This window comes from Phalacrocorax carbo, chromosome 12, assembly GCF_963921805.1.
Source record: "Phalacrocorax carbo chromosome 12, bPhaCar2.1, whole genome shotgun sequence".
NCBI lineage: Eukaryota > Metazoa > Chordata > Aves > Suliformes > Phalacrocoracidae > Phalacrocorax > Phalacrocorax carbo.
This window is the reverse complement of record NC_087524.1, coordinates 18366540-18488127: the sequence shown is the minus strand read 5'-3', so window position 1 is coordinate 18488127 and position 121588 is coordinate 18366540. Positions and strand designations below refer to the sequence as shown.

The window sequence follows — 121588 nt, the reverse complement described above, 5'->3', positions numbered from 1 at the left end:
TGGCTTAAGGATCTTTTGCAGCCTAAATGATCCTATGACTCACGTGAAAAATGCTAAGCTAGTAAACTGCTCACCAAGGTTCAGGAAATAACCAGAAATAAATACCTGGCTTTTCAGCCATCGTGGACTCAGTTGGGACTGTCAAAGAGAAAGTAAAAGCCATGCTTCAGTAACTGTTCCGTTACTTTGTGAGCAAAGCAAGGACTGTTAATGGGGAGGGAATCAGTAGTTTACTCCCAGGATTGAGCATTAAACCAATTCTACTAAAGCTAAAATCATGCATACCTGTGGCTTCAGGTGTTGTGCTTTCTGCAGGGGCTGATCCGAGGCAGGAGAGAAAACAAAACTGCAGGTTAGCCGCTGTCGCAGCACTGTCTAGGCGTGAGGTACCCGAACCGCAGGAGACCTGCAGGTCTCATTCAAGTGGTGATCAGCCACAGCACCTGGAAGATGCTGCTGCTGCTGCCCAGGGCGGGTGTCAGCGAAGTCTGCTTGGAGCTTGAGCGGCATCAATGGGAGGAAAATGCATGCAGGCTGCCTCTGCCATGGCTTCCGACAGGCTTCTGACCCTCAGCGTGAGGGGCCCTGGAAACCTGGGGAATAGTTACTAAAGAACAGTTTGGATGCCAGGAGATAATGAGGTAAAGTTTTGGTTTATAATGTGCAGTTCCCACAGCAGCGCTGTGCCCTGCACCATTGGTGGCGAGCTCTGTGCTGCTGCGTCGGCGGGCGCTGAACCTGGCCGTTCCCGGGGCAAGCACAGCCCGGTTTGTGCAGCAATGAGGATGCAGCTTTGGGACATTCAGGAAGGCTGGCTTTCTTGGAATGGGGCGATCAAGTGCAGATCTGAATGTATATAGGTGTAGTGTGTCTGCCGGAGGGGCTGCCCTTTCCCTAGTGCTTTCACCAGTCAGGTGTTTTTCCTGTACCAATACCAAACCCCTTTCCCTCCTTTGTGGTGTATGGAAGCTAAGGAAGAGGTGACTGGGATTATCTGGGAAGCTAATGGTTAAATCCATGAGATGATACACAGAGTGTTGACAGGGAGCCAGTCAATACATGGTCACAACTTGGGCAGACAACTAAGTGTGTAAGTCAGAGTAACACTGTATTACTTATAGGTGGTCATGTCTGCTGGTTCAGGAGTAGGACAGGCTGTTACTATGAGAAAGAAAACATGAATTTAAATAATCTGCACTTTAAATATATATTTTTGCCCTGAGACCCATAGCAGCAGCCTTGGCTGCTTGCAATATCACACAAAGCCATGTGAGTAACCGGGAAGCACTTGGCTGCTCAGCTGAACATAGGCAGCGTATCACTGCATTTGGGTATGAACATACACCCTGTGGTGACGCAGCTGGCACGATGATGTGTGTTGCCTCCAGAAAATGCTACAGCCAGACCCTGAGTTTGGGCAGGGAAACAAATAATGCAGCTGGACAGGGCATGTCTCTGGCAGCCAGCCTTGCCTTGCCAGGAAGGCAGGTAGCCTGCTAAATCCCGAAAAGAGACTGAAAACATGAGTGCCTGACAGTTAATTCCTCAACTCCGTCTGGGAGCGCTAAGTGAGACGGGGATCCTGCTGTCCTTCATGGTCTGGCAGTACCTCTCTTCACCATGGTTCAATATGTGACCAGGAATAAAGACCTGGTGTTTCAGCTGTTGTGGATTCTGTTGGGACTGTCAAAGAGAAAATAAAACCACGCTTTAGTAATTTTTGCAGTACTGAACGAGCAAAGCACAGATTGACAAAGCAAAGCAATGTTATCATTTAAGCGTGATTAGGCTGGGTATAACGAGATCTCCAATCCAACTACATTACAGCAGTTTGCCCCATAATTTGACACTTGTGTAAACCATCTTGAGGTATTTCCACCGCCCTTGAGGGTGGATGGAAACCATGCATATGGTTGTGTGTGCCTCCACAGAGGCAGACGAGCTCAGTGCAGCAGGACATGTCTGTCCACAGATCCCACCGGGAGGTTGTGTTCACCTCAGCACCTTGAATTCTTTGGGGCTAACGATGAGGTAAGGGCTCTCGCACCTCCGAGAGAGCATGAATTTCAGGTCAGTGCTGCTAAAGCCCAGGGTAATTGCCACTCTGCTGCAGGATAAGTCATATTTGACTAAACCTAAGATAAATAAATGAACACTGAAGTACTCCATAAGTGTTGCTTCAGGTGTGGTGAGCTCCAGGGGGACTTTCAGGACAGAAAATAAAAACCATCAAAAGAAGGAAAGCCAGATCAATGCTTTCAGTTATAAGGTGAGAGAAGCAGCAACACAGTCAGGATCTCCCCAAAGCTGTGACTGAGGTGATGGTGTCTGTAGCCTTGGAGAAGGCTGCAGGTGTTTCTGCCATGCCATTTTCACTGCCACCCCGTGCAATGAGTACATCGTTGACAGTGGGGCAGAGAAGGAAACCTCATGGGGACAGGCATAATTTTGTCCTGCCTTCTCACCCAGGCTGAAATCCAGTACAAATTGTAGTTTGCCGTGAAGTAGCTCCACCATTGCAAGGTGTTCCAGAGCCTGGAAGATGAGCTGTCCAGAACTCCTTTTTGAAATAAAATGAATTACACGCAGCTTGGGAAGGTTAGTTGAGAAGCATTTTGTTCTGTAGATCACTAAAATGTTTAAGCGAGTATGGCTCATGATGCAATCCAGCCTCTTGATACATCAGAGGAGAAATGGTTTACAGTGTGTGGACTACAGTGGATTGAGCAGGACTGAGTGAATTAGGATAGTCTGATATTCTGAACATGGTTTCTACTTAAATGCTTCTCCTGGGGCTTGCATCTTACGTACAGCACCTCAAAGATTCATTGCAATTGTTTCTCAAATATTCATTGTAATTATTTGTCAGTAGCCATCAGCTAAGAACAGTGCATGGTACCAGAAAAAGGGGAGAGGAGAAGCAATAACAAAAATAAAATCAAAGTGAAAATATGGGCCTCTTCAGAGGAGTAGTACAAGCCTTATTCACTTCTTCAGGAATACTTAAGTCTCATGGCTATTGTTATTTATTATATCACTATAATACAATATGACGGCACAGCATGAGTATTACTTCCCTCCCTATAGGATCTTACTTTCTTTTGGACAGAAACAGCCAAGACCACAAAGACACAGTGGCCTGGCAGCCTGCACTGATGTCTAGGATCACACACACCACATTCATCTAGTGCCAGAACCTCCATCAAAACATTTTATGTCTGCTTCCTCAGCTGGCAGGAACTGTCTTCATTTTCCTCAATAAACTTCACATAAATGTGATGCAGATCTTTGAAAATGAGTACAAATTCATAAAGAGAAGAAAATATGTTTATAAAACTCCAAGTCTAACACAAGTACCTTGAGGCTTTTAGGCAAATAGTCTTCGTCCCAAAAACAGATTCCAGGTTGGTCTGCCAAAACCTACTGGTGGTCTTCTCTGGAAGAAAATGCCTACAGCCCTACCTTTCCCCTCTGCTTCCCCCTGACCCAGGTAGAGGAATCCCTTGTTGGAAGGATGAGATGACCCCAGGATGTATGGAGCCCATGGGGGTTGGTTCCACCTGTGAGCATCATGCCCCTGGCCATCCTTCTTGGCTCTCCTCAGCCTCCCCTCTCCCTGCATGGCCACTGCCAAGGGTCCCTGTCCCTGTGGCTCCAGCCTTGCGCCAAGCTCCTCCTTTCACCCATACCAGCTTGCATGCATGGCTTTGGCTTAGGAAACTTAATTCACATTAAATAAAATGCAAAAGGTGAGTACCTTCACAGATTACACCAGCATCTTCCTTGTGGTAGCAGTCACGCACGCCCAGCCCCCTGTGAGAGCACTGCTCCAGGGAGAACTTGTTCCCTCTGTGTGCCATGTTGTCCAGGAGAATATCTTCTGCGCCTTCCCCAAAAAAGGCATCGATTTTGGCTGAGACAGCAGCTCTGCAGCCCAGCTGCCTGCACACAACTGTGGCATCCTTCGTGTCCCAGCTATCATTGCAGACAGTTGCCCAGCTCCGGCTGTGAAAGACTTCAAGGCGTCCCAAGCACGTGTCCCCTCTGTTCACCAGTGTCAGGGACATGTCTTGGAAAAGCAGAGGGAAATGCATGGGCGCTCAGCAGCGTCAGAAATGGGCTTTCCAGGTGCATTTATCCAATAACAGAAGCTAACTTTGTTGTGTTGCACAAAAAGTGTCAAAAAAAATTAATCTTATTGTAATAAGCCACATTGTATCAGTTCATCAGCTACCACAAATCCTTGCTCTCATAGTGTGCCATATACACCTGTGAGTAAATATAAAGGCTTTTTTTCTCTTTCAGGCGCTGACATATGTCTGTAGCTAACATAACCATTCCTAGTGATACCAGTATTATTTAACAGCAAAACTCTTAGATTAGCCTCAAGCATCTCAGAAACTCATCTTACATGCATTTACTTGCTTTGAAAATTTTACCTATATATTTTTGCCTTCTGACCAGTGGTTAAATTGCTATACAAAATATATCAGCTGTGAAAGCTTTGCAAGACCCATCTAGGGAAGATCTCATCAGCTGGAACAGGCTTTGTTGTGACCAGGGGAATAACTGGCTCTAGGAAAGGAAACAGAAAAGTGGATTTCCAGTTTTAGTGCAGAGGATACTTAATAATATTCTTCAGTTACTATGTGGGGAAAAAAGAAAACAGTAGTGATATAAAACAACCCATTCATTTCTGGAAGCATCATCACCAAAAGGGAGAAGGCTACAAACCCTTTTTAAAATGTCAGGTTTAGTGGTTGCAGTTACCTTGCAGATGTAATCTTTAATTGTTTTAGGTGTGGGATATACTCACCCAGGAGACACATGTCTGCTTGGGTCATGTGTTTAACTCCACTTGAGGTCTTTACTAAAAAACTGAACTCTATTAAACTTTTGCTTGATTTTTCCCCAGGGAAAGGTATCCCCTTTCTGTAAACCAGCTATCTTTATGCCAGGTCTCATCCACAACCCATTTCAGCCAGTTACGTTTCACCTTGGACATTTCAGGCTCATAAAGTGTCCGCTGCATGGATGAGGTTTGTCCATGGACCACCACTTGCTGTGGCACTGGCCACACAGAGGCTGCAGTGACTCGGGCTCTCCAACGGCACACATGTTTCCAGTCAGAATACAGAATTGTTGGAAAACTGGGAACTGATTTGGAAAAATCTTAAAGGAAGCTACTAAAAATAATTTCCTACTAAACACAAGAAAAGGAAATTTGATTTACTAGTCATAGTTCATAATTTATGGGAAATCAGGACTAGGAGGACTGAAATACAATAGCGATGATGTAAAATTATGCTTCAAATAGTAACGCATAAAGTAGTCGGGTAATAGAGTAGGAAATGGCATCAGATAAGGTTGACAATGATCTTCCAGGTAGCCAAAGGATTTGAGAAATAAAATGGAAAAATAAAACACAAACCCATGTGAATAAGCTACATGAGTTAACCAAAAGAAAAAAATGTGGTAAAACACAGCAATTCTCATAGGCCTTGGTTTCATGCCTGCAACAATCCCACTAAAAGAAACAAGTTGTGCATCAAAATCTTAGCTGCAGGCAAAGTGCATTGCTCACAAAGCGATAGTTTACAAATGTGCTAGGTACCTGCACAAACAACGCTGGCATCCTCTTTATTCCTCTTTATGCTGGCAGTTGTGGACAGTGATGCCTCTGTGGGAGCACGTCCGCAGGCTGTCTTCATCCCCTCTGCACCGCACATCATCAAGGACGATGTTCCCAGAGCCTGGACCGAACTGGGCTTTGGACACAGCTAGCAGAGCTTTTCCACACCCCAGCCTCCTGCACAACAACTTGGCGTCCTCCAGCTCCCAGGTGGCGTTGCAGACCATCCCCCAGCTGCCATTGTAATGGAGTTCTATGCGGCCGGAGCACCGGCTGTCACCGCCTGCCAGTCGCAGGGACAGAGCGGAGGTATCTGCTGCGGAGAAAGAGCCCGCGCAGTGCATCGGTTTTTATCCGGGGTGGTGGCACAGCCTGTCTTCAGGCCAAGTACCGCCCCAGTGAAGACAGGAGCAGGTAGCCCACAGCGTAGTCTGTTCTGATAGAGGATCCTCCCTGTAGGATAGGTATGATAAATGATCAAACCAATCTTTCTACATGCAATACCCAATGGGCATGGACACCGTCCCCTTCCACATTGTGCTGATTTCTGGGGAAACCGATCCTCTCCCGTGCAGCTTGATGCCACCTCTTCCCACTTTGTGCAACAAAGGGAAGGTTTTCTACCTTTTGTTTACCATCATTCTGACCTATACTGTAATGCTGTCCAAAGGACAAACACAAACACCTGGGGCCAAACTTTTCCTGGGATATCTTGCAATCTAAGGGATATGGTTTGGGTTGGGTTTTTTTTTAATTTTCCTTCCTTCCTTCCTTCCTTCCTTCCTTCCTTCCTTCCTTCCTTCCTTCCTTCCTTCCTTCCTTCCTTCCTTCCTTCCTTCCTTCCTTCCTTCCTTCCTTCCTTCCTTCCTTCCTTCCTTCCTTCCTTCCTTCCTTCCTTCCTTCCTTCCTTCCTTCCTTCCTTCCTTCCTTCCTTCCTTCCTTCCTTCCTTCCTTCCTTCCTTCCTTCCTTCCTTCCTTCCTTCCTTCCTTCCTTCCTTCCTTCCTTCCTTCCTTCCTTCCTTCCTCCCTCCCTCCCTCCCTCCCTCCCTTCCCTTCCCTTCCCTTCCCTTCCCTTCCCTTCCCTTCCCTTCCCTTCCCTTCCCTTCCCTTCCCTTCCCTTCCCTTCCCTTCCCTTCCCTTCCCTTTCCTTCCCTTCCCTTCCCTTCCCTTCCCTTCCCTTCCCTTCCCTTCCCTTCCCTTCCCTTCCCTTCCCTTCCCTTCCCTTCCCTTCCCTTCCCTTCCCTTCCCTTCCCTTCCCTTCCCTTCCCTTCCCTTCCCTTCCCTTCCTTCCCTTCCCTTCCCTTCCCTTCCCTTCCCTCCCCTCCCCTCCCCTCCCCTCCCCTCCCCTCCCCTCCCCTCCCCTCCCCTCCCCTCCCCTCCCCCTCCTCTCCTCTCCTCTCCTCCTTTTCTCTTCTTCTCTCTTATTCTCTCTTCTCTTCTTCTTCTCTTCTTCTCTTCTTCTCTTCTCTTCTCTTCTCTTCTCTTCTCTTCTCTTCTCTTCTCTTCTCTTCTCTTCTCTTCTCTTCTCTTCTCTTCTCTTCTCTTCTCTTCTCTTCTCTTCTCTTCTCTTCTCTTCTCTTCTCTTCTCTTCTCTTCTCTTCTCTTCTCTTCTTTCTTCTCTTTTCTCTTTTCTCTTTTAAATAATGGCTGGTTCAGCTTCTATTCCCATCCTTGCTAAGCCTCTGGCATAACAGATGGTTGGCACAGCATCATTTCCCCAGAATAGTAGAACAGCTACCTCTACAGAGCAGGCTCGTTTCTGAGAGCTGGGTACTTATGGAATACTCCACACATTTATCTTGCTTTCAGAGGGAAAGGCTTTTAGAGATCTGAAGTTCCAAATTAGTTTTATGGGCCTGGAGTGTATTTTTCTTTCAGAGAAAGAAATCAGAGACACTGCCGACAACATAATTGAGTTCCTCCTAGTTTGTGGCCATCATAAACTGTACCAAGTATACACACCTGTCTTACTCCTCAGTGGGTCAGTAATTACAAGGTTTTCATTTTGGGACATTTTGCTGTCACCTGGTGGCCATTTGTAGCCAACTAATGCCCATCTATTCAGAATGAGGGCTGTGTTTCCTAGGTCACTGTTTCTCCTTAATTCCTTTTTGCTGACCATGATCAAAGCTCCTTTCAGCCGAGTACCATGCTTATCATTTACTTTTGCAAAAGTTGGCTGTAAAGAAATGCCAGCAGCAATGTGCTTGGCTCACTTCCCAAGATCTAGGTCTAAACTTCTACAAGACTGCCAAATATGACTTCAGGGAGATAAAAAGGTAATTGAGACAAAAGATAATGAACCTTGTCATCCAAGCATTGAGTATTCACCAGCCATTGTGAAAGGTGTTAAATAAAAAAGTTTAAGAACTAGACTACATTAGCTATCTAAATCCAGATTAAAAATTCGATATTCCAGATCTTGACTTAAATTACAGGCAGAAATAAATTTGTTGTGATTCATCTGATATTAAAAATGGGTTTTTTTGGGAGGGAAGCATCTTTCTTACTAAAGTTTCTAAGTAAATGAAGTATTTCAGTAATCTGAAATACAAATATCAATCTGAAATTTTGGAGGCACTTTTTCAGAAAGTAAAGGACTGATTAAGAAACTGTGTTATCAGTCTGCTAAATAACTGGAGAGGCAGAGGTCCAACTGAGGGAGATGAGTGCAAATGCCTGGCTCGGCTCCTTAACATTTCTGGAGCTTTTATGAATCTTGGACACACAAAATCACAATGATCTGGACACTTTCAGTTTACAAAATTTTAAGTGTAGTATTTATAGCTACAGGTTCAGAGGTATTAATCATTAAAAGAATATATTCCTGATATGTCCTGACAGCCTGCTACTTTTAAAGTGAAGATGTTGTAAGGGGTGTGGGGGCTGTTCCTTCACAGAGATGTTTAATTTGTATTTGCCTGCTATCAATATTTTAGAGATTTACATGGTCAGAGCTTAATCCAGTTGAAAAACCCAAAGTAACAGAATATTCATTTTACATAGCACTCGCAAAATGCCTGTTCTTACCTTGATGAACTGTGGTTGGAATTTCGGGAGCAGATGTGCCATTTTCCTCTGTGACAACAGTGGAAGCAGAAGACATAACTGAGGCCAAGAGAAAGTTGAGGAAATAAAAAGGAGAGAGTGGCAGCAATTGGGAGTGAACATATGAACTGAAATCTTGATGAATAGAAGTAGGTTTGGGCTGTGCAGGGCAAAGAGTCAATGCATAGCCCTTTATTTCTGAGACACGCACCTTCCTTGTCTCACCTTCCTTGAGTGTTGTTGTCAAGGTTCCTGGAGCAGATGGTGTCTCAGTCCCTGCTGGGCTTGAGCTGGGTGCAGAGGAATCTGTGGAGGTGGCCAGGGGGTGGGAAGAAATGTTATAAAACAGAAAGACCACCATGTAGACTAAAAGACATTTCAAGTTTCTGTTAAATCTTTAATACTTCAGGCTTCATGGAAAAGAATTTCCTCAGACTTTGAACTTTTGGTAATGTGGCTCAGAAGAACATCTTCCCATTAGTAATTATAAGGGAACTTGGGAGACTAAAGCAAGTGGTGCACCTCTCAGCAGGGTACAAACGTGCCTTATTTCCCTTCTACCTTTGCACTAATTTATGAACCAGGAAAAATTAAGCAAGATTATTAAAAGAATTGTATGTGAAGAAAATATCCAGGTAAACGTGCCTCAGATGACCCAATTGTAAAGATCTCACCATACATACATGCAGTCTTGATAACTGTATATGCAGGGAGACTCAATCACATGTCCATTTTCCCTCCCACCACATTTTCCTATGAAAATGGTGTTGGCCATCAGCTCTTCCAAGGCTAGTTACATGCAGAGTTACTAAATATTTTTACTGAATTCCCAGTAGTCCTCTTGTCTGCTTTAAACAAATTGCATATATTACTCAAAATTCTGGCACATGATATTTTCAGTTTCTTTTCCAGAAAGTAAAGGACTGATTAAGTAAATGTCCCAAGAACCTTTAATGCATTCTTGGGGGGGTGTCTACAGATAGCTGAAAGGCAACTTTTTATTTTAGGCAAATTAATAAAAGAAAATAATTGATATTTGTATCTCTTTAAAGTCAATGTTTTATGCTTAGTTCAGTATAGAATATAATCAAAGTAATCAATGAGCAGTGGGTTTCCTGAGGCTTTAACACAAACAACTGTTTACACGCAGTATGTACAAATCAAAGTAATGAGATTAGCTATAGGGAGCCTTTTTTTCCCTTTAACCATTGAGCAACATCCCTGTTACACACAGTATGCATAAATAAGATGGATTTGTTTGCTCAAATACTTGATTGAGTAGACAGAGACAAAGCACTTACTAGTTGCAAGCACATAGTTCCATAGTAATTCTTAGGAAACCATATATACACCATGTGTTAGGTTTCTTAAGCCTGCATAATAGTCAACAGATCACTCATTTAAGAAATCCACATCTGACTTCTGAAAGCCAAGCAAATAAAAGTAAATCTTGAGGGACCACATTCATTTCTCAGTTTCACTGGTGTATGCAAAGAAGTGCAAACTTCCCAGTCTGCGTAATTAAGGCAAGCAGCAAAATCTGATCAAAGCTCTGTAAAATATTCTTCAGAGCAGAAAAGTTTTCTTTTCTATCCTTTTGAAAGTTAAATGACTGGTAGGAAAAAGGTATAAAGGCACTGATTGAAATTTCTTCTTCATTGTGCTGAAGATTTGTCTGTTCATTTCTAAGACAGCATTTGTAGACATTAGGGTGGATAGATCCTAGATCTTGAACATGAAAATGTTGTTCAAAATCAGGTTAAATGGTGGAGCCATAATCAAATCTGTATTGCGCTTTCTAGTGCTGCCACCACTGGCATTGAGTCACAGCTCTGAACTTCTGACAGCATAGATAAGGCTGCAGAAGCCAAGCAGTGTTAAAAAAATGTTGTAAAGAGAGGAGTTATCAGTTGCCTTGGTAATTTTTTATCATGTTATGCAGCATCTTGGACTAACAGATGGTGTGGGTGTTAAACAACCAGCCGCAGCTACCGTACTGTAATGGGATCCTCAGCCCTTGCCACTGAAACTGGAACAGTACAGATAGAGTGGCAGAAGGAAAGGCAAGATCCATGCACTCTCTGGAGGACACGATGAGAATTCAAAATGATCTTCATAAGCTGAATAAATGTCAAAAATCAGCAAGTTGAAAGTCAATAAAGACAGGTGGAATGGGCTGCTCATTGGAAAGGGAAAACCAATGCACAAAGGCAAAATCATCCTGTCAGCTGGCACAGAAGGACCATGGAGAAGCTGGAGGTTGCTAATGTTAATGCTACAGTGAGCCAGTCCAGTCTCAGTCCTGCTTAGAGTGATACATGGGAGCTATTTGTTCTTGGTGCTAGAGACCTCGGCTGCTCAGTTGGTGATTGCACCGTTGAGATAGAGACAATGGGGAGAGCTTGGCTGAATGAGCCAAGGATATAATAGGCCTGAAAATCATGAGTTCTGAGGAAAGGTTTGAAGAGCTGAATTTAGTTTATGCAGGAAGTGTCTTTCACTGTTCTGAAGAGGGCTGCAAGGAGGATGGCCACCAGTTCCTCTGGTCCCTTGAGACTACAGAGAGCTAAAAGAGCCACTACAGGCACTACGGATAAATGGTCACCAATAAAAGAACTTTTAATATAATGTCCAACACATTTCTTTTTGTGTCTTGAAAATATTTTTCAAGTTCAGAGGCAAAGTACACACAGTCATCTCCCCTGGTGGAGATTTGCATAGGGGTTTAAAGCCTAACGGTGTGATCAATTTCTGCTTCATTAGAAGAGGAAGTAGGACAGTATGTGGTGGATAGGAAGGTCCCAGCTCAGCTGGTGCCTGATGCAAAATGGCCCTGCCTGGTGAAAATCTGGTTTTAAGATTTTTTTAATACCTAAGAAATTATTTCATAGATTCATGAAAACAGCGCAATTTGTTAAAAACTTGCCAAGTGTCTTCCAAAATAGATGCCAGAATAACAGTTGCCCCAGCAAGGAGAATGGGGAAAAGGTGGGACACATGCACACACATTGCAGCAGGATCAGCACTGAAGAAGGGCTGATTCCACCCCGCCCCCAATGGGGACCACTAAGAGGTGCTGAGGAGGAGTATAGGAATGGGAAAAGTGAGAAGGTATGCTTAGGTTCGTCTCCTAGCCGCCACCTGTTTGCAGCTCAGGGACTTTTCTGAGCCCCAAATAGTGCCTTGGGTGGTGATGCAGGTCAGCAACATTTTTGCTCCTAAACAACACAAGGTACACAGGTTATATCCGTCACTCAGCGTAGATAGTGAGGCTGGAGTTGTTACTGGCTCAGTACTGTCTGTGACTGGGGCAGATGTGATGAAGTCATCCATTTCTGTGACAGAATAATCTGTTGAAGCTTTGAGGAGAAAAACCCAATAGGAACAATGAACAATAATGACCAAACATGAATATGAACCAAAACTAAATTTTTTTGTTGTTAAAACGATCTGGATTTGACATTTTGCTACAGAATTGTGAAAATACAGGAAGCTGTTTCAGAGAACAAACATGGACTTATCCCTTGTACTTCTACCTGAGCCTCTACCACCACATAATACCATGATAAATAGATATTTAAAATTTGGATTTTTAAGCTTCTTCGCTCCTGGAGAATGAAGCAATCTGTTTTTAGCCCTCTTTATTAAAACTTCATTGCACACATTTCCATACATATGGCTTTCCCTTAGCTCACTTAGATGCAAAATTGATTTTGCAAATAAAACTTTGTCTTTCTAAGCCGTGCTTAGGATTCCTGGTGTAGATATTGCCTCAGCCTCTTCATTGATTGAAGTGGATGCAAAGGAGCAATACAGGAGTGTTGAAGGAGCTGTGAAAGAGCTGAGGAAATACTGTACCGTGGAGAAACATCAGTCTCCTGTGTGAGAGAGTCCAACAGGGCTGAGTGGGAAAGTATAGAGGACCAGCTTCTGTACTGTGGCAGGTGGTGGCATCGTGATCTTTAGGACTGGGAAAGAACTGTCAAAGGTTATTGAATCTTTAAGGTGAAGATGTCACAATCTGATTCAATCACTGATGTTCTTCACTGTAAAGCACATACTTTTGCCCAGACAAAAGTGCTGATATTTGGGCACTTTTGCTGATGCTTAATTTATGCAAAAAGTACAAACCCCTTAAAGCCCCAAATCTCTCATAATTACATATCTCCCAAGCTTTGGCAGCCCAGTATTTTAGAAATGAAGGTTTTAGAAGCTGGATTCTTTCTCCTCTGAGATGACTAATTAGCAGTTGACTGAGCTTAAACTTTATACAGTTACTGTAATCTATTTTAAACAAACTTAAACACTATTGTCATTAGATTTTATGGCATAGCGTCTGTTCTTATCTTCAGCAACTGTGGAAAGGATTTCTCGAGCTGAGGTACCACCTTCTCCTGTAAGTGGGGTGGGTGAAATGAATGATTCTGCAGTATTGTCAGAGGCTGTGAGAAGAAGGAAAAACTACAGAAATGAGTGGGAGAGAGCATTCAGGTAAGGCTGAATGGTCTTGGTGAATTTAATTGTCTTCAGGCTTTGTGGAAAAGGGAGTGTGTCCACATCCACTGACATGACTCAGAAATGGATCTTCATGGTAATGCTTTGCATTACAAGCATCAAAAAAGTTTCAGCCTTCTCTCGCTGAGAGTGAGAAAAGCAAAAGGAGTGTGATGAGCAAAAGTAGAAATGGCTTGTAATTTGGCAGTAACATTTGTGGGTATATAGTTTCCCAACACTGCAACAGGGCATGTTTTGTCAACTTTTTTAAGAAGTTAAAAAAGTAGAATGTTATTACAGCTACTCCTGGCTTATCTGACTGAAAGTCTTTCTCCCAGAGGTACAGTAGTCACTGGAGAAAGGAGGGATAGGCTATTAGGAATGACACTGGAATACAGCATCTGTTTTTACTGCAATTCCCCGCTGGATCGCCTTGCCCTATGAAGTATCACCATTAGCAGGTGGGAGCAGTGCTGAAGAGGGAAGGGAGCTCGCTCATGCCCAGCTCTCTGGGCTGAGCCTACAACATCCCAGGCCACAGGTTGGGAGAGGCTGAATCTGAGCTGAGAAATCCTCAAGAGGGAGTTCAGGACTTCGACTGGCTTGGTAAGAAAGCCCAAGCCTGGAGGCTTGTAAATTGTTTAGAATCCAGGCAGGTAATGTTACAAATGGTGAGAACTGTAGACTGGGTGCCTTTTGCCTAAGTCATGCTTCTTAAAGAAATAAAAATAAAAATAATTATTTCCTTCAGATTCTGTGGTTCAAATTCTGCACCATTCAGCTTCCCTTGAAGCAGGTATTGCATAGAGCATTTCCAGATCCCGACTGGAGCAGTAGTAGTAGTGTTAGTGATAGCCTGCCCATGGTGCCAGAAAACCAGCAGGTTGGCTCCAAGTAGGTGAAAACCATAGGCAAGCATTAGCTGCACTGAGAGATGGTGATTTTGCAACCTCTCTTGGCATCTCCACTGTCCCAAGTCCCCTTCTAACCAAAACTTATAACCACTTTTTCCTAACATGCTGCATGTTGTGCAAATACCCTTTACCTGTTAGCAGTGCAGTCAGGATTACTGATGTCCTGCCTTCCTCTGTGATGGTGGTGGAAACACAGAAGGCATCTGTGCTACCACAGGAGGCTATAAGGATGAGAAATTAAATGGTTGCAAGTGGCAATTAAAAACACAAGCATGATTTGAGAAGCTTGTGACTTGCTTTAGGTTTTTTGGTTTTTTTCCCTTGCCTTTGCAGCAGAAGTTGGGGGTTCTGTAGTGGATGTCACAATAGTGTTGCTTGTGGAATATGTTATTGCAGAAGTGGAAGTTTGGGGTGTCTTTGAGAATGCTGGAAGTTAGAGGAAATAAATTATTAGAGAACTGTAAGAGTGGTCATGATAACAGAGACATCATTAAAATAATTTAAACATCAGGTTTTGTGCAGCAGTGGGTTAATGCACCAGACCTTAACTTCTGGTAGAGTGAAATTTCTGTCAATTAATGGCAGTTCTAAATGAACTTCAGACATATCTGCCAGTGGAGCCATCAGTGCAGAAATAGATGCACAGAGTATGCAGCAACAGTTCAGGGCTACTACAATGTATTTTTACAGGTTCAATCCTGAGAAGAAATTATTTTGGGAACCACTCTCTCACTTCTGGGCTACATATGATCAAAAACTGCACTTTTAGAGCCCACTCCTCTGTGGCTGTGTATTATGAAAAGCATTAGTAATTAACTCAACACTTAAAAACCCCAGGAAACATGAATAATGTCTGTACTTTAAGGTTTCCAGGGTGGTATGATTATTTTATTTATCGAGGACAACTTTTTGATGCAGGTGATGGAGAAGCCAACAAAGTGAGATGTGCTGCTCAACCTTATCCTAACAAACAAGGAACGGCTGGTTGAGGATGTGAGAGTTGGGGCTAGCCTTGGCTGCAGTGACCTTGAGATGGTCGAGTACAGGATACGGCATTGTAGAAGCAGGGCAACAAGTTGGATTACAGCCTTGGACTTCAAGAGGGCCAACTTTGGTCTCTTCAAAGACCTGCTTGGAAGAATCCCATGGGCTAGGGCTCTAGAAGGCACAGGGGGTCCAAGAGAGCTGGACAGTATTCAAGGACCACTTCCTCTGAGCTCAAGATTGGTGCATCCCTAGGAGGAAGAAGTAAGGCAGAGGAGCCAGGAGACCTGCCTGGATGCGCAATCAGCTTCTAGAGAAACTCAAATGGAAGAGAGACGTTTACAGTATGTGGAAAGAGGGACTGTCCACTTGGGAAGAATATAGGAATGTTGTCAGGGTATGCAGAGATGCGATGAGGAAGGCCAGGTATCTGTTGGAACTAAATCTGGCAAGGGATGTCAAAGATAACAAGAAGGGCCTTTTTAAATACATCAGCAGTAAAAGGAAGACTGGGGATACAATGGGCCCACTGCAGAACAAGGAAGGGACCCTGGTGACACAGGATGCAGAGAAGGCAGAGTTACTGAATGTCTTCTTGGCTTCAGTCTTTACTGCTATGACTGGCCCTCAAGCATCTCAGCCCCCAGAAGAGAGAGAAAAAATCTGGAGAAAGGAAGACTTACCATCAGTTGAGAAGGATTGGGTAAGAGATCACCTATGTAAACCAGTTCCTCGCAAATCCATGGGCCCCGATGCGATGCATCTGTGAATGCTGAGGGAGCTGGCAGGTGTTCTTGCTGAGCCACTGTATCCTGGGTTGCATTAAAAGGAGCGTGGCCAGCAGGTCAAAGGAGGTTATCTTCCCCCTCTACTCTGCCCTAGTGAGACCGTATTTGGAGTACTGTGTTCAGTTTTGGGCCCCCCAGTTTAAGAAGGACAGGGAACGGCTTGAGCAAGTCCAGCGGAGAGCTACCAAGACGCTCAGGGGGCTGGAGCATCTCCCTTATGAGGAAAGGCTGAGACACCTGGGTTGGTTCAGCCTGGAGAAGACAAGGCTGAGGGGGGATCTCATCAATGCTTGTAAATATCTAAAGGGTGGGTGTCCAGAGGATGGGACTGGGCTCTTTTCATGGTGCCCAATGACAAGCCAAGGGGCAATGGGCACAGGTTGGAACACAGGAAGTTCCAGATAGACATGAGAAGAAACTCCTTCCCTTGAGGGTGCCAGAGCAGTGGCACAGGCTGCCCAGAGAGGCTGTGGGGTCCCTTCCCTGGAGACATTCAAACCGCGCCTGGACGCGGTCCTGTGCTCCCTGCTCTGGGTGTGCCTGCTCAAGCAGGGGGTGGGACGGGGTGATCTCCAGAGGTGCCTTCCAGCCCCTATCTTCTGTGATTCTGTGATTATGTGATTTCAGGAACAGTAAAAAAACAGGAGTCAGAAACTTAGACCTGGAGTGTTAAGGCTTGCCTTATGCTTTCCCTAATTAGTAGTAGATGAGTGGCAAATACAGTTCTTACGGACAATCCGAAGAACAGAAATATTACAGTGAATGAATAAATAGTAATTTGGAGCAATAATTAGTAAATTGGAGCATGTACCTTTCTAGAAAACTGTCTGCCAAGGACCTGTAATCACATGAGTTTTGAGTTAAAAATTAGTCTCTGAGCATTTGGGGAGACTCTGAATAACTAATGGATTTATGTCTCAAAAGCACCGCCTGACCTGTAGGTGCAACTGTGGAGTGTGCCACACCTGTGAACATGGAAAAACCGCATACATTTCCTTTTATTGATCTGTTATTTATATTGCTTCAAAATAAGCTGCTTCAAGCTAGGCAGTCTCTGATTTCAGTTATGTTTATGACAAGAGTATTAATTTTTATTTTAAATTCAGACATGCATGGCTGACATCTGGATAGGTTTCTATCTCCTCTTATCTGGTTGTGAATGGCCTGTAATCAGATGTTGACTAAAGTGGTACTGAACTACCTTCTTTTCACCGTTTTCATACTCAGTGCTTGCTGCTACCAGTCTTGGTATTTTGCCCAGGACAACCTCTTGTTCCTTGATTGTTCCTTGATCCTAAATGCAAGGAGCCTTCACATGCACACAGTTCTGCTCTAGTCAGATTTCCAAGCTCTACTCTGATGTTTCTTGCATTTATGGTCAACAGGAAAATCCAACGAGATTTTTAAGAATGCATATATTTGTTTTTAAATTTTTTTACCTAAACAGATGACGCTGACATCCTCATTGTGTTCACAGTTATTTATGTTCCAGCCAGTGTGCTGACAGTCCCAAAAGTAAGATTCAGTTCGTATACACTTCACATCATCAAGCTGGATGTCTTCTGTGCCAGGGCCAAAGTAAGACCATCTCTAGACAGAAGCAACTTGACCACAATCAGGTTGTCTGCCTACAACACTGCCACTGTTCTCATCAAAGTAATCATCACAGACTGTCCCCCATTTGCCTTTATGGTAAACTTCAACCCTCCTGGCACATCGGTACCCTCCAGATACTAGTTGCAGCTGTGGATCTCCAGAAACTAAAGCAAAAATCAGCAGGTAAACATCTCAATTTGTTTATTCCCAGAATATCTAACCTTTTGATGTCTGAGCTTGTGTCCCCATCTGTGTAGGGACGGGTTGCCTGGTGTTTCTGTGTCCCCAGTACCCAAGGCTTACTGGGGAATGCCGGCAGTGTGCAAAGCATTACGGAGCAGGGAGCTGAACAGCAAAGCCCAAATCAGTGTGGTTAATTCAGCCCTGTTCACATGGCTCTGCAACATGCAGGACCTGATCTGTCATGGTAGGTTATCGCTGGCTGTGCTGGTGAGATAATCAGCTCACCCAGAGCTGGCTCATGTAACTCTGCAGGTGTGCTCAGTATTTCACACTCAGGAGCATGTCTCGCCCTCTTACCTTTGGGTTTAGATATGTCTTTTATCCATTTTGAAAGTTTCTTCATTTGCTGAGCTTCCTGGTGAGTTCCGCCACATACCACTTGCCGTGGCAGATAAGAAAACGTAGCAGCATTGATGTAACGTATCACAATTCTAGGTATATTTGTGTTTTGCCGTGAGATGGTACCTGGTATGTGTTGATACAGAGTTAGGTACAGTAAGTGTAGGTATGTGGTGTGTTTTCAAAGCAATCCTGTGGTTCCTCCCTGTGTTTGGAAGGGCATGCTCATTTCCTCATAGTTCAGTGGATTATAAATGTAGGGGGCCTTATTTCATGGCAGCACAAAGAGGAAAGGGATCTCACCCCGAGAAATCCCGTGTACATCCTTCACCTCAAGTGAAGACACAGGCTTCTGGGAGCTGAGCTCTGCCAAATTTGACTGGAGCAGTAGATTTGCCCTATGTGATTGCCACAACAGCGGGGAGGCTACGGATCATTTGTCTGTGCAGACCACGACAGTTGTTTTGGCTGACAGCCCAGCATGTTAGCTTAAATCTTTGCAAATGCCTGCTCATGTCTGCCTGGGAAACCCAACTTAGTCTTGCTTTGCAGTGAAGAATATACTATATACTGCTTAACGTATTTTAAAATGTATGATTGATTAAATCAGACCGTTTCATCATGGTTCAAATACCAGGGGATGAAATGGTCTTCCAAAACAGGATACAAATCTGTGGTCTGATCATGTGGTTTTATTAATCTGTAGTTTTATTCATATAAATACCTTTTAAAATCTACTTATATTCACTGAAAGGAAAAAGGATTTAGGCTGCTAGAGGCCAAAGCAATGTTTTCAAATGGCAGCTTTTAAAAATAATATCCTTGATCTGTCAGAATTAGCATGCCCTGAAGAGCTGTGCCTGATTCAATCACTAAAATCAGGATAAATTTCACTTGGGGATTTTTTTTTCTTTTTTTTCTAATTGGTATTTGATTTTCAGACAGTCACTTTCTCAGACTTTTACTTTAGTGATGCTGAAGTCTTGGGTTTGCAAGAGAGGATCCTAAGTGATTTTTCCAGTCAAGGTTAATCCATTCTACATCAGGTCAAATAAAAGACAAAAGTGAAGTTATTGAATAAGAACAAAGATTAGAGGTTTGCTGAAGTGCTGGGATTTGACCACCTTCTTGAAATGCAGCTTAGTCCTCTGATGCTGAACTTCCTCTGGGCTGTCTTTGCTCTTGTCTTATAAATAATTCAGTATAGCCAACCTCTTAATCTACACTCTATGAAATGATCTCTTTTTGTGAGGGATTGGCAAGACTTTATTCATGGTGTCCACGCTGATAATTAAAGATCAAAGTATCTCATTCAAACTAGCAAGATTATAAGGAAGGTTTGGGGTTATTGTTTGAAGTTTGAAGAAACATGTTACTGCAGTAAAGTATATTTTCACCTAGGTCTGGCAGGCTTCTCTGTGTTTCTTCTTCTCTCTTTCTCTACATTTTTAAATGTGGAATGTAGAAGAATTTAAATTCAAAAGTAGAATATGAAAAGAAGAACATTTAGAGAACAACTTCCCCAAATTATTCCCCTCACAGAAGAGAAACAAAGAAAATATTCTTCAGCCTTCTTCAGCCTACAACTTTCGTAGGTTATATTTTAAAATATAACCTGTGGATATGATCTGAATCTTTGAATTAGAGGACAAATTAAACCATCAATTTTACAGCCCAAATCTTGTCAGCAATATTCTAGGACACTCTTTGCCACCGCTTCCCAGCAACTCGGTCATATTAGTAACTAATTCTGTCTGTAACACTTCCCTGCAAGCACAGTTCCTGGTCCAGATAGAAGAGTAGCACTTGACAGCAGCAAGAAAGCGAGACTCACTTGAAGGTCCATTTTCATGGTGGTTGTCTGTTCTAACCCAATGCAATTTCAGAGTTTATACTAAATGAGTTCTGGTATACACCAAAGGTGTGTGCTGTGCAATTTGATCTTCCTTCCTGAACTTCCAGATCAATGGCAAGGAAGGGTTTTACTGAGTATTTTCATTTCACAGGGTACATCCAGAGAGCCAGATAAGTAGATCCAGACCACAGTGCTCTTGCAGACTGGCTACAGAGATATTCCCAAACACTCCCCAGGCACCTTTGTGGCCATGTGTTGATGATGTGGTTGTTCCAGGAAGCAATGATTTACTTTTGGAGATTAGGCTGTTTGGTAAGGATTTTCATACCACCAGTTAAGTCAGTTTCCAACTTACAACCATGATAGAGGACAACCCTCCCTCTTCGATACAAGGAGTGTTAGAGTGAATCTAAGGAGTGTTGCTTAGCGTGAATCTAAGGGATATTATATATTATTAAGTTAGCATGAATATAGTTTTTTTTTCTTTTTGATTAAACATAGTTAATAGTTAATCTAAGACTAGGGACGAGATGTCTTGTCCATCAGCTCACTCATTTAACTAATGACAAGCATTTCTTTTTAGAAGAAAAATGAGTGGGAGTTGCTAAGAGAAAATAGTTTTAAGGTGTTTCTATGTAACAGGAGTTAGGATGCCCTATCCGTCAAGATCACCAAAAATCCCTGAAAAAAGGGAAGCATGCATGGAAGAAACCAAAGTGGAGCCAAGAAGAATGACTCAGTGCCAACTATGTAACTTATGTAGATTAGAATGAATATGTGTTAGATAGGTAGAATGGATAGATAGGAAATATTGTATAAATATAAGGTAGCCGGCTTCAGTGTGCTTGATTTGTGGAAAACCACTGAGCACCTAGGCTTGCACAACCCTGAAATGAATTTGCAGTGTCTCTCCTGAGTGTGTGGTTAGAATGGATAGATAGGAAATATTGTATAAATATAAGGTAGCCGGCTTCAGTGTGCTTGATTTGTGGAAAACCACTGAGCACCTAGGCTTGCACAACCCTGAAATGAATTTGCAGTGTCTCTCCTGAGTGTGTGGTTATTGGCTCATTGCACACTGGGCAATGAATCCGCTTTTTGGATAACAACCATACTAAGCCAGATTAAACTGGTGTGAGAATTTGCCAAAAGAAGATTAACATCCAAAAATGTCAGGAAAGTCTCAACCAAATTCTCTCTGCCTGACACAGATTACTCTTGTGAGAAGCAGTTTATATGCTTTTTCATACTTCTCTGACTCTTCTTTAACCTGGGATGAGATCTCCCTAGCATGTTTCAGATCTGCAGTTATCTCTCACTTGCTGCCTACAGAGAAATAACACAGCTGTAAGAGATATTGGACAAGGCATGGTTGGGTAAGAACAACTGCTTTAGGAGTAAATAAGAGCAATTGCTGAACTACAGCAGCCAAGGAAATGGAGAAGGATTGGACCAGGGAGTGCTAAATTAAGCTAAAACTGTGCAAGTCAAGGAATCTGTATGTTAAAACAGAGGGGCACGATCAGTTGCCATGCCCTGCTCTGGGGAAGACCAGTATCGACTGAAGTTACGGGACCTTGTGCAGTGATCTACACTGATTTGCTGTGATCCCCAAGAAAATGGTGAGCACCAATGGAGCACAGTAGGGAAAATCCAAATGATTCTTACAAATTGTGAGGTTGCCAAAGGGAATTAGTCACCTTCATCACAGTAGTACAAATGCTGCACAACATGAAGACTCTACTGATCATTTATGCCCTGCTCTCCATCTAGCAGTTTCACAGCAGGTATGTTTCTAACCAAGCTAGACTGCGATTTCCCCCTGTTCTTCAAAGGACAAGCACACATGCTATCTGACAGCCCTGTGCATTACATCCCTCATAAACACAGCCTGCACAGAGCCTAGGAAAGTGAAGCCTTTGTGTATTAGGTCCTATGCGACATGTTTTTGGATCTATGAGATACCACACAAAAGAATCGAGGCACAACATGTTTTTCAGATGAAGGAGAGAAACTAGAAACAGGTTTTTACCCAACTGGCAAGAGATATGTGATCATACGATGAGAGGCAGAAAACATTGTACTACCAGTATAAATACAAATTAATAAAGGATTAGGAGAAAGCATGGAAAAAAGTAATCATGAAGAGGAAATAAGCAACAGGTCATGCTGGAGATTATCCTTTGCCTCCCGTTTTCATGGTTTCTTTTCAGATTAGGTGACTTGCATGAAAAAAGGGAATCCCACCTAGAAAGGCCATCTTATACAGCTGGAAAAGATTTGCCTCTAGCAAAGACATGGATCCAGCAGGATCCCTCCAGCCACACAGTCTTCTCCCTGTCATGAGGTGGTGGTGCCAACACCACTGTGGCCTCTGATACCCCAAAGGATGCCTACAGCTCTAGCTCACTCTGTACCGTCAGGGAGAAGATGGGTCTCAGCTACAGACAGAAAAAAAGCAAAGCTAAATTTTCTTAGCTGATTTTAAAATGAACACCAATTCTTTCGGTGAATGTTTTTCTTATTTTCTTAGCACAGTACAGTGTGTGATATCTGTCTAGATAGCCACGTTCTTACCTTCACAGTACCTTCTTGAGCAAAAAGATTCATACCAAGTCTCTAAATAACTAGTTGTGTGTGTATATTACTTGAATTCAGTGTCATTTCCTGAAGTGACTAAGTGGGTCTGTGGTAGATCCTTATCAATATATTTCCATCCAAGTAGCTATAAGCTGGGCCTGAACAGTACAGTATGTACCAGTTTCCTTTCATGACAGCGTTTAAGCTATTTTATATAAATATTTTTCACTTTTGAATGAAAAATAAATTTTAGAAACTGTCCAAAACTCCAGCTGAAATATCATGTAGATTTTATTCTCAAAACAATGATAAACAAATTCATTTCATCTTGTGATTTCACCCAGATCTAAGTGCTCTGGATTGAAAGATTTGATCTGAACAATGTAATGTAGAAGGCACAGAAGTTTGATATGCATGTGCCATTTCAGTGCACTTCATGCCCATCTTATAATTAAAGTGTTTCTTTGGCTGTTGCTGGGCTTTCAATAATATTCTCTCTAGGAAGTGTAGAGTCCTATAAAAATAGCTAATGTGTCAGTCTGGTGACTCAGCCAAACACTGTGCTCAGCAGGAAAGCTATTTGTCCAAGAAATCTCATGCAGCAGGAGTGTGGGTGTTAATGGAAAGTGGGGACATAGTTCACATTATCTAGTTGTAGGCATCTAATCTGTTTATAAACTAAGCTCTTAGTGGCGTTTCAGTGCACCTCTATTTGGAGCTGTGATGTAGGGCCAGGAAAATATGGGGAACATGGCTGAATGCAAATATCTTGAATACGAAGAAGCATCAAGATTTGCATTTTCAGCCTTCCTCAGTCTCTTGTAAAACAGGTCCGAGAGGAGACATTAGTCCCAGTGAACATGCAGAGGGTTGATGACTCTACTACCCAGGTCTTGCCTAGTGAGGCTGGATCTAACCTTAGGCTACTTTACACCATATCTAAGAAGTAATGGTGGTAGGTGTGAATGCTAGCAGGGGCAGAAGGTTTGTACAGTTAATCTGTAGTGATGGGTGACAAAGAATGACCAGCACCCACATTAAATATTGCAGCTCCTGTCACAGACATTGAAGGTGCCATTAGAAAGGAGGTGGTAAGACTTCAGTTCAAAGGCAAGCAAGCAGACAAATTTTGTGTGGCAGGAACCAGCAGTGATGACAGCAGGGCTTTGTGGTCCTGGAACACAGCAAAGCTGTTTCCTAGAACCTCTTCTTAAAGAAATGTATCAAAATTTGCTCATAGGAAAAAAACCCAGCATTTGTCTGTGGTGAAATAGTTTTTTGCTGGAGGTTGGGTGTTAATCTTTCTTCATGGACTGAAGTTTTGCTGCACTGGAAATACTACCCCTCCCTGGAAATAGCTTTTTCCAGCTTTTTCTAACTATGCATGAATTTCACTGTGCATTTTGTATTGTGAAATCTAGTGTCTGTATATTGGGGAAACAGCACACATAAAGTAGGGGGGATGTGTGTGCATGCACAGACAGAGGCATATATGTTTGTATATGTGACACATTCCCCATTGGACATCTTCTGCCAAGGGATAAGCTGTCCATGAAGTCATGCTGCTCTGCAGCTTTGAGAGGGCAACTTCTCCAGCATTTGGAAACAAAGGTAAGTTCACCAAAGGCATTTAAACATCGGATTTTCATGGAAAATTAGTGTTATAATTTCCATAAGGATCTGGGTCTAACATAGTTGAAGGGGCTAAAAGCAACGGGAAAGTGCAAAGCTGTTCTGGAGGCTCCTGCCACTGGAGGGCAGCGAGGCAATGTCCTTCAGAGAGTGAGCACGTTTCTGGATAAGATGGTCTAACAACACAGTGTGCTTATAGGGTCCGTAACGAGGCCTCCAATTCGGCAAATACCTTTAAAAGTAAGCAGAGGTGAAAATAAACATATGCAAAAGAGACAGCTACAAACTGCAGGACAGTTGTTTCCATTCCTCACCTGTATTCTGCCAGGGCTGGAGGATATGTCTCTGCCCAAATCGAGGTCAGGATAAACTCTGGCCCACCTCAGGCATCCATCTGTTTCATCTTCTCTTGCAGCTTTTCACTTGATATCACTTAAAGAGGTTATAAACTGTGACACCTGATAGCTTTCATATCTAATATTCGTAAATAATTTTACTGAAGTACCTTTGAAGGAATAAACTGAAAGGTTGACCGCCTTTCTCCTATGCATGTATTTCTTGTACAAATATTTTTTGTATTTGTTATTCCCTGAAAAAAAGAGATTACTAATGTGTGTGAACTCTCAAATGGTGCACTTTTTCCCATGCTATCATAATATATTTGTTACTTCTTTAAATGTACTTACTGCACCTTTGAGAAGAGCTCTTACACAATAAATCCTGCTTTCGCTGAATCTGTTGCATTCCCAACAGTCTGATAATGGCCACGTCTAGTGCCCTGCCATAGTGGAGGTGTTTGCAGTGCCATACAGAAACACCCCGGCAGCTCTCAGCTACTGGGGCTGAGGGACCAGTGTGCTGAAACCTAGATCCTCACACAAATGAACTCATCTGCTCCTTCAGGGCTGACCTGGGTAGACAAGGGAAATATTTCTCTCAGATCATGAAACACCTTTGGTCAGGACCTGCTTAGCTGTTTTAAAAATAGTGTCTTTTGAAGCATGATGAAAAATGATTTAGTTAAACACAATAAGGCCAAGCCAAAACATTGATTTCAGAAGAAATGTCATGCTTTGTTTCATCAGTTTTACCTTTTGTTTCTAAAAGCAGAGAAGGACCAACTTCAAAGGAACTCTGAGGCCTTCAGGATGTACATGTAAATGGAGGTTCCTTACTTTTTCTACTTTGAAAAACACCTGAAAAGAAACATGCAAATGAAATAAGTTGCCAAAAAGCGGCAAGGTGGTAAAGATGCCCAAGGAAAAGTGAGCAAGCAGAGGAGTCAAAGACTGTCTTTCTTCTACTTTTCCCATCCCAATCACCACTGCCTCAGGGGCAGCAGAATTACCTGATGAAAGCACATATCTCTGCATGCCTGAAGTTAGCAGGGGGCCGGGTGCAGTGTGTGTGCAGCAAGGGATGATGAATAGCTGTTGTACACCTTTGTGGTATGATCTGCATTTGGAAATGCAATATTCTGCTGAGGATTGGAGACCCTGGCTAGGTGCCTGGATGCTTGCTCCTATTAAGGCCCATGATGTTGTATGTTCACTGCTGCTGTTACCCATGCCATCTACATGAAGCTGTGTAGTGACCTAATATTTGTTGCTTAGCTGTCCAGATGCATTCTCAATTATGATTAAAACATGTATTCTTTCAATGTGTTCTTTTTTCATGTTTCCTCTCTGCCAGCCATTCCACCAAATTCAACCCCAGTAAGTTCTGAAGTGAAAGGTATTTTTTCACACTGAAGAAAGTATAGAGAAAAGGACAAAGCCCAGATGAAGTACATCACATCCCCGATAACAAAACCTCTAGACAGGTTCCCCGCATTTATGGTGAATTTATTGGTAAAGCAAAGTGGAAACTTTACATGTGAATCTACCTTCTGTGTACAAAACTGAGCATTGAGCACTGGGTCTGACTTCCCAGTCCCAGAGGAGGGTTGTCTTGGGATAAGGATGTCACCGTCCAGCCTTTGGAAGCCCCAGTCCACCCCGTGAATCCTGCGAGGGAACATCTTTGTCACAGGTGAAGGCTATGCCAATGTAAATGGGTATTGGTGAGCTTGGCTCTGCACACAGTAGGACAGGCCATTTCACCCTGTTACCCAGCTAACACTTTGTGTCAACACAGGTTGCTTATCTTGGTGCGTGTGGCATTCTTGCAGCTTTTCCTGCTTTCACATTCACATGGACAATGGTGCAGTCTTAATAAAGAGGTTTTCTCAGCTTCTAGCAAATCCCTCTGATCTCAGCAGGTGCCATGAGTAGGCGTCACACATAGTACCACCAGTGACAGTGACTGGATCCAGCACCTTTTAAGCATTTGTTATTACAAAAATGGAAGTGGCCTTCTAGTGCATTGGGGGTGCCAGGGAGTGAGGTGTGACTAATACTATCTTTAAATTTCTTTTAAATAGATTTTTATAGTAAAATCAATGCAATAAGAAATGGGGATTGAAGCACACAGTCTAACCAAATGCTAACTCTGTCAAAGTCTGATTCCTTCAAGAAATAAGATCCATTTATGAAAGCTACATTTCTATTTAGAGTTTTATCTCCTGAGAGTTTGGGGAGACTGTAACAATTTCTCAGGATTTTGATTCAGAGACATGTCTACATAAGAATAATCAATACATTACTGATTAAAAAGTGCACAGAGACAACACAAACCCAGCACATGAATGGCCAAACCCCAACCCAATCAACTCCCAAATTAAAGTCATCAAAGCTCAAATCACACAAGAGGGGAGAGGATAACCCTGAGCCAATGTTTCCACTGATTTTGATTAATTGACTCCTTCTGATACTCATTCTCATATGTAGCGTTCAATTAAGGAAAAAAATTCATTAGGGAAATTCACAGATGCTTCTTTGGAGATAACACTGGGAGTCATGCCTGCATAAAACTATTGGATTTGTTGTGTAATATTACAGTCGTAGTAGAGGACTTCAGCAGGGCCCTTGCATGGCTACTGCCATCCATCAGCCTCAGCGGTACCTCCGAGACAGCAAAGAGAATGGGTCTGGCACTTTGATTTTCCTCAGGAAATTAGCATAGCAATGCTCTGGGTCTTGATTCATAAGATAGCTGAACATACTAGATATAAGTGCAAAGCTGCATCAAATTTTGATACATATTTACTGGAAAAAAATCATGATATATAGAACTGATGTTGACCTAGCTTTGTTTTATTAGTTACTAATGAAAGATGATGAAAAGAGTAATTAACGAAATAGAGAAAATAAACTACAAGAAACAATTAGGCTAACTACATCAGTTCATTAGAACTTTCTTTCCTGCATGAGTCCTCAGTAGCTCGGATGTAAGAGGAGAAAAATGCACATAAAGAGATGTGTAGATCTTTACTGTCTGCACCGGTATTTTCCACACTGCAGGCTTGCACCTGTGAGGCTGTGCAAACACACATGCCATAGGTATGGGAGCTATTAAGTGACCAGCAAGGAGTGCTTCAGTGGGACATTTTGGAGTGACACCTTCTTCTGCCCCATGTGCCTGTCTGTCCCAGGAAACAGTGCTGGTTGGTGGGGATGGGTGCGAGAGGTTTGCAAGGTGTGAGTGTGCTCTCCACAGGAACAATGTGAAAAAGCAGATATCCTATTTAACTGTGACATTTGGGCAACTAATGCAGTTAGAGACCTGGTTTGGAAAAAAGGATGAGTAGTAAGAAGTGTTATGCAATAGAATGATGTTATATATTATATTGTATATCATCAATATACAATATAATGAATATTAGATTGATTTTAATATATAACATATATAAAACAGATACATCAGATATAGACTACAATATGTTATATTGTAATCATCACTATGATGATTATCAATCATGTTAATGATAAGACTCACCAGATGTCCTGTCTCCTCTAGAAGCAGTGGATTAGAAATATGAAAATATGAAAAACATGAAAATTGTTATCTTAGCATCTTCAGATGTATTTCAGAAGACATGAATGAATTAATTGCCAGCAGCAGAAGAATCACTGCAATAGACTACTGTGGTACCTAGTGGCAACTGGTGGAAACTTTGTACCTCAGTCTGCTCTTTGTAAATGGTGAGAAGCCTCTCTCTCATATTGCCTAATTTGTTCTAAAACTAAATTATTTTTTAATAATCTGTTTTTACTACTTTAATCAAGACAAAGGTTTTAGCTTGTGTTGAAAAACCAGAGGAAGAGCTTATTCTTTAGGAATGGCTACTAAATTAAAAACAAAACAAAACAAACAAATCCCCAAAAACAGTTAAAGATGGTGTTGTGGAGAGGCATGGGAGGGGTTCTGTTTGAACACACACAGATCTGGAGATCTGCGCTGGTGGCATCTGATTACCTTAGAATTCTGATGGTGACACAGAAAGTCCCATCCTTTCAGTACTCTGGCGAACCAGATATACATTTCAGTTTCAATTATTAATTCTCCTTAAAGATTAAAAATCCTTGGTTAGCCTCATGAAAACTATGTAAATCAATATTACTACTTTCATTGTGGTCAAAATATACTATATTTTAAGAAGTTATTCTTGTGCATAAACTGCTGAAGAAACTAAGTAATATATAAGATGGTAATAATTTAAACAGGAAGTGGCTTACACTAGGGAAAATTATTTCAAGATAGAAATGGTTGAATAAATATGAAATTGAAATTGCCAGGTATTTCAGTTCCTGTAGAAGCTGTAAGAGGAGGAAAGAGACAAAATACACATTTTAGGAATCACAGTTTTTGTAAAATTAACTATATTTTTAGAACAGGTTCTTCACTGAGAGGGTGGTTGGTCACTGGGACAGGCTCCCTGGGGAAGTGGTCATGGCTCCAAGCCTGTCAGAGTTCAAGGAGTGTTTGGGTGACACTCTTTGTTGTATGGCTTAGTTGTAGGTAGTGCTGAGAGGAGCAGGGAGTTGGACTTGATCCTTATGAGTCCCTTCCAACTTGAGAAATCCTATGATTTTATGATAATACTTCACCCTTTTTGCAAGATCTATTTTTGTTTCAGATAGTGTTCAACAACTGGTTAATGAAACTCTTTGTAATACATGTGTTCTGAAATGAGAAAAAATGATGAGACATGAGATTATAAGCTGACTGTCCTTGCTAGCATCTTGAAAATTAATGGAGAACAGGATAAGGCTCTGCAACTTTTTTACCATCTGGCAGATATTAAGAAAAGTTGCCAGGGTCAAATTTGGGTAATGACCTAGAACTGCCATAAGCCTGAGTATGGCATGTCCTTCTTCAGAGGGATCTGACAGAGTCCTGGTTCCTTCTTGTTGCTCCCTGCCCTTGGGCTGCAAAAGAGTCATGTCTCTAAACCTTTGGATTTGTTTAATCCTGATTATTTCACTCAAATAAATAGTCTGTGAGCATTCAATAGGAGCTTTTTCAAGGTGAGGTGTGTGGGGTTAGGACCTTACGTTCATGAAAAGTCTCCTGTGTGAAGGATTGTTGGTTCTGTAAGGGCAGAATGTGCCTTAGGATTGCTTTTTGGTACTCCTCCCTCGTCTTGGTAATAAGCAAATAGAATTGGTTAATACAGATTACAGATTATTAAAATAACGTGATGGCAGTATAAAAGTATTGGGTGGACTCTGAGTGACACTAAAATGCTCTAAAAGTTTTTGAATCTTAGCTGGCTGGAAGTTTGCAATGACAAATACTGATAAAAAAATAAAAGAGGGAAATTCTCTGTGTAGGATAGAGCTTTGTTACTAGCAAGAAAGCCATAGCGCTGTGCAGAAAAGGGTTTCCTACTTCATGGGAACACTGATTTGACAAGATTAAAAATTCATTGTGACCCTTCTTGATAAAGCAAAGATATTAGTGTGTATACAAGCAAATGACACTGGCATTGCAGTGGCTGTCACACTTCTCTCTATACCACCCCCTGTAAGAACATTCCTACAGGTACTTCTCATTCCCTCTGCACTGCACATTCTCCTTAACAATATTTCTTGGGCTGTGAGTAAAGGTGACATCTCCTGAAGACGATACAGCATGTCCACAAAGCTGTTGGTTACAGACAATGTCTGCATCACTTATATCCCAGAAATCATCACAAATGGTCCCCTAGGTTCCTTTGTAAAATATTTCAGCATGCCCTTCACATTGGTTCCATCCATTCACCAACATTTCTATCTTTAGATTCTTTAGAAAGATAGAATCAGACACACGCAGGCTGGAAAGGGCCTCCAGAGGCCTCTGGTCCATCCCCTGCTTGAAGCGGGTCCAGAGCAAGTTGTTCTGGGTCATGCCTATGAAAGCACTGAATACGTCCAAGGATGGAGATCCCATAGCTTCTCTGGGTCCCTGTTCCAGTGTTTGACTATTTCACAGTTAAAAAAAAATATTTTCCTTTATATCGAGGTGGAATTTCCCAAGTTCTGACTTGTGGCTGTTGCCTCTTCTTCTATTGCTCTGAGAAGAGACTGGCTCCATCTTCTCTGCACCCTCCCAGTAGGTGACTGTAGACGGCAATAAAATATCCCCTTCACACTCTTTAACACTGACCAGGCCCAAATCCATCAGCACCTCCTTGTACATCTTGTACTGCAGCTCCCTGAACATCTTGATGACCCTTTGCTGGACTTGCTCCAGGAGGCCCTTGCCTCTCTTGCATGGGGAAGCCACACTCTTGTACTGGATGTGGTGCTACAGATGTGTGTCTCCAGAGCTGAGTTGACCTCTTTTGACCTGCTGGCAATGCTCAAAGGCCACATTGTTGGATCATCATCAACTTCTTGTCTACCAGGAATCCCAGATCCTTTCCTGCTGTCACCCACCCAGCTGGATCTCTGCCTGTACTGCTGCACTTCATAATCTTAGCTGACACTTACTACTTACTATTTACTATTATATACTACGAAATTTTCTGTGAAGGAGGAATTAAGGTGGTACAAAGCAGGTTACCATTAGACCTCTATGCCATTCTCATTTCACTGGATAGGTATGAACAAGTGTTTTCAACTTGCTTAGATGTTCCTTCTTTCCAGAGTCCCTGAGCAAGGCCATGCTCCTAAAGCACATAATGACTCAATCCAAAGACGGTGGTGTTCCTGAATAATTCAAGCTCTGCAGCACAGGATCCACAACAGTACTGCTCTGAGTAAACATTACACAGAATCACAGAATCACATAATAACAGGTTGGAAGGCACCTCAGGGATCGTCTAGTCCAACCTTTCTGGGAAAAGCAGAGTCTAAACAAGATAGCCCAGCACCCTGTCCAGACGACTCTTAAAGGTGTCCAACGTGGCCGAGTCAACCACTTCCCTGGGGAGGTTATTCCAATGGTGACTGTCTTCACTGTGAAAAATTTTGCTCTCATCTCCAATCGGAATCTCCCCAAGAGCAACTTGTGTCCATTCCCCCTTGTCCTCTCCATGGGACTCCGTGTAAAAAGGGAGTCTCCATCTCCTTTGTAGCTACCCCTTAAGTACTGGTACACGGTGATGAGATCCCCTCTGAGCCTCCTTTTCTCAAGGCTGAACAAACCCAGTTCTCCCAGCCTGTCCTCATATGGCAGCTTCCCAGTCCTCTGATCATCTTGGTGGCCCTTCTCTGGACTCCTTCCAGCCTGTCCACATCCTTTTTGTATAGCGGGGACCAGAACTGTACACAGTGCTCCAGGTGTGGCCTGACAAGCGCTGAGTAGAGTGGGATGATGACTTCTTTCTCTCTGCTGGCGATGCCCTTTTTGATGCAACCCAGCATCCTGTTGGCCTTCTTGGCTGCAGCACCACACTTTGTTCATGTTGAGCTTCCTGTCCACCAGGACCCCCAGGTCCCTTTCCACAGAGCTGCTCCCCAGCCAGGTGGATCCCAGTCTGTACTGCACTCCCAGATTATGTTTTCCCAGGTGCATGACCTTACACTTCTCCTTGTTGAACTTCATAAGGTTCTTGCTGGCCCACTCCTCCAGCCTATCCAGATCTCCCTGCAGAGCAGCTCTCCCTTCTGGAGTGTCTACTTCCCCACTCAACTCGGTGTCATCTGCAAACTCCATCAGGCTACACTTGATCCCATTATCCAGATCACTTATAAAGATGTTGAATAACATTGGGCCCAATATCGATCCCTGGGGGACCCCACTTGTCACGGGTTGCCAGTTTGAGAAAGAGCTATTTACCACCACCCTTTGGGTGCAGCATGTCAGCCAGTTCCGCACCCACTGCACAGACCACTTGTCTAAGCCATAACACATCAATTTCTCCAGGAGGAGACTGTGGGGGACCGTATCAAAGGCCTTGGAGAAGTCCAGGTTCCGGCATGTCATATTGTGTTTTAGCTGGCCAGCAATGGCCTAAATAAGGAAGCCAGTGCTCAGAATAGCACAGCAGCAGGTCACTGCCTTCAGTGTTTCTCTTATTGAGGTAAAAATTGCATGCATATGGCCCCTTAGGGATTACTTTTGCACTGGGTGCATGTATGCTGCGCAGCTTCCAGCTGAACATCTGAACAGTGAAGACCACTGTGTTACCCATTGGCTCTGAACTCCTTCCAGATTATTACCTGCATTGAATAATGCTATTCCCAAAGCTCACAGAAACCATGTCACAGACAAACCCCTTGCTTTAAGGAACAGGTCTGTTGACACTGTTGTATCCAAAGCAGTAATTCAGACCTGGGCTGTGTCTAACCTCTAGGCTATGACTAACCTGTTACACATATGCAGCTCACCATGCTTTTACCAAGTGCTCTTACCTGCTTGCTGGAGTCCTCTTTCAGAGTGTCTTTGTATTTTTGCCTAAGCCCCTCCAGTGCACTAAAAAAATAATTACTTTTCATTATGTATCTTTTTCCTAAAATGCATTAAAATACAATATAATACATGTGTTTTCTACATTACATTAAAATAAATAATTAAGATATTTGGTGGCATCTTCAGTCCTGAAGCCCACCAACCCTCCATGAAGTTTACTGGTTTGAGTGGGCTTTGATTCAGGTTACAAAATTTGCAAATATTGTTTTTTAGGGGAAAACACAAGAGAGAGGAAGGTAGTGCTGAATAAGGCACAGTACGTGACCCCTGCTGACATCCTCTGTGCAGCAGTAGCATCCAAACAGCAGCCAGCATGGGACTCATGTTAACTAGGTTTGCTACAACACTCAAAACTTGTTTCAGAATTTGTAAGCACAGGGGTTGAAAGGGGTGCGCTCTGCAGTTTGAACAGCCTTTTTTTTTTAAGTTAGCAATTTCATACAATGGAGATACCCTTTACTTTTAAAAACATTACCTTTTTTATTTTTCTTTTTTTTTTTTTTTCCCCAAGGATTTGTTTGTAATACCTTGAGTTTTTTGTTACCTTAATTATTGTTTGCATCCCTTCTCTTCTATGGCACCAGTGGTTAAACCTTATCTTTGGCATATGCAATGGCAGCCACTGGCCTTAGAGGAACCAGCTGCACGCAGGCAGGGAGAAAATCAGTGATGCCAAGTGAAAAATTATGGCAGACTTTTCCTACCTCTTGGTTTCTCCACTGTCCCAAAGTGGAGCTGGGGATGGTTGTGTTCCCCTGTTCCCTTGCGGACCAGACCCCAAGCCCATGTTCACAGTGGTGGCTCTGTGGGCTGAGAGGGTTGCAAGGATTTGCAGCACCTCCTGCCCCTGCTGACTTGTGCTGTCCAGGAACCTGGACAGAGCGAGCCCCAGCAAGGGAAGCCCCATCTTGGGAACCTCTTGGCACCCAGGTACCATGAGCCAGCTAAGGTCTTAGCCCCATGCTCCCAGAGCCAGGCCCTGGGCTCTAGAGTGCATGCAGCTGTTAACACTACCGGGGCAATGGACTGCCTTATCTGCTAGGAAACAAAATGCTTTTTTTCAAACTGCAATGGCAGAAACCCCTCAGGACTGTACAAATTCTAGTTTGTATTTCAAACAGTTAATTTTCAGCTTTATCTGTGTCACCCCAGCTGTTGTACTTCACAGCCTTCAGGAAGTATTTCATGTGACACCTGGATTAATCCTTGCAGTGTTGGCAGAGAGTAGTCCACTTGCCTTCCTCAACAATGCATTCCTTAGAGAAATCCAGTGAAATTTTATGAAACAAAGGAGGCTTGTTTCACACTGGCAAGGCTCAGATCGAGTGTTTACACACACAGTGCGCAGCTTTCAAATACACTCTGCCCAAGCTGCCCAGGAGCTCAAAAAGAAACTGAAGCAACAGGTTTTGGCCACCCTCCTGTAACTGCGGCTTCACAGCTGGCTTTCTGAGTCTGCAAGCAGGGATGGCAGGATCCAGCGTTTTGGAAAGAAAGCCTAGCTTTGCTACATTAATATTAAATCATGCTCCCTGCCACCTCTTTGAGTGGGAGAGCAGAGCCTTCACACCAGCGTAACTAAATTTCAATATCTCATGCAAAAAAGCTCTGCTCAAATCCAGGCTTAGCAATGGAAGATGGTGGTAAGTAGTGTCAAATGCTTCAGAAACACCTCAACATCCTCAACTGAACCTGTGAATAAAACTTTTACAATCAGATACCTTCAGCAAATGAGGAGCCCGCAAGTCAGGCGCCTTTTGTGCTAGCAACTGCTCAGGCACAGAAGACCATTCAGCCTTTGTACTGGCTGCCTAATTTTATTCAGTGCCTAAATTAAAAAACAATAAGCAGAAGGGATCAGGGAGATAAGGCAAGGAGCAAAAAGATCTTGATGTGCACTGGGAAGTTATCTGCAAGGTAGGAGAGGGGTGAGAGGAGAGGAAAAAGAAGGAAGAAAGGAAAAAGTCATATGGAAAAAACATAAGAGACTTCATCCCCATCTCCAGCAGATGGGTTTCTGCTGGACTTTTATCCCCATCCTAGTAGATGGATTTCAGCCTCCAAGGCTATTAGGCAACACTCCTCTGACTGCAACTGTTCAAACCCCACATTTTGGCTATTCTATTTAGACATTCTCACACCAACAGAAAACTTCCTTAGACTCAACAGTTTTTCAGGACTATATCTGAGGACAAAATACAGCCCTCAGTCTTCTTACAGAAAGAGGAGGAAAGAGAGAAGCCATCTCTCTGAAACTATATTTTCTGACAACAGATCACCCCCCCAAAAAAGACAACAGTGATTCAAACTCTTTAGAACCACATCAGTCCAATTAATTTCTACATTACAGTCTGTGTCTAATTCACTTATTTCAGAAAGGAAAGGAAAGAGGGAAAAATCTGCTTGGATTTGTACCAGGTGATCCAGGGCAAAAGAGGTAATCCAAGTGTTATTCTAGGAAATTAAAAAAAATCTCACTACCAGTGACCCCACTGGGTCACTGATGAGTTTCTGCAGCTAGGCATGATTTCTTTAGAATATGCATTTTGTGTCATAGTTCTTGAGCCTGAGATAGAAGATCTCCTAAAATACACAATCTGCTATGAGAATTTTCATACCCCCATAGTTTTTCCCAGCTAGATACAAACTGCCAAAACAAATAAAAATTAAATTTTAAAAAAATGAAAACAAAAGCAAGCTACCAAAATAAAGAAAAAAAATAGATAAAATCTCTTCTCCTTGTAACATAAGGCATTTAACAGAAATTGTGTGAGAAATTGTGCTTAGTTTCAGGGATGCTGGACAGCAAAGGACTGAAATACTTTTTATCTTGAACTTGTCACAAACAAAGGGCAGTGGTGGGTCAGTCTCAAGAAATGCCTCTGCTGTTTCCTCTGAGTTTATTAAGTGTGGAGGACAATTCAGCATCCCAGCTGCAGTGGCTGGCTGGCTGATTTCCCATTCAAGGTAGATTGTAGTGCAATCCTGTTAGAAAAGCTTGCCTGTGGTTGGTGAATCTGATGGAGGTATTAAAAAAAAAATTATCAGTCAAGTGAAAGTGATCTCCCGAGTATATTAATTTAGTTATTTAATTGGAATTTGGTGTAAGTGTTCAGTCTCAGGCGTTAAATGACAGCTAAGTCAGAACTGTGAGCAGGCCATGCTTAGCTACTTCATTCAGGTTGATGCCAATGAATATCTGTGGGCTTCATGGCAAGGCATGGGGAGAAAGCAATAAAAAGAAGAAAAATTGTGTTTCTTACCTACAACCTGCAACCCTAAATTAGCTATTTTTTAGTCCCAATCTACAGAACATGGGGATTTGTTATTAAAAACTGGAAAATTAATCTACTTGTGAGCTATGGGATCCACAAACAAAACAATGTTTATTTATGCCCAATCATAAATATTTTTATAGTATGTTCCTGGGAAGGAGGACTACAGTGTTCATGCTTCATGCTCCAAACTTAGAAAAGTAAACAGGACACCAAAGCACAGGAAATTCAACATACAAACAAGCAAACAAGAACTTTGTTTCTGAGCTTTGCTTTAACACCAGTGCTGACCAAATAGGTTGCATGATAACACTGGGAACAGCATAATGGCAGGAACCCACAGAGTCTGTACAATATTTTTACCAAAAAATGTGTATGTATTTGAAGCCAAATTGCTATAGATGCATTTTCTTTCCATAAAAAAAAAAACCTTCTACTGTGCCTGTGCTGGTTTTGGCTGAGAAGGGGTTAATTCTTCTCACCATGGGGGCGGCTACCTTTCCAGCTTCCCGCGCTCTGCCGCATGCCGAGGGGGGAGGAGGGGCTGGGAGGGGCGGGGCCATGGTGGGGGCAGCTGACCCCGACTGGCCAATGGCAGGTTCATTCCATACCACGTGACACCATGACCAGTATATTGAGGGGGGGCAGCTTGCAGCTCGGGAGCGCGTGGCGTCTGGTTGGCGGGTGGCTGCGGCGCGTGCGGTTCGTTTCGGCGGGTCGTTCCCCCTCTTCCCTCCCTTCCCCCCTCCCCCGGGGCTTTGCGCCTCTCGTTCTCCTTTACATTGCATTTCTGTTGTTGTTTCTTTTAATTTTGATTATTAAACTGTTCTTATCCCGACCCACGAGCGTTACCCTTCTGATTCTCTCCCCCATCTACCGGTGGGGGAGTGACCGAGCGACTGTGTGGGGCTGAGCTGCTGGCTAAACCACGACAGTGCCGCTTCAGGCAAGTTGTTCAGGGATGTGCAGTTTCATCGGAGTTATGAACACTTGCAACAATGTGGCCTGGATATACATGGTGTAATTCAGTCATTACCCTCTCCCAACATATCTCACACAACATAGGTTGACACTTGCAAGTGATTTTAGCATGATGTTGCAAACAACATGCTTAGTTGGTGCTGAGATTGCTCGTTGAGTGCATACTACTGAGTGAACAAGTACATACTACATGGTTGAGTAGTGACAGACACACTATGAAGAAATTAAATAATTGAACACCAAAGTCAGACAGTTATTTAAAACAAAAACCTGCCAAGTGATGGTTGGTGTGTCTTCCCTGAGGGTGGAGGAGGTGACGACAACAACAAGTCTAACTGCAGCCTCCAGAAAGCTCATTTAAAAGGAGCAAAGGTGGTAGCCTCCACGCGCTCCGGTTCTTGACACCCTTGTGTTTGCAGGCACCAGCCTGCCCTATGTGGTTGGCGTAACGCTGATCCCACACAAAATGAATAAACAAGAAAACCAAACAAAAGGCCAAACAAACAATTTTAGTTTACATTTTGGCTTTAATTCCCTGTATTTTCAACTAGGACATGAAAGGCCAAAATCCGAGGCCTTGCTTTTCATGTTTTAATGCACCATTGGTAAATGTTTATGTGGGATTTGACTGTTTGGATTGCCAGTGTTATTTCAGCCTGATTTATGAATGCGCACAACATGTTTTGAAAGGTTGGGTAAGTAAATCCTGAGAAGTGAGACTCCTCATAAACACAAAGCATACAACAATGGGGGAAAAAAGAAATTAAATCATTTTATTGTGATCAACAACCAAAAGTATTAAAAATCGAACAAAACTCTTCCTTCTCTAAAGGAGATACTGAATGTCTTTCAAAATATAAATGACATTTCATTGAGACCTGAAATGTCTCCTGACTGAGTTTTGATGTCTTGAATGAGACTTACCGTTTTGCCTGGTTTAGGATGTACATCAATTGATTGGCAAGCCTTTAGATCAGATTGTGTGGTTCAGCCTTAAATATTGCAAACAAAACACCTTTAACAGCCCAGTGTCTTTTGAATTTGGATTTATTTAATCTAGAGAAACAAAAACTTAATGGAAAAAAAATCAGTCTTCAAAGAGGTAAAATGCACCTAAAGAGAAAGGGGAGAAAATTACTCCCCATGGTCAGGAGGGACATGGCAAGAACTAACGGGCTTGAACAGCAACTGTGAAAATTGAGTGTAGGCATTATGAAAAGCCTTTTCAACAGTGATGCTAATTTCAGTAGTGTGCCTCATTAAGCGTGAGAAGAGATTGCCTAGGCAAGTTAGGGAAACATCTGTTGTGAAGACGCTGGGCTGAGGTGGTGATGCTGAGGGTGCAGAGGAAGCTGCAGCTAATGTGCTTTGGGATGCCCTGGGTGAGCAGCAGTGCCCATGGACAAGGAGAAGGTGGCATGGGGGTGGCTGGCTTGAGGGATGGAGGCAGCAGCAGGGACATAGTGGCTGCATGGGAAACAGGCTGTTCATGGGGACAAGTGTCTCACTGTGGAATGAGGAGACCAGGGCTATAGTAGGGATCTCAGGAGCAGGAGGTATATGTCATGAGGAGATAACAGAAATGACAGGAGAGAAAACAGGAGTGGTAGTTACACTAAAATAGTTGGGGAATGTTTTCTAGACCTCTTGTCAACAAGATAGTAGTGGTTTTGTTATGCATTTTTTTGATCTGTATCTTAGTCTTTGAAACCAAGGTGATGGGACAGTTAAAAAATGCTAACACTATTGCTACTGGATAGTTAAAATGCTAACATTATTGCTAAGCTACTACCTATGTATCCTATCCACTTTAACAATAGGCTGAGGAGTGTTTTAACGTAACTAAAGTAACAGGTTTGTGGTGTGTTTTAGAAACCTTGGTGAAGGGTGTTCTACCTTACATACTTTACATTCCACTTGGGTGCTATGGAGGAAGAAACAAATTACATTAGCAGTGCGCATGCACGTAAGAAGAGGTCAATCAAAGGACGCTTGATACGACCACCAGAGACCACCAGCGACCACCTGAGATGCCCCTCAGTTTTTAAGGATGCATGTGTAATGACTATGTAAGTATGATAATTAGTTCAGAGAAATTTGATGCATATATATGTAACCATACAAAATAAGTTTTGGTTGATGTAATCTGGCAGTATGCACGTTAAGTGGAGGGATCCCCTGTGCATCCGGCGCTGTGAATAAAGAATGCCTGCCTTTTAACAGTACGTTGGTGTTACGAGGTTTATTCCCGATTTTGGTGACACTCTCACGGCATGATGATTTCTGTGCTTTGTTTCTCCTTATCTTTGCAAATATGTCTCTCGTCAATGAGGAACCAAGGAGTCTTTCGAGGCCTTCCCTGTGAGGTTTAGACGTTTGTTTTACTTTTGCTGCTAAATTTTTGTGGGTTTTTTGTTTGTTTGTTTGGTTTTACCCACCCTTTACAGTTTAACTACATTATAATTCCTTGCTGTAGCTACACACACAGAGGTGTGCCCAACACAGAGATACCTCGCACGTCTTCACAGCAGCATGTAGAAGTGTTTCAAAATACAACTGATGGGCAGAAAGTAAAATATTGGAGGGAAAACTTTATCTCTAATAATATGGAGAAACACACTGGTTGAAGAAGACAATTATTCCTCACTGGCGTGTAGGGGAAGTTCCTGTCACCTTTCCTGAGGTCCTCACCTCTGGTGATGCTGTGGGAGCAGCAGCGGGTGCAAGGCCTGCTTGGGTGGGAGAGGATGCTCTGGGACTCAATCAGCCACCTGCTTTGGAGGGAACACAGGAATGGGGCAAATGAGGACAGGCAGGTCCTTAGGAGCCCACTGAACAATGAGGGTCATTTTGCTTCTGTGTGTGACACCTAGGAGAAAGTAATGGAAGCCAAAAGAAAAGGCATTTCTAAATCAAGAGTCAGCAATCTGGCTTCCTAGGGCCAGATATTTTCTGTAAATTTGCATGTGCAGGAAAAAATAAGAATTAGCTCATTCTTTTTGAAGCCTGAATTAAGATATTTAGAAATACCCTATGTAGTATTTCAGAAGCAGGGGCTTAGTCCATTGCTTGGTGAGTTTTTAATCGAACAGACCACACTCTTGAACACAGTAAAACATTCATTTATATTTTAATCACAGAGACATTAATTTGAAAGACAAAATAGAATTACTGCTTTGTAAACACTCCTTCCTTTGAAGGAAGGAGTGTTCCTTAACTTAAGTTCCTTCCTTAAACTACACTTCTCACATAACAGGTTACTCTAGCTGGGAAATCTCTGCATTTTATAAAGAAGCACTGTTTCTATGAGAAATTTAACATTAAAAACAATACTCAAAGTAATTAGAATATGGTATAGTCACAGTTCCAAATGCCATGGTAAGATCAATTTTTACATTTCCTTTCTGGACATGACCTGTTACTTCTTCCCAGATTAAATCTTGCTCCCTTTTAATAAACCTTGAAATATTTATTGGTGCCTGATTCATATTGTCTCTCCAGGTCACAAATTTTTGAGGCATTAGATAAATGGTCTTAGAAGGATGTGAGAAGAGAATTGAAGAGGAGAAAAATTATATAATGATTGTACCAAACAATTTGTGACATGAACGTTGAAATTATTTCTTAATCATTTAAGAGGTGTTCAGATTACAAAGTTATTCTAAAACATTTTAGCAGGTTAGGATTCATTGTAGGTAGAGATATCACAGCTTCTTACAAATGGCACATATGTGATAGTTGTCAGTGAAGCATTTTGGCACCTCATACTACATGATGTTTACCCTGTAGGCATTTAGTGGATGATGCTGACCTTTGATTGCAGATTATCCCATGTGAAAGCAGTTTCTTCAGTGCAAGTCTCACAAGAAAACTGGCAAGAACAAAACTGACAACTGCCAGTATAGTGGCAGCAGCAACAACTGGTACGAGGGGACCATCAGTGGGAACCACCTGGGGAACAAGGCGCAGAGGAGTCCAGCCCTGCAAGTGAGAGAGGAAGTTTGGTCTTAATATATCAAAGATCAGGGCACAAAGACCTTAAAAGGGATGGTTCCCAGATCAGAGTAGAAATAAGCAAAATTCTTATAGATTAATTGCTTTAAACTATTTGAACAGGCTTTATATTAGCAGGGATGACAGCTAAGCAAACTTAATAAACAGAGACAACTGAGGGAATTAAATGTTTCTCAAGAAAGCTGGGAGTTTTCTCCCAGCTGGCCACCACATTACACAATCAGGCTGGAGCTAATTAGTTCAATGGAGTTATAGCACTAAAATGGGTTACACGTTACCTCTCCTTTGGGACAGCCAAAGCAGTTACACTTTTTATACAGGCAGGTGAAAACCAGGGGTTTGCAAGGTGTTGAAAGAAGAAATTTGTAGACATTTGGGCTAACCAGACAATCCCTTCCTTTTTATGGTGAAGTTAGCAAAAGCAGATTTCAGTGGCTAATGTCAGAAATGCAGAGCTATGGCTTTTCTTGAAGTCCAAAATAGTCTTAGAGTAAATACAAGAGAAGTTTATTTGACTTTACCAGAATTTCTACTCTGCCTACCGTCTTCTCGAAGCTGAAGAGGTCCAATAGACACTTTCACTTTTTCTTCAGTAGAACTTGTATCTCTCTTGGACCTATTAATACAGCCCTGGTAGCAGTGGGAGGAATAGTCACCGAATCTGCATACCACCAGCTCACACTGCAGGTAGACTAATGTATGGCGGCTAATGAACTCAAAGGCATTAAATTTGAACCGAGCAAAGTGGCTATAGGGGGAGTAGTACGTGGTATAGGAAGAATCTCTAGCACATCTAGAAAGAAATGAAACAGAGAATTAGTCTTCGTCGATACACACATGTACATTCATGCAAAAATACAAAATTATATCATAGCCAGGTTAATGGTATAAAAATGCAACTTTCATAACATAGTATAGACTTTTAAAATATAAACTTAAGTAAGTCCTATGAAGCAGCTAGGGCATTGGCAACTCTTTTTTTCTTCCAAGAGAAGGAGAAAATAAGCGGTGAAGAGGGGCAAACAGATTCTTACTAATGTCTGTGTTATATGAGGCATAAAAAAAATGAGTCTAATGCTTGACCTGATTTTGCTAATATACTTAATGCCTAGGATGATAGATTCCTGCTGCTAGTTTTCACTATCCCATCTCATCTACCTCACTCACGCTACTTTGAATTTTGCATATAGGACAAGGATGAATTAGACCTTACTAACATTTCATTTCACTTAAATGTTATTTCTTATTTCCAGGCTCATACTGTAAAAATTAAAAATCAAAGACTGCTTTTAACAAAGACTTCTTGATAATAAAATCTAAACCACTCAGATTGGCTCTGTTCTTTCAAATAAATGCAGAAAGGGTATTAAAACTATGCTTCTAATGACTTGAGAAAGCTCTTACCCATTCCTGATTATATCATAGGCCAGAGTGTTAAAATCATGAGGATCAGGTGATGCCACACATGTGTCCACAAACACGATCAGATTTGGGTCAGAGCTGTGAAGATAAGCTTGAAGGTACACATTTTGGTTCAGGTCGATGTAGTATGGAGAGTCGTGCACTTGCCTCAGGAATGACGAGGAATCATAAAAAGTGATGTTCACATCATATCTTCCAAACTGATTTTCATTAATGTCTATAGTATCCTCAGCAACATACATTATTTGCACCCATGTGTTCTGTAGCATTTTGCAACTGATATGTAAGTGAATATTCCTTTTCCTCTTGATTATGTGCCCAGAAGATGTAACTTTGATCATGTTGGAATAGTTGATTGTATCAGCATTCTCCTGTTTAACATGTAATTTAAAATGAGGAATTGCATTTTTTGTCACCTTCCCTGTCCTAAGCTTTGATAGAGTAATATGCAATTTAAAATGTAGATTCATCTTAAATTCTTTAAACCAAGAAGCTTGATGTTGGTCTTTTCTGCTCACACATTGTAAATAAACTTGCTGAAGTATGTAATTAAACAGAAATCAGAGGAGAAAAATTATTTGTTAAATCCAAGGCAGATCCAGCTCATTGAACAGCTGTACGAAACACTGATCATGTAGTCCAGAGAAGGGCATGATCAGAGGACTGGGAAGCTGCCAAATGAGGACAGGCTGGGAGAACTGGGTTTGTTCAGCCTTGAGAAAAGGAGGCTCAGAGGGGATCTCATCACCGTGTACCAGTACTTAAGGGGTAGCTACAAAGGAGATGGAGACTCCCTTTTTACATGGAGTCCCATGGAGAGGACAAGGGGGAATGGACACAAGTTGCTCTTGGGGAGATTCCGATTGGAGATGAGAGCAAAATTTTTCACAGTGAAGACAGTCACCATTGGAATAACCTGCCCAGGGAAGTGGTTGACTCGGCCACGTTGGACACCTTTAAGAGTCGTCTGGACAGGGTGCTGGGCCATCTTGTTTAGACTCTGCTTTTCCCAGAAAGGTTGGACTAGACGATCCCTGAGGTGCCTTCCAACCTGTTATTATGTGATTCTATGATACACTGTCATCCCAAATGTGCATGGCACTTACAGTACTACATCTCCTTTAATTCACAGAATTTTCATATTACTTCCTCCCCTGCTTTCCTTTCTAGAAGTTCCTTTCTATTAAGCATGAGGATTCCCTAAGACGTGGAAAGCTGAAGCACTAAACACCTCCAAGTCTCCTTGGTTCACTTCTTAGCACTGTGGACCACAATGGCCCTTTCACGACTCTTTTCAAAGCGGATCCTGCAATTTAGTGCTCACAATGGTGAGCATACCTCTCGTATCGTCCCACAGCCGTTGTAGGGTATGTTGAATATAACCTCGTGTGATGTGACTGTTGGTTTACAGTGGCTGTCATTCAGGGTGACCATCTGCGCTGAGTAGCCTTGAAACTGGAGATAGTCTTTGCTAATCACTGCATGCATGTAGTCTGGCAAGCACAGGAGGCCTGGTAGAAGAAGAAGAAGAAAAAATACATTAGTGACTTCAGGAATTTGTTAATGATTAAAGGTTGTAGCTGAACCAAATGTTGTTGTTTTCTTAATTTAGAAAGCAGGCAGTTCACACACCAGCCCATCATATTTCACCCACATCATTTCATTCCCTGACATCTTTAAATATAATCAAATATTTATTTTGCAAACAAAAGCAATAAACAGGCTTGTCCATTAAGAAACACCAACCAGGAACTTACTAGTGTTGTGATCTGCTGGAACGGAGGAGTAGTGAGCCTGAAACCCTCTGAAGGTGTATCTAGAATCGCTGTGGAAGCAAACCGTCATCATGTTTGAAGAGGATGTGTACGTGGGAAAGGAACCAGAACAAAGTCTCCCAAGAAGCTGGGAAGAGTGTGGCGGCCCGTCATAGACTTCAATGTAGTCATACTGGCAATTGCCGCTTTGCAACCTGGCGAACAAATGTCAGCAGCTTGTCAAAAATGTTTCAGAAACTCTGGTTTAACTGCCTAACACATGATAAAATCTTTCAGCACTTAAAGTTTTGATGGCAGAAGTTTTACTGGTATTGTATGTAGCTGTAGCAGCAAATTGTGAGCAGAAAATGCTACAGTAAACCAGATTCTGTTCTGGTCTTCCAACTGCTGGATGTTATAGAAAGTATCTTTAAAATTGGGAAGGGTGCCTGTTTCATATAAGTTTTCAAACTTCTCAAGTAAGTTTTGACTTTGTTATTGGCTCAGGGAATCAAAGTTTTACTTACGCAATATCTCTAAATGTGAGCATAACACGGAAATTATTCTCTACTTGTATTTCCCACACACAGTCAGCATTGTTTGGATAACTTCCAGGGTAGAATGGACTCTGCAGCATCCCAGAGGAATCTGAGATTGAGCCACCACAAAAATAGGGTGCTGCAGAAAGAAATGGAAGAGAATTTACTTACAGTAACCTCTACAAAATCATACTTGAGCTGTACGTGTCTCATCTGCAGCTGCTGCTGAGCTGCTGAGTCAGGTCTCCCACTGACTGCAGGTGATATTCTCTACAACCCAAATAAAAATAAATATTTGTCTCTGGTTTTGGTTTACTTTCATGTCAGATTTGGGATTCCCTGTCACATCCATGGTGTCAGAACCTGGTGTCAGTGCCTTCCTGAACAGAAAGCATCCCCTTGGTTACTCTGCTGCTTCTTTATTCCCCTAAGGACTTTGCAAGATAAAGAAGCTGCAAGTCTTCTAGGAAACTCTGTAATTTTATGGTGTCAGACTGAAATAAGAACTCCAGGCTCTTGGGCCAAGTCTTAAATATATCTCATTTCTCCTATAAGTTTAGCTGCAAAAAGCTTTCATATGCCTGCCAGCTTGAATGACAGATAATTCTTATGTTAAACACACAGATAATCCTAAAAGTTTTGTTATAAGAAGGTGAGCACAACCTCTGAACTTAATCCCTACAAGAGGTGACACATAAAGGCAGAAACCCCCCATTTTATATTCTTGCACAGGGACATCCCCCAGTGCAGCACACTCCTCCCTGCCTCAGGAATTTCGGATTCTAGGGCTATTGCAACATTGGGAGTATCAACTCTACCCAGACACAGCACCTTCCTCTGATCAGCCTGGTCAGGCTCCCAGGCACCTTCACTTTCATACTATTTTTTACTGTGAATGGTCAAGCTCTGAATCCAAAAACTGCTTTCAAGGCAAAAATTGCAGGCTGAAGACCATAACAATTCTAGTAAGCAGAAGAGCCAAAACTTACACATTCCAATACTTGAACACGATCAGGGCAATACTGATGTATGTGGTTAAAAGTTAGAGATTCAGACAACACTTCCTAAGCTTTGACCCAGCTGAAGAGCCCAGATAGGAAATGGTTTGCCCACAGCCAAAGAGCATAACTGCAATATAAGAATCACTGAAATGCAAGGGGACATCACAGACTGTCTAAGAATTATTATTCAAGTTTAAAGTGATATTGCCATAGAAACAAAAGCCAAAATTAAAAAAGCCCAACAGGGAGACAGACCACAAATAAAAAAGGTGAGAAGCACCACAGAAGAGCATTACCTGGTGGAGGTGTTGAGGTGTCCTGAGGAGCTGTGGGTGTGGAGGAAGAAGAGCCAAAATTAAGATTTGTTGCTCAGGAGAGATGTGCTGGGGCGCACACATAGCCCCAGCATATTGGGGCATAGGATGAACTGACAGGCATTGTGTAAAGGAAAGATGGGGACAGCAGACGTGGGCACAAAGGTCATGAGCTAGATGGGAGAACTGGTGGCCCCTGCTGCCCACGCACCTGCACAGATGACACTGGCATCCTCCATATGCCAGCAGTTGTGCACACCCCAGCCATTGTGCTCACACATCTGGAGGAAGGGCTCGTGCCCACTGCACAGCAAGTTGTCCAGGAAGATGGGCCCGGAGCCGGGGCCGAAGTGCGCGTTGCCCGGGGCACTGATGGCCTGGCCGCAGCCCAGCTGCCGGCACACCACCTGGGCATCTCTCACGTCCCACCAGTCATCACACACCGTCCCCCAGCTGCTGCTGTGGTACACCTCCACGCGGCCCTCACAGCCGTTCCTCCCGCCGGAGAGCCGCAGGCCCGCGCCTGGGGTGAGGCACATGGGTTAGGGTCCCTCCAGCCCGGCACCCTGCAGTCCCCAGGTGGGCCCCTACAGCAGGGAGCCTGCATGGCTGCTGCAAGGCCAAGGACGGGTCTGGTGGGTGCAAATTACCTCTTGAATACGACCAGCCTGTGGTGGACGCTGCAGCTACGGATGCAAGTAAGAATTTGGTGTCAATGAAAAAGGCTCTGAACACAGTCAGCACATGTCATGCACCCCAGATTAGCCCATCTTCCAGGAGCTCCCGTCCTATGGCACTTCACGTCATGCGGCGGTCTTTCTTTCAGCTGAAATGACCACTGTGACTCGTCTGTTTTGCTCAGCCCATCTGCTCTCCTGGTCAGGAACCACATGCCTATGGAGGTCTAACTTGCATTACAAAACATTTGATGCAGCAGCTCTCTCTTTTCTAGCCACATCCCCAATCCCAGAGCATCTCTAGGAAGCAGCTATGTCACCACATGTGCACAAACTGGAGGGGCGGATGCAGAATGATCCCCCATCACAGTCCCACCAGTCACCGTGAGAGGAAACCCCTGCCTGAACAGTTTCCTTCAGCAGCAATGGCTGCACAGGTCCTGGCCCCAAGCCACAGCCCCACAGTTCACCAGCTCCTCTCCATTCTCTGGTTGCACCCTCACTGTGGTCTTGGGTGCCAGGAATGGCCTAACTGGAGTGGCCTAACTGGGTTGAGGGACTCCCTCCAGTGCAGTGAGGTCTGTGAAGGCAGATCAGGGGCACGAAGGAGATCAGTGGGTGACAGTGGACAGGGTTACCTGGAGTGCTCTCCTGTAGCGTGGTAGACGGTGGTGCTGTGGTGGTCGTCTCTGCTCGGGAGGTTGTCTCTCCTGTGGGGCTTGTTAGTGCTGTGGTGGTCGTCTCTAATGGGGAGGTTGTTCCCGCTGTGGGGATTGTTATTGCTGTGGTGTTTGTCATGGAAACCACGTGGCACCATGTCAGGTTCCCGCCAGCCCAGCACCCACAGTCTCCACCTCCCGGGCTGTTTTGGGGATTTGGCTGCGGTGACTGTGAGCTGGGGTGGTGCAGACCCAAAGGGAGTAGGGGAGGCCCGTGGCTCAGCAAAGACCCTGGGTGGGTGGAGGGCAGATGCACCATGTGCAGGGACCTGCTGGGGCGTCCGTGAAAGCTGCCTGTGGGCAGAGGCGCTCAGGGCACTGGGCCATTTTCAGAGAAACCTGTTGCACACCTGGAGCGTGGCCCGTCCCCTGAGGGCGACCACTCATGCACCGTGGATATGTTTGGGTCCATGGCACCTGACAGTGTGCCTGCAAGGGTGCTGGCCACCTTGGCTTGACATTGCAAAGCCACTACCGTGCCCTGGCATCAGAGCAGCAGCCTGCGTCCTGGGCTGCCCTGGCTGGCGGATGGGACAGAGGCAAGGGATTACTCCCATCCACTTGGCACTTGCTGCCCCAGAGCCAGGAGCCACGGGGTACGTGGCAGGGCAGGGCTCGGGCCTGTCACCACTGCAGCCACCCTTTGGCAGCAGCTCAGCTCCTCCCCAGCAGCAGCCCCCAAACCTCATGGCCCCTTGCCATGGGCAGAGACGAGCAGCAGCCCTGCGCTGGGTGGGCACAGGCCAGCACATCCTCCCTCCGCGCTTCTCGTGCTGGGCTGGGGCTCACTGCAAGGCTGGGAATAAGCTGGCTGGGCACCACTTACCTGTTGTGTAAGGCCATTCAGCAGGGGGGGTTGGTTGTGCACCTGCAAGGAAGAAGATGGAATGAATGAAAGGGCAGCAAATGCAGCAGGCTTGTGGCAATGGATGGACATGGACATGGACATGGACATGGAATTGCAAGGCTGGAGCACTAATGGCAAGAGGGACTCTGTCCTGCTTTTCCCCTTGCAGACACCACCCTGACATGTACTCAGTGCTGCCCCATCCTCCCCATGCCGTGATCCTGCAATTCTGCTCTTTGCCAACGCACTGAGCACCTAGAGCTGCAAGTGTAGGGGGGCTGCTGTGCCCTCTCTGTGCAAAAATGGGCCTCTTGGAAGGCTCATGTTTCCAGCCCAAGGCAGCAAGAGCCCCCAACCTCGCCACTCTGCCCTGGCCCTACTGAGGGAGGTAAGCAAGGCTGCTCACAAGGGAGGGCACCGAATCCTGCCTGGTGGGATCTGCGGGAGAGCTGGTGGCCATGAGAGGAAACCCCTGCCTGAACAGTTTCCTTCAGCAGCAATGGCTGCACAGGTCCTGGCCCCAAGCCACAGCCCCACAGTTCACCAGCTCCTCTCCATTCTCTGGTTGCACCCTCACTGTGGTCTTGGGTGCCAGGAATGGCCTAACTGGAGTGGCCTAACTGGGATGAGGGACTCCCTCCAGTGCAGTGAGGTCTGTGAAGGCAGATCAGGGGCACGAAGGAGATCAGTGGGTGACAGTGGACAGGGTTACCTGGAGTGCTCTCCTGTAGCGTGGTAGACGGTGGTGCTGTGGTGGTCGTCTCTGCTCGGGAGGTTGTCTCTCCTGTGGGGCTTGTTAGTGCTGTGGTGGTCGTCTCTAATGGGGAGGTTGTTCCCGCTGCGGGGATTGTTATTGCTGTGGTGTTTGTCATGGAAACCACGTGGCACCATGTCAGGTTCCCGCCAGCCCAGCACCCACAGTCTCCACCTCCCGGGCTGTTTTGGGGATTTGGCTGCGGTGACTGTGAGCTGGGGTGGTGCAGACCCAAAGGGAGTAGGGGAGGCCCGTGGCTCAGCAAAGACCCTGGGTGGGTGGAGGGCAGATGCACCATGTGCAGGGACCTGCTGGGGCGTCCGTGAAAGCTGCCTGTGGGCAGAGGCGCTCAGGGCACTGGGCCATTTTCAGAGAAACCTGTTGCACACCTGGAGCGTGGCCCGTCCCCTGAGGGCGACCACTCATGCACCGTGGATATGTTTGGGTCCATGGCACCTGACAGTGTGCCTGCAAGGGTGCTGGCCACCTTGGCTTGACATTGCAAAGCCACTACCGTGCCCTGGCATCAGAGCAGCAGCCTGCGTCCTGGGCTGCCCTGGCTGGCGGATGGGACAGAGGCAAGGGATTACTCCCATCCACTTGGCACTTGCTGCCCCAGAGCCAGGAGCCACGGGGTACGTGGCAGGGCAGGGCTCGGGCCTGTCACCACTGCAGCCACCCTTTGGCAGCAGCTCAGCTCCTCCCCAGCAGCAGCCCCCAAACCTCATGGCCCCTTGCCATGGGCAGAGACGAGCAGCAGCCCTGCGCCGGGTGGGCACAGGCCAGCACATCCTCCCTCCGCGCTTCTCGTGCTGGGCTGGGGCTCACTGCAAGGCTGGGAATAAGCTGGCTGGGCACCACTTACCTGTTGTGTAAGGCCATTCAGCAGGGGGGGTTGGTTGTGCACCTGCAAGGAAGAAGATGGAATGAATGAAAGGGCAGCAAATGCAGCAGGCTTGTGGCAATGGATGGACATGGACATGGACATGGACATGGAATTGCAAGGCTGGAGTACTAATGGCAAGAGGGACTCTGTCCTGCTTTTCCCCTTGCAGACACCACCCTGACATGTACTCAGTGCTGCCCCATCCTCCCCATGCCGTGATCCTGCAATTCTGCTCTTTGCCAACGCACTGAGCACCTAGAGCTGCAAGTGTAGGGGGGCTGCTGTGCCCTCTCTGTGCAAAAATGGGCCTCTTGGAAGGCTCATGTTTCCAGCCCAAGGCAGCAAGAGCCCCCAACCTCGCCACTCTGCCCTGGCCCTACTGAGGGAGGTAAGCAAGGCTGCTCACAAGGGAGGGCACCGAATCCTGCCTGGTGGGATCTGTGGGAGAGCTGGTGGCCATGAGAGGAAACCCCTGCCTGAACAGTTTCCTTCAGCAGCAATGGCTGCACAGGTCCTGGCCCCAAGCCACAGCCCCACAGTTCACCAGCTCCTCTCCATTCTCTGGTTGCACCCTCACTGTGGTCTTGGGTGCCAGGAATGGCCTAACTGGAGTGGCCTAACTGGGATGAGGGACTCCCTCCAGTGCAGTGAGGTCTGTGAAGGCAGATCAGGGGCACGAAGGAGATCAGTGGGTGACAGTGGACAGGGTTACCTGGAGTGCTCTCCTGTAGCGTGGTAGACGGTGGTGCTGTGGTGGTCGTCTCTGCTCGGGAGGTTGTCTCTCCTGTGGGGCTTGTTAGTGCTGTGGTGGTCGTCTCTAATGGGGAGGTTGTTCCCGCTGCGGGGATTGTTATTGCTGTGGTGTTTGTCATGGAAACCACGTGGCACCATGTCAGGTTCCCGCCAGCCCAGCACCCACAGTCTCCACCTCCCGGGCTGTTTTGGGGATTTGGCTGCGGTGACTGTGAGCTGGGGTGGTGCAGACCCAAAGGGAGTAGGGGAGGCCCGTGGCTCAGCAAAGACCCTGGGTGGGTGGAGGGCAGATGCACCATGTGCAGGGACCTGCTGGGGCGTCCGTGAAAGCTGCCTGTGGGCAGAGGCGCTCAGGGCACTGGGCCATTTTCAGAGAAACCTGTTGCACACCTGGAGCGTGGCCCGTCCCCTGAGGGCGACCACTCATGCACCGTGGATATGTTTGGGTCCATGGCACCTGACAGTGTGCCTGCAAGGGTGCTGGCCACCTTGGCTTGACATTGCAAAGCCACTACCGTGCCCTGGCATCAGAGCAGCAGCCTGTGTCCTGGGCTGCCCTGGCTGGCGGATGGGACAGAGGCAAGGGATTACTCCCATCCACTTGGCACTTGCTGCCCCAGAGCCAGGAGCCACGGGGTACGTGGCAGGGCAGGGCTCGGGCCTGTCACCACTGCAGCCACCCTTTGGCAGCAGCTCAGCTCCTCCCCAGCAGCAGCCCCCAAACCTCATGGCCCCTTGCCATGGGCAGAGACGAGCAGCAGCCCTGCGCCGGGTGGGCACAGGCCAGCACATCCTCCCTCCGCGCTTCTCGTGCTGGGCTGGGGCTCACTGCAAGGCTGGGAATAAGCTGGCTGGGCACCACTTACCTGTTGTGTAAGGCCATTCAGCAGGGGGGGTTGGTTGTGCACCTGCAAGGAAGAAGATGGAATGAATGAAAGGGCAGCAAATGCAGCAGGCTTGTGGCAATGGATGGACATGGACATGGACATGGACATGGAATTGCAAGGCTGGAGCACTAATGGCAAGAGGGACTCTGTCCTGCTTTTCCCCTTGCAGACACCACCCTGACATGTACTCAGTGCTGCCCCATCCTCCCCATGCCGTGATCCTGCAATTCTGCTCTTTGCCAACGCACTGAGCACCTAGAGCTGCAAGTGTAGGGGGGCTGCTGTGCCCTCTCTGTGCAAAAATGGGCCTCTTGGAAGGCTCATGTTTCCAGCCCAAGGCAGCAAGAGCCCCCAACCTCGCCACTCTGCCCTGGCCCTACTGAGGGAGGTAAGCAAGGCTGCTCACAAGGGAGGGCACCGAATCCTGCCTGGTGGGATCTGCGGGAGAGCTGGTGGCCATGAGAGGAAACCCCTGCCTGAACAGTTTCCTTCAGCAGCAATGGCTGCACAGGTCCTGGCCCCAAGCCACAGCCCCACAGTTCACCAGCTCCTCTCCATTCTCTGGTTGCACCCTCACTGTGGTCTTGGGTGCCAGGAATGGCCTAACTGGAGTGGCCTAACTGGGATGAGGGACTCCCTCCAGTGCAGTGAGGTCTGTGAAGGCAGATCAGGGGCACGAAGGAGATCAGTGGGTGACAGTGGACAGGGTTACCTGGAGTGCTCTCCTGTAGCGTGGTAGACGGTGGTGCTGTGGTGGTCGTCTCTGCTCGGGAGGTTGTCTCTCCTGTGGGGCTTGTTAGTGCTGTGGTGGTCGTCTCTAATGGGGAGGTTGTTCCCGCTGCGGGGATTGTTATTGCTGTGGTGTTTGTCATGGAAACCACGTGGCACCATGTCAGGTTCCCGCCAGCCCAGCACCCACAGTCTCCACCTCCCGGGCTGTTTTGGGGATTTGGCTGCGGTGACTGTGAGCTGGGGTGGTGCAGACCCAAAGGGAGTAGGGGAGGCCCGTGGCTCAGCAAAGACCCTGGGTGGGTGGAGGGCAGATGCACCATGTGCAGGGACCTGCTGGGGCGTCCGTGAAAGCTGCCTGTGGGCAGAGGCGCTCAGGGCACTGGGCCATTTTCAGAGAAACCTGTTGCACACCTGGAGCGTGGCCCGTCCCCTGAGGGCGACCACTCATGCACCGTGGATATGTTTGGGTCCATGGCACCTGACAGTGTGCCTGCAAGGGTGCTGGCCACCTTGGCTTGACATTGCAAAGCCACTACCGTGCCCTGGCATCAGAGCAGCAGCCTGCGTCCTGGGCTGCCCTGGCTGGCGGATGGGACAGAGGCAAGGGATTACTCCCATCCACTTGGCACTTGCTGCCCCAGAGCCAGGAGCCACGGGGTACGTGGCAGGGCAGGGCTCGGGCCTGTCACCACTGCAGCCACCCTTTGGCAGCAGCTCAGCTCCTCCCCAGCAGCAGCCCCCAAACCTCATGGCCCCTTGCCATGGGCAGAGACGAGCAGCAGCCCTGCGCCGGGTGGGCACAGGCCAGCACATCCTCCCTCCGCGCTTCTCGTGCTGGGCTGGGGCTCACTGCAAGGCTGGGAATAAGCTGGCTGGGCACCACTTACCTGTTGTGTAAGGCCATTCAGCAGGGGGGGTTGGTTGTGCACCTGCAAGGAAGAAGATGGAATGAATGAAAGGGCAGCAAATGCAGCAGGCTTGTGGCAATGGATGGACATGGACATGGACATGGACATGGAATTGCAAGGCTGGAGCACTAATGGCAAGAGGGACTCTGTCCTGCTTTTCCCCTTGCAGACACCACCCTGACATGTACTCAGTGCTGCCCCATCCTCCCCATGCCGTGATCCTGCAATTCTGCTCTTTGCCAACACACTGAGCACCTAGAGCTGCAAGTGTAGGGGGGCTGCTGTGCCCTCTCTGTGCAAAAATGGGCCTCTTGGAAGGCTCATGTTTCCAGCCCAAGGCAGCAAGAGCCCCCAACCTCGCCACTCTGCCCTGGCCCTACTGAGGGAGGTAAGCAAGGCTGCTCACAAGGGAGGGCACCGAATCCTGCCTGGTGGGATCTGCGGGAGAGCTGGTGGCCATGAGAGGAAACCCCTGCCTGAACAGTTTCCTTCAGCAGCAATGGCTGCACAGGTCCTGGCCCCAAGCCACAGCCCCACAGTTCACCAGCTCCTCTCCATTCTCTGGTTGCACCCTCACTGTGGTCTTGGGTGCCAGGAATGGCCTAACTGGAGTGGCCTAACTGGGATGAGGGACTCCCTCCAGTGCAGTGAGGTCTGTGAAGGCAGATCAGGGGCACGAAGGAGATCAGTGGGTGACAGTGGACAGGGTTACCTGGAGTGCTCTCCTGTAGCGTGGTAGACGGTGGTGCTGTGGTGGTCGTCTCTGCTCGGGAGGTTGTCTCTCCTGTGGGGCTTGTTAGTGCTGTGGTGGTCGTCTCTAATGGGGAGGTTGTTCCCGCTGCGGGGATTGTTATTGCTGTGGTGTTTGTCATGGAAACCACGTGGCACCATGTCAGGTTCCCGCCAGCCCAGCACCCACAGTCTCCACCTCCCGGGCTGTTTTGGGGATTTGGCTGCGGTGACTGTGAGCTGGGGTGGTGCAGACCCAAAGGGAGTAGGGGAGGCCCGTGGCTCAGCAAAGACCCTGGGTGGGTGGAGGGCAGATGCACCATGTGCAGGGACCTGCTGGGGCGTCCGTGAAAGCTGCCTGTGGGCAGAGGCGCTCAGGGCACTGGGCCATTTTCAGAGAAACCTGTTGCACACCTGGAGCGTGGCCCGTCCCCTGAGGGCGACCACTCATGCACCGTGGATATGTTTGGGTCCATGGCACCTGACAGTGTGCCTGCAAGGGTGCTGGCCACCTTGGCTTGACATTGCAAAGCCACTACCGTGCCCTGGCATCAGAGCAGCAGCCTGCGTCCTGGGCTGCCCTGGCTGGCGGATGGGACAGAGGCAAGGGATTACTCCCATCCACTTGGCACTTGCTGCCCCAGAGCCAGGAGCCACGGGGTACGTGGCAGGGCAGGGCTCGGGCCTGTCACCACTGCAGCCACCCTTTGGCAGCAGCTCAGCTCCTCCCCAGCAGCAGCCCCCAAACCTCATGGCCCCTTGCCATGGGCAGAGACGAGCAGCAGCCCTGCGCCGGGTGGGCACAGGCCAGCACATCCTCCCTCCGCGCTTCTCGTGCTGGGCTGGGGCTCACTGCAAGGCTGGGAATAAGCTGGCTGGGCACCACTTACCTGTTGTGTAAGGCCATTCCGCAGGGGGGGTTGGTTGTGCACCTGCAAGGAAGAAGATGGAATGAATGAAAGGGCAGCAAATGCAGCAGGCTTGTGGCAATGGATGGACATGGACATGGACATGGAATTGCAAGGCTGGAGCACTAATGGCAAGAGGGACTCTGTCCTGCTTTTCCCCTTGCAGACACCACCCTGACATGTACTCAGTGCTGCCCCATCCTCCCCATGCCGTGATCCTGCAATTCTGCTCTTTGCCAACGCACTGAGCACCTAGAGCTGCAAGTGTAGGGGGGCTGCTGTGCCCTCTCTGTGCAAAAATGGGCCTCTTGGAAGGCTCATGTTTCCAGCCCAAGGCAGCAAGAGCCCCCAACCTCGCCACTCTGCCCTGGCCCTACTGAGGGAGGTAAGCAAGGCTGCTCACAAGGGAGGGCACCGAATCCTGCCTGGTGGGATCTGCGGGAGAGCTGGTGGCCATGAGAGGAAACCCCTGCCTGAACAGTTTCCTTCAGCAGCAATGGCTGCACAGGTCCTGGCCCCAAGCCACAGCCCCACAGTTCACCAGCTCCTCTCCATTCTCTGGTTGCACCCTCACTGTGGTCTTGGGTGCCAGGAATGGCCTAACTGGAGTGGCCTAACTGGGATGAGGGACTCCCTCCAGTGCAGTGAGGTCTGTGAAGGCAGATCAGGGGCACGAAGGAGATCAGTGGGTGACAGTGGACAGGGTTACCTGGAGTGCTCTCCTGTAGCGTGGTAGACGGTGGTGCTGTGGTGGTCGTCTCTGCTCGGGAGGTTGTCTCTCCTGTGGGGCTTGTTAGTGCTGTGGTGGTCGTCTCTAATGGGGAGGTTGTTCCCACTGCGGGGATTGTTATTGCTGTGGTGTTTGTCATGGAAACCACGTGGCACCATGTCAGGTTCCCGCCAGCCCAGCACCCACAGTCTCCACCTCCCGGGCTGTTTTGGGGATTTGGCTGCGGTGACTGTGAGCTGGGGTGGTGCAGACCCAAAGGGAGTAGGGGAGGCCCGTGGCTCAGCAAAGACCCTGGGTGGGTGGAGGGCAGATGCACCATGTGCAGGGACCTGCTGGGGCGTCCGTGAAAGCTGCCTGTGGGCAGAGGCGCTCAGGGCACTGGGCCATTTTCAGAGAAACCTGTTGCACACCTGGAGCGTGGCCCGTCCCCTGAGGGCGACCACTCATGCACCGTGGATATGTTTGGGTCCATGGCACCTGACAGTGTGCCTGCAAGGGTGCTGGCCACCTTGGCTTGACATTGCAAAGCCACTACCGTGCCCTGGCATCAGAGCAGCAGCCTGCGTCCTGGGCTGCCCTGGCTGGCGGATGGGACAGAGGCAAGGGATTACTCCCATCCACTTGGCACTTGCTGCCCCAGAGCCAGGAGCCACGGGGTACGTGGCAGGGCAGGGCTCGGGCCTGTCACCACTGCAGCCACCCTTTGGCAGCAGCTCAGCTCCTCCCCAGCAGCAGCCCCCAAACCTCATGGCCCCTTGCCATGGGCAGAGACGAGCAGCAGCCCTGCGCTGGGTGGGCACAGGCCAGCACATCCTCCCTCCGCGCTTCTCGTGCTGGGCTGGGGCTCACTGCAAGGCTGGGAATAAGCTGGCTGGGCACCACTTACCTGTTGTGTAAGGCCATTCCGCAGGGGGGGTTGGTTGTGCACCTGCAAGGAAGAAGATGGAATGAATGAAAGGGCAGCAAATGCAGCAGGCTTGTGGCAATGGATGGACATGGACATGGACATGGACATGGAATTGCAAGGCTGGAGTACTAATGGCAAGAGGGACTCTGTCCTGCTTTTCCCCTTGCAGACACCACCCTGACATGTACTCAGTGCTGCCCCATCCTCCCCATGCCGTGATCCTGCAATTCTGCTCTTTGCCAACGCACTGAGCACCTAGAGCTGCAAGTGTAGGGGGGCTGCTGTGCCCTCTCTGTGCAAAAATGGGCCTCTTGGAAGGCTCATGTTTCCAGCCCAAGGCAGCAAGAGCCCCCAACCTCGCCACTCTGCCCTGGCCCTACTGAGGGAGGTAAGCAAGGCTGCTCACAAGGGAGGGCACCGAATCCTGCCTGGTGGGATCTGCGGGAGAGCTGGTGGCCATGAGAGGAAACCCCTGCCTGAACAGTTTCCTTCAGCAGCAATGGCTGCACAGGTCCTGGCCCCAAGCCACAGCCCCACAGTTCACCAGCTCCTCTCCATTCTCTGGTTGCACCCTCACTGTGGTCTTGGGTGCCAGGAATGGCCTAACTGGAGTGGCCTAACTGGGATGAGGGACTCCCTCCAGTGCAGTGAGGTCTGTGAAGGCAGATCAGGGGCACGAAGGAGATCAGTGGGTGACAGTGGACAGGGTTACCTGGAGTGCTCTCCTGTAGCGTGGTAGACGGTGGTGCTGTGGTGGTCGTCTCTGCTCGGGAGGTTGTCTCTCCTGTGGGGCTTGTTAGTGCTGTGGTGGTCGTCTCTAATGGGGAGGTTGTTCCCGCTGCGGGGATTGTTATTGCTGTGGTGTTTGTCATGGAAACCACGTGGCACCATGTCAGGTTCCCGCCAGCCCAGCACCCACAGTCTCCACCTCCCGGGCTGTTTTGGGGATTTGGCTGCGGTGACTGTGAGCTGGGGTGGTGCAGACCCAAAGGGAGTAGGGGAGGCCCGTGGCTCAGCAAAGACCCTGGGTGGGTGGAGGGCAGATGCACCATGTGCAGGGACCTGCTGGGGCGTCCGTGAAAGCTGCCTGTGGGCAGAGGCGCTCAGGGCACTGGGCCATTTTCAGAGAAACCTGTTGCACACCTGGAGCGTGGCCCGTCCCCTGAGGGCGACCACTCATGCACCGTGGATATGTTTGGGTCCATGGCACCTGACAGTGTGCCTGCAAGGGTGCTGGCCACCTTGGCTTGACATTGCAAAGCCACTACCGTGCCCTGGCATCAGAGCAGCAGCCTGCGTCCTGGGCTGCCCTGGCTGGCGGATGGGACAGAGGCAAGGGATTACTCCCATCCACTTGGCACTTGCTGCCCCAGAGCCAGGAGCCACGGGGTACGTGGCAGGGCAGGGCTCGGGCCTGTCACCACTGCAGCCACCCTTTGGCAGCAGCTCAGCTCCTCCCCAGCAGCAGCCCCCAAACCTCATGGCCCCTTGCCATGGGCAGAGACGAGCAGCAGCCCTGCGCCGGGTGGGCACAGGCCAGCACATCCTCCCTCCGCGCTTCTCGTGCTGGGCTGGGGCTCACTGCAAGGCTGGGAATAAGCTGGCTGGGCACCACTTACCTGTTGTGTAAGGCCATTCAGCAGGGGGGGTTGGTTGTGCACCTGCAAGGAAGAAGATGGAATGAATGAAAGGGCAGCAAATGCAGCAGGCTTGTGGCAATGGATGGACATGGACATGGACATGGACATGGAATTGCAAGGCTGGAGCACTAATGGCAAGAGGGACTCTGTCCTGCTTTTCCCCTTGCAGACACCACCCTGACATGTACTCAGTGCTGCCCCATCCTCCCCATGCCGTGATCCTGCAATTCTGCTCTTTGCCAACACACTGAGCACCTAGAGCTGCAAGTGTAGGGGGGCTGCTGTGCCCTCTCTGTGCAAAAATGGGCCTCTTGGAAGGCTCATGTTTCCAGCCCAAGGCAGCAAGAGCCCCCAACCTCGCCACTCTGCCCTGGCCCTACTGAGGGAGGTAAGCAAGGCTGCTCACAAGGGAGGGCACCGAATCCTGCCTGGTGGGATCTGCGGGAGAGCTGGTGGCCTCTGCTGCCCACGCACCTGCACAGATGACACTGGCGTCCTCCATATGCCAGCAGTTGTGCACACCCCAGCCATTGTGCTCACACATCTGGAGGAAGGGCTCGTGCCCACTGCACAGCAAGTTGTCCAGGAAGATGGGCCCAGAGCCGGGGCCGAAGTGCGCGTTGCCCGGGGCACTGATGGCCTGGCCGCAGCCCAGCTGCCGGCACACCACCTGGGCATCTCTCACGTCCCACCAGTCATCACACACCGTCCCCCAGCTGCTGCTGTGGTACACCTCCACGCGGCCCTCACAGCCGTTCCTCCCGCCGGAGAGCCGCAGGCCCGCGCCTGGGGTGAGGCACATGGGTTAGGGTCCCTCCAGCCCGGCACCCTGCAGTCCCCAGGTGGGCCCCTACAGCAGGGAGCCTGCATGGCTGCTGCAAGGCCAAGGACGGGTCTGGTGGGTGCAAATTACCTCTTGAATACGACCAGCCTGTGGTGGACGCTGCAGCTACGGATGCAAGTAAGAATTTGGTGTCAATGAAAAAGGCTCTGAACACAGTCAGCACATGTCATGCACCCCAGATTAGCCCATCTTCCAGGAGCTCCCGTCCTATGGCACTTCACGTCATGCGGCGGTCTTTCTTTCAGCTGAAATGACCACTGTGACTCGTCTGTTTTGCTCAGCCCATCTGCTCTCCTGGTCAGGAACCACATGCCTATGGAGGTCTAACTTGCATTACAAAACATTTGATGCAGCAGCTCTCTCTTTTCTAGCCACATCCCCAATCCCAGAGCATCTCTAGGAAGCAGCTATGTCACCACATGTGCACAAACTGGAGGGGCGGATGCAGAACGATCCCCCATCACAGTCCCACCAGTCACCGTGAGAGGAAACCCCTGCCTGAACAGTTTCCTTCAGCAGCAATGGCTGCACAGGTCCTGGCCCCAAGCCACAGCCCCACAGTTCACCAGCTCCTCTCCATTCTCTGGTTGCACCCTCACTGTGGTCTTGGGTGCCAGGAATGGCCTAACTGGAGTGGCCTAACTGGGATGAGGGACTCCCTCCAGTGCAGTGAGGTCTGTGAAGGCAGATCAGGGGCACGAAGGAGATCAGTGGGTGACAGTGGACAGGGTTACCTGGAGTGCTCTCCTGTAGCGTGGTAGACGGTGGTGCTGTGGTGGTCGTCTCTGCTCGGGAGGTTGTCTCTCCTGTGGGGCTTGTTAGTGCTGTGGTGGTCGTCTCTAATGGGGAGGTTGTTCCCGCTGCGGGGATTGTTATTGCTGTGGTGTTTGTCATGGAAACCACGTGGCACCATGTCAGGTTCCCGCCAGCCCAGCACCCACAGTCTCCACCTCCCGGGCTGTTTTGGGGATTTGGCTGCGGTGACTGTGAGCTGGGGTGGTGCAGACCCAAAGGGAGTAGGGGAGGCCCGTGGCTCAGCAAAGACCCTGGGTGGGTGGAGGGCAGATGCACCATGTGCAGGGACCTGCTGGGGCGTCCGTGAAAGCTGCCTGTGCGCAGAGGCGCTCAGGGTACTGGGCCATTTTCAGAGAAACCTGTTGCACACCTGGAGCGTGGCCCGTCCCCTGAGGGAGACCACTCATGCACCGTGGATATGTTTGGGTCCATGGCACCTGACAGTGTGCCTGCAAGGGTGCTGGCCACCTTGGCTTGACATTGCAAAGCCACTACCGTGCCCTGGCATCAGAGCAGCAGCCTGCGTCCTGGGCTGCCCTGGCTGGCGGATGGGACAGAGGCAAGGGATTACTCCCATCCACTTGGCACTTGCTGCCCCAGAGCCAGGAGCCACGGGGTACGTGGCAGGGCAGGGCTCGGGCCTGTCACCACTGCAGCCACCCTTTGGCAGCAGCTCAGCTCCTCCCCAGCAGCAGCCCCCAAACCTCATGGCCCCTTGCCATGGGCAGAGACGAGCAGCAGCCCTGCGCCGGGTGGGCACAGGCCAGCACATCCTCCCTCCGCGCTTCTCGTGCTGGGCTGGGGCTCACTGCAAGGCTGGGAATAAGCTGGCTGGGCACCACTTACCTGTTGTGTAAGGCCATTCCGCAGGGGGGGTTGGTTGTGCACCTGCAAGGAAGAAGATGGAATGAATGAAAGGGCAGCAAATGCAGCAGGCTTGTGGCAATGGATGGACATGGACATGGACATGGACATGGAATTGCAAGGCTGGAGTACTAATGGCAAGAGGGACTCTGTCCTGCTTTTCCCCTTGCAGACACCACCCTGACATGTACTCAGTGCTGCCCCATCCTCCCCATGCCGTGATCCTGCAATTCTGCTCTTTGCCAACGCACTGAGCACCTAGAGCTGCAAGTGTAGGGGGGCTGCTGTGCCCTCTCTGTGCAAAAATGGGCCTCTTGGAAGGCTCATGTTTCCAGCCCAAGGCAGCAAGAGCCCCCAACCTCGCCACTCTGCCCTGGCCCTACTGAGGGAGGTAAGCAAGGCTGCTCACAAGGGAGGGCACCGAATCCTGCCTGGTGGGATCTGCGGGAGAGCTGGTGGCCTCTGCTGCCCACGCACCTGCACAGATGACACTGGCGTCCTCCATATGCCAGCAGTTGTGCACACCCCAGCCATTGTGCTCACACATCTGGAGGAAGGGCTCGTGCCCACTGCACAGCAAGTTGTCCAGGAAGATGGGCCCAGAGCCGGGGCCGAAGTGCGCGTTGCCCGGGGCACTGATGGCCTGGCCGCAGCCCAGCTGCCGGCACACCACCTGGGCATCTCTCACGTCCCACCAGTCATCACACACCGTCCCCCAGCTGCTGCTGTGGTACACCTCCACGCGGCCCTCACAGCCGTTCCTCCCGCCGGAGAGCCGCAGGCCCGCGCCTGGGGTGAGGCACATGGGTTAGGGTCCCTCCAGCCCGGCACCCTGCAGTCCCCAGGTGGGCCCCTACAGCAGGGAGCCTGCATGGCTGCTGCAAGGCCAAGGACGGGTCTGGTGGGTGCAAATTACCTCTTGAATACGACCAGCCTGTGGTGGACGCTGCAGCTACGGATGCAAGTAAGAATTTGGTGTCAATGAAAAAGGCTCTGAACACAGTCAGCACATGTCATGCACCCCAGATTAGCCCATCTTCCAGGAGCTCCCGTCCTATGGCACTTCACGTCATGCGGCGGTCTTTCTTTCAGCTGAAATGACCACTGTGACTCGTCTGTTTTGCTCAGCCCATCTGCTCTCCTGGTCAGGAACCACATGCCTATGGAGGTCTAACTTGCATTACAAAACATTTGATGCAGCAGCTCTCTCTTTTCTAGCCACATCCCCAATCCCAGAGCATCTCTAGGAAGCAGCTATGTCACCACATGTGCACAAACTGGAGGGGCGGATGCAGAATGATCCCCCATCACAGTCCCACCAGTCACCGTGAGAGGAAACCCCTGCCTGAACAGTTTCCTTCAGCAGCAATGGCTGCACAGGTCCTGGCCCCAAGCCACAGCCCCACAGTTCACCAGCTCCTCTCCATTCTCTGGTTGCACCCTCACTGTGGTCTTGGGTGCCAGGAATGGCCTAACTGGAGTGGCCTAACTGGGATGAGGGACTCCCTCCAGTGCAGTGAGGTCTGTGAAGGCAGATCAGGGGCATGAAGGAGATCAGTGGGTGACACTTGACTTGTAGGATTGCTGGCATCAGCAGAGGTTGTACATATCACTATCGCGGACAACCTTCTGCGGAAGCTCAGGTCATACCCAGGAGCAGCCTGGGCAGTGGTCTTGTTGTGGTTCTTGGTTCAGGCCAGCAGTGGATCAGGCTGCCATGAATTACCTGTTGAAAACAGCCAGCCTGTTGTAGGCATGTTGTGCCTGCTGGCATCTATTCTGTCCTTTTGCCCCGTCTTTCCTAATAGGTGCTTGCCTCGCCCAGGGTTAAATGCCAGTGAGGAAAGAGGTGATACGCACCGTTTTTCTTCCTTTCTTCCCGAACTCTAAATGAGCTGCATGTATTTTATGCAAAATTTCTACAGAAAATTTAGACAGCACGCTAAGCACGAACTATTTAAGCACAAAAGGAAATTCTTTATGAAACGCATAGTAGAAAAGCAGTGGAGAGATAATTAATTTCAGTATCTATGAAATCTTAGTAAAACTGTTTTAAGAAAACAGCATTAAATTTTTTTCACCTCGTTAATAGGAAGAAAAAGGCATTTTTTAAGAACACTTGTTTATGTATTTCTTCTATTCATTAAAGAACAAGGAGATATCGCAATTTGCATTGAGCACTCCTGAAACTTAGAATGTATAGCATAGCTTTCCTGCCCTCAACCTGCATCTTACTAGAAGTATGTATGTGTAGCACTTCTACATGATGTACAAAGCCTCTGCTGACCTGGGTCCAGAGCGGAGAAAGCAGAGCAGTGGCTCAGGGAGATCACCAAGGCTTCAGGAACAAAGGAAGATCCAGGTTGGACAGCCAAGATCATGACTTTTTCCTAAACTTTTGCTCATCGGGCTGCTACAGTGCAGCCATATAAAAATTACTAGGCAGACAAATTGAAATTCATGAGACAAAATGCACTACTGAAGGTCAACAAGCAGAGCACTACTTTGCTTAAAATAATGTCAGAATTAGGCCAAATGAATCCTTCAGAAAAACTACAGAATTTTAGAGAAAACAATAGCCATTCTTTATTTTTCTCTGTGGTTTATGCAATTTAACTAGATGCTGTCTTCTTCCTCTAAAATTTTTTAGCAGAATCTTGAGGACCCAGAGTCTACCTATCACAACCAAATCCTATAGTTTTTAAAAGTAATTTTAGTGGAAGAATTCCACTAAGTGTTCAAAAGAATGGACACTGCTCTCTTGTTATTAAACACTGGATAAGTCATCCAAAGCAAAACAAATCTAAGAAGTTCAGGATTTCTTCACTACACCTAATTCTTTGTTGTTAGACTACAAGAACAAAGAGCGTGTCCAAACGAAATTTGTTCCTATTTGTATGCATTTAACTTGCACTTCAAAGGGAGAAGCTACGAAAGTGCACCTTGACTTTCTTCAAATATCTGCTTGGTCATGAACATTTTTGTACCAGACTCACAGAATTTTTGAAAGGTGAAACAGCAAACCTGGCAAAAAGTCAGAATGGGATTGGGAAATTAAAGCTGATCTAAAACAGTTTTATTTGCTTTCATTCTTAGATCTTAGATCACTGCGAAAACATACTCATCAGCTGGTCATGTGTTTAGACAGGTAGCATCCTGCGTCAAAAATACAAAAGCTGAGATTATACAAATACAGCACTTACTGTGACCCAGGAGACAGAGGCAGGAGCTGGGGAATGAAGCCAAGAGCAGAGAGAACTGGAGCAGCAAGAGAGAGATGGCTTATCACTAGGCAAGCAGAGGACAGATGAAGGAAAATGGATTAGCTGGATGATGGCAATATAAATTATCATAATGATGCTTAAATAACTAGCTATAAAAATAGCCTGCAATTATTCTAGGATATACATAGAACTATTCATCTCAAAATCACCTAAGTTCCTTAGGAGATAGAAACCAATCATGTAAGGAAAAAGTCAATGACAAAAAAATTTGAACTAAAAACATTTCATGTCTTTCATTATTTTTAGATGTCCCTTGTTTATCCACAGTGCTAGACCATGAAAACTAACATCTTGTTGTATCTCATTAAATTGTACATAAGATCAAGAAGAATCAAATAATTCAAGCAATATTAAATATATAGTAGAGATATGTGTGCATATGCTCTGGAATAAACATACTTTAAAAAAAAAACACACCAAAAAAACCTCCAAAACATTCTTCCATAATTCTTAGATCAAATTTCTGGAACTGGAAGAACGATTCATTCATAACATACAGACACAAGTATCACAGGCACTAAGGCACTAAGACAAGCACTACCCTGTGGCAGAAAAATGAACTCCACCAAATTGTTTAAATCATTCTTATAATTCACTGTGATGATTAGTTAATAATTTTAGTAGAACAAAACTGTGCTATCTATCTCTTTCATCCAATTTCCCTTTTAGTCTTTTGCCCAAACCAATACCAACATGAATGTGATTTCTAGTCGCAGAATAAACAGAGAGGACCCCAATCAGTCTTCATATTTTTTTTATGCACCTTGGAACAAGTCTAAATGCTTTACCTGATTTGACCTCCAGGACTGCCGGACCTAACAAGAGTAGCCATGTCAAAATCATAGTGGTATCCATCTCATCAGGTGCTGTTGATAGAAAGGACCATCAGAATATATAGCCTGTTTTGGAAGGGGAGTGGCTATATAGATTTCTCTTTCTAAAGGAGAACAATGAAACAACCTCAATCCTATGATCTGAAACAAAAATATGTTTGATCTGTTATTCAAGATTTTGTAACTTCCTGGGTTTTGCACTAAGATAATATCTCAAGAGTAACATTTGCCACTGCCTGGAAGGAAATATTTATGCTATTATAGATTTCACAATCATCATGTTGAACAAAGAAAATGAGCTCCTATCCAAAGATACCTTTCAATTCTGGCTGATTAATCTCATTATCTTTCTTTTATGGGGAGATGCCTTAGCAGGTCTGGGGAAGGTAGTGGAATCTTGAAAAGTAAATGGATTTTAAACAGGGTTAAAATAATAAAAGAGCTTCGTAGCTTGGTTCTAACTTGTGAGGCAAGTCTCCCTGGGGAGCCATGAATTTCTTACAGGCTTGGCATACTCAAATAAAATAAGATAAGACCTGATGGCCCTGTTCAAGTATGATTGGGAGTGTCTGAACGTAACCTACCGGAACAGTGGCTGAAGATAACTGAGAGATACTTAATGGAGACAGCTGCATCCTATCAAAATTGCAAGCTCCACCACCCCATCCATTCCTCTGCCATCAGCAGCAGAGCCAACAACAAGAAGGTTAAGGCAGGAGGTGGCTGCAGCCTCTTGGTGGATTTAGGAACCAGTGGAGAGGTAATGTGGTAGAGATGTGAGGAGAGGAGGAGAGGTAACCAGTGGTCCTGGGCTGAGCTACCAGTCCAGGACCTCAAGAAAGAGAGCTGGAGTGGTAGCAAGAGGACCTGGCTTGAGAGAGGCATGAAATATTGCTTGCTAGTTTCCTTGCTTGAGAGCCACAGCTGTAAGCGGAGGGGAGATCATACCATAGTGTGTGAGTGATAACTTTGCCTTGCACGTGGGTAATTTGCTCCAGATAATTAAGGAGAGAGACTGAGCCAAGCCTTGCAAGCAAATCACTATAAGATACCTGAAGAACCTTGCAGTTGAAGTCAACACTTCCAGCCCCAATATGAACCCATTCCTTTTTGTCACTTTTAAGATCAAGTCAAAACTCTATTCACTGAGACACTGTTAGATTGCAAGAAATTGTCAAGAGAATTAGGGTCAGCTGATAACTTTTTGTGAAAACTGTGCAGAAAAATCAGTGGATTTTGTGCATTTTTAAGTAAATTACGTAGGTTGCAACTTAACTTTATTCTAAAATTTCCTTTGATCCTATGAAACATCAAATGGGGGAAAGTGTTCAAAGTTCTATTAAGAATCTTTCTTAACACATTTCTTGTTTAAATTTTGCATAGTGACAATTAGAGCTTGTTATTCTTTCAAGAATGAATCCAAAGCTTTTCCACAACATGGAATAATGCTTAAATCTCATTCATCACTCTCTTGCCAGAGTGGTTACTTTCCTGTGTTCCTGTGTTTTAACCATTTAACAAGGCTGATGACCATCCTAGCACTGAAGAGTCAGAATATTGTTCTACATCTGATTCATATTGCTACAGCCGTCATGGCTTGAATGGCATTATCAGCAGTTAAAATTTGTGGCACAATTTTTGCCATATACAAATTTATTGCCTCCAGGGGCAGTCATCAAGGATGAAGACTAAAGTTCAGGACCCCAAGGGAAAAATGACTTAGAAGGTCTTTCCACAAAGGCCAGCATTGTTGGAATGGCAGAAGGAAGTGCAAAACACAAAAGGCCAAAGATAATGTTGGAAGCCTTGCAAGTGGACATTATGATGGGTAAATATGTTTCTTTGTTATACAAACAACCTCATTCGCACATGGATGAGGAAATGTACACAACACCTGGTATTCATTATTCATATTCTTCTGGTTTTGACATTTTGGCAAGAAGCAGAAAAAATCCAGTATATTTGACTGACCAATCGATCAGTGCAATCAGTGAAGCAAAAGTGATGGATAGCGATTCTTCTCCAAACTCCTGTAATAACTGAAAAGTGTGGGGAGGAAGCGGAACATGAAAGTGACTCCCAGATGGTTCAAGTGAAAAAAAGCATTTCAAACTGTCTAGGTAAATGAACAACACTGATTAATTAATTCTTCACTAATTAATTCTTTATTACAAACTTTAGAGATCCAGATATCTCTAGACATCTTGATCATCAGACAATCCTGCAGAGTAGGAATAGATAAATGCTATGTTCCAATTAATTTTAATTAATTAATTAATGCAAATACCATACAGCACATGTTTTCCCATTGATTAGGTAAGTTTCTTGCAGTAATACATTTTTGCTCTTTAGAACTTCTTCTGGCAGCTTGAAATGTTTCTCAGCACATTATTCTGTGAAAGAAACTCCACCAAGCTCTAAAACCACTTTCTTTTCTACTGACTATTGCTAGGAGAGTTCTGCAGACATACTGGCTTTTGTGAGGTTCAAGTGAAAACCATTGAAAAGACATAGATTAATCAGCTTTCATCCATGACTATAAGAAAGTATCTAGCCTAGAATGAGGGTATCCACAGACTTCTGGACAAAGAAATGATAGTCTGAATCCATGTGTTAAGACGCAGTGAGACAGCTACATCTGATTTATCAGGTTCCTTGACGGCCTCTTGGTCTCTGTTGCGTTTGTCATGTGAAGCATGTAATTGCAAATCTATCTGCATTTGTTTAAGGGTGAGGATGCAAGTGGATCAGAACTGTCTAAGACTGAGTCAAATCCACTGGATTTATGATAGAAACTTTCCTGAATGTGGTGGGGCAGGACGTGGGCAGGAAGGTTCCTGGCAGAGACACCATTCACCAGGTACGTGTACCTCTTTCCTCATTACCAAATCCAGTTTTCTTGAATCCTGCATTTCTGTAATACTTGTGGATCCAGGAAGGTGGCAGAAAACAAGGACGATGATTCTGAGACACCAACTATTTAAATAGTTTAGAGGTGTTTTCTATAGCAAAGTTTAATAGGGAAACCATTTCTACCTTGCATTCTGATACAACCTTGGTATATCTCCAAGTGGGACCCCTGGCACTGATATAGTATGGGAAGACAGGTCTGAACAATACAGGCATGTTGCAGACTGGAGTCACCAACATCCTAGGTCTTTCTGCTTGTCTGATTACAATAATATTCAGAGACTAGGAGAAGAAGTGCCATCAAGCTATGCCCTGAAAAATGGTGGGGTAGCAACACTGCAGCAACAAGGTGCCAGCAGGGGCAGGAGAGAAAACAGCAAGTCTGGGAAGAGCAGAAGGGAAGGTCCTCCTGTAATGAGGTAGGAAAGCCCAGGTCCAGGAAAGTCTTCACTGTGCTGAACGGGCTATTGGATTCCTCCGAGCCTGGACAATCTCCGATCCACACAACAGGACCAGATGAAAGGCAGATCAGCCTCCCAGATTGCTCTGCCCTTTGAAAGTGGCTGTAGGCAGAGAGGAGGGGAGGACCCTCCTCAATCCTTGTTCCTCATGTGTGCACAACAAAATTCACTTCCACTTTCTGTCAGCAATGCCAGTCCTTCCTTGTATGGTCCCTTCTCCACAACATGGAGAGGTGACGAGAAGCCTGCATGGAGTCACCAGCAAAATGCAGCTTGCAGGAAGAGATGGTACAGGCTGTAATGATGATTCCTGTCAGAGCTACCCGCATCCTCCTCATCAGGTCAGGATATCACCCTAGAGTATAGCTCACCTTCCTTACACGTCACTACTTTGCCTCTGGCTCACTTCACACATAGTGTATTATACTGTTCCCAATGATCTTTCCTCTTTCACAGCTGGCTAGAAAACAGGAAAGTCTGAAGGAGAACGTTTCTCAGTCAAATACCAGTGACCTTTCCACCTGTAGTATGTGGCCTTCTCCAGACAGATTCTTCCTTTATTATTGTTTTTATTTTGTTTTAACACAGGGAGAGGAGACCTGACACACTTCCTTATGGCAACTTACGTACATGCTCTCCCCCATGCATTACAGGTGTAGAAATGCGTAAGAACATGAGCACAAGCGTTGCTTGGCAAAGTCACTTTGTCAGAAAACATGTTCTCCAAACTGATGATGCAGTAGTTGGGAGTCCAGACACATAGACAGTACGTGTCCAAGTACACAAAAAGTATTGCTCAAAACCCATTTTCTTTTCTGTTTCTTTTTTTAAATTACACATTTACGTAAGAGATTTGATTATATTCACCCTCTATACAAAATCTTATAAATGGACTACATTTTCTCAGAGAAACATGGAAATGTGAAGAACCATACCCCCCAAAATAAGGAAAGCTGTACAGGAGCAATTCTTTATGTGCAGCTCCTGTGCATTTTTGCTTATGGCTCATTACTGAGATATTTTGCTGCAAAGAAATATTTTTCTTTGATTACTTTCCAGCGTATCTTATGATGCCATACAGATATTTTATCTGCATATCAGCAATGGCAAAATAAGTCAGTTCTTCTTTCTCAAGTCACCTAAATCAGTCTTCTCAGACAGACACTCAACTGGGAGCTCAGCTGACATCCTCTGACATGTCCAGCATTGAAGATGGTAGCTTATTTGGATGCTGAGATGGAACAATCAACCTTTCTTTAGACCTTTGGTGTATATGGACTTGAGCATTTTAAAGCCAGGCTCCTTTATCAGTTCAGTTCATGGTAACACTGGGTTTTACCTTAGTATAGTACATTCTTCAAACAAAGTCTGAATGGTGGAATAGTCAGTTAAGAGTTACTCTCTTCACAGATTGCAAAACCAAATCATGAAGCAGATGGTTGGTGAAAATATTCTTCCACCTGCAAGCGTTGGATTGCCCCTCACATTATCTGGTACAGGATGGGTTCCTGCAGTTTACGCTTTAAAATATATCCTCCCACAGTAAGAACAGCAGCTGCCAGCACCACGGCAGCCAGAGCCAGAGGAATGTGGGAGCTGGCAGCAGGCACTGAGCTCTGAGACTCCTCTTTCGCCTGGGTGTCAGAGGTCAGCTCTGTGCATAAAAGAGAAAGCGAGAGGCTTACATTTTTTTTCATGAGCTAGTTAATCTCAAAGGCAATTAGACAAGGAGAACTTGAATTAAAGTGTTGCAATGTGGATCTGAGAAGAAACCAAATTGCTTTATTGCACATTGTTTCACAAATGATCCTGTGGCCATGCCAAACAAGTAAAGATTATGGCACAAAATTAAAGAGCAACGAAGAATTTGCAGTGGTTACACTCTAAGGCCATAAGATGCTTTTTTCTGATAGTGGAACAGCAGCTACAGGACACTGGGAAACATTTCCAAGGGGACCTACAGATTGCTTGCTAGTAAATAAAAGACACACCAATCAGGCACAGACAGCTTTGAAAAATTAATGTAAATCCTGCAGGGAGATGAGTTACATCTCATCCCTCTTCCCACAGAACTGAATCTATTGCCATTTGATATGTGCAGGACAAATAATGGGTCTAAACTATGATAGAGAGGAAATAGCTTTAAGCATTATAAAACAATTTTATAAAAAGTAATTTAAAAAAATTCCCATAAGAATTATAGGAGAGTTATGGATAAACTAGCAAAGGCATATTTCAGAGCTGGACTTCATGTCCAAACTGACACGCAAACATGCAGTAATATAGAGTCTTATGTTATTTAAGTTATCTAAACTTACCAGCATTCCTGTTCTCAGAGTGAGCTTCCCAAAGTTGAACAGCTCCAGTAACAACTCTCACTTTTTCCTGGGAAGAACCTGCATTCCTCTTGAACTGACTAACAGAGCCGTGATAGCAGTGGGAAGACGAGTCATTGTACCTGCAAACCACAAGCCCATGCTGCAGGTAAACTGATGGGTATCGATTAACAAACAAAAAAGCATTAAATGCAAAAATCTCTGTATGGTGAATAGTAAGAAGAGTAGGTAGGATCCTTACTGCATCCGGAAAGATATAAAATTAACAGATTAACTATTGTGAATAGAAACACTATTACAGTACCTCTGTGTAATATGTTTCTTATACTATTACCAGAAGGTAATAGTATAAGAGAACTTAGGATTTTTTTTTAAAAAGTGTATTTTTAGCAAGAAGAGAAATAAAGAAACAAAATTAAGTAAGAGTTGCATTGATTTCTACCACAATAATGTACACAGCACAGACATTTCATAGCTCAACAAAGTTCCTGTAAACATGAGTAGCTGAAAAATAACTAGTGGTTCTGCTGGATTCTGTGCTTCAGGTAAGGACCTATTTTGCAAAAAGGCCCCTGCAGGTTGTTGCAGAAGCAGAAAGGGCCATTTCTACTCTGGAAGGGCAAAACTAATTCTACTTCACTTTTTTTTTTTTGGACAATGAACATGCTGTATAGTCCTTTGATGTTTGTAGAGTACCTTGCTTGAGGAATCTCGACACCTGACAGAGATCTCCAGATGTTTCACAGCACAAGTTGCTAGGTCAACTTTCCTGTCAATGAGTTTAACTTCCTGACGATTACTAGCCTTAGAAGCTACCTAACTTAGATCCTAGTCATTCTGGTTTAATTTAAGCACCATGAAAAAAAGATCATAATAATTCACCCACATCTGTTACCCCAGAGTATTTCAAAGTTATCATTAATTATCTTCATGCCTCAAAAAAAAAAATCCATTGTTCTAATTTCCCTAATAAAGACCCTAAGGATTTTAAGTCCTCTCATTCTTAGTTTATTTTATACTGCAGTAATATCCCAACACACCTGATACTTACAGATTAATATTATTGATTTTAGATTCAGTAAATACATCTGCTTTTGACACAGTTCCTTGTCACATGAATAAAAATTAACTGGGAAATGATCAGAATCTATTTGCCCCATCTCCCTGGTGAGTGTCCTGCTCACAAAGGTAGAGCATCGTTGTGTCCTGCTTAGTCAATATGTGTTTTTATAAATAAAATTAAAAGAAACGCCGACAGGAGGAAAGCCTTAAGATTCATAAGAAGTGTGAAAGGGAGGACATTCACCCAGCAGGCAGGAGGCACTCTATTGCTTCGTTAGCCTGTCACAAGCCTGACTTCCAGCTTAGCAGTAGGTTATGATGCTGCTAAGAGTACTAATGTGAACACTCTCCCAAGAGGCAGAGAGATTCAAATCCCATCAAGCACAGAAGGGAAATAAATTAGCATGAGCCTGGCATTCCTGGAACAAAACAGGATCCTTTTATCCTTCTAGATCACTGTCAGTTTTGCATTCCTTACAAGAGTCCACAACTTCAATGTAAAAAAGGCACATTTTGTATCAAATTAACAAAATGGTTTAGGTTTTTAGAATAGCAAGAAAAGGCTAATGAATTTCCTTTCTTTTCAAACAGACTGTTTTGTATTCTAGTTATGATGCTGCATGAAACTATTTGCAAAACTCTAATTCTAAAGTATGGAAATGTAGAGCTATTGACATCCCTACATTTCATGCACCTATTTCAGAAACAAATTCAGACCTCAGTTTCCACACTGCCTCCTTGAGTGAAATCTCAGTGCTTGACTGCAACTTCTGAATGGCATTTCTTTGTATAATATATCATATTATATTATATCATATCATGTCTTGTCTTATCTTATTACATTATATTACATTATATTACATTATAGTCATGCTTTGCAAAAAAAGTCTTTCTTAGAAGTATATTTGTATTGAGAATTGCAAACAATGTACACTGGCCCTAAATCACCTCTTTTGTAAGTGAAGATCTTTCAGAACAAGGCATTGAGATAGTTTTTAAATAATTCTTTAGAAATTTCTTACCCACTTCTGATCTCTTCATAAGTCAATATTCTAAAATGGCTAGGATCAGGTGATGCCACACATCAACCACCACCAGATTTGGGTCAGAGCTGTGAAGAGAAGCTTGAAGGAACAAATTCTGATCCAGACCAATGTAGTATGGAAAGTCATGCACTGGCCACAGGAAAGATGAGGAATTGCAGAATGTCAGGTTCCCATTGTATCTGCCCTAGGGAGTTTCACTGACACTAATGATGTCATCAGCAATGTACATTACTTGCACTTGGGTGTTCTGGAGCATTTTGCAGTTGATGTACAAGTGAAGGTCCTTCTGCTTCTTGATGATGTAACCAGAAGCAGGCACTTTTATCAAGTTGGAGTAGGTGATCGTTTCATTGTTGCCCTCTTTGACACATTAGATGAGTACAAAATTATCACATGTAGTTATGTTCACAACTTGTACTATAAACTTCTCTATGTGTGAGGTCCTAGTATTAGCCAGAAGAAACATGTCGTGCTTAGAAGTCCCAAGCATCTTGGATGGGATTGTTCACTTAATTCTCTCCTATACTTTGTTCTGTAGAACATCACTGAAATAGATACAGGGTTGACCTGAAGCCTGAAAGGATAAGTAGGAATGTTTAACAAACCTTAGCCTCCAGAAACACATGCTTCTTTCCTGTGTTTTGAATACCTATGGGCTACAACACCCCTTGCAATTCATGACAACTTTCTAAAGGTCTACATAAATTTCCATGCCCAGACTTGGACAGCTCTCCAAAATATATATACACCAACCTGTCTGGGGTAATGGGTCAGTTTTGAAGGGCTGAACAAACAAAAGACTAAGATACTGCACTCACACAATTCCCATGTAATATTTATAATTCATTTATAAGCATGGGAAATATGCTTGGAAAGTGTGGTTGTAGTTGATGTTTGAGACCCATTTATTGACCAAGCAGGAATTTGTTTATTTATTGAATACTTTGAAATCTGAGCATAATGCGGAAATTATTTGTACTTGTATTTGCCACAAACAATCTGCATTATCTGGATAATTTAAAGAATAAGAAGGACTCTGAAGTGTTCTTGAGGAAGTAAGAAGTAAGCCACCACAAATATATTTTCTAGCTGAAAATAAAAATAAATTAAAATATAGATGTGATTCATTTAGATTTACTTCTGACCAAATCAAAATACAATTTTTGTATCCAAGCCAAGGTTAAATCTCCAGAGAAAGTGAATAGTTATGTTCTTCTCCATCAGGCTACAAGTGTGATGATCTATTCAGAGAACTCTGACTCTCTCTTGCTATTTTGCATTTGGTAGGCTTCAGGCAAACATATGTATGACAGAAAGTAAGAGGTGCTGGCCCAAATAACATAAAAGCTAGAGAAGAAAGAAGAGATTTCCCACATAATCAACACAGCCTTAAACCCCACCCCACCCTGCCCCCAGCAACAGAATCTGACAGACAGAGGAGCAGTATGTTGGATTTAAACAGTTAATATCAATAATGTTTTTTTCCCCAAAAGTATTACAATGTGCAAATGATACAGCTCCAACCTATAAAGTAGTAACTAATACACCTCCAAAGTAACACACTGGAAAGACGAAAAAAGCAGACACACCTGGAGTAGTCAATGGGGGAGGGGGAACAGTGGTTGTGGTTGTTGCATGTTAGGAGAGGAAGAGAAAGGAGCAGGTGAGGAACTTGTGGATGAAGGATCACTGCTGGGTTTTCTCCCAGGACTGGGATGTTGGTGCCACCCTGTCACGTGGGCGATGGAGAGCTTGGGGGTCTCAGCAGGGTGGTCTTCCATGGTGGGAACAATAAAAACCACAATCTTTGAACGCATCTCCAACACATAACCTAATTGTGGCCAACAAGGACCACTTTTTGAAAGCAGACTAGTATTTAGGAAGGAAAAGCAATGGTACCTGAGCACACAACACCAGCATCTTCCTGGTAGCCATAGTTGTGGACTCCCCAGCCACCGTGGCTGCACTGAAAGAGGAAAGGCTCACTCCCTGTGCAGTGCACATCGTCACAGAATCACAGAATCACTGAATAGTGGGGTTGGAAGGGACCTCTGGAGATCATCCCGTCCAACCCCCTGCTTGAGTAGGCACACATAGAGCAGGGGGCACAGGACCGCGTCCAGGCGGGGTGTGAATGTCTCCAGGGAAGGGACCCCACAGCCTCTCTGGGCAGCCTGTGCCCCTGCTCTGGCACCCGCACAGGGCAGGAGTGTTTTCTCATATTGAGGTGGAACTTCCCATGTTCCAGCTTGTGCCCATTGCCCCTTGTCCTGTCACTGGGTACCACTGTCAGACTAAATTGAATAGTTCGGATTTTTGACTAATATTTAAATTTTCTGTGGTAATTCTTAGTGTGTATTTGCCAGCAATAATGGACAGAAAGTGTGGGAGCTAAATAAACCAAGCACTGGACAGACTTATTGTCATCATAATAAAAAGAAACCGTCAAAGTTAAAAGAAAGATGTGACTGCGTGGGAATAATGTAGAATATTTGTGGTACTTCCTTAAATCTGTGCTTCTAATTTGAAATACCCACAGTATTTTCAGTTTTTGAACATGTCGTTTATCTGCAACTGTATTTTTTTTTCTGTAAACATAAATGCATAGTGAAAAACATGTAAAACAAATATAAAGAAAACGTGCATAAGGCATGCATTTCATATCTAATAGGAAAAATGTATTCATGATTTTAACATGAAAATAAAGTAGTGACATGCGTAACAATGGTCCATGGTCTGACACAGCATTTTAGATGTATTGTGCATTTCTCAAGCCTTTTTTATTTTGAGTAGCACATGCAAAATACTTGGTAATTCCCACACATTCAAAAAGTGACTTTATAGAGTGAGGCAGATATCAGAATTTAACGTAAAATGAACAGCAAACAGCGATCACTATATAAACTCCTCCTTCACTTCCAGGCTAGGTCATGTAAACTCTGTTGGGCTTCGTGATTAAAATACATATTCTTGTAGTAGGGGAAACTTTTTGGAAAGCCACAGTAACTTCCAGTAAGTAATGGTTCATGCATTCTTCAAAATTGCACAGCTTGATTAAAAACAAACAAAACCCCCCAATTCTCCCTTCAACCCACCCCAACTGAAGTGCTTTTCTTTAAGAAGTGATGTATAAAGCCATGGGCTTCTTTGTCTTATTATTTTATTTTTCTAAATGTCTTTTATTCTGATTTCCTTGGCTTAGTTTTTGTGTCTGTGTTTTCTATTGTTATAATTCAAGCATTTAGTACTGTCTTTTTGAAAGTAGCGGGCATAATACGCAACACGCTCTATAATCTTCATATCCCCAGGGATATAATGAATGTTGTTTCCTTATTTATATCTGCAAAGAACAGTGAACAGACAGGAGTCCCAGTTAGAAGAAATGCCTAGCAGGAGCATAACACTTCAGATCGCTGAAAGAGGAGTGACAGTTATGCCTTTTGTTTTTTTTCTTGCCTTACTCTTACAAGTGCTTGTGCCTGAATTAAAGCAGGGAAGTCACTGTTCCAGAACAAATTGAGAGCCTGGCAGGCATGATCAACTCAAGAGGTATTTGCTGGGAATAGTAAATCCAAGAATCCATCCATGTAAAATATCAGTAGTATTCAGAAAGTCCTCAGTGATACTAAATATTGGTTTCTGAGAAAACCCAATACTGTTCTCATTTTCATGTATAAATCACAGAATCATAGAATCATTTGGGTTGGAAAAGACCTCTAGGATCATCAAATCTAACCGTCAGCGCAACAATACCGTGTCTCCTAAACCATGTCCCAAAGTGCCACGTCTACACGTCTTTTAAATACCTCCAGGGACGGCAACTCCACCAGCTCTCTGGGCAACCTGTTCCAATGACTGACCACTCTTGCAGTAAAGAAATTTTTCCTAATACCCAATCTAAACCTCCCATGATGCAGCTTGAGGCCATTTCCTCTCGTCCTATCACTTGTTATTTGGGAGAAGAGACCAACACCCAGCTCGCTACAACCTCCTTTCAGGTAGTTGTAGAGAGTGATAAGGTCTCCCCTCAGCCTCCTCTTCTCCAGGCTAAACCCCTCCAGCTCCCTCAACCTCTCCTCATAAGACTTGCTCTCTAGACCCTTCACCAGCTTGGTTGCCCTTCTCTGGACATGCTCCAGCACCTCAAGGGCCTTCTTGTCCTGAGGGGCCCAAAACTGAGCCCAGCATTCGAGGTGGGGCCTCCCCAGTGCCGAGCACAGGGGCCCCATCCCTGCCCGGCTCCTGCTGGCCACAGTATTGCCCCAAGCCTGGAGCATTGCCTGGGGTTGGTGTGACCCAAGGGCAGGACCGGGCACTTGGCCTTGTTGAATCCCACAGAGTTGGCCTCAGCCCATCAATCCAGCCTGTCCAGATCACTCTGCAGAGCCTTCTCACCCTCAAGCAGATCAACACTCCTGCCCAACTTGGTGTCATCTGCAAACTCACTGAGGATGCACTTGACTTTCAGCAGTATTGTCATGGTAGTATTTTTTTATTTGTTTTAAACTATGCTACAAGATGCTAATGCAGAACAGTTAGAGCCATATTAATTTCATTGCACTAAATTTGCTTCAACATAAAAAATAGTTAATCATTATATTGATGCGTTCATATTTTTAATAAGACAACAGGATGCTATCCAATTTCAGTCTGTCTTCTAATCTTTGCACAAATTTGATTATAATAATGTATGAGTTAAATGTATGGAACCAGTGTAGAGGAGTAAGACATCCCCTTTTTCCTACCTTTTTTTTGGAAGAGTGTTCTTTAAAGATTTTAAGTGGTTTACTTGAGGTGGCATCCAGGAGTTTTGTGTTTAAGAGGAATGACTACAGCAAGTTCTTGGTGGTACTCCTCTTGTCAAGAGATGCTAATAAAACAGAGCATCGGAATTTATACTCTGCACCTGCAAAAGGGTGAGGCTTCCAAGGTTGGTCTGGCCCATGCTATGTCTGATTTCTTATACAACATTTTTATGACTACTTGATCTTTACAGAATGATTATATATGAATGGTAAAGTTTAAATTTCCTTGATAATTTGTACTACTGTCCTTATTATAAATTATCTCATCTGTAAGTGCAGGTTCAGTGTTACCTTTGGAACCAGATTTGTGCATCTACATATTTCTTTACCGCCATCATCCCAGTTTTATTTATTTACTGCTTGTAACTAATGACTTAATTGAGCAGACTGTAACACATCACAAGGTAAGGCAGCAAAGTCATAGCAAACTTTCTGATAAATCCTTTAGCAAAGAGCCCTGGCCTCATAAATATTTATATTTCTGATGGTTTCCACTTGAAATTACAGGCTTGTTTCCCTTCTGCTTGTACACAAAAAGCACATCATAAATGGGATTATGTCAGGTATCAAAAGTAAATTAACACCAGCTGTTTGTAACATACCCTGAATGGACATCATCTGGGGGTCTCTGTCAAGCTTGCTCTGCTTTACCAATATCTTCCCTCAATCCACTGCTATGCTCCTTGGTTAAATTTGCCAACAAGACTTCCTTCAAGATTACAAAGTTTATAAAAAAAGAAAGAAGTATGTGTTGAAGTAAAATCAAAAGTCCAGTTGAAATGGTTTCCTCAGTTGTTCTATGCAAAGTCCTAATGAAGTTATAGGTTGCTTAGGGCACAAAAGCCCATAATCCTGTCCTGTTAATCTGTTTGCTGGAGTCCCTGTATTGCGCTTCTACTGTTTCTCCTCATCTAATGTGGAGAAATACAAGCCAGCTAGAAACAGACCAAAGGTTGGTCTAACATTCTATTTGTTACACTTCATCCAGGCTGTACCTACATGTTCATTTTGGCTATGATACAAACGGCAACCAAACAGTAATAGCTGACATAACTTATGATTCCTGCTGGTGTATGACAACCCTCCTCCTGCAGAAAAGCACAGCTTGGGTCTAGAGACAAAGGGAATAAAGAGTCCTCTTTCTGCAAAGGTTCACAGTGCTAGAATAGAGGAAGGAAAGACAAAAGGCCGGAGTCCAGAAACAGAATAAAAAGCTGTCAAAGCAGTCACTGAGAAGAACAAACAAACTGGAAGACAACGGTAAATACAACTGATTGTATTCACATGTTAATAAAGAAATGTAAGCCTGAACATTGCTATTCACAGCTCTACTGTTCCTCACTTCCTGTCAAAAGCAAAAACAGTGCTGTGTGCTCAGTGGAGTGATCACACACTGTCATTGGGAAGGGGCTATGGGGTCACAATCCTGCCTTTAAATTCTTGAAAAATAAAACCTTTGTACAGACCAAAAATCCCAAGCAGCTGGAAAGCAGTTTTGCAGAAAAGGACCTTGGCGTCCTGGTGAATGAATTGACTATGAGCCAGCAATGTGCCCTTGTAGCAAAGATGGCCAGTGGCATCCTGGTGCTGCGTTAAGAGGAGTGTGGCCAGCAGGTCAAGGGAGGTGATCCTCCCCCTCTACTCAGCACTGGTGAGACACACCTGGGATGCAGGTTCCTGTTCTGGGATCCCTAGTACAAGATGGACATGGACATACTGGAGCAAGTCTAGCAAAGGCCCCTAAGGTGATTAAGGGACTGGAGCATCTCTCATATGAGAAGAGGCCCATAGAAAAGAAGGCTCAGGAGGATGTCATCAATGTGTACAAATACCTGATGGGACAGAGTAAAGACAGGCTCTTCTCAGTGGTGTCTTGTGGCAGGATAAGAAACAATAGGCATGAGTTGAAGTACATTAAATTCCATTTAAACATAAGAAAAAAGAATTTCACTGTGAGGATGGTCAAGTGGTGGAGTAGGTTGCCCAGTGAGGATATAGATTCCTCTGTTCTTCAAGATATTCAAACCCAGCTAGACACGGTCCTAAGAAACCTGCTTTCTCCAACCCTGCTTTGAGCACGGGTATGGAGTAGAGGATCTCTGGATCATCCAGCCTTCACTGGTTTGTGACACTATGAATAGAAAATTTATGGATGATGTCAAGGAGGTTCAAGAACAGAGAAGGACTAAATGAGCTGTGGTTACATTTATCCACAAAAATTAAATCTGCTAACATGGTTCTTTAATACAAACTTAGCTGTCAGAGTTCTTGCCAGGCCCCACCAATTCCAGCTTCCTTGTTCCTAACACAGTTGTAATTTTTAGTGGCATTTAGAACTGCTAAAGGCTATAGAAAAGTTTGCCATCTCCCTTGATCAATCATTTTCTTTCAGTTTGAGAAAGAAAAAAATTAGAAGATTTTACTTACGGTAACATTCTGTGTTCTAGATCCATGGACTGGTTTTCTGCCATGTGCTTTTTGTGGGAGGGACCTTGAACACATCAGTCTTCACACTGATGCTTTGTATCTGTCCAGGAATGCTCTGCAAGACTCATGTTCTTAGATATGTTCCTGTTCATTTAATGTTGTACACAGATGGGTAATACCACATCAGGAGACCACCCAGTATTTCTCAGACTTTTACTCTTGTCATGCTTTGCTTTGTCCCTACAACAGGAGAAAAGTTCATAGAATCATAGAAACATAGAATGGTTTGGGTTGGAAAGGACCTTAAAAATCATCTAGTTCCAACTCCCATGCCATGGGCAGGGACACCTTTCACTAGACCAGATTGCTCAAAGCCCCATCCAACCTGGCCTTGAACACTTCAGGGGATGTGGCATCTACAACTATTCTGGCCAACTTGTGCCTGTGCCTCAACACCCTCAGACTGAAGAATTTCTTCCTTATATATAATGTAAATCTACCCTCTTTCAATTTAAAGCTATTACCCCTTGTCCTGTCATTACATGCCCTTGTAGAAAGTCCCTCTCGGCCTTTCTTGTAGGCCCCCTTCAAGTACTGGAAGGCTGCTATAAGGTCTCCCACAGCCTTCTCTTCTCTGGGCTGAACAACTCTAACTCTCTCAGCCTGTCTTCATAGATGATGTGCTCCAGCCCTCTGATAATCTTTGTGGCTGTCCTCCAAACTCACTCCAACAGGTCCATGTCCTTCTATGTTGGGGGCTCCAGAGCTGAACACAGCACTCCAGATGAGGTCTCACCAGAGCGGAGTAGAGGGGAGAATCACCTCCCTCGACTGGCTGGCCACACTCCTTTTTATGCAGCTCAGGATATGGTTGGCATTCTGGACTGAAATGCACATTGCCAGGTCATGTTGAGCTTCTTGTCAAACAACCCCAAAGTCCTCTCTCCTCAGGGCTGCTCTCAATCCATTCTCTGCTCAGCCTGTATTTGTGCTTGGGATTGCCCTGACTACGTGCAGGACCTTGCACTTGACCTTGTTGAACTTCATGAGATTCGCACAGGCCCACCTCTCAAGCCTGTCAAGGTCCCTCTAAATGGTATCCCTTCCCTCCAGCATGTTGATTGCACCGCACAGCTTGGTGGTGTTGGCAAACTTGCTGAGGGTGCACTCAATCCCACTGTCCATGTCACCAACAAAGATGTTAAACAATGCCTATCCCAATGCCGACCCCTGAGGAATGCTGCTCATCACTGGTCTCCACTTGGACATCGAGCCATTGACCGCAACTCTTTCTTTGAGTGCAACCATCCAGCCAATTCCTTATCTACCAAGTGCTCCATCCATCAAATCCATGTCTCTCCAATTTGGAGGTCAGGCATTGGAACAGGCTGCCCAGAGAGGTGGTGGAGTCACCATCCCTGGAGGTGTTCAAAAAACATGTAGATGTGGCACTTTGGAACATGGTTTAGGAGGCCTGGGGTGTTGGGTTGATGGTTGGACCTGATGATCCTAGAGGTCTTTCCCAACCTTAATGATTCTATGATTTAAAGTAGGACTAGATGGTTGTTTGTCATATTTCTTAACATTTCTTAATACTTTTCTTTGCATTTCTTCCTTGCACTGATCAAAGATCTGAAAGGATCGAGCAGTTTGACTTAGGCATGTATAGTTTTAATAGTTAAAATCTGCACCAAAGAAAAAATAATCAATTAAAAATCTTCAGTCTAATACCCAGTGCAACATGATCTAGTTTTCTAAGCTGTATATTTTATTTTCTCTGAATCACAAATGTAGCAAGATGGAATGCAAAGTGCAGTATGTACCATTTCCTTTTTTCTTTCTTTTTTTTCCCCACTTAACTGGGTAGGTAATTTCTGCCAGTGTGCTTTTTATAATATGAGGGGTAGCCTACATGTGATAATCTGAGGCAACAGGAGCATAGTGTTTACTAAATGGGTGGGTAACGACAAATATTAATACACCTTGCCTGTTCCTCTCCCTACCCCACTATTACTAGGCATTATATAACAATCTGTAGACAGGGAAAAGAAGTTAGTGAAGTTTGCCATGCTAGATGAAGTAATTTTTACACCTACATTGATGCATTATGTATTGCGCTATGTATTGGCAATTAACTGGGGGCCAAGATATGTTGCTAAAATGAAATATTAAAATGAGCAACAAAACTTTGCAAATGTTTAATTAAGCTATGTGCATAACTTTTTTGCCATGAATAGTCTCCTAAAAATCTTTGGAAATTATCAAGGTAGTTAAATGTTTGCCTTAACCTCTGCAAGATCAAAATCCATTTTGAAGATATTTGCAGAAATGCTTACTGCTCAGCTGATGCACTCAGTTCATAAATTTCACTACAATCGTTCATATAGAGGGCAACATAGCTCAACCTCCACATTGGAGAATGCCCAAGGGCCAAACCATCCTGTACTATGACTTTCTACAGAGCCTGGCACAACTTGGGCATGGCTGTACCAATGCCAAGCAGTAGGTTTTGTTCTTTAGCATGGAGAGAAAACATAACAATGCTCTCAGGAAGTCTGAGCAAGTGATGAGGTCTCCAGGCTGTGCTTGCCATTACATAAATAACAGTTAAGTGTTAGTACAAAGAAGAGACCCTAGAAGTTGGCCATAGCATAATGCATGGGCAGGCACTGGCTACATTAACTGGCTCACAGCCTACTGAAAAGGGTAGGCAAGGCTTAGCTGCCTAACCCAGTCGCTTCAGACCTTGCAAACGTATATTTGTTAGGTAAGAGGAATTCTGTATAGGTATATTTGTCCTAAAAAAAAACAGATGGAAAAAAGGGGGGAAAGATGATGGAGACACCTTAAAGTGAGGTGGTATAAAATATCTTCTCATGGCTTTCACTGACATTCAGTTTTATTAGACTGATTGTAAGATCAACAAATATGGTCCAAGAACAGTGTGGATCTATGGAAATGTTTAAAATACTCTCAAAAGATTCTGCATTGCATTTGCAAGTTATCTGTTATAAGAATCTCATACATGTCATCCCCTGTATGAGCTGTATTTTTTTCCTGAAGATTTTACTGTGCTGCAACTGCCTTTGGCTTTGATGTTCCCTGGTTCACGTGAATACAATAATACAGTGAATCTACTTTGTCCTGTCATAAGGATGCATGAGTCATCCCTTAAAAAAGACAATAGACATTGACTTAGTCCATTGTGCCCTTTGTAGCTGCCACCCTACAGTGTAGGAATATTGGTGTAGTTTTGAACCAAAAACCTGAGCTACAAGTAGTAATAATATAGGCTTTTACTGAACTGACAAAAAGCCTTGAAAGACAAATAAATACTAACACAAGCCTTTTCGAATGAGAACTACCAGAGCACTTAAGGAAAGAATGATTAAAAAAAGAAAATGTAAAAATAGATGTTAGTTATTAACAATCAGTATTTGTATTTACTAAGAGCACTCCAATGGCTGCACCATTTGACCTAAAATTTGAGATCTGATACACAGATGGAGGAGACTCCCTGTACATAACCAAGGAATGATGGGGAAAACTTCAGACCTCAGTGCAAATATGACAGTGTAAATATCACCAGCATTTAATAGAGGGGGAAATTATGAAGACATTTGGGGTTTTGTTGCAGTTATGTAGGTTGTAGTTTCATGATAACAGGTTGTAGTTTCATGATAAATTTATGATAGCCCTTTAGCTACTCCACATACTTTGGTCTTAAACGTTAAGTACTTGTGAATCATTACACTTTCATCGAGTTCATTCCTCTATCTATGGTATATTTTAGCCCTCTTCTTCTTCAGAAATCTTCCACAGAAAGATTTCCTCTGGCTGTAGGCAATTGCATTATCACAGTGGTAATGTGGTAAGTCAAAAGGCACTGAAGTCTGATCTAGGTTTTTTCCCTTGGGCAGTTTTGAACACGTTCCAAAACAAGTGGCTGTAACAGTAGCTTGGTTTGCCCATTTGCAGATCCAATCACACCTAAGCAGGTTAGCTGTACTTTCTCCAGTATCCTAAGCTTTTAAATGTTGCAGTAAATGTACCAAAGGTCTGTTGACTCAGGTGGAGCTGCCCTGAGAGCAGCCATTGAAGTCCATTTCCACCTGCCTTGGCCACAGACCAGGGCCAGCCTTGATCACACACAATCCAGTGCTGAGGATGAAAATGCAGTTTCCAGAGATATCAAAGCAAAGCTGATCTGCAATGAGGGCTCCAACAAGGTGTGCTCCATTGCCAACAGTGTTGTGATCTGCCTCTGCTGTGCCCCATCTTGCTCTGTGGTCACCAGAGGTGCAGCAGGAGAGCAGCCCAGCTCACGCAGGCAGACACAAGCAGGGACCAAGGAAGCACAGCACTTCTTCAAGACACCAGCTTCTTCAAGGATCTTTCTAGAAGCTGCCTACTGATGGCCTGACAGATGTAGGTCTCCCAGTATCTCAGACCAGCATGTATCATCTACAATATGTATAGCTGTTTGGGAAAACAGGAGGGGGAGAAGACTTGCAGTTGGCCGATGGCTGTGGTGGCATTTGGCTTCTGGAAGCTGCAGTCAAATAGTCAAGGCTGATGCAGTTTATACAGCAGTTTGTTCTTCTCAGGGCCCAGTGATGACCAAATGTTACGTGCAATGGTTACCTGATGGGGCAAATTATGCTAGGTCACCTTTGCAACCCCTGTGGCACTGACCAATTACAGCTGTGCCGTGCCCTGAGGAGGAGTCAGGGATGTTGCAGCCTGGAGCAGGTGGGGTTGCAGACAGGCATTGTTGGAGTTGCATCCTTTTTGCCATCCTGCAACCACCAAGATGTTTGCCCCACACAGTGCTCCAGGAAGGCACTGCTAGCCCCAATGATGTTAACTTGTTGTTGCTGTTAATTGTCATTTTTTTCTGAAGAAATGTGAGCAAATTGGTACCTTTGCCTGCTATGAAGCAGAATTGTGGTATTGCCTAAAAAAGTTATGCTGGCTTCATTTGACCATATTGGTTGGCAAAGAAAAAACAAAAAATCCAAAAAAACCCTAGACGTGGAACTTCTAAGTTGTTTTCCAGAATTGCTTTTGGCTGACAGTAAAGTGCTATGTTAGGCTGTAGCAATAATTATGCTGTCACGGTAAAAGTATAATAAGGATTTGTATGAATTTTACAGAGGTGCCTGGTTTAGGCAGCAAGTCATAGACATAAACTGTTATGCAGGGCTGATCTCACAGCAGATCCGGACCACAAATAAGATCTTCCTGGATTTTTCCAGAACCCAGGTATGTGATGTTCCTGTGTTCTTGCAGAAGAACCCCATATATGACCAACATGTTGCTTGAAAAAATGTCTTTATTAAAGATGATTCTTTTCAAGACAGCAAAACTTTGAGTTCAAATGCAGAGACACTTCAGGAATCAAGACAGAAATATCACACTAGAAACATTGTCTTCCTTATTCAATTTATATTGGAAATCAGCCAAAACTGAAAATAGCTCAAACAGCTATTTGTCATTTATATGTCAAACAGATATTATGTATGAGGATCCATATGCAACTGGAAGAAAAATTTTTCTCTTTCAGTCATGTGCAATTGTCTAGGTATTTTTAGGTGCATAAAACCTTCTCCATCTGAAATATTTCATTATACCATGCAAATTTTATGTAAATTTTAATCTCCATCTTAGAAAACAAGACTTAAAAGAAAGCTTAGCAGAGTACAAAGGTAGTACCTGCATTCAAGTATTTTGCCTGCTGGCACTGACTGTAGTGAAAACAGGAACCATTACAGAGCAGTTTCAACAGTGCTACCCTTGCCTGAAGGGTGAGCTGAAATACATATATTGCATCACATTGAGATTTATTGATGTACCTTTCAGAGGTACACAAATGGGCTCCATTACTCATTGTCATGCAGCACATGTCGTGTGATGCACTCACAACTGCTCTATAGAAAGGAAGGACTCTTGGTCTTCATTTTCATCTGAGGAAGCGGGAAAAAACCCTCATGTTTGGTGTGGAGCAGGAACTGGCTATCTGGGTTCCCTACAACCCAGGTGGGATTTTTCACTAGCCAACTTGAGAGGAGGAAGCTGATGATTCATGCACTGTGTTAAGGTTTGAAAGCCTAATATTCCTGGTGGCAACTAATTTGAAGGTTGTTATTGGGCCACAAACTTTCCCTGGTTGTCTGGCTTCCTTTAATGCTGAGTTGTTATGTCAAGCCCACCTCTTCTCATGAGGTGAGCCATCACTGCAGAAAGCCTTTTGTGCTTGGATTTTAATCTTGAATTGGCAATGAAATTATTCAATGCAAGAAAATTACTCAATCCATCAAATTACTCTACCAATGTGATCAGCTGCAGGTGTTTAACAAGGCTTATATGATCTGGTATGGAATTGGTTTCTTCACTTTATGTTTCAAAAGAAGCCCAACAAGAGTGAAAAGCAACTGCCAGGGACCTGACAGCAAAAATGAATGGTGCATGAGAAACATCAGTGGAAGCAGGAGCTGAACTCATGCTCTCCTGAACGACAAAATGGTCCAGCTCTGGGAAGGATGAGAAGACCTGCTTACATTTGATCCCTCATCTTGTTATTTCCAAAACATTAAAAAAGAAAAAAATGGCATTCTAGATCAGGTCTGAAGATCAATCAACTTCTTACACTCTGATAGTGGTGTCCCTCAGGGGTCCATACTGGGACCAGTGCTGTTTAATATTTTCATCAGTGACAGAGACAGTGAGATCATGTGCGCCCTCAGCAAGTCTGCAGATGACTCCAAGCTGAGTCATGCAGCTGACACACCAGAAGAATGGGATGTCATCCAAAGAGGCCTAGACAAGCTGGAGAGGTGGGCCTGTGACACCCTCATGAGATTCAACAAGGCCAAGTGCAAGGTCCTGCCCCTGGGTCAGGGCAACCCCTGGTATCAGTACAGGCTGGGGGATGAAGGGATTGAGAGCAGCCCTGCAGAGAAGGGCTTGGGGGCACTGGTGGACAAAAAGCTGGACATGAGCCGGCAACATGCACTTGCAGCCCAGAAGGCCAAACTGTATCCTGGGCTGCATCCCCAGCAGCACGGGCAGCAGGGCGAGGGAGGGGATTATGCCCCCCTACTCCGCTCTGGTGAGACCCCCCCGCAGCGCCGCCTCCAGCTCTGGAGCCCTCAGCACAGGACAGACATGGAGCTGTTGGAGCAAGTCCAGGGGAGGGCACAACAATGCTCTGAGGGCTGGAGCACTTCTACAAGGACAGGCTGAGAGAGTTGGGGCTGTTCAGCCTGGGGAAGAGAAGGCTGTGAGGAGACCCTATTGCGGCCTTCCAGTGCTTAAAGGGGGACTGTAGGAAGGATGGGGGCAACCTCTTTAGCAGGGCCTGTTGTGACAGGACAAGGGGTGATGGTTTTAAACTAAAGGAGGGTAGATTTAGATTGGATACAAGGAAGACATTTTTTACAATGAGGGTGGTGAAGACCTGGAATGGGTTTCCCAGAGGGGTTGTGGAGGCCCCATCCCTAGAGACACTAAAGGTCAGGTTGGACGGGTCTGAGCAACCTGATCTAGTTAAAGATATCCTGCTCACTGCAGAGGGGCTGGACAAGACGACCTCTAAAGGTCCCCTCCAACCCAAACCATTCTAATATTCTGATTCTATGATACATCCAGGGTACTGTAGATACACATCAAACAAGGATTATAGTAGTAGAGTGTGTTTATAGAACTTAAACTGCAACTTAAGCATTTCAGTTTTACCATTAAAAGCACAAAAAACAAACAAAAATCTTAGAGATCACAAATTTGTCTGGAAAGCTTTCAGACTGGCTTTTTGGACACAGCAGCTACAAGTCACAGGCAGTTTGGGAACAGGTGAGTTCTGGAGAGCTGCCTGTGCCCTGTCTCATCAGACTCCCTGCAGAGCTGCTGAATTAGCATTTTTATGATGTGCAGACAAAACCAACTGGTGTGAAGTAGGATTAATAGGCAAAAGTCAGTAAGCATATTCCTAATGTTTATTGTAGAGCTGCTGGTAATCCAGCAGCAGCATAGTTTCATACAGAATAAAGCTGGCATTTAAAGATGCTATCTGTGAAAGGAGACAAAGTTTTATTTAAAATCACATGCATTTCCATTCTTAGCACCAGCTCCCCGAAGCTGTACTGGGCCAGCAACAACAGTCACACTTTCTTGGCCAGAGCTTGCCTCTCTCTTGGACCTACTAATACAACCTTGGTAGCATCTGGAAGAATAGTCATAGGCCCTGCACACCACTAGCTCACACTGCACGTAAACCAATGGATTGTTATGAACAAACTGGAAGGCACTGAATTTAAACCGGACCATGTGTTTGTAGGGTGAATAATATGTAGTGTAGGTCGAATCTTGAGCACACCTGAAAACAAACAAAAAAACCTCTCATGAATACACGCCGCAATTAGTCATTTACATGCAATATAACACATAACATGAAAAGTGATTTCTTAAACATGATAAAAATGGTTTAGAAACCTGCAATTAGGAAAAGCAAGGTGCCCTTCTTTGGCAGCATGGAGCCATGTTACCTCCCTTCAGCCTGTCATGTGGCTAGGTACCTTGCATTTGTACTTCTTTCTGAAGGTGAATTATCCTTACCTGAGGTATGTCACTGTTACCTCTCTAGTAATAACAATCCACAGTGAACTGGCCGTAGCCATTTAGTCTATTTATAATTTTAAACTGGAATATGTGTGTTATATTTTGGGTCAATCCAGCCCCTCTTCCCCAGTCAACCTCAAATGCCTATGTTCATTAAATAGTTAGAAGCTGACATTAATGTATGCTGTATTCACAGTATTCCATTGAAAGAAAATTTAAAAAGAAAAAAAAAAGAGATACAGGAGTTCAAAGGCAGTTCTTTCTGTATTTGTAATGCATAAGAGCTTACCCATTCCTGATTATATCATAGGTTACTGTCGTAAAATTGTGGGGAGTGGGGGATGCCACACATGTGTCCAGAAACAATACCAGGTTTGAGTCAGAGCTGTGCAGGTAAGCTTCAAGGAACAAATTCTGGTTGATATCAACACAGTATGGTGACTCATTCACTGGCCATAAGAAGGATGCAGAATGATAAAATGTAAGGTTTACATCATATCTGCCATACTGAGTTTCATTGACTTCAAAATTGTCCTCTGCAACATACATTCTTTGTGCCCATGTGTTCTGGAGCATTTTGCAGTTGATATGCAAGCGAAGTGTTCTATTTCTTGTGATCAGAGTACCAGAAGAAGATCCTCTAATAATGTTGGAATAGATTATTGTATTGTTGTTTCCCTGTTTGGCATATAAAATAAAATGCAAAATTAATTAACACAGTCACACAGCAAACTATTATGCATTCTAAACTTTACTGTACCCTTACAGCAATATGCACAGTAAATGTATTATTTCCTGGAAAGTCTGCTGTGGAGGAGTCTGAACCTAGTAATTTCTGTTCTCAAGGTAAGAATCTGTAATCTACATGTAATATTCGGTGACTACAATGTGGACCTAGAAAACTAATTACACTACAATCAGACATAACTAATTAAATACAACCTGTACAATTCTTTGAACATCAAATGCCTGAAGGATCTGGTCAAGCACGGTATTTAAGCTCAAATCTGACCTACACTACAATTAGTCATATCTACTAAAGGCTTTAAGATATTTTTAACTATGACACTCATCTTGGGACCTCAAAAATGCTAAGTATTTGCTTCCTCCTGCACTTTATTCTTTAGAATATCAATAACAGGCTACAAGTGAATGGTCTGGCAGCAGAAGCAGGAAATATGGGTATTAATAAACCTGATCCCTCAGGAGAGGGAGAGGCAGCCCATAATCACCAGGACATTTCCAGTCCCTGAAGACCTTGGTATAAGTTTCAATTTGTGTGGGTTTTCAAAATTAGTTCTTCAGTTTGAATTTTTACACACTCACAATATTTGCATACTCTGTTGAAACATTTAAAGTCGTACCTCTCTCACTGTGCCGCAGCCAGTGTACGGTATGTCGAATATAACATACTCTGATGTAATGTTGGGTTTGCAATAGGGGTCATTCAAGGAGAGACGCCAAGGAGAGTAGCCATATGACTGAAGGTAGTATCTGCTCACCACTGCATGCATGTAGTCTGACAAACACGACAGTGCTAGCAGACAGCAAAGAAAATACGTTACAAGCTCATTGAAGTGACTGAAAAAGGTTATACTTAAATAAAGTGTATTTTGAAGAAGCAGCTGATATTGCAGGAGTTCAGAATCCAAACCATATACTTGCATCTCTATGAAATGTTACTGATTTAATTTAAAATAACACAAAATGGGTAATTTTTTGAAGTGGTACAACAAGATTAACAATCAGTGAATATAATTGAGAAGAAAATTAAGAAGAAAATAATAATTGAAAAGAAAATAATCTGCTTTAAACATTAACTTACTAGTGCTCTGATCTGCCAGAGTGGAATAATAATCAGCCTGAAAACCTCTGTACGTATATTGAGAGTTACTGTAAAATCGGACAGTCAACAGGTTTGAGGAAGATGTGTATGTGCGAAAAGAACCAGAACAAAATTTCCCAAGGAGAGGAGACGTATAAAGTGGCCCATCGTAGACTTCCACATAGTCAGACAGGCATCTGCCACCTTCCATCCTGGGGAAAAAACAAGACTATTTAGTCAAATGCTTAATTTGGGGGGTTTTTTACCTCTTCCCCACCCCTTTTTTGTTTTAATTCAGATTAACTGTTCATAGCAAAAAAGTACATTTTAGTGATATGAATATCAAGCCTTTGGAACAGAAATTACATCCTCTAACTTCTGTCTCATTGGATGCCAGCCACATTACTGACTAAATAAACAAAAATGAATAAATTTGTCATCCCATAACATACTGAAAGCTTTTAAATACAACCTTGAAATCAAGCAGCTCTCAGCTTAGTAAGTCCAAGGCATCAGTCCCATACATCATCTTCCCAAGTAAAAAATCTTTACTTACTGAACATCTCTAAATGTGAGAGTGATGCGAAAGTTGCTTTTTACTTCTATTTCCCAAACACAGTTGGCATTGTTTGGATAATTTTTGGGGTAAAATGGACTCTGTAATGTGCCAGATGGAGAAGAAAGCAAGCCACCACAAGAATAATCTTCTGTAGAGAAAAATATGAAAAGAAAAATATCTCTCTTAGATTTTCAAGTTTTACTTTCTTTAATGCCAAAATAAAAAAAAACCCGTTCTCTCACTAAATGACCTAACATTTACTATGTGAACAAGGAAATTTTCAAAATAAGTACTATCCTCAAATGATGTGCTTGAACAAACAGCTGAAATAAGAATTAATAAAATTACTTATGAAGTGCTCAAAACTTCATAAGCACTTGTGAAATTACAGCTCAACTGCAAAGAAATAATTGACTTCACTGGTTGTGAAATCACCTGCACTGCTAATTTAGAACAGGCATTGTTGCTTTGATATAAAATGAAGAGGAATATGCCGCAAAATTAAAAGCAGTAACACACCTCCCAATTTCTACAATCATGATCAAGCAATTCCTCTGCCCACACAAGTAGACCACAGCCCCTACAAAAATACATGACACTTTCCATCTGAGGGTCCCCTTAGATGCTCACAGATGTTCTGCCTGAAAATCAGGACACACTTTTTCACCGTGAGGGTGGCTGACCAATGGCACAGGTTCCCCTCAGAGGTGGTGGACTCTCAGTCCTTGGAGATAGAGAGCCAAGAGCCATTTGGGCATGGTCTTGGGCAGCCAGCTCTAGGTGACCCTGCCTTAGCCAGGGGGTAGGACCAGTTGTCCTCCAGAGGTCCTTTCCAACCTCAGCCATCCTCCGACTCTGTGATCCTGAGCAAGGGCAGGAGATAAGCGGACCCCTCAAGCCCTCCAGGCCCTACCTGAGGTCTGCGACAAGGGCCGACTCAAGCTGGAGCTACCTGGCGCTGCAGGCAGAGACCAGCACCTGCGCTCACTCCTCAGCAACTCCTTAGCTGCAAAAAGGAGTTCACTGCGCTGCGTGTGAATGCATCAGCCCTCTTTATTTTGGGAAAAGCAGTAGTAACCATGAGCAGGGACGCTAGCCTCTGCAGCTGTAGCAATGAGCGTGCCACGAACAAGCAACGCCTCTGTCTGCAATCAAGGCCAGAAAAAAGAGGTGGAGAAAGCCCTGCCCCTGCCCTTCAGGCAAAGAAAGAAAGAGTTTTCTGGCAGCAGTCGGGCGGCAGTCCTGTCCACAAAGGTGCCCCTGAGCCAAATCGCCTGTCAGTGAGGCCAGAGGGTCTGGATGGCCAGAGGCGTCAGGAGCCGTCAGAAGGCCCTTAGGAAGAGTGTGTGCTTCCGCCCTGGCAAAGAGTAGGGGACAGCTCTGGTCTTACCTGGGGTGCTGTTTTGGGCGAGAAACGAGGAGTAGTAGGCTTGGAAGCCTCTCTGGGTGACAGAGCCATCGCTGCGAAACAGGATGGTCAGCTGGGGCCCGGATGAATTGAAGACACTGTGGCTGTTGCTGCAAACGTTCCCCAGGAGCGGGCTCCCAAGGGACCCACCGTCGTACACCTCGATGGCGTCGTACTGGCAGCTGCCGCCTTCCAGCCTGCGGAGGGAGAGGAAGGTCTGTCTGCACCGTAGGCCGTGCCTCCTCCGAGGACGAGCACTGGCAGGAGCTGCAGGGCTCGAGCAACCACCCCCGCTCCCGGCCTGGCCCCGGCACTCGGGCAGAGGTGAACGAGGCCCCGCGATGGGGACCAAGCCACCCCTGAGCCCACAGCCAGCGCTGGGCACCCTGCCCACACCACAGCTGCCATCCCGCCAGACTCACTGGACATCCAGAAACTGGAGCTCGACTCTGCGATCCGGATCCCACAGCCTTATGTGCCACACGCAGCGGGCGTTGTTGGGGTAGGGGTTGGGGTATCCCGGGCTCTGGATTGAGCCGGACAAACCCTCAAGCAAGCCACCACAGGAGCCAGCGCCTGTGGAAAGGAGCAGAGCCTGGGAATGGGCAGAGAGCTCTTGAAACCCTGTCGCCAGAAGCCGTCAGAGAAGGCATGGCCCCCCCGCAAGGAGACTCTGCCACAGCCCCACAGAGACCCTCCCTCCTGGGCACGTGGCTGCACCCCAAAGCCTCATCCCCACATCCCCCCAGCCCAGAGCACAGGCTGTGCTCGGCACGGGCAGTAACCCCCATTGGCGGAGCCTGGCCGTCCAGCGGGACACCTGGGGCAGGGGATAACCAGACCCCGTGGCCCCTCTGGACCTCAGCGTGGTCAATGACATGAGGGGAGTCGAGCTGGAGCTACCTGGTGCTGCAGGGAGAGAGCAGCAGGTGACGGAGCAGCAGTTTGCCTAAGAGGAACAACCTGCCGGCAGTCAAACCTCTCCACAAGCCAGGCACTTTCCAGTGGTGCCCAGTGATGGGACAAGCGGCCATGGGCACAAACTGGAACAGAGGAGGTTCCCCCTCAACATCAGGACACACTTTTTCACCGTGAGGGTGGCTGACCAATGGCACAGGTTCCCCTCAGAGGTGGTGGACTCTCAGTCCTTGGAGATAGAGAGCCAAGAGCCATTTGGGCATGGTCTTGGGCAGCCAGCTCTAGGTGACCCTGCCTTAGCCAGGGGGTAGGACCAGTTGTCCTCCAGAGGTCCTTTCCAACCTCAGCCATCCTCCGACTCTGTGATCCTGAGCAAGGGCAGGAGATAAGCGGACCCCTCAAGCCCTCCAGGCCCTACCTGAGGTCTGCGACAAGGGCCGACTCAAGCTGGAGCTACCTGGCGCTGCAGGCAGAGACCAGCACCTGCGCTCACTCCTCAGCAACTCCTTAGCTGCAAAAAGGAGTTCACTGCGCTGCGTGTGAATGCATCAGCCCTCTTTATTTTGGGAAAAGCAGTAGTAACCATGAGCAGGGACGCTAGCCTCTGCAGCTGTAGCAATGAGCGTGCCACGAACAAGCAACGCCTCTGTCTGCAATCAAGGCCAGAAAAAAGAGGTGGAGAAAGCCCTGCCCCTGCCCTTCAGGCAAAGAAAGAAAGAGTTTTCTGGCAGCAGTCGGGCGGCAGTCCTGTCCACAAAGGTGCCCCTGAGCCAAATCGCCTGTCAGTGAGGCCAGAGGGTCTGGATGGCCAGAGGCGTCAGGAGCCGTCAGAAGGCCCTTAGGAAGAGTGTGTGCTTCCGCCCTGGCAAAGAGTAGGGGACAGCTCTGGTCTTACCTGGGGTGCTGTTTTGGGCGAGAAACGAGGAGTAGTAGGCTTGGAAGCCTCTCTGGGTGACAGAGCCATCGCTGCGAAACAGGATGGTCAGCTGGGGCCCGGATGAATTGAAGACACTGTGGCTGTTGCTGCAAACGTTCCCCAGGAGCGGGCTCCCAAGGGACCCACCGTCGTACACCTCGATGGCGTCGTACTGGCAGCTGCCGCCTTCCAGCCTGCGGAGGGAGAGGAAGGTCTGTCTGCACCGTAGGCCGTGCCTCCTCCGAGGACGAGCACTGGCAGGAGCTGCAGGGCTCGAGCAACCACCCCCGCTCCCGGCCTGGCCCCGGCACTCGGGCAGAGGTGAACGAGGCCCCGCGATGGGGACCAAGCCACCCCTGAGCCCACAGCCAGCGCTGGGCACCCTGCCCACACCACAGCTGCCATCCCGCCAGACTCACTGGACATCCAGAAACTGGAGCTCGACTCTGCGATCCGGATCCCACAGCCTTATGTGCCACACGCAGCGGGCGTTGTTGGGGTAGGGGTTGGGGTATCCCGGGCTCTGGATTGAGCCGGACAAACCCTCAAGCAAGCCACCACAGGAGCCAGCGCCTGTGGAAAGGAGCAGAGCCTGGGAATGGGCAGAGAGCTCTTGAAACCCTGTCGCCAGAAGCCGTCAGAGAAGGCATGGCCCCCCCGCAAGGAGACTCTGCCACAGCCCCACAGAGACCCTCCCTCCTGGGCACGTGGCTGCACCCCAAAGCCTCATCCCCACATCCCCCCAGCCCAGAGCACAGGCTGTGCTCGGCACGGGCAGTAACCCCCATTGGCGGAGCCAGGCCGTCCAGCGGGACACCTGGGGCAGGGGATAACCAGACCCCGTGGCCCCTCTGGACCTCAGCGTGGTCAATGACACGAGGGGAGTCGAGCTGGAGCTACCTGGTGCTGCAGGGAGAGAGCAGCAGGTGACGGAGCAGCAGTTTGCCTAAGAGGAACAACCTGCCGGCAGTCAAACCTCTCCACAAGCCAGGCACTTTCCAGTGGTGCCCAGTGATGGGACAAGCGGCCATGGGCACAAACTGGAACAGAGGAGGTTCCCCCTCAACATCAGGACACACTTTTTCACCGTGAGGGTGGCTGACCAATGGCACAGGTTCCCCTCAGAGGTGGTGGACTCTCAGTCCTTGGAGATAGAGAGCCAAGAGCCATTTGGGCATGGTCTTGGGCAGCCAGCTCTAGGTGACCCTGCCTTAGCCAGGGGGTAGGACCAGTTGTCCTCCAGAGGTCCTTTCCAACCTCAGCCATCCTCCGACTCTGTGATCCTGAGCAAGGGCAGGAGATAAGCGGACCCCTCAAGCCCTCCAGGCCCTACCTGAGGTCTGCGACAAGGGCCGACTCAAGCTGGAGCTACCTGGCGCTGCAGGCAGAGACCAGCACCTGCGCTCACTCCTCAGCAACTCCTTAGCTGCAAAAAGGAGTTCACTGCGCTGCGTGTGAATGCATCAGCCCTCTTTATTTTGGGAAAAGCAGTAGTAACCATGAGCAGGGACGCTAGCCTCTGCAGCTGTAGCAATGAGCGTGCCACGAACAAGCAACGCCTCTGTCTGCAATCAAGGCCAGAAAAAAGAGGTGGAGAAAGCCCTGCCCCTGCCCTTCAGGCAAAGAAAGAAAGAGTTTTCTGGCAGCAGTCGGGCGGCAGTCCTGTCCACAAAGGTGCCCCTGAGCCAAATCGCCTGTCAGTGAGGCCAGAGGGTCTGGATGGCCAGAGGCGTCAGGAGCCGTCAGAAGGCCCTTAGGAAGAGTGTGTGCTTCCGCCCTGGCAAAGAGTAGGGGACAGCTCTGGTCTTACCTGGGGTGCTGTTTTGGGCGAGAAACGAGGAGTAGTAGGCTTGGAAGCCTCTCTGGGTGACAGAGCCATCGCTGCGAAACAGGATGGTCAGCTGGGGCCCGGATGAATTGAAGACACTGTGGCTGTTGCTGCAAACGTTCCCCAGGAGCGGGCTCCCAAGGGACCCACCGTCGTACACCTCGATGGCGTCGTACTGGCAGCTGCCGCCTTCCAGCCTGCGGAGGGAGAGGAAGGTCTGTCTGCACCGTAGGCCGTGCCTCCTCCGAGGACGAGCACTGGCAGGAGCTGCAGGGCTCGAGCAACCACCCCCGCTCCCGGCCTGGCCCCGGCACTCGGGCAGAGGTGAACGAGGCCCCGCGATGGGGACCAAGCCACCCCTGAGCCCACAGCCAGCGCTGGGCACCCTGCCCACACCACAGCTGCCATCCCGCCAGACTCACTGGACATCCAGAAACTGGAGCTCGACTCTGCGATCCGGATCCCACAGCCTTATGTGCCACACGCAGCGGGCGTTGTTGGGGTAGGGGTTGGGGTATCCCGGGCTCTGGATTGAGCCGGACAAACCCTCAAGCAAGCCACCACAGGAGCCAGCGCCTGTGGAAAGGAGCAGAGCCTGGGAATGGGCAGAGAGCTCTTGAAACCCTGTCGCCAGAAGCCGTCAGAGAAGGCATGGCCCCCCCGCAAGGAGACTCTGCCACAGCCCCACAGAGACCCTCCCTCCTGGGCACGTGGCTGCACCCCAAAGCCTCATCCCCACATCCCCCCAGCCCAGAGCACAGGCTGTGCTCGGCACAGGCAGTAACCCCCATTGGCGGAGCCAGGCCGTCCAGCGGGACACCTGGGGCAGGGGATAACCAGACCCCGTGGCCCCTCTGGACCTCAGCGTGGTCAATGACACGAGGGGAGTCGAGCTGGAGCTACCTGGTGCTGCAGGGAGAGAGCAGCAGGTGACGGAGCAGCAGTTTGCCTAAGAGGAACAACCTGCCGGCAGTCAAACCTCTCCACAAGCCAGGCACTTTCCAGTGGTGCCCAGTGATGGGACAAGCGGCCATGGGCACAAACTGGAACAGAGGAGGTTCCCCCTCAACATCAGGACACACTTTTTCACCATGAGGGTGGCTGACCAATGGCACAGGTTCCCCTCAAGGGTGGTGGACTCTCAGTCCTTGGAGATAGAGAGCCAAGAGCCATTTGGGCATGGTCTTGGGCAGCCAGCTCTAGGTGACCCTGCCTTAGCCAGGGGGTAGGACCAGTTGTCCTCCAGAGGTCCTTTCCAAACTCAGCCATCCTCCGACTCTGTGATCCTGAGCAAGGGCAGGAGATAAGCGGACCCCTCAAGCCCTCCAGGCCCTACCTGAGGTCTGCGACAAGGGCCGACTCAAGCTGGAGCTACCTGGCGCTGCAGGCAGAGACCAGCACCTGCGCTCACTCCTCAGCAACTCCTTAGCTGCAAAAAGGAGTTCACTGCGCTGCGTGTGAATGCATCAGCCCTCTTTATTTTGGGAAAAGCAGTAGTAACCATGAGCAGGGACGCTAGCCTCTGCAGCTGTAGCAATGAGCGTGCCACGAACAAGCAACGCCTCTGTCTGCAATCAAGGCCAGAAAAAAGAGGTGGAGAAAGCCCTGCCCCTGCCCTTCAGGCAAAGAAAGAAAGAGTTTTCTGGCAGCAGTCGGGCGGCAGTCCTGTCCACAAAGGTGCCCCTGAGCCAAATCGCCTGTCAGTGAGGCCAGAGGGTCTGGATGGCCAGAGGCGTCAGGAGCCGTCAGAAGGCCCTTAGGAAGAGTGTGTGCTTCCGCCCTGGCAAAGAGTAGGGGACAGCTCTGGTCTTACCTGGGGTGCTGTTTTGGGCGAGAAACGAGGAGTAGTAGGCTTGGAAGCCTCTCTGGGTGACAGAGCCATCGCTGCGAAACAGGATGGTCAGCTGGGGCCCGGATGAATTGAAGACACTGTGGCTGTTGCTGCAAACGTTCCCCAGGAGCGGGCTCCCAAGGGACCCACCGTCGTACACCTCGATGGCGTCGTACTGGCAGCTGCCGCCTTCCAGCCTGCGGAGGGAGAGGAAGGTCTGTCTGCACCGTAGGCCGTGCCTCCTCCGAGGACGAGCACTGGCAGGAGCTGCAGGGCTCGAGCAACCACCCCCGCTCCCGGCCTGGCCCCGGCACTCGGGCAGAGGTGAACGAGGCCCCGCGATGGGGACCAAGCCACCCCTGAGCCCACAGCCAGCGCTGGGCACCCTGCCCACACCACAGCTGCCATCCCGCCAGACTCACTGGACATCCAGAAACTGGAGCTCGACTCTGCGATCCGGATCCCACAGCCTTATGTGCCACACGCAGCGGGCGTTGTTGGGGTAGGGGTTGGGGTATCCCGGGCTCTGGATTGAGCCGGACAAACCCTCAAGCAAGCCACCACAGGAGCCAGCGCCTGTGGAAAGGAGCAGAGCCTGGGAATGGGCAGAGAGCTCTTGAAACCCTGTCGCCAGAAGCCGTCAGAGAAGGCATGGCCCCCCCGCAAGGAGACTCTGCCACAGCCCCACAGAGACCCTCCCTCCTGGGCACGTGGCTGCACCCCAAAGCCTCATCCCCACATCCCCCCAGCCCAGAGCACAGGCTGTGCTCGGCACGGGCAGTAACCCCCATTGGCGGAGCCAGGCCGTCCAGCGGGACACCTGGGGCAGGGGATAACCAGACCCCGTGGCCCCTCTGGACCTCAGCGTGGTCAATGACACGAGGGGAGTCGAGCTGGAGCTACCTGGTGCTGCAGGGAGAGAGCAGCAGGTGACGGAGCAGCAGTTTGCCTAAGAGGAACAACCTGCCGGCAGTCAAACCTCTCCACAAGCCAGGCACTTTCCAGTGGTGCCCAGTGATGGGACAAGCGGCCATGGGCACAAACTGGAACAGAGGAGGTTCCCCCTCAACATCAGGACACACTTTTTCACCGTGAGGGTGGCTGACCAATGGCACAGGTTCCCCTCAGAGGTGGTGGACTCTCAGTCCTTGGAGATAGAGAGCCAAGAGCCATTTGGGCATGGTCTTGGGCAGCCAGCTCTAGGTGACCCTGCCTTAGCCAGGGGGTAGGACCAGTTGTCCTCCAGAGGTCCTTTCCAAACTCAGCCATCCTCCGACTCTGTGATCCTGAGCAAGGGCAGGAGATAAGCGGACCCCTCAAGCCCTCCAGGCCCTACCTGAGGTCTGCGACAAGGGCCGACTCAAGCTGGAGCTACCTGGCGCTGCAGGCAGAGACCAGCACCTGCGCTCACTCCTCAGCAACTCCTTAGCTGCAAAAAGGAGTTCACTGCGCTGCGTGTGAATGCATCAGCCCTCTTTATTTTGGGAAAAGCAGTAGTAACCATGAGCAGGGACGCTAGCCTCTGCAGCTGTAGCAATGAGCGTGCCACGAACAAGCAACGCCTCTGTCTGCAATCAAGGCCAGAAAAAAGAGGTGGAGAAAGCCCTGCCCCTGCCCTTCAGGCAAAGAAAGAAAGAGTTTTCTGGCAGCAGTCGGGCGGCAGTCCTGTCCACAAAGGTGCCCCTGAGCCAAATCGCCTGTCAGTGAGGCCAGAGGGTCTGGATGGCCAGAGGCGTCAGGAGCCGTCAGAAGGCCCTTAGGAAGAGTGTGTGCTTCCGCCCTGGCAAAGAGTAGGGGACAGCTCTGGTCTTACCTGGGGTGCTGTTTTGGGCGAGAAACGAGGAGTAGTAGGCTTGGAAGCCTCTCTGGGTGACAGAGCCATCGCTGCGAAACAGGATGGTCAGCTGGGGCCCGGATGAATTGAAGACACTGTGGCTGTTGCTGCAAATGTTCCCCAGGAGCGGGCTCCCAAGGGACCCACCGTCGTACACCTCGATGGCGTCGTACTGGCAGCTGCCGCCTTCCAGCCTGCGGAGGGAGAGGAAGGTCTGTCTGCACCGTAGGCCGTGCCTCCTCCGAGGACGAGCACTGGCAGGAGCTGCAGGGCTCGAGCAACCACCCCCGCTCCCGGCCTGGCCCCGGCACTCGGGCAGAGGTGAACGAGGCCCCGCGATGGGGACCAAGCCACCCCTGAGCCCACAGCCAGCGCTGGGCACCCTGCCCACACCACAGCTGCCATCCCGCCAGACTCACTGGACATCCAGAAACTGGAGCTCGACTCTGCGATCCGGATCCCACAGCCTTATGTGCCACACGCAGCGGGCGTTGTTGGGGTAGGGGTTGGGGTATCCCGGGCTCTGGATTGAGCCGGACAAACCCTCAAGCAAGCCACCACAGGAGCCAGCGCCTGTGGAAAGGAGCAGAGCCTGGGAATGGGCAGAGAGCTCTTGAAACCCTGTCGCCAGAAGCCGTCAGAGAAGGCATGGCCCCCCCGCAAGGAGACTCTGCCACAGCCCCACAGAGACCCTCCCTCCTGGGCACGTGGCTGCACCCCAAAGCCTCATCCCCACATCCCCCCAGCCCAGAGCACAGGCTGTCCTCTACAGGTATTGTCCAAAGTCAGCCATCCTCCAATTCTGTAATCCTCAGCAGTGGCAGGATCTAATTGGAACCTCAACCTCTATTTGGTCGTACCTGTGATTGATGGCATGGGAGGAGTCAAGCTGGGTGCATGTGTCCCTGCAGGGAGAGAGCAGCTGGTGAGTGAATAGTATTTTTCCTAAAAGGAACATACTTCTTGGGTCACCCTTCTCCAAAGCAAACCCCAGGACATTGATACACGAGACCTGCATTCATCACTGTAATATGGCATGACTGAGCACATTTGTTGCAGTACCAACTGCCCCTCAAGGGCCTCACCACTGTGGCACTTTGAAGACCAGCTCCAAACCTATGAACAGTAGAAGCAGGTGCTTCAGTCCAAAAGGATTCCAAGTGATCCTGCATCTCCTTAAGCTTCTGGGACAATACCCAAGGTCTGTAAGTGCTGGCTATATTGGGTCTTATAACGGAGCATCCCAGAGGAAGAGCACCCCAAATAGAATAAGATGTAAACAGAAATCTCTGGTTACCTGTTTGCAGAGGCACTGTTATTCCTGAGTCTGGAAGGAGAAAACAAGAGGGTGTGAGGCAGTCAGACCCCTTGGCTCCCCTTGGACCACATACTGTATGCTCATGGAGAGCTGTAGAGGGATTCCTGGGGAGCATGGCCTGGCTCAAAACCACCCTGCTCCTCACACCCTGCTCTGTACGCAAGCCATCACCCATATCCCAGATCTCCTGAGCATAGTCTGCAAGCGCAGGCATGGTGTCCCTCTGAAGCAGAGGCCCCTGTGTCAGGGACATGGACACATGACCCACTGCTGCCCTATAGAGAATGGAGCAAGGGCTGGCTGCCTTTGCCCAGCCTCACACAAACTCCAGATGGGTTTTTTTCAGGAAAATTACATCAAAATGCAAAAACCCACCTGAACATATGACAGAAGCATCCCTTTGATAACAGCCATAGTACTCTTCCTTGTAAGGGCAATACCACAAATAGTCTTCAGAGCCCGCACAGTTCACCTCTGTCATCACGTATGGGTTCCAGTTGGATGAAGGGAAAGAGTACATCACACCAAGAGGCGAGCCACAGCCAAGCTGCCTGCACACAACCTGCGCATCTTGCATGTCCCACAGGTACCCGCAGACTTTAGTCCAGCTTCCAAAAAAGAAGACTTCCACATTGCCTGCACATCTGTTCGGCCCACCAGTCAGCTGCAGCAACAGCTCTTTGAGAGACACAAAACCCTTGGTCAGGTCAGCAGTGCTCTGGTTTCAGGCAATTATATTTGCTGACTGATACACGCGAAAGTGGGTGGTGCTGGTGGCCCAGGGAGACCCACAGGTCTTTGCAAACCAGCCCCAGCTTGCGTGCGACCTGCGAAAGGCATGGGGCCAGGACCTTACCACTGGGATGGTGGGCCTGTGCTCTCACATTTAGCCCACTGCTTCCTGGCAGAGCGATGGGAGAGCACAGGCTCCTCCATCCTCCCCAGGCATGGCTGCCCCCTGACACTGAGCAGCATCCACCTGCAACACAGAGCGGCAGCCCCTTCTTGGGCTCCCATGCTGGGGGATGGAGAGATTGGGGCAGCAGCGGGCATGTATGTCCCTGAGGCCATGATGACCTGGCAGACAGACTCACCATCAGCTATGACTGGAACTGCAGAGGACAACAAGCAGAAAAAAACCACATGGAGAGCAAGCAAATTAGGACAAATCCTTTGGGAGATGTCAGCACACTTTACGCTTTCCCCAGTGAGTCAAACCCCCAGAGAAAGGCACAAGCAACAGATCACTTTCTTCCTAGCAAGGATGCTGGCTGCTGGGGGGCAGAGCCATCCCCGAAATCCCAGCTCCCAAATAACTTTGATCTCACACACACCCCCAGCCCAGCATAAAGCATATATGAGCTTTTTTATCATACAAATTTCTTCCCAAAAATAAATATGATGGTAAAAATATAAAGCTATCACTATCATATAAGTGAAAAAAAATCTGATAAATTCTACTTACAAATAGTGGTCTCACGTGGTGTTGGGGGAGCTGTATTTGTTCTTTTGTCTAGAGAAGAAAAAAACATACATGATACCATGTGAGGAGATCAACAAGGGAAATATAATTTGAAACTTCCCAAACACTGTTCCAGCCTCTAGCAATTTGTGGCTGATGAACTTTAGATCCAAGAGGTTTCTCTCTATTTTAGTAGGCCTTAGCAGGTTTTTCCTCCATTAATCATCAAATCTCTTTGTGAACCCACCAAAATCTGCAAATGGCCCAGAGAGTGCCATGTGCCCTCGAAGTGAGAAGAATATCTCTGTTTGCTTTGAACAAGGTGTCAGCTGGTTTCACCTGATCCAATCAGAAGTTGATGGCTGTGCTTCTTGCACAAGAATAAGCTGCGAACAACTGTCTCCTCCTCCCTTTCTCCATACCAAAACCAACAAAGCTACCCCAAAAATCTTATCAGAAATTAATATAACTGAAAACTATCTAGTGAGCTGGTCAGAGCAAGGCCAGTGAGGAAGGGAGGCTGCAGACCCCATTATCTTCCTTCATTTTGTACAGTTGCAGAAAAAAGGGGGTCTCCAAAAGATCCCTGTGACAGGTTTTGCTCACATTCCCACCACATTTAAGCTACACGGATTTGATCCATACCTCACTGCTAAACCCAGCTGGCGACATGAACGCTGAGTCAGAGAAGCTTTCCCTGCTAAGGCTCCTGTACAGGGTACTGGATGGAAAGCCCTCCAATTGGCACCAATAATCAAAGGTGTCCCATGGGACAGGGCTCTGGCAGGCCGGGAAAGGTGGTCTCTTTCCTCATGCTTCATCTAACCTAGGGAGTTATGTTCTCCGAGGTAGGGCTTTATGGGGTTATTTAAACCCCAGGGGAAGAACAGCATATAGACCACCATTATTACCCTTCTATATCAAGGCTCACAACTCTCCAAAATTCCCATCATAGAAATGTTTAAAAGGATTTAAAATAGGTGAGTTCGGCTGTTTAAAAACTGGTTTCAAAATATAAATGGAGTTGTTCTAGTGTTTGATTTATTTTAATAATTGTAGTTACTGAAATAAAACTGGTTTCCATATTGGCTTAATCACAGTGTCACTATATTACTTTGTAAGAATTGTGGTTTTGAAAAAGAAGAGCTGAGGTGTCTGGTAAGACGAGAGTGAGCATGGTAGACCATGGGAATATTAGGCCACAGGAGCAGGTGATGACAGCACCAATCCTATAATCAAAATGAAAAAGAGCATTTCATGGGGGCAGTGAGGTCCTGCTCTGTCTCTGTATAGGTCACTGGAAAGCAGTCTACAAACCTGTATTCAGTTAGAATTTGTTCAAAACATGGATGGCTTTTCGCTGTGCTTTCAGATACTCCGAAACTGCTGCATTTATAGAGCCTTGGTCTTTCACACAGCATTATTATCTTAAGGTTTTCAGCCAAGCACTGATTTGTTTAAGCTCTTCATTGCAGCAATGACTTGCATTCTTTCTTGGAGAAGAGTGACATATATACAATTATATGCTGCATTTTAAGTGCATACATACACTGCCATATAGAGCCTGCATGGGCTCATTTCAGCATCTGGGAGCCCAATCTGAAGGACACTGAACCCCTGACTATACTGGTAGGTTGGCTACATCAGCTACAACTGGACTAGAAAAGTTCTCAAATGCAAGCATCAGCTTAGAGAGAACATTTAGCAATGCGACATCTATAAACAATGTACATTTTTACAAAACTTCTGAATTACCTGTTGTAGAAGCTTCTGACGTCCAAAATACAGACACTGTCGTCACAAGCAGCCAAAAAAAAAAAAGAAGTTGAAAGAACATTATATGAATTAAGTAATGTGGATGGGAAGCTTTCATACACCCGATCCTCTGGTGACACTGACAAAGGGGTGTCTGCTGATTTACAAGGGAGTGGATTAGGTCCAACTATTGTCGGCAATAATCCTGCTCCATGCAAAGTCTGAGAGGTGGGAATATGCCTTCACTGACTAATATAATGTATGACAAGACCTGTAATATTGGCCCTTAAACACAGTCTATGTATTAAAAATGATTTCTGGATGTAAAGGAAGACCCTAACAGAAACGTGCCATTTATTCAGTGAGGAGGGAAATTTCCAACGTGTCCCACCTGCTCCTCATGCATGCAAGGCTTTAAATCTAAATTAATTAGAAGGTAATGAAAGGATCAAACAGTAACTCAGTATTTTCCAGCTCAATATCAACATTCCAGCTTAGTTTTCGACATCATTAAGTGTTCCTCAAATATTTATGGAGGGAGTAAATAATAGCATTAAAAACTGGAGCCTGGAAAGAGCCCTGAATGGTTATTTCATTTCATTGTGTACGTGGATGTTTGGGGGAACACAGAAAGGCAAAACAGGTTTTTGCTTTCAATTCATTAGTCCGAGTCAAGTTAATGCCAGAACTTTACATCTGAAAGACAGAGGGATGGAAAGACAGTGGAAATGCTTTTGATCTTTTTCTGCTCCTCCCTCCTGGACAAAGAATGCAAGAGCAGCTGCTTAATGCCTTGTTTCTCACAGCACCATGCTGGCACTCTGTTCAGTGTGGGAAGCCTCACCTGAAAAAGGGGAAGGTGTTTTTGAACACAGGAAAAGTGTTTTACCCTGTTTGAAGCATCCTCCCTCCCATCAGACCCACCAATATCTATATTGGTCCCCAAAGGGATGAAAGTGGCTGGGCAGATCACTGCCTCTGCAACCAAATCCAATTACTCTCGTAACAGGAATTAGACTATGGGAAATTAGAATAATACAAAATTACAGTAATTCCTATTATATTCTAATAATGACAATAATAATAGGAACAGGGATATGTGCCATACTTGTTTTAACTAGGGCGCTCTCTTATTAAACACTAATGTGTTAGTTGTAACTAACTTAAACAAATACAAAACACGTGGCATAAAAAGCACCTCACACTGTTTAAAATAAACTTGCATTTCATGCAGAAAATACATATTAGTCTTTAAATTCATTACCCCAATACAAAGAGTCAGAAAATCATATCATTGGCTTTACAGTATAGTCATTTGAATTTCCTTCACTAGCCTCTACAAAATGGTGACAATAAAAATTTAAAAACATTTAAGCAGTTCCAGTAAAAGCTTTTGAATTAATGGGTATAACAATTGATTTTCTCATCTCATATAGGCTTGACCTGCTCATGGTTTCTGAAAGAGTTAAGCTGTGCTAAATCCTCTTTTACCCTTAATTCTCAGCATTAGCCTGATGTGAAATATATCCACAAAGGTGATCAGAAGTGAGACTCTTTACCTGCATCCACCTGAATTTGAAGACTTATTATTACCATCCAAGACAAGATCATGGTGGCAGCCATCTCCTTGGAGCTCCTGATATAGAAGGGCACTAGAATTTATAGGCAGAGACGCTAAAGGGTGTAGCTTAGTGGCCCAGTCTGTCCCGTCAGTAAGTCAATACCAAACACATTCTGTCACTGCTCTTACTGCCCCAATGTCCGTGACTGTATGTTTGATTTGTTACACAATAGTTATAGCTTCCTGGTTCTACAAGAAGCCAACACCTGACATCCTCCTCGGAGAAGGTAGAGAACAAAAGTGGTTGCAATGGCTGCTATTTTTCCATCCCACCCCTCTTTCAGCTGTGAAGTTCTGTTGCTGTCACAAATGTAACATGTCCCTTTCTCGGGTTTGAGTTGTATCTGAGCCAAAGTTGCTTTTTAAGTCTGTGCAACAGAGCCTTCCTTTTTGTGACTACAGAGGTGGAAGGGTAAGAGTGTGGTGGGAAACGATTGAAGGGCTTATGCAGACCCTTCTGACTCGCCTGGACTCTCCTGGGTAGACATACCCACCAGGTGCTGGGAGGACATTTGCACAAATTGTGCAAAAACTTTTAGTAGATAAAGATTTGACATGCTGGTTGTTCCTGCTGCTAGTTTTAGATAGGTTTGGATTCATTACTGATTGGTAAACATATTGCTTCTCAAGAACTCAGAAATATGTTTCATAAGACTCATGAACCATGCAACACAGCTGTCCCAGCCCAGCACCCAACCTCAACCCAATACAGCAGAAGAACAAGGGGAGGAAGGAAGCACAAACTCCATAGTGGGAAGGGAAAAAAAGAAAGGACTACTTTGTTAGACATGCACACAGTTCATTGACTCTGTAAACATGGGTAATCTTCTCTTATCACAGTTTTGCAAGCCAGATAGAAGAAGTGATCATTCAGAGGGATTGAAGGAAGTAAAGGAGGTAGCTTGGTAAACAGGTTGGGGCAGCTGTTGCATACCCAGAAAGATAAAAGAAAAGCAAAATCAGATTAAAAATATTGACAATTCAACAAAAGTTGTTAATATTTGAATGGAAAAGGAGAGCTTGTGAGACAATGCCAAAGATCAAGCCTGAGGCAAGCTCAGGTTGGCTGGTTCACACAGGCCTCAAGAGTTGCAATGGCAAACATCACTGCATGGCCATCCTGCCTGAGGACTGGCATTCACTGCTTGGAGCCCAGTGTCTCAGTTCTTCTGTCCCTGGATAAAAAGAAAACAAATGTGGTAGATTGACCTTGGCTGGCTGCAAGATGCCCACCCAACCCCTCCTCTCATTCCTCTTCCTCAACAGGGCAGGAGGAGACAATAAGCTGAAAAAGCTCATAAGTCAAGATAAGGACAGGGAAATGACTTACTGATTACTGTCACAGGAAAAACAGGCTCAACTTGGAGAAAAAAATAGTTTAATTAATTGCTAATTAAAGTATATATGGATAGTGAGAAACACATGCAAATTAAAACAACTTAAAACAACACCTCCCTATTTTCCTAGGCTCAGCTTCATTCCTTCATTCCCAACTCCTCTACCTCTCCTCTCCCCAAGTGGCACAGGGGGGATAAGGCGACTGGAGGGCTGCAGTCAGTCCACAGCAGTTTGTTTCTGCTGTTCTATCTTCCTGTGTAAGTTCTTCCTGTGTGAGTTCTTCCCATGTCCTTCAGGATCAGCCTGCACCAGCATGGGCTCTCCGTGGCCACAGATCCTTCAGGAAATGTCCCCTTGCTCCAGCACAGGGCCCTCCATGGACTGTGGGGCAACCTCAGCTCTGGCACCTGGAGAACCCCTTCCCCCTCCATCTTCTCAGACTACGGATATCTGAGAGCTCATGCGCAGTTAGAACAGAACTGATCTTGATTGTAATGTATGAGCAACAGAGAAGTCACAGCTGTGGACAACTGCATAGACACATGGCTATGTGGGGCTACCACTGCTATTATTCACCCTCTTTCTCTTGGTTTACTGTTCCTTTCCCAGCCCTTTCCTCTGTGCTTTATTGCTGGCTCCTTCTTCCCCAAGAGTGAAATGGCATTTAGATCCACACTAATAGCTTGTAAGAGGGCACCATGCAGGAGAGCAGTGAGTGTTTGGCCAAGATCTGTTACAGCTGAGAGTATCCAAGTAAGCAGGTGAAGACAGCTGTTTGTGAGAGTCAAGAGCTACATGAGGAGATAATTATATTGATCTTATTACACTCAGGATCTACGACACATTCCTGAACAGTAACCATACCCGTGGCTAGAGTGGATACTTTTGAAAAGTGGGGAGAAAAAAGGCTTATCAAAAACTCAGGTCAAATTCAGCAAGCAATTTCATTTGAGCAAAATGTTAATCTGTAAAAAATTTCTGTTCTGTACCTGTCGTAATGAAATGTTTCAAATAAAGTTGTTGGAAATTGACCCAATCTTTTTTTCAAAGCTTGAAGAACCTGACAGCAAAACTATATTGTTCCTTCGTGACCGTGTAAGATTGCAACTGAAAAAAATTATTATTCACCAGCACTGCTGTTATTGAACTGCTTGTCCATGCCTGAGGAAGAGAGCAGACTTGGGATTATCTGGGAAGGGTACTAGGGAGATGGTTATGAAAGACAAAAAAACTTGTGCCTAGTCTCCATTTTGTGTTCCTGTTGGCTGCCTTTCATCTGCTTCCAGCTCCTCTCCCTCTCCCAGATCTCCACTGACTCCAACCCCCCCAGCTAATGAACTCCAGTCTCTTCTTCACACCCAAGTGAGGTACGCAATCTCATTACCATGTTTGAATGCTGCAAGATCCGTTTACCAAAGGCCTGTATAAGATAACAGAAATCAATTGTTTTTACCTAACAATCTTGCAGAGCTGGAACTGTTTGATCCTCGTTTATTTTCTGGTAGTAAACACTTCAATGTATTATACAGTGTGTCAGAGGATGAGTTACTTGTTATATGAACTTCTTAAATCAACACAATCAGACTTGCAGCAGGTAAAGATAGTTAAAGGCTTAATAGAAAAGGAAAAATAAATGAAAAATATAATATCAGAGAATATCCTTGTCACTATGAAGTCTGAATACCTAAGGTTTACATAAACAGTTATTGGAACAGAGATAATAACGAGATCTAGAGTAGGAACGAGGACTGCGGCTTGCATACTTTTAAGAAGCCTTTAACCACTGCTAAAAAGCTACTCTTTACCCTGCAATTCTCTGTGTCTGGCACCATGCAGCAGAAGCACAGAGACCTCTCCTACCCTGGCCAACTGAGAGTCAGGTGTTTAGATTCGTTTTCTGGGATGAGATAGATGGATCCGACCCCTTTCACCTTGGGCATTTCCTTGCTGAAAAGATTAAGTCTTAAGACATTTTAGGATGGTTCTGACCCATGGTCAGAAGGAAAATGGCTTCTACTTTCCCATCTGCAACTAGCCTCACCCAGTCATAGTACATCCGGCACTCGCTGAGATCACTCACCATTTCTAACCTTTTAGGCAGGGACTATATGCCTGATTCCAAATAACCAAATTTAAGTGTCTCCAAGGTTGGTGGCAACTGATGCCAGCAAGAGACAGGGAAGGGCAGTTCAGCTTCCATCCATCCAAGATCTCACTTGCATCTTGCCTTATGCTTGTTGAAGAAACTTGATCTTATACCTGACAAAGAGCAGAAGTTGGAAAAGGCAAGCAGCAGCTTGCAGAAGGAGGAAGGGTCTCTTATTTTTCGCTCAACACAGAAAGAAAAACAGTAGAATGATCCATTAAACCACAATCCCATAAAATTTCATTGAAAGGTAGAATGTTACCATAAAATAAGGGTAACCAGAAGCATTTGACAGATGTCATAGCTTGAAAATTTACATTGTCTTGTAACCAAGAAAAAACCAAAGATGGTGTTAAAGTTCACAACCTAAACACTTTGTTCTGTCATTCAATAAAGTTTAACACTGCTTTCACACAAATATTAACAATGTTTCCACATTATTTATGCAGTTGGAGAGAAACTAACAGTGCTATGTATTATTAACACACACTTCTGCCTATACAGTTTGGCCAACTTCCTAAACAATCCATCCCACCTAGTTCTGAATTTAGGGTAACAGTTTCATGAATTCAGCTGGGGTGGGCTGGTCACTGCAAGCTTTAGACTTAGCAGTTTTGCCTCCTTTTCTCAATAGGACTTGTAATTGCATCAAATGCTTCTGCCATCCTGACAAAATAAATAAGCCCACAGCCAGAGGAAAAGTCAAAGCCAAGGGCATTTCTATTAAACAGGAGAGAGACTGTGCCCATAAAGATATTTAAAAGAAAAAAAGGAAACCACAGAAATATGTTTTATGAGGGGAACAACTGTTTGACCAGCACAAGCACATGACTGAATTCTGCAGTTGTGTCCTCTTCATTATTGTAATGTGTTTTCGAAAACACCACATAGTACTTGCCAAGTGTCATTCAGCCTCCTGAGTACTCAGAGTAATATCTGGAGGCAAATTTCACTTCCAACACCAAATACCAGAAGTTCAGATGTTTAAGGCTGCACCCTTGAGATGTCCCACTCAGAGGAGCCCAAGCACTTACCAAAACTGTGCATGACCAACAGTACCCAAATACAGATCCCTGCTCTGAAGGACCAGCCCCTGACCAGCCTGGCATCAATGCTCTCGGTGGAGACAGCCCCAGCTCTCCTTACCCCTGCATTGCCCTTCTACTGGACATTTGGGATCAGATTAAGGCACTTTTCTCTGCCTTGGGTTTCTGGGCCACTCCCCATTCCTTGTTCTATGTCACTGCGTAGTGTCTGGGAATAATTTTCTGTGGCCTTTGTTTTAAATAAACTTATTATAATAAATGGTTTGTGTTGGAAGGGACCTTTAGAAGTCATCTTGTCCAACCCCTCTGCAGTGAGCAGGGACATCTTCAACTGGAGCAGGTTGCTCAGAGCCCCGTCCAACCTAGCATTGAACATATCCAGGGATGGGGACTCCACAACCCCTCTGGGAAACCTGGGCCAGTGTTTCACCGCCTCATTGTAAAAAAATTTCTCCCTTATATCCAGTGTAAATCTACGCTCCTTTAGTTTAAAGCCATCACCCCTTGTCCTGTCACAACAGGCCTTGCTAAAGAGATTGCCCCCATCCTTCCTATGGTCCCCTTTTAAGTACTGAAAGTATTGTATTTATTTACTGTATTTCTTTGCTAAAGAAGACTCTCCTGGAAGCATAATTCCCCTGCTGTGGCTGAGGGTTGGCAAGGGTCTGATTAAGATATAGAAAATCCCCTAAAGCAGATCCCAGCCTGATTCCCTGCAGGGAAGCAGCTATGAGAATTGCAAACAGTTTCATAAAAAACATACAGGCAGCATGTCACAATAATGGGGTGCCAGGCAAAACGGAGAGGCAAAATCCTCCCAGTGAACCATGTTTCTTATCAACACCCAGCCCCGTCTGACACTTTGAATAGGACTTTGAGTCCCAGGGGAGCTCCAGGGTGGTGTCACCCCACACATTGCACCAGCCATCTGCCCAGTATCATGCTGATCTACTTTACTTTCAATGAGACCTGCAACAACATGGCACCTTTGCCAAGTTCCCAGTCAAGGTCTACCACAGAATGGCTCAAACAACATAAAAAGGAAAAAAGAGTCATAATAGGATGCATTTTTGTAAATGCAAGACAGTCCAGCTCCTGCAAAGCCCACCTGAGACTGCACATCTTGTTGCCTTTCTGGGCAATCCCCACTTCTATAGAAGAACCTATATACACTTGACCAGGACATCAGTTCATCTTAGAAAGATTGTATTAATCCTTCTGAGTTGTTGTTGCCTGGGAGAAAAGCAGGCAAAGAAAACAGACTTAAGAAAATGAAATGCAATAAAACAAATTTTAATGTAAGAATCCTGACATCCAGAAGCTAACCTCATGCTTGGTAGGTTGCTTGAATCGTTTTCCTGTAACTAGTGCGAATCTCAAGTTTTAATAGTAGCAGCATAGTTAACATAATGTAATGTGAGGATGTAATTTTGACCAAAGGGGTTTCACAGGCAATTATATATTTGAATGTAATAATTAATGGTTGATTCTAAATAGCAGGATTTACAACTACATAAAATAAGCGGTTAATAGTATGTTATAGTTACTTGATGGTTACGTGAAAGTTACATAAAGATTTCCCTACAGTAACATCTGGATAGCATGACATCCAGATCAAGATCGATAAAATAACCCTTTTAATTTTATCAGTAAAACTTCTACCACTTGATTTCTGTTTAAGCAAGTCTAGCACTTCTGTGATAAAGATGAGAAAGCACGTTACCTTGTTCAAGCTTCAGTTTATCTGATGGCCAACAGCTGCATGGTAGCTGTAGCTGCAGGGAAAGCCTGTTATGTATAAAGATTTTCTAATATGGGAGATTGTGTGCGCGATGCCCTAACTTGTGAGGGAAACAGCTGAAGAAAAAGTCAATCAGCGCCACAAGAGACCATTTCAATCAGCACAGATAGCTTACAGTACCTAAGAGAAGACAGACTACCAAGAAAGAAAACCATCCCACCAGAAAAACATGTTATTTGCAGTAATATGGGTAGTGTATTTATATTTATATATATATTTAGTATAGTCTATGTAATTTAAAATGGGCGCTATGTAGAATTGAGCAGTAAATGTAAGACCTTCACTGCTGAGATGATGTGAACAATGAGGAACAAGACACAAAGCCCTCCCTGTTCTCATGAAATAACACATAAAGTGTGCAATATCTCTTCTCAAGAATGGATTAATAATTTACTGGAAAAAAAATTGCAAATTTTATTATGCATGGATCAACTTATTACATGTCCACATTGCGACAAAACAATACCACTAAATATTTAACATAAAGATAAGTCTAGTTAGATGGTGCTAACAATCAGTGGACATGGTGCCACAGATACACATGGCACACGAGCACTGCCAGCACAGCAGCTCCTGGAGAGGGGAACCAGGTGCTAAAACTGGGCTGGAATTCAAACCCTCACAGACTGAAGCCAGAGTTAAAGAATAAATATTACCTGGAGGGCAGACTTTGGCCTGTTCAGGACACTGGTTGAGAGCATCCCCTGGGAGTCAGCCCTGAAGGGCAAAGGAGTCCAGGAAGGTTGAGCATTCTTCAAGAAGGAAATCTTAATGGCACAGGAGCAGGCTGTCCCCATGTGCCATAAGACGAACCAGTGGGGAAGACATCCAACCTGGCTGAACAAGGAGATTTTGCTGAGACTTAGGAGAAAAAGTAGAATTTACCACTTCTGGAAGAAGGGACAGGCAACTCAAGAAGAGTACAGGGATCTTGTTAGGCCATGCAGAGAGGAAATTAGAAAGGCAAGAGCCCAGCTAGAACTCAGTCTGGCCACTGTTGTAAGACATAATAAAAGATGTTTTACAAACATATTAACAACAAAAATAAAGCCAAGGAGAATCTCCATCCTTTATTGGACGTGGGGGGCACTATTGCCCTAAGGGATGAGGAAAAGGCTGAGGTACTTAATGCCGTCTTTGCCTCAGTCTTTAATAGTCAGACTAGTTATCCCCAGGGTATTCAGTCCCTGGAGCTCAAAGACAGGGACAGAGAGCAGAATAACCCCCCCCATAATCCAGGAGGAAGCAGTTTATAACCTGCTGCTCCACCCGGACACTCTACGGGACTGGATGGGATCCACCCAAGAGTACTGAGAGAGCTGGCAGAGGAGCTTGCCAAGCCACTCTCCATCATTTATCAGCAGTTCTGGTTAACAGGGGAGGTCCCAGATGACTGGAGGCTTGCCGATGTGAGGCCCATCTATAAGGAGGATCCAGGGAACTACAGGCCTGTCAGCCTGACAGCCTGACCTCGGTCCCGGGGAATGTTATGGAGTGGTTCATCTTGGGTGAGCTCACTAGGCAAGTGCAGGACAACCAGGGGATCAGGCCCAGCCAGCATGGCTTCATGAAGGGCAGGTCCTGCTTGACCAACCTGATCTCCTTCTATGACCAGGTGACCCACCTGGTGGTTGAGGGAAAGGCTGTGGATGTTGTCTGTCTGGACTTTAGCAAAGCCTTTGACACTGTCTCCCACAGAATTCTCCTAGAGAAGCTGGCAGCTCATGGCTTGGATAGGTGTACTCTTCGCTGGGTAAAAAACTGGCAGGATGGCCGAGCCCAGAGAGTTGTGGTAAATGGAGCTAAAACCAGCTGGCAGCTGGTCACAAGTGGTGTTCCCCAGGGCTCAGTACTGGGGCCAGTCTTGTTTAATACCTTATCAGTGATCTGGATGAGGGGATTGAGTGTGCCCTCGGTAAGTTTGCAGATGACACCAAGTTGAGTAGGAGTGTCAAATTGCTTGATCGATGGCCTGAGGCCAACTGTATGAGGTTTAACAAGGCCAAGTGCCGGGTCCTGCCCTTGCGTCACAACAACCCCAGGCAACACTTCATCCTTGGGGAAGAGTGGCTGGGAAGCTGCCTGGGCAAGAAGGCCCTGGGGGTGCTGGCTGACAGCCAGCTGAGCATGAGCCAGCAGTGCCCAGGTAGCCAAGGAGGCCACCAGCACCCGGGCTTGTGTCAGCAACAGTGTGGCCAGCAGGAGCCGGGCAGGGATGATGCCCCTGTACTTGGCACTGGGGAGGCCCCACCTCGAATCCTGGGCTCAGTTTTGGGCCCCTTGGGACAAGAAGGCCCTTGAGGTGCTGGAGCGTGTCCAGAGAAGGGCAACGTTGCTGGGGAAGGGTCTAGAGAACAAGTGTGATGGGGAGCAGCTGAGGGAGCTGGGGGGTTTAGCCTGGAAGGGTTCAAAAAAACCCTGGAAGGGTTCAAAAAACATGTAGACGTGGCACATCAGAACATGGTTTAGGAGGCCTGGGGGTGTTGGTTTGATGGTTGGACTTGATTCCAAGACTTAGAGTTCTTTTCCAACCTTAATGATTCTATGATTCTATAAAATCACTCCACTGCTAGCCACAGAATTTTCAGTCTCTCCTGAGTTGCTAGTAGGTGCAGCTGGACCACTGCATGTGGCTGCACTTTATTCATACGGCTGCAACTGATGCCCTCTGGCCAGGGACTTTACTTCAGGAAGGATTTGAAACAACTGAGAAGAGTCCAGTAATGAGGACAGGTACAGAAAATGTGACCTGAGATAAAAAAAGATTAAAATAATTGTGGAGGACAATTGTCCTCTGTCTTCAGAGGAAAAAGCTCAAAGCAGGAATGTGATAGCAGTCCTCAAATATACAATAAGTTGCTGAAAAGATGAAGCAGGCAACATGTGATGTCCATGCTTATAGCAGACAGCGTAAGCAGTAAAGCTTTTCAGTAACAATGTGAAAGATCATTCAGTGTCAGGAAAAAACCTAACTGTACAGCTGATAGGAGTCAGTAAATTTGTGGGAACCTCATATAGGATTGATTTAAGTGCAAATGTCTGGAGTGTGCACAGGAGATGCATCACCTCTCCAGCCACGTCCGTTATGGAGATATTACATGTGGTTGGAGGAACATCCCTAGTGACTTGTCAGGCAACAGTTCTGAAGTTATTTGTTCTGCCATACACCGAGGACTGAGCTAGCAACATGGGGCCCCAAATGAGATGAATGACAAGGTATTTAAAGCTGCTCCCACTTTCTATCTTGAGCTGTAGCAAGAGTGGGGCTGTAGTATCTAGCATTTCTAATAACAAATCAAACGAGACCATGAACATCTGTGGCACAGGATTTGATTTGATCTTACTCTGTTCATCCAGGACAGAAACAGTGTTGACCAGAGAGCTTTGGCAGAGTAGCTTTTAATACATTTTTTTTTTTTTAAATTGCTCTGTTCTTCAGGCAATGAAGTGACTTGAGCAGAGGAAGCCCTTGTGCATGGTGACAAGGTTTGCAATGGCCCTCAGTGCTTGCAGGAAGCTATTGCGCAGGCTGGAACTGGTCCCAATAGAGTTCTTCCTTCTCACAGCACACCTGCCTTCTCCTGGAAAGCGCTTTTTTGTTAAACATAACAAAAAGCCCACTTAGCTGAGAATAAATAAAAGCAAAACTAATAGACTGTAGGAAAGAAATAAGATACATTTCATGGTTTCGGTCTGTATAAGTCTGTATATATAATGGTAACATTTACATGGTTGTAAACCCTTTTCTGTTATGTCAATAAGATATTCCTCTCCCACTAACCATGCTGATAAATGCAGCATTCTTTTTTGCTAACTCCTCTTCAAAAGGAAGGTTTCCTTTCAAGATCCCAGCCTCCAATTCAAACAATACATACCCTTCTCAACTACAGATGACTACTAACCCTGCTGCTTACTTTCACAAGCCCCGTCTCATAAGTGGGAGGTGCATGAATGCTGCGATTGTGCTGCCACAACTGCATTCAGCAATTCCAATTGCACTTGAGCTCTCAGCCTTCCCTGGCCTCACTGGTACCCTTCTTTTCAAGCAAGATACTGTCTCTGACCATGCTTTCTGATTCAGATGTAGCAAACGTACTCTTACTCTTCACTTAATTACAGGCGTATTTTATTATAGGTTTGTTTTGAACCAGAAGGTGACAGCTAGAGTTTCTTTTGTGTTATATTTGCCTGTTTCTGGTTGACTTGCAGGTTTGGGTCTGGTTTTTGGTTTTTTCCAGTGGGAGAAAAGCTGTACAGGATTTTAAATGAGTCACAGCATCCTGAAACTTTCTAGGTTTCCAATCCAGACTGTCAACTCTCTCCTTCCTTGCTGGACACATGAACTTATCCAAGATGCAGGCAAAATCTACTCTTCCCTTGCCACACCTGACCAGTCTCAGAAAGTTGGAATCAACCCTGTTATGAGAACAACTTGCAGCTCTTCTTTCTGCCCAGACACTCAGTTCAGGCTTCCATGGACACCTGCTTTCCCGCTTGCATCACGCTCCTCCTGTGATGGTCACCCCCACTCAGGACAGCACCAGCAGAAAGTGCTGGATAATCACAATGCAATGTCCAGATACAGCATGTGCAGCTTCCACAGAGGAGGGTGTTGAGTTTTTAGCTTCAGTTCGCCCCCTCGTGGATTTACCTGACCGGAGGTTCTTATAAATACCTATTTCTCCTGGAGATGAGCCCATGGGCTGCTGCTCCTCTCTCAGCATCTGGGGGCTTTGGGTAATGGAAGCAGCCAGGCAGACACAGCAAAACCCCACAGCTACTGCACAGACACAGCCTAAATCACAGCTTTCTCAATCACCGACACCTCACACCTGTATTTTCCGCTGCAGAGTGGTGACCTGCACCATTAGCTCCCATTTAGAGGGGAAAGGAAGGCTATGCTTCCACTGGAAGCAGCCATAGCCCATGAACAGGAGACAGAAGAAATGCAGCAAACCTGTGTGTGCCATCTGCCCCAAAAACTCAACAGGGTCCAGCAGGACGATGCAAAGCTTTGCTTCTCACGCTAATGCTGCAGAAGAACGATCAGCTGGAAAAGGTCTGAGTTTGCAAGGTTACCTTGGAGTTCAAAAGAAGGTGGGATTCATTAGTCCTAAGTAATCATGCTTAAACGCTGCACACTATGGGGCTTCAAATGAAAGCAAGGGAGCACATAAGAAAAATGCAAAGTCCAGTATCAGATTCAGTGCTATAATAAGCCTGTTTGTTTTAATAGCAGTTAAAACTATAAATCTAAGAAAAAAGCAGTGAATGTGAATTATTGAAGGAATGGAATGGAGGAAGAGTAGGATGGACCAACTCCTTTAATTATTCAGGGAAGGTAGTTTTATGTATTTGTATATGAGTCTTTGAATAGAAAATCCTTTCTGTATTAAAAAGAAATTAAAACAACTGACATGGTTTTCCATAAACACTTCTCATTTCAGTCTGCTTCAAAAAACATTTCTATTTATCAGAGACATTCATAGGAAGTTGCTGTGTGGAAGAGCTAGACCATCTGAGCCATGTCCGCCCAGTGAGTCCAGCAATGACAGCTACAGATAAATCAAGCAGTTGCCATTGCACAGTGACCTAAGCCCATAGACTGCTGTAACACAGTACATTTCCTTTAGATATACACATTGCAGACTTTCTGAAAATCATTGTGCTCTCTTTGCATAAACACTGAACAGCAAAGGAACGAACAGAACAAATATTTAATTTTCCTTTCCAGCACATTATGCAGTATTTCCAAGTTACTAAAGTTAATTCTTTACCAAATTCAGTTGACTCCCATGCTTTAGCTCTGACTCATTCTCTCTCTAATCAATTCTTAATTATCATCCACTTCCTCAGAGAGTTTATGGGGACGGACACTGCAGTACCATGACTACTAAACAAAACGATAAAAATTGAGGTAACATTTCCAGAAAAATGCAGATTAAATTGATAGGCTGCTCTAGTAGCTTTCTTCCTTACTTGCTTTGTCCAATTAGCTGATTACATATGCACTGGTTTTCGCAGCAATTTTGTGCAATAAATAGTACTTACAATTGAAGTTATTGCATATTCACAGAGTAACAGTGCAAAGAGGCTAAACTGGATTAATTCCTGGGGCCCAGTGGGTCCATCACTGACTTCCCAGCATCTTGCACAAGAGAATGGGGTTTAGGAGTTGAGGGGAATGAAATAGATGGCGTGTGTCAGACACCTGTACAGCACAGCTGGACACACAGCGTAGGATGTACAGACGTACAACGTACAGACACTAAGAATGTAAAAATCAGCAAAGCTTTCTGCTACACATTTCTATACAGTCAAGAATGACGATGCCTTTCATATTATGAGTAATGCTACCAGTCCCTTTGCCTCCAGATATAACTTTATCCAAGGCTGGTTTAATTTTGGGTTCCAGATGGGAGGTTGCCAGGCTGAGATTTGCATTCTGAAGACAAAGGTACAGCAAGATGAGACAGACCTTTAGTCATCACTTCTCTGCCTGGCTCCTTCCTGTCTCTTAGGGGCATTCCTGCCTCTCAGAGTGAAGAAAGCCTCACAACAGCTCGCTGACATTTAACTTCAAAGTCTAACTAAATGTCAGCCCAGGGTGTAATTTCGGTTTCCTTTTGCTGGCAGTCATCAGCAGTGCTAATGGGGAGGGAGTTAGAGCAAAGGGAGGGAGAAAACTGAGTAAAGGATCATAGAAAACTAGAATCACTAAGGTTGGAAAAGACCTCTAGGATCATCAAGTCCAACCATCAACTCAACACCCCCAGGCCTCCTAAACTATGCCTTGAAGTGCCACGTCTACAGGTTGTTTGAACACCTCCAGGGATGGTGACTCCCCCCACCTCTCTGGGCAGCCTGTGCCAGTGCCTGACCACTCTTTCAGTGGAGAAATTTTTCCTAATATCCAATCCAAACCTCCCCTGACACAGCTTGAGGCCATTTCCTCTTGTCCTATCGCTTGTAACTTGGGAGAAGAGACCAACAACCACCTTGCTACAGCCTCCTTTCAGGTAGTTGTAGAAACACATGTAGTGTTTCTACACAGATTTAGTCACATCCTTATTTTCTAGCAGGAAGAGGAAACAGTGTGAGATAATATGGGAATTTAGGAACAGCAGGAATAATCTCAAATTCCATCAAGGAGATCCCAGGAACCTCCAATGAACATTTCTTTATTCTCACTCTAAGGACGAGAAGGACTTCTGCAGTGACCTACCACTGCATGCAAATAAATAGTGGCACTCATCATGCACTGCTCTTGATTGGTGACTACTGACTTCTTGATCACCACTATTTCTCCTGCATATTTGCAACTGCAGTTTTAATCACCTCTACAGTATTTTTCTGATATACAGTAAGAACATGTATATAATCTAATACCCTATTAGATGTCTCTCTCTAATTTGGAAAGATGTAGTTTTAAAAATTTCCTCAGCTTCCTTAACACAAATACAAAATAGTTGGGGGGGGGAAGTCCTCTGGTATTGAAACCACAGGACCTGACTGCTTGGCATATAAGCCAGAGAAACCAAACAATTGTTAGTCATGATCATTTCTTTTCTAACTCGAGACATTTCCCTCATGGAATAAGTGAACTAGCTTTTCAAAACTACCTCTGAGCATAGCCACATGTAGCTATCTATTCGGCATCACATACGCAGCCACTCCAGTTTCCATTTTAGACATTCCAAAATACTGAAAATTAAGCCAGAATGTCCAATTTCTCTGATTTAGTGTCCAACACTTGCTAAAATTTCCAGGAAACTTATATTTATACAAACTGCGCCAAAGCTATTCTGTACAAAGTATTTTTCAATTGTACTTTGGAAACTACTGTGCATTGAAGCAACAAAGAATAAAACCCATTCCAAATCTATAACCCAGTAATACATAAAAAACCCCATGCTAATTAAAGACAAACTTTGCTTTTGTGTCTCTGCTTATCAGCAATCTTATTTTAAAGACTTAAAAATATTTAGTGGCAATTTTGATTGCAAGAAACTGGGTAGCTGCAAACTTGATTGGATACTAGGAGAGTAAATTCTAAGCATTCTTCAGGATATGCATGTGGTTCTAGGTTTCTGATGCAAAGAAATGATTTATAAATTTTTTAAAAAAAGATAAATCAGAAAAACACTTTCAAATATATGATGGAAAATGGCTGGCTGCAATAAGAGACCATCTCACATCCCACTAGATGGAGCTACAGGCCTTCACTATAGGAGCCTAGAAATCTGCTCAAATCTTTCACTAAACCCAGTGGTGAAGGAAAACTATTTACAGAAGTCAAGTTCATTCACCTCTTTCCTACTGCACACGCAAACCTGAGCCATTGACCTGTGGCATTTCTGCCTCACAGCAGTATCTATGTAAAGCACAGACATAAAGATGTGCAGTGCTAGGGACATTGTCGGTAAGCCCAAAGTAGCTTTCAAGAAACCAAGCAAAAAATTAATGTTTTTGCATATTAAGAGACCACAACAACAAACAATAGGAACAAAGAGAATCAGCCAGCTCTGTAAATTATGCAACTACTTGCTTTGAAATAAAAAGGCAGATAAAAAATAACTTCTTTTTTAAACTTTTTAAACACCATTTCCTGGCTCTGGGGCTTTAGCTTAAGTTTTGCTAGTTGGGTTAGGTGCAGAAGTGGAGGAAGAAGGTGGGATTTTTAAACTAGTTTTTGCCAAGAGCTGTATGTCACCACACCACATGCTACCCAGGGCACGAATGGTCTGCAAAATATAATCCCATTTCAACCGGAAGTTGGAAGTAGGAGGAACTTGCAGTGCAAATATACTACAAACCAACTCTGCAAGATTGTTCTACTTTGCATCTTTCATTGTAGAAAGTATTGTAGACCTTCAGTGCTTGGCACCATAATATCTTGTCAGATTTTCAGACATGGGATTTACCCTAGGGATGGAACTAGTAAATCAGTAATGAGGTGTTCAGTCATGTCAAGTGTCAATATACTGTGTGACTGTGTACATTTATAGTGATTCCAGGTGAGTAAGGGCAGGCACTGGCACTTGGGGATACAGAGGCTCCCAAAATTGGGATAAGCTGGCTGAAACAGAACTGAAATACAGCTGGTGGGAGAAGGAGCACTGTCAGGGATCCACGTCTAGAGGATTTCTTGCTGTAATTGAGTGGAATGCAGCCCTTTCTTTAAAAAATCATAAGCTGCCAACTACCCATTTGAAAGTGTTACTAAGAAGCAGTTTCTAAAAGAAGAGCATGTTTAGGAATGACAGGCATCGAAATTTGTCTATAGCCCTCGGATTTATTCTCTGAGATACATATTCCAACAGAGGAAAGGAAAAGCTGCTTAACCTATTGTTTACCTGATGAGTAATTACACTGTAATTAAATTTGGTTGATTGTTCTTCACAGTAAGACAATCCCATTCACTACCCAAGCTTCAAGG

The 121588-nt window shown here is 45.8% G+C and overlaps 2 protein-coding genes across 2 annotated transcripts; both read right to left on the bottom strand.

The window, feature by feature from the left end:
* Positions 1-5640: 5640 nt before the first annotated feature.
* On the bottom strand, positions 5641-61568 carry LOC104047607 (deleted in malignant brain tumors 1 protein). Its single transcript, XM_064464483.1, has 13 exons — positions 61241-61568; positions 61185-61190; positions 60560-60577; positions 58735-59046; positions 46395-46706; positions 46166-46195; positions 44857-45007; positions 44333-44544; positions 43914-44086; positions 42558-42946; positions 41696-41946; positions 8663-8740; positions 5641-5948 (listed from the first exon to the last, which is right to left on the bottom strand). The coding sequence occupies exons 1-13, from the start codon at positions 61566-61568 to the stop codon at positions 5641-5643; spliced, it is 2568 nt and encodes an 855-aa protein (XP_064320553.1).
* A 26340-nt stretch (positions 61569-87908) lies between these two features.
* Positions 87909-105829, bottom strand: LOC104040814 (deleted in malignant brain tumors 1 protein). Its single transcript, XM_064464482.1, has 22 exons — positions 105757-105829; positions 104198-104233; positions 102446-102493; positions 102075-102092; positions 101356-101658; positions 100960-100989; positions 100523-100567; positions 100082-100235; positions 99642-99856; positions 98251-98404; positions 97811-98025; positions 96420-96573; positions 95980-96194; positions 94589-94742; positions 94149-94363; positions 92758-92911; positions 92318-92532; positions 90925-91075; positions 90369-90580; positions 89908-90080; positions 88833-89221; positions 87909-88301 (listed from the first exon to the last, which is right to left on the bottom strand). The coding sequence occupies exons 1-22, from the start codon at positions 105818-105820 to the stop codon at positions 88016-88018; spliced, it is 3600 nt and encodes a 1199-aa protein (XP_064320552.1). The 5' UTR covers positions 105821-105829; the 3' UTR covers positions 87909-88015.
* Positions 105830-121588: the final 15759 nt, after the last annotated feature.

Coding starts and splice junctions, on each gene's coding strand:
- LOC104047607 (XM_064464483.1), bottom strand. CDS start 61,568: ATGTGCCTCACCCCAGGCGCGGGCCTGCGGCTCTCCGGCGGGAGGAAC. Junction 41,947..42,557: donor TATGATATAATCAGGAATGG/GTAAGAGCTTTC, acceptor ATTTCTTTCTAG/ATGTGCTAGAGATTCTTCCT. Junction 5,949..8,662: donor TCCAACCACAGTTCATCAAG/GTAAGAACAGGC, acceptor CTTTCTCCGCAG/CAGATACCTCCGCTCTGTCC.
- LOC104040814 (XM_064464482.1), bottom strand. CDS start 105,820: ATGGCTGCCACCATGATCTTGTCTTGGATGGTAATAATAAGTCTTCAA. Junction 104,234..105,756: donor TCAAATTCAGGTGGATGCAG/GTAAAGAGTCTC, acceptor TTGTGACGACAG/TGTCTGTATTTTGGACGTCA. Junction 89,222..89,907: donor GCTGCGGCACAGTGAGAGAG/GTACGACTTTAA, acceptor TATGCCAAACAG/GGAAACAACAATACAATAAT.